Source organism: Gavia stellata, chromosome 2 (genome assembly GCF_030936135.1).
Source record: "Gavia stellata isolate bGavSte3 chromosome 2, bGavSte3.hap2, whole genome shotgun sequence".
NCBI lineage: Eukaryota > Metazoa > Chordata > Aves > Gaviiformes > Gaviidae > Gavia > Gavia stellata.
In genome coordinates, this window is record NC_082595.1 from 253,762 (window position 1) to 383,525 (window position 129,764).

Consider the following 129,764-nt stretch of genomic DNA (forward strand, 5'->3'; position numbering starts at 1 on the left):
GACCTCTAAACTGCAAGGGGTGACATTCTTGCCCCACTGAAACCAGTGGGATTTGTGTCATTGACTTCAAGACAGCTGGGATTTTACCCCATGTAATTAGCTATGAAACCAAGCCAAAATCCCAAGTCTTCCTTGAACTCTGACTGACTGGAAATCCAGTTTCAAACTTCAGAGCCCGTGTTCAGCTCTGTATGTAACAGACGCAAAGCAGAGGTTGTCATCTGGAGAAATACATCCGTAGGGGAGCTAGTCCCGCAGACAACTTTGGGGAAAAAGAAAACCACAAGCAAAAAATCTGTTTTTCATGTTGGTCTTGCTACTGCAGCTAACTGTGTTCGAGTCAGCGTGCCTCTCCAGTTCCCTCCAATCCAAATGTCTTCTCCCCTTTTTTCTTGAAGGAAAGCATTTCACAGAAGCACCGAAAGCTATTGCCAAAAATTTGCCTGTTTGTTAATGTCCCAAACTAATCAGGGGGATTTTTACTAACAAAAAGGAAAAGATGATTTATGACCATATTTAGAAGATAATCAGCTTCATGATCATTTTTATGGTATATGGGAGTTCCCCGTGGAGAATTTTCCCATATCCAAGTCCCCATTTAATAGAAGAAAGAGATTCCTCTGTTGATGATTCTGTAACACAGTAGAGCTTGGGGTTTAAGGATCACATTCATAATACGATATGCGTGACTTTATTTGCAAGTGTAATAGCTAGCTGAAGATAAAGGAAGGGCTGTATCGCTTCATCTGCAGTATACAATAAATTATTGACACAAAGAGTATGTGCCCAGTGGTGCACGTTCCTTTCTAGAGGGATTCTGGAAGGACCTTAGTTTCTAGAGGAAATCCCCAAGTGCAGTAATTAGTAGGCTGTTTTCACTGTCCTCTCTCTAGACCATCATTAATCTGTCCTCTCATGTCCACATTCATTGTATATTGATCTCAGCGGACTTTCAACTCAAATTAAGAGCTGAGAGTAGTGGAATGAGACTCCACTATGGAGAACTGAGAAAAATATGCTGCAATCAGAAATAAATAATGGATTTGGGGGCTTGTCACAGACAGATGCCTTCCCCTATTTCCTTCTCCTACACCTCCTAAAAGGGAAATTTTACATCTCCCTTGAGCAGACATTAGCAGCATGGAGAATCGCTGCCTCAGAGTAAACCAATGTGTGGAAACATAAGTCAGAGCTGGCCTGGGGTGTGGTTGACGTGATGCAAGAGGGCTGCCCACCACACAGGCTCGTCCACCTTTCTAAGCGACTAACTGCAGAATTAGCAGTACAAGGAGCCATCCAAAAGCTGGGGTGCATCCTGGATGCATTCCTGACTGAGAATATCAAGAAATACAAACAGCCAGGGAGGAGAAGACTTGCAGAAGGCTCTTCGTCTGATTTGCTGACCGAAGTTAGGAAACCTTGTTGTAGTCAGGCCCCGACAGCAACATCATGAAAACATTTAGCAATAACATGTTTCCATTATATTCACAGTGTGTTTTATGACAGCTATCCACACGCTGTTGCCCATCAGTGGCATGAGATTATCAATATCCTTTCCCACACACACAAGACTAAAGACAGCAACTTTCGCCTTTAGCTTTTCACCCTTTAGCTTTTCAGCAGTTGTATGTTTCTGTTTAGTCTTTCTCTGGATTTTATTAAAACTACAGTGGTACAAGCGCTCTGTGAAATTTTTATTCTGTACTATACAGCTTGATAAAGTATTTTGCAAGCAGGGAAGTACAAGTGAGATTTTAATGGAAGCACAAAGCTGTATCCTGGATACAGCTTGGTCCATTTACCTGTATCAAGAAGAAATGTCACACTGCAATGCGTGTGTGTGTGTTACCATGAGATAACACATGCCTTCTGGGAATTAGGAAACACTTTGCCTTGCTTGTGCCTTCAGCAGACCAGCAGAAATTATCTCATGGTAATAAGGAACCCAAAATGTCTAATTCCTGCAACAAAATGGCAAGGAGAAAATAAACAATTACTTCATTGTTATGAAAGATCACGTTCTTTCCCACTGACAAGAATATTAGTAATTGAAGATGCCTTGGGAATGTATCTGAAGTATCTATATGCCTGTACCTAGTGTATCTATGGGTGTGCAGTTTATTATGCATGCAGGTATAAATATATGGTGATAGGTACCATTTTCAGATGTGCATCGACATTTGAAAAAAAATTATGCCTATATCTAATAAATTATGCACATGTATTTAACTTTGTAACTGTTTAACATGATGTTACCCTTTAACTGGAATTTGGAATTGCTTTGAACATGTGGCACTATTGCACCTTTTCAAATGCTCTAAATGTTAATGCTGCAAGATGAAAACTGAGCTTTTACTACAAGGATTTATGTACAGGTTCATAACTCAGTTTTGGAAACATTTAGCAATATTTAATTTTGAAAATAATTAAATAAGCATATTTTAAGGATTATATCCATGGATTATATCAAAGGAAGTCTTAAAGGTGCAGGAGCAGGCAGTTGCCATGTGCCGTAAGAAGAGCCAGTGGGGAAGACGACCGGCCTGGCTGAACGGGGAGCTTTTGCTGGGACTCAGGAAAAAAAGGAGAGTTTATCACCTTTGGAAGAAGGGGCAGGCAGCTGAAGAAGAGTACGAGGATCTCATTAGGTCATGCAGAGAGGGAATTAGAAAGGCAAAAGCCCAGCTAGAGGTCAACATGGCCACGGTCATAAGGGATAACAAAAAATGCTTCTATAAATACATTAACAACAAAAAGAGAGCCAAGGAGAACCTCCATCCTTTACTGGATGCGTGAGGGAACATTGTCACGAAGGATGAGGAAAAGGCTGAGGTACTTAATGCCTTCTTTGCCTCAGTCTTTAACAGCCACACCAGGTATCCTCAGGGTATTCAACTCCCTGAGCTGGAAGACAAAGATGGAGAGCAAAATAAACTCCCCGTGATCCAGGAGGAAGCAGTTAATGACCTGCTATGCCACCTGGACGCTCACAAGTCTATGGGGCCTGATGGCATCCAGCCAAGGGTGCTGAGGGAGCTGGCGGAGGAGCTTGCCAAGCCGCTCTCCATCATTTATCAACAGTCCTGGTTAACAGGGGAGGTCCCAGATGACTGGAGGCTTGCCAACGTGATGCCCATCTACAAGAAGGGCTGGAAGGAGGATCCGGGGAACTACAGGCCTGTCAGTCTGACCTCAGTGCCGGGGAAGATTATGGAGAGGTTCATCTTGAGGGCACTCACAGGGCACGTGCAGGACAACCAAGGGATCAGGCCCAGCCAGCACGGGTTCATGAAGGGCAGGTCCTGCTTGACCAACCTGATCTCCTTCTATGACCAGGTGACCCGCCTAGTCGATGAGGGAAAGGCTGTCGACATTGTCTACCTGGGCTTTAGTAAGGCCTTCGACACTGTCTCCCACAGCATTCTCCTGGAGAAGCTGGTGACTCATGGCTTAGACATGTGCACTCTTTGCTGGGTAAAAAACTGGCTGGACAGCCGAGCCCAGAGAGTCGTGGTGAATGGAGTAAAATCCAGTTGGCGGCCAGTCGCAAGTGGAGTCCCCCAGGGCTCAGTTTTGGGGCCGGTCTTGTTTAATATCTTTATCGATCATCTGGATGAGGGGATCAAGTGCTCCCTCAGTAAGTTTGCAGACGACACCAAGTTGAGCGGGAGTGTTGATCTGCTGGAGGGTCGGAAGGCTCTGCAGAGGGATCTGGACAGGCTGGATCGATGGGCCCAGGCCAATCGTATGAGGTTCAACAAGGCCAAGTACCAGGTCCTGCACTTGGGTCACAACCCCATGCAACGCTACAGGCTTGGGGACGAGTGGCTGGAAAGCTACCCGGCGGAAAAGGACCTGGGGGTGTTGGTTGACAGCCGGCTGAAGATGAGCCAGCAGTGTGCCCAGGTGGCCAAGAAGGCCAACGGCATCCTGGCCTGTATCAGAAACAGTGTGGCCAGCAGCAGTAGGGAGGGGATCGTGCCCCTGTACTCGGCGTGGGTGAGGCCGCACCTCGAATCCTGTGTTCAGTTTTGGGCCCCTCACTCCAAGAAGGACATTGAGGTGCTGGAGCGTGTCCAGAGAAGGGCGACGAAGCTGGTGAGGGGTCTGGAGCACAAGTCTGATGAGGAGCGGCTGAGGGAGCTGGGGTTGTTCAGTCTGGAGAAGAGGAGGCTGAGAGGAGACCTCATCGCTCTCTACAACTACCTGAAAGGGGGTTGCAGAGAGGTGGGTGTTGGCCTCTTCTCCCAAGTGACGAGTGACAGGACAAGAGGAAATGGCCTCAAGTTGCGCCAGGGGAGGTTTAGGCTGGATATTGGGAAAAATTTCTTTACTGAGAGAGTGGTGAAGCACTGGAACAGGCTGTCCAGGCAGGCGGTGGAGTCACCATCACTGGAGGCGTTCAAGGAACACGTAGACGTGGCATTGTGGGACAAGGTTTAGCGGGCATGGTGGTGTTGGGTTGATGGTTGGACTTGATGACCTTACTGGTCTTTTCCAAACTTAATGATTCTGTGATTCTGTGATTTTTTTCTATAAATGGTGATTACTATTTTTTTACAGACTTTTAGAAAGATGCAGCTTTATTCCAGAGATGAATACCTTTTGTCCCCAAAATTTCTTGTTTTATAGGTACCAGGTATTTAACCTTGTCTTGAGTAGACCATCCTGCAGGATTCCAACACATTGTAAAGCACTTCCCTCCATACTTAACTTTTGAGCTTACTGCAGACTTACATGCTTGAAATCTGGCACAGACAGGCAGGTACATGGCTGTCTTATTATTTTTGTCATCTCTGGGCAATATTCTACCACTCTCGGCCTTGGGTTCTTTAGGAATTTGCCAGAAGTCAAAAAAAAAAAAAAAAAAAGATGAAAAAAGTAAGGGAGGATGTTAATATTTGACTTTAGGATTAGGAGGACTTTATGTTAATTATTGATTTGTGCCCTTTAATGTATATGACTTGTCCCTTGAGACTGACGAGATAGCTATAGAATACTAATGACCTTTCCCTAGACTAACGTTGAGCAAAATATTAACAACAAAAATTGCATTCCTTTAGTCTTATTATTGGTAAGATATCAAAGAACAAATTTGTAGCTCCATAAACATGGGCCTCGAGACACATTCCTCATACCAAGGTGCAGGAATCAGCCCCATTCATCCATTTACAGGATCTAGCCTTCGGTGCTCATTATTATTTGATAAATGACTAACACAAATATAGTGCAGCCAATGGCTCACTCATGAACTATGCATTAGGACGATTGCTTAGAATACCAGCTGCCTATAGTTTGGCCTGATTTGTCAGATGACACCATTTCTAATCCCTGTCTGCGCAACTCCCCAAACCATAGGAAGGTTTCAAGATGGTCAAATCATGCAGTTCATCAACTGGATGAACATTTGCACAAATATTTGCAAAACTTTCTCGCTACCTAGATATGCTTGCAAGTGAAATTCTGTTGATCAACATCGTCAGAGAAAGCAAAAACACATGCTTACTGAACTCAAGACCCAAAAATATGAGAAAAAGAAAAGAGAAACCTGGATTAACTTGTACAAAAAATGGCTCCACAAAAAGAAAGTCTCGGTAGCTAGGGTAACATCCTGCATGTGAGAAGATTAATTTTTTGGGTCTCTCTCTACTGTAGACTTCCTGGACGGCCTCTTTTATTCTTTCCATGCTTCAGTTCCCATTAGTATGAAGGGCACAAGACTTCTGAAGAATCCCAAAATAGATGGGTAAAAGTGAATTCCGCAGTTGCACTGAGCAGGTCTGAAGGGAGGAGGACTGATAAGATCAGTGAAATGCAGATGGGGATAGGAAGAATAAGAGTTTACTTTCTTTCCCTCTCCAAAAAGCAACAGCTCTTTCCTTTCCCCTGAGAAGCAGCAGTCCCAACCTTCTCTCCTGTATCTCCCATGCTGCTGGGAATAGAGGGAAAGAAGGCTGAGGTTGTCCTGCTGCAGGGAAACCAAGAGCAAAGGTGAAGAGAAGGATGGCATGGCATGGCATGAGACAGGGTGGAATGGGATGAGGCAGAGTGGGATGGGATGGGGAAGGCTTGAAGAGCTGCTACTAGGTGATGGTACCAGCAGCTGTGCTAGTAGGAGGTAGGGATTAGGCTAGGACAACCCATCCCAGCTGTGCCATCCCTGGCAGCCTGCCCCCCTCCCAGGGATGCCTGCTGCTGTGGGCCTGCTCTAAAGCTTCCCAATTGCATGGGATATGAGGACTATGATGAGAAGGATGCTCAGGTGCCATGGTAGAAGAGGCTGCATAAGTACCGGAGATAGGATTATATCCCTTTTCATCTTGTCAAGGAATTCCCATATTCATTGATGGCATTGTTTTGAATCTATATTAAGGGACCCAACCAGTACATTTCTCTAGCCATTCATTAATGTTTTTCTTATTGCTGGTCACAATAAATGACTCTACAGTGAGTACGTGATTGTTAAATATTAGTCAGTTTTGTTGGACTGTCTTCCCTAAACTGAACAATCATTTTCTTGGCTTTGTCCCTTGGTATTCCATTCTCGCCCTGCTATTTACTATGCCCATTTATTGTACCATTTGGATTTTAGACTGCTCTTCCATTTGTCCTCCACATCTTGGCATGCTAGGTACTGGTAATAATAATAGCCAAGATCCATGTTCTAAGCCTGTTAACAGAAGAATAAATGTGAAGCTTCTGGGTTTGCTTCAGTGGGGTCTAGAGAGCTTGCAAGGACCATGATCTTGACACTGAAGTTGCATATATGCATGGCTTTTAGGGCAGATCTTGTTGCAACACCAAGGCTTTTGTTTGAATAAGCCTTAATTACACCAGGCTCCTGATCAGAGTATTAAAACAAATGAGTGTTATAAAGAATAAGTAGCACCTGTAATTAGTAACACAATTACAATGAGAGTGGAACCTATCACCATGCACTATTTTGATATTATTACTATGCATTAATGTTTGCTTTGGCCCATAAGATGAGTGACACAGAGGACTGTCTGCATTAACGATGATGGGGACCAGATTGTCTGCTGGTACATACTAGGATAGCCCCATCAGGGTCAACAGAGAGGAGCTGTCTTACACCCCCAGGGATTATGGCCTTGGGAGCTCCACCATGAGCCTCCCTGGGAGTTGGATCCAGTCTCTATCATGTTTTCTCTAAGAGGTAAATAAAATGAATAGCTAACTAAGAATGAAAATCAGGGAAAGAAAAAATACTTGCACAAATGTGTGGTTCGCTTTCAGTGATTCAAGTTTACTGTACATGCTACATCAAAACAAATCTTTGCAATTACATTTTTCTTCGGGGAAGGGAGGTGTTTTTTTTTTTTTCTGAACTCCTACACCCTGGTTAAAAGCTTAAAACAGGCCGAGTTGTGCAAGGCTGTGTTGAGACTGATTAGGCAGGAAAGCGCGCTGTGACACTCCCATCTGTGTGAAAGAAGAATGGACCAACTCCTGAAGTCCGTCCTCACCAGAGCTTGATCTTCCTCCCACTTGTTCATGTCAGCAGTCCTGACGCAGGAGCAGAAGCCACATCCAGGCCTTACTCAGCAGCAACTGCTGTGGAAATCAAAGGGAAGGGTGTGTGCTCAGCTGCTTTTTATCCATCAGGATTTGAACTCCTGCGAGTTTTGTTTCAAGTAAGAGCTCAATAAAAACTGACCAGAAGGCCTTAAGATGTGATCCGGTGGATTTTCAGTGTACTTCTGCGGGGCATGTACTGGCAATGCAGGAACAGTGCCAAAAGTTAGGCTTGAGACACAAATACAACCTGAAAAATTTGTATACCTTTTTGCAACTGAAATAAGCTTCGGTATTTGCAGAGCTGGATTTGCAACCCTTACTGGAAAATGTTTTGGTACTCTGGTGAGATCTTCTGTCCCATACTTCATTGCAACCATATCAGATCTCTGTAAAAAAAAAGGAGCTCTTATCTTAAGTAAACCATTAGCTTGCTAAACTTATTCCCAGATATTTTAGTTAGCTTTTTAGTGCTCCTAAAAGGTGCTGGACTTTACAGTATTTTAGCTATATGTCCTTAATCTCTTTTACATCACTATCACCAACACTGCTTCGCTGAGTTTTGAATAGGCTATCCCTGAATAAAGACTGGCATTTTCTTCCATCCCTGTAAGCATTGGCATCATCACAGAGTATTTTCACTGGCCCTAAACTAAGTTGATGAGTTACAGAGGGGAACAACTTTTCCTCTAGCAGCAGAAGCATACCACATGTCAGATAGGAACAACTGGCCATGGTTAACCCCTGACAGATTTGAACAGTGACCTAGATATCAGAAGCAGCATATCACCTAACAACATGAAATACAAACATAATCCATAACCTTTATTAAATATAGTGTTGCATTTCGTCCCACTGCAGATATGTCATTATCATGCTGTGGGCAAAGATGAAAATAGCATGCCTGATGTTATGCATTTACATAATACATAATAATACTTAGCGTACATATAGCACCATTCATTCTCAAAACACTTACAATCATTTAAACCTCAAAAAAAGCTGTGAGGCAGATCAGTAGGTAGCTTCCATTTTTTTTTTAATAATTATTTTTCCACTAAAACTTATGTGTAAGTGCATCGCATTAAGGAACAATAGATCTACAGCCAAATTCTGATCAAATTACTTTGGAGAAACTACTAATTATCTTTGAAGCCAATGGAAAACTTCCAGCAATATAACCAAAATCAGAATCTGGATCCTATTCCTACATGCCGTAAAGCTGAGCTGTTATTGGATAGCTTGGTACATCTAAAAATAAACCCCTTGGTTTATTTTTAGCTCATTCTGGAAATTGGGTTGACATTGTTTCTTATTTCTCCGGCTAACTTAAAAAGTAAAATCCGACAACGTGCTGCTTGTTCTTGTTTGCTGTGTTCTCCTCTCTGTTTCCAGGCTCCCTCCCTTCACAGGCTGCGAAAGAAAGATGTTGTGGTTTTGCAAGACGATGGTACTGGTGGCAGACTATGGCCCCATACTGTCAGTTATCACATCTCGGGGTGACCAGATAACTCAGAGTAAGGTCCTCTTCCCTCTCCCTGCACCCAACTTCAGGGTGTTGCTTTTGTGCCGTCATTTAGTCAACGCAATGTGAACTCTGCTGTCTATCATTCTCATCTGGTCGTTTTACACCCTCTTGGGACTCTTTAAAGGAGACCTCCAGAATCCGTCTTCTTAAATCCATCGCTGAAGCTATTGCAGCCAAGGTTATTGCCAGCTCTAGCTCAGCAGCTGTTACAGGAGGTCCAGATGGCGTTTCTTTCCTCCTGATAACCTCAGAGAAGGTGGGATGGATTCAGCTTAGTCTTCAGTCTGCTGTAAGACGTGGTCAGTACGACTCACGGCAGTAAGCAGTTGTTTGCCATTTTATTCCACATACAAATTCTGGGAGGGATAAAATTTACTTTCTCTTGTGGGAGTAACGCGTTCATTTGAACAAGCCATTGTGGTTTAACTGTTGAAAAGTCCAGGAATGCCTGTGTCAGATCTTCCCTTCCAACATTTTATTCTATCCTGTCATTTTGTCAATTATCTTTAAGACTATTCTGCCAGTTCAGTGCAGTCAGCAGAAAACAAAACAGGGAGACTGCTTTTTTTTTTTTTTTTGGGGGGGGGGGGGATGAAAAAAAAAAGTACCCAACATCCCAAGCCATTTTAAGCCTCTAAAGTGGTGGAATGACTCAGTAAAAAATGAAACCCAGTCCACTCAACAAGGTATCTTAACCAAATAAGATATTATAAAAATATGAAATAAAAGTTGTCCTAAGTAAGTAAAAAAAAAATTCACTCACACAGACACAAACACATGCTTAAATCTTGCAGTCAGGAGTTTAGCTCAAATCTTTCTTTCCTTGGTCACCTTAAAATGGGGGAGAGGAAGGACTACTGGAACTGACCCTGCACTCACTGAGAATTATGTAGGGTCTTTGCAACAGTTAGAGACTTCCCTGTTACAGAATCATTTATTGGATTAACTGATATCAAAACCTGAAATTATTCCTGGATCAAAAGTTGTTCTAGTTTGGATCAGCATGTGCAATGCTGCTGCAGGATAGCTTTGCACCTTTCTGCATCAACAAGCTCTTGTTGTGCTACTGTAGAACACATCTTTGGAAAAATTAGATCCTGCTAGGGATAGCCGCTCCATTTAGCACAGAGTTTCTGTTTCCACAGAAACCACACCACTGAAGTCTGCAGAGGGCAGATGTAGAGTGAGAACATCTGTGACCACTTAGGTTAATTGCCTTTCCCAACTCTTCCCCCACTTCTGGTCTCTGATGGCCCTCTGAAGATCAATGGCAGATCACCAGGCGTCTTGTTGCAGGCTTTCTGCCATGCTGCCCCATCTCCTGGGGTTATCTAAAACTGGTTTTAAGTCTGTACCCAGAAGGTCCCAAAAGACTACTTATAGAGAGTCTGCTGTCTCCTTTGTCACTGGCTTCCTCTCTGTTCCTGGGCAGATCATTTAGTCCCTCCACTCCTCAGATCTACAGCTAGGGAAGCTTCCCAGCTTCACAGATCTAATGCAGTGGTGCGTTATGTCTTATGTGATAGCTCAGACACAGCTGTGATAGGAATCATGTAAGTACCTGCTTTAAATAGTTATTTTACTTTTCAACATGCTTTCATAATAAAAAAATATTTTCAGATAAAAGGGATACCAAGATATTGCATTATGTTACAGATATTTCCAACATGCTACACTATGTTTTCATTGTTATTGCTCTCTGATACATAGTCTTTTCTAAGAAGGTTAATATTTCAAAAAAAAATTAATATCAAAAAAGATATTGTCAGTGCTGATGCATGGAAATGATTCAAGCCTTACCTCCTCTGCTAGTAGACTTAATCTACACTCAAGCTACAAAAAGGAAAGAAAGAAAATTATATTTTTAAAAAGCAAGTTTGAAACCACTATTGAAAGCCACAACAGTCAAAAAAAACCTGCAGCAAATGAAAGCAAGGGCTGAAATTCATGCAGTTGCCATTGCCCCAGGTTTCATTGTGGTTCTACCTCAGTGCTACAGTGGCTTGCTAGTTTCCTTTTTGAAACTCTTCAGATGTGGGAAGAAGTTGGCTGTGGCTGTAGACACTGGGGGCATCAAAAGAAAGATGAGATATCAAAGCTGAAGGAAACAATCAAAACTAGTTATTTTTAGCAATGATTATTAGGAGCCAGTACAAAGATCTTTAGCAATGTAGGACCAATTCATAACACCCTTCCGGTTTTTCAGGCCATCAGAGGCATGCCCAGGGACAGAGCAAACATCCTTCCTAGCTTCTTCAGACCATTGACAACCCACAGGTTTTAGAGGTGGTCTTCCTTCTGTGAAATAGATTTGCTGATACCATTTTAGAAGTCTTGGGGATGTGCAAGAAAGCTCTGTAACTACAAAGTTGTACTTTGATTTTATTATACTCCTCCCAGAGATCCAGGCTGATCAGTGACAAATGCTGCTTTTATTTACTGTTTTCATGTGAAGTTCTTACGTGGACATTCCTATGGCAGTTCCTCATAACAGCATCGAAACTATAGAAGTCTTCAGTTACCCAGAAAATGTGAAGACACAAACTTAACTACATTTAGGGACAAATTTCTGTACAACTGACCTTGAGACAAATTCTGGCCTGTTAAATGTATTTAAACCTTTGTTTTCATATATATGATAAGAGTATTCACAAGAGGTATGTGTTCTTGTTAAAATGAAAAAAAAAAAATTCTTCTGTGTGTTTGGAGGCTTAAAATATTTGGGGCAAATGATACATTATTTAACTTTTCACCAAGACTGTACTTCCTAATGATTCCTATGGCAAAATCAGAACCTTGACTGTAACTAATAACATATTTACAAAATCTACATATATTCAGAGTACATCTAATTTTGTCCTGTGTCCCTCATGAAAGTAAATAATCCATGGAGCCCTCTATCTGTAGTTTGTAATGAGCTCAGGAGTCCTTAATGCTATTGCAGTCGTCTTACATGTTTGCCAGGTCTTCCATTTCATTTTCTACAATATAGTAGATATCCTGGTGCAATGAAGGGCAATAAAGGCCAAGATTTTGCTCTATTTTATTCGCATCTTGGTGGTCACCTGTTCCTGCATTATTTCTGAACCTCTCACCCTTTTGCTGTTGAGAATTGAATTTGAAAATTGTAGGAAAAGATTTCATTCACGTTACTGTCTGAAATTGGTACTACGGTTGTGGATGGGATTCAGTTACTGTTAAGGTAGTGGAACATCCACCCTTCCAGCGGTGAAGTTCAAGCCAGTCACTAAATGAACCGCAGACCATCTGAGGCGGGTCAGGAGGGAGGGCTGGAGCCAGGCAGGCGGCCTTGTGCTGGGCTGGAGGGACCGGGGTTTCTGTACTCGCCTGGCTGCGCTGCTCCCATCCAGCACATCCCTGCAAACAAAAAGAAAATGGGGCCTAAGCACCAGCCAGCTGGCTTCATGGAGGAGAAGGCACATGGGCTTGGCTTCTACAAGGCACAAAGCAACGAGTCCATTCTGCCTGCATGCCAGGAAGCTGCAGCTGACTTGCTGCTGGAGCTCCCCTTGGGAGGGACAAGTGCCTACAAAGCTGACTGACACCTTAGTTTCCTCACTGAACAAAGTTGTCTAGTCATAAACAAACACGTCATTTCTGGCAAAAATGCAGAGAATGAGCACATTTCAGAATAATAATGATGTAAGAGCTTAAGTCTTGTGCTCTGCATCCTCACTCTTTGCCTGAACAACCAGCCAGGAACAAAACAACCGGGCACTCGCCCAGGCTGGAGCAGGGGCCTGTGCAGGTTTCTCAGAGCTTGAGGTAAAAGGTCACAGCCACTACCCAGAGCTTTCTATTGACACAAGTCTGTCCTTTTCACTTCTGATGGGAGGAGCCAAGGCTTCCTCCAGCCCCTCAAAACATGGATCCCAAGCAAAACACTTCTGCTGGCTCCTGCCTTCCCGAAATGAGAGCTTTCCCCTCGCTGCCTGCTGTGTGCACCCCTCCGCAGCCACAGAGGCTGTGCTGCTGCCACCATCCGAGCCCTGCTTGTGCTCTGTGACTCACGCTGGGCACCGAGCGGGACTTAATGCCGCTTGAAGTAGCAATAACTTTCTGCATATTTTAGTGCAGGTCTCAGACAGTTTGGAGCGTTCTTCTTCCAGGCCATTTTTGCGCTCAGCCCATTGCCCATCTTCTGGTTTGTCTCTTTGAAGAGTGGCTGGGGGACACTGGGACCATCTCTGTGGTCACCTTCTCTTCCATGCAGCTCCTCTGTCGTTGTCCCTGCATTTTATCACTCAGGGGAGATGAGAGGCCTGTAGTAATAACCAAACAAAATTAAACCAAAATTGAATGAGTGACCTTATTAACATGAAAGAAGATGGTAACAGTAACAACCATGGCCAGAACAACTGCAAAGCAGATCTTCAGATGACAAGAATTACTACATTATTACACTTAATTTCTGATGAACCAACATCTTCCTATAAATTACTGACTAAAACTTATTCACATTCTAAGGAAGTCCTTCTAAGCTTTCCCTTAGTCAGTGGTGCCATTAAACACATTTAGAAGACATTTGAGTTTACACTCCTTTCTTCTCCGACCACAAGCGTGTACACAAATCTGTGCCATGACAGGCTTGCATCAGCGGGAGTTTTGACCGAGGAAGGGTTGTTGCAGACTCGGGCCCCACGCAGAGCCCTAGACACAGCCTTGTTCTTATTTGGGATAAAAGTGAATGCATTTTGATGAGCTAAGCAACCAAACTGGGTTAATATCCAGTTTGTCAACAACTTGTTTTGGCATGCTGGCTAGACCATGGCTGTTTAGCCTGAGTAAACCCAATCTTGGATTATTTTATTCCCAGAAAATTGAAGGACCCCGAAATTTCCCTTGCAGTCGGTAGTGCCAGCTATGTGAGGAGAGAGCTGGGAGCTCACAGAGGTCCTTGCAAGGATTTGGGAGGCTTTCGGCTGAGGACTAGCTGGGAACCTCTATCATTCCAGACAGACTAATCATGCATGCTGAGAGCAACATGATGCTGAATGTGCAAAGAGTGAGTCCAGCCACACTGCTCGTACAACGCGGGGATGTTCTCTGCCGGTGCCTGCATCAGCTACAGAGGAAGAGCTGTTTTCCCAAACATCTGGAAAACTCCACTGTTGGCTGGCCAGTGCTGAGGAGCTGGGGACACCTCTTGAATCACACCAGAACTAGCACAGACAGAACTAAATATATTCTATTTAGTGTGTTTACCTATAAATATAGGTGCGCATATATATATAGCCTATAAATATAGGTAATAAATAACAATCCATGCCCTTTCACAAGCACATAGGGGCTTCCTGGAGATAGAGATACAACCCAACAAGTGCCTTCCAAAGTATTTTTCATAAGGAAGGTCTTTCAGAACAAGAATTGTGTTTACAGCATTTATGAAGATGTTTACAGTCTCAGATACGAAAATCTGTCAAAATATTGCAACGGAAATTCAGGCACATTGTTTTTCTCCTGGTTTTGGTGCAGGGGACGTTCATTTTTTATTTTTACAGATTATTTTTAGAATTTGGTGAAGGGTTTGGCTGGTTTTATAGCAAAAGCTGTTGTCATATAAACACTAGTAACTTCTCAAAGGCAAAAATGCATGTATGGTTCTAATTTTAAGTGCATGAGGTCATTGGTTAAGTGTTTGAGGACTGTGTGCCGGTTGGACATGAGCAAATAGATGCACTGCACAGTCGTCTTGATCCGATCTCAGTGGGTAAAGGAGGCTGGCTGGCTCAGGCGCACAAATAAACTGCTTCATTTACACAGATGCTGACACAGGGTTTTACGAGCCTCCAGAAAGTCTGTGACTTGTGGACTCGGAGCTGTGCGGGAGGCAGGCAGGGCTGCCCCACCGCCCTTTCCAAGGCCGACTCCTGCTCATGGGCGAGTCCCTGTGGCAACCCCCTCGCCAAGCTGCAGCGGGCCCCAGCCCCGCCGTGGGCCCCGTCCCGCGCCTCTCACGTCGGGGGCTGGAGGCTCCCCAGGCGACTGACGCCCCGAGCCCCGCTGGCCTCCTCCTGGAGCTCCCCCCATCCCGGGAGGCTGAAGGATGCGCCCGGCCCGGCCGGCGGGCCCTGACCCAGGAGCACCGGGACGCCTCCTTCCCCCGGCCTCCCTCACGAAGCAGCACACCTGCCTCGGCCCACTTCACCTCAGGCCCGGGCCCAGCGCGCCCTCCCGGCCGGCCCCCAGCCCGCCTGGGCCCGGCGCGGCGCCACCCGTGACGGGTGCCGCGGCGGGAGAAGCGGTGGCGCCGGCGGAGGCCGCCCGCCCGCCCGCGTTTGCCGCGCCCGCCCGCACCGCCCGGCGCTTCCTGCGGCGCGGGGCGGCGGAGCCTGGCCGGCGGGGCCGGGCCCAGCGCGGCGGGGCGGGGGCGGGGAGGAGGAGGAGGAGGAGGAGGAGGGGAGAGACGGGGAAGGGAGCGCGGGGCAGCGGCGGCAGGAGGAGGAGTCGGTGTCGCCGCCGGATGCTGCGAGGAGGTGCCGCGGCCCCCCTGCGCTGCCGGCCGCTCACCTGAGCGGGCAGGAGGGAGGAGGAGGAGCCGGCGGCCGAGCTGCGCGGAGCCCGGCGGCGGCGAGGCGGGTGGGAGCGCGGCGGGCGGAGGGTGGGCCGGGCGGGCGAGGCCATGGCGCCGGGTGCCTAGCGGGGCCGGCAGCGCGGCAGGAGGCCCGCGTCCCGCCGTGTGCGCCCGGCTGCCGGCGGGGGCAGCCGGCGGCCTCCGCCGCGGCCTAGGAGAGCGGGCGGCCTTCCTCTCAGCGCGCCGGGCGCGGCGCCGCCGTGGCCCACAAGATGTCCACTCGGACGCCGCTGCCCACCGTCAACGAGCGGGACACGGAGAACGTGAGTGCCGCGCCGGGCCTCCCGCCGCCGCGCCCCTTCCCCCGCCCGCCGCCCCCTCAGCAGCCGCCTCTCCCCAGCACCTGGCGGCGGCCCGGCCCGTCCTGCCGCCCAGGCCAGGTGCCCGAGGGATGGGCGGGCCGCGGCCGTCCCCTCGCCCGGCGGGCCGGGCGCTCCCCAGCGCCGGGCCGGCACCGCCGCCTGCCCGCGCCTCAGGCTCCTTCATGCGGCGCTGCCGGGGCGGGTCCGGCGCGCTGGGCTCCACGTCGCCCCAGCCCGCCCGCGGCCCCGGGCCTCCCGCAGGGTCGGCGGGCGGCTGCCGCTCCGCAGGGCGGCCGGGCAAGCCCTTCCACGCGTTGCTGGGCCGGGCTGCCCTTATATGTACTTGGCTGGAGCCGGCGGCTCTAGGCGCACACAGGCAGTTGACTTCGGTCCCCCGCCGGGGAGAGGCCTCTGGCCCCCGTGGGCTGCAGGCCGGGCTGCTCTGCCTTCATGCGCCCCCCACAGCGGGCACCCCTGTGCCTGGGTTGGAACACCCACTCCTGGGCTCTCTAACTGCCTGGCACTCAGCCCCGTCTCGCCTTCTGGGATTTAGCCGTACTTGCTCTTTGTTTGGTTTGCACCTCGAAGATGGTCCCCGGCGTTGCTGTTACTGTATTTCTTCCTCTGTTTTGCTTTGTGTTGCGTCTGAGAGAGGCTGTCATCGTGTCCTTGGTACCTCCCGAGTTGATTGTTTGTACCTTCCTTTGTGCTCTGTTTAAACATCTTTGCGCTCTTCCTCTGCTCCGCCCAGACTTGATGGAGTAGAAGCATGGGGTTGTTCTCCATTGTGGTTGTGTTCCTGCAGAAAATAACTGGTCTTGGTGACGGTAGAGAGTGTACCTGAGACATCTTAAAATCCTGGACCATGTCTGGTTCTGGCCACCAGTGGTGATTATTTAAATATGAGGTTATGTGGGAGGTGTGAAATTTTCATCTTAGGTGAGGGGACCAATATTAAAAGAGGTATGTTTGGAATGTGTGGTAGATATTGTTATTTGCCTTTGGGAACGTGGCAGAAGGCGCAGGAGGAAAAAAGGAGTCATACGAAATTTAACACATGCAACTGTACCCAACTTCTAGTTGTTTGCAGGTGACCAGTAAGAAATGAGGGAAGATGGCCTGGTGGGTTGAAATGGGTTGAAGAAGATGCTTGTTTGTATTGCATCAATCCATAGAGGTTCTGGCCAACAGTAAGAGCTTGTAATGTTTGTTACTGTAAAAGCCAAAGCAGCAGTGTCTATTGAATAGGTTACTGAATTATATTGAATGAAAAGTGAATACAAGAAGAGGGTTTGGAAGACAAAGGTGACGGAAATGAGGTAATATAGTTAAAGAAATTAAACCCTAGCTTGATGTCTTACTATAATGAGCTTTTAGTATCAGTAGCTGAGCAGAAATTTAACTGGCATAGCAGTATCAGCCTGGTTACTAGTTAAAGCTTAAAGCAAGTAGATGCATTTGGTCTGTCCTTACTCTTCATGGACTGATGACTCCTGTATTGGTGTCAGAACAAAAGCAAGTCCTTGAGATGAAAATGAAAGTTTAGATTTAATTAAATGACAAAGTCCAGGTTTGAGTGATACATGTTACTCGTGAATCTCCATTTCAAATGCATATAGGAATGTAGATGAGAGATAGATGACAGGAAGGGATAAGAAATATTTATACATACATCCAGTAATACAGTACATAAGATTTGCAAAGTAGATTTACACAAGGTAAATGGAAATATTCTCAAACGTCATCAACTTCTACAGAATGAAAACTTCAATTAAAGTGTTAATAGTTCATTTAGAAAATACTATGCTACTTTTGAATGCTCTGTTTTGACACCTAGAGATAAGTAAGGTTTTTTTTTTATTATTGTTTCAGAGACTGCATTGGGTATCTAAAAAAAAAAAAAAAAAACAGGTTTGTACAGGATATCAAAATACTCAAAATTGCACATTTGCTCCTGAAAGTCTTGGTATAAGTCTGTAACCTAATACTAATGAATATAATCCTCCAGTCAGATAAACACTAAAGAGCTGTGTGGTAGTAAGTTCCCAAATCTGTACAAAGTAATTCTAGTGCTGTCATTAGTATGGCGTCTGCTGGGGTTTGGAGCAGAGATCTCGGAGTTTGTTGCTTCTGCCCATGGGGGAGCCTTGGGAAGCCCTCTCTGGTACCTGTGACGTAAGACCTTTTGCTAAGGTGGCAAATGTGAGGTGGAAGGGGAGGTGGTCCGTTGCTGACTTCCCAAACAGCAGCATTCCTTGATTTAAAATGGACTCTGTCAGGGTGAGGTGAGGCTTTTAATTTACTTTTAATGTGCTTCTTCCTGCTAATAAACACTGATGGACTGGGGAAGTGTTTATGCTGATGGGTCCTGATGCACAACGTTTAGCTAGTAAGCTCTGGGTAACTGAGGTGGTAAGAAGTTGCAACTAAAAGGAGAAGTTGTTGGGAAAAGCGAGGAGTTAAAGAGCAGTGTAAGTATGAGTGGGTTTGGCCTGGTAAATAAATCCATCTTTGTAGTGTATATTTCCAGTTCCCGAGTATGTACATTAGCGAAGCTCTCCCAAGTTCTGCAGCTAATGGTGATCTTCAGGAGAGCGCTCTTTTCTTCCATCTCATACGCGTGGCCATCTCCGCAATGTTGCTCCATTGTGTGACTCTCAAGGGACAGACTGTAATCCCGGCGAAAGCTGATTGATGGTTCTGAGTACAAACCTACGTACGCGTCCAGCTGTGCTTTGCACGTGGCGTGAGGTCGTTGCATGAAATCATGGGGAGCTACCCTACCACTGCCACCCCCTGTCTCTTGGCAGCTGCTTTCAGTGCTCTTTAAAGTAGAAAATAAATAAAATTTCAATGTGTGCTTTTCTCAGTGAGTATGCAAGCGTGTGTTCTCTCATTTGAGAAAAAAAAAAGGTAATGATTGGACACAGCAGCTGTCATAAGAATATACATTCCTTGAGGAATTATGGGAGTTCCTGGTGGGATTGGTGAAAAATGTGCATAATTCTTTGTGCCTTTTATCCTACAGCACCCTTTGAAAGTAGTTTAGAAGGGATAAGATCATGCAGCAGATTACTTGATAAGATCTTATCAGAAAGCTGGAGTGAAAGGTACAGGGACCGCCAACAATGGACAAACAACAGGTGGAGGGAAACAGTGGTTGTGAAACAGTGTGTGTATAACTGATAGGTCTGTGTTACAGAAATTCACACCCTTTTTCCTTTTCCTTTTTGCTATTCTTTAAGTGTCCCAGTGCTATGTTTAATTTTTCTAGCATATGTCCATAAATATTTTTCATTAGAAATGTTATTTCTTTTTCATGAAAGCTAAACAGAATGTGATTGTCAAACACTTATTCCTATTGAATGGTTTATTGGGAAACTTGGGGAAATTACTGGGTGGAGGCAGTGCAGTAAAGATTATTTTCATGCCTATTACCGGATTTATTTTTTTTCAAGTGAGGGGTAAGAGTACTATTCAAAATAATAATTTTCCTGTGTTTTGATTTTGTACATGTAATTATTTCAGCTTCCTCTTGATACATTGTACGTAGGCTGCAGTAGGTAATGTTTCAGTGCATTCAGACACTTGCAGTTGGGGTTAGTTTGGGTGAACTGAGCTTCCCATCTCTGCTGAGGCTGGAGGAGCAGAGGGACAGGAAGCAAAAGGTTTGAGATAGAGTAGGTCTTTTGTTTTCATTGAGTTGGTATTAACTGGAGAGAGAGGGGCTTTTATGTTTTTCCCTTCATATGGTATTGTATCATACCATTAAATTGGGGAATGGCTTTCCTGAATTAAGGCAAAAGAAAAGAAATATGTCTGTAATATATTCTCTTAAATGTTTTTGGGGAGCTCTGTATAAGAAAAGACTCATAGAGATTCAACAGCCATCTGTATACTACTTGCTTTAGTAAAATGAATAAAAATGAGCCTGCTGTCATTTGCCTTTTCTGACATAGGAACCTCTTAGTCTGGCATAAGAATATATTTTTTTTTCTATAGTAAGTGTAATTTAATCTTTTGAAGGTATTACTATTATTTGAGAAGGTATTACTGTTTATTTGTGTTATGGTGTCACCCATCTAGCTAAGTTTTAAGGTATTATTTTGCTTTGTACTTTTCAGACACATAAAAGTTGGTTAATTCTGCTGCAGAGATCTTGCACGTCTACGGCAGAAGAAGGAACAAGCAAGGCAGGAGTGCTGGATGATAACGCTGGCCAGAGTCAAGGAGGAATGTGGGAATTGTGGTTTGTCTTACCTAGCCACTGCCATATGAGAATGATTAAAGAGATGTCATGGCAGAGGGAGTTTTAAGGAAGGATAATACAGTGACCTAAGATCATGTGATTTGCTTCATTATCGTAAAAAGAATTATAATTTTGACACACACACACTCATTTGCAGGCTAGTGAGGGAAGGCTCATGTCTCAGATGCCAGCTAAAGTGGGTGTGGTTAAGGATGACTTTCTGATAGGGGAGGCTACTAGACAGCTGCATTTTAAAGAGAAGAAAATTGAACAGGGCAAGAGATAAGAGGATGGAATGGAGTGGTCAGGTTGGGATAATAATAATTATACCATGTTTAATTTCTTTCTGGTTTTTCATCCTTCTGGATTTGCTTTTGCACAATAAGAACACATGGTTTTCATTTGGACAGAGGGGGCGTGGGAGAAAGTATCTGACAAGAATTCTTTCGTTCAGTGCCTTAAGCAGAAGAATGGCCTAGTTTCCAAGCTTTATGGGTTCAAGAGTACAGCTGTATCTTTCTTATCCACAGGAGATAAGCTTTAGCAAAGTGGAGAATGCCTGTGTTTTTTCCTTGTGAGAGTATTTCCCTTGGTCATAAATACACCGCTAGGTCATATGTTTGTTTGAATAGTAAGAACAGGGTATGTTCTCCTAATCTTATTTTGGTTTGTGTTTTCTCTATGAAGACCTTTTTTTTTGTTTGTTTTGTTTGGTTCAGGTCTTGAGCAAGCTCCTAGGTTGTGGGGTAAAACACATTTTTAGCTAGAGCATTATGCACAGAGAGAGCAAGGTTCATTTTGTTAGGAAGTATGTTATCCATTTTGAACCTTCCTTGTGAACCATAGAGTCATGGGACAGATGATAGAGATGTTTAGTTTCATTTTCCTTCTGTAAAGAGAAATATTTTGGAACAAACGAGTGAAAATGTAGCTTCACGCTTCAGTGTTCTTCCTAGGCATCGTAAAAGAGTATATAGTGTTAAAGGTCAGAAAGAGTTAATGCATTTTGGTTGTACTGCTTGTTTCATTTCATACTTCATGGGGTTTTTGAGGTTCATAGGTAAACATAAAGTTAGATTGTTTGTGGTTGGCGTTCTGAAAACTGTACTTACATGGTCAGTGGAGTTAAACGCTGAACTGGAACAAGGAGATTATGTTCCATGGAGCCTTATTATCAGTGGGGTATCTACCATCATATTTTTTTCTCATCATGTGGACTTACTATTTATATTAATACAGCTTTTTTAATTTTCTAACTCTGCACTTAAAGTGTTTTAATCATCAGTAAAGGCAGGATTATTTTTTTTCCCCATGGCACCCAATTATATTTGGAAATTAATGTTTCTACTATAAATGTGGTAAGTTTCTACCATCACAATTGCTGTTGTTTAGCAGAGGGAGCTCCTGCTAACTTCTAATTTATATCAATAGTTTAAACACAGAAAAAGTAGTAATTTAATTTTTCTTTTAAGTGCAGATACAGTGATTTCTGTAAAATTATTTTCTTGATTAGTAATTTGTATTTGCACTTGCAGAGGGTTTTTTGTTTGTTTGTTTTAGGTTTTTTTTTAAGTATACATTTACGCTCCGTGCTGCCCTCCAGGGTAAGTATACTACTTAAGTTGCTGCGGACAGTGACATGTTTCAAACTTGGCTTATTTGTGTTGTGGTCGTGACACAATCTATTAATTTGTTGTTGTTGTTGGAAACACAATGCTTGCTTTTTGTGGTTGGTTTTGGGTTTTTTAAAATCTTTCTGGATTTCAGAATCACCAAAAAATTTTTTTATGACTTCACAATTTTTTCTGGGTCTTCATTCTTGAATGGTTACTCCCCTCTAGGTAGTGGTAAATTAAGAAGAAATGTTCTCCACAGTTGAATGTTTCTGAAAACCACTATGAAAGCAGGGAAGTTCCATCGAAACATTCACATCGTTCAGTGTAATGAATATGATGCATCTGAATCTGTGTTCTAATAATAAGCTCTTTCTCCACATCAACTACCAAGCCTGTTTAATTGTTAACATTTTTCTACTTTTTTCACATTCTAAATTAACTTTTTTTCTGTGTTCTCTTTGCTCAGTGCTAAGCTGAGCTTTTAAATTGGGCCAGTTGTATTTCATCTAAGAAAGAAAATTTCTCCCTTTTTTTGTTTTTCTGTGAATAACTTAGTAAAATAGTAAAATCAAGGGATTGCTGAGATCTCAAGGCCAATCTAAAACTTCATAGCTGTATGTGATGATGCAGCTTAGACAGTTTTGGTGAGCATCCTAGCAAATCTAAGGTGAAAAATTCCAAGAGGGTAAGATGGTCCTTGTTCTTAAGGCATGTTTCCCTGTGCTTGTTTCATCTTATTTTTTTCTAAGTAGTGACCAAACATACTGTAGCTATCACGGTAAAATAGCTTAAGGCAGAAGCATTGGAAAGTACTCTCTATGCTTACCGTAAGTCTGCTGCTTTTTGAACTGAGATGGCAGTTGAAAAAAAAGTTTGGTGGTTTGCTTGGTGGTTTGTTCTTTGGGTTTTTTTCAGCTGAGCGTTTTGTCAGGGATTTCTTTATGTGTGCTTTCAAAGAAAGCACGAACTTACGCTGAAAGACATATGTTCACAGTTGTAGTAAGGCATCTGCACAGTTAAATTCAGCTGGGCTACAATTAACCTTTAAAGCAATGAACCGGACGTGCTCATGGAGCAGTGCCACAGCTTAGGCTGTAATGATTGATCAATAGAGTGTATTTATGTAAAACCCAAAAGCACAGGTTTTCTGTGCATTTCTGTAGAATGGAAGATCATTATGTTATGCTAAAATTCTCCATCAGGACAGCTGATGGACAGTCACTTTACATCACTTAAATCATTGTGGAAAGCAGGCTCTCTTTGGCTGGAATGAATGTGTTATCTGTATGTTTTCAAGGTCTCATGCTCTGTTGTTTGTTGTATATGGATCCAGTGAAAAATAATTTTCTTTCTTTTATCTTGCCATTCTTATGCTTGTGGGACACCTTAGGTGTAGGCTGTGCATGTCACAATGAGAAATGGTCTGCACTCCACTTATTTGGTTAGCATTAATGTGGCTTACGATGACTTTTGTAAAGACTCCTGCTTAGCTGCTCAAGATTTAAGTGCTCAGTACCAATGACTCCTGGCCCTTTGTATGCAAACTGTTTCAATTTGGCAAAACTCTATAAAAATGTAAGACATGTTGTAGAAGCCTACATTCATAATACAATAATACAGCGTGTTTTAAAAAAAAAGGATTATTTTTCTTCATGCTTGCATTCTTCAAAAGACTGGTAAGAGGACTTTTGGTTACAATAAGCTTTAGCCAGTTTCATTGTTTTAATTTCTAAGCTGTGTGCAAAACCTAAAGAAGCACTTGCAAAAAAAAAAAAAAAGAACAGTGAAACAAATATTCTTTAAATTGTTCAGTAATTTTGCATGCTCAGTAAGTATAATAACATGATATGTATGTTCATAGTCCTAATGATTTCTTAGGTAAGGACTGATAAACATAGTTGAGTTACACTGAGGAAAGAATGAAACACGTTCATGACTTCAGGATCAGTGTCTGCCTTGTTCACCATAACCCTAATAGTGTGTTGGCAGCAAGTAGAACAATAATCCTGTTTTATGTTTAAACACGTGGCCTGTAGAATTCACCAAAGTGGCAAAATAATAGATGTTAATCAGAGCAGAGAATGATATCCAAACTTACGATATATTTTATTGATTCAACATAAGGAGCTTCGTCCAGTTGTGTTGCAGAATTGTATTTTAAACATGCATAGTTGTGATATGGGTATCTTGAATAATAAGACAGAACTTTATTTCACCTCTGATGAAAGCACTTGTGTAGTACATCGATGTTCACATAGCTGAACGTACAGAGTTACTGGATAGCCCACGGCAGTCTTTTGCAAGAGCAGATAATGATAATATTAACTGGTGACAAAGTCTAATCGTTTTTGTATTATAAAGTAATAGTAATGCATGATAACTTAAAATCTCAAGCAGAGGCAAAATTAGGCAAGGTTGTTAGGGAGAAGTGATATCTTTCATTAGACAGATGTGGTTGGAGAAAATAGATCAGATTTGGATAGATTAGGCTCTAGCAGGGCTTGCTGTAAAGGATCCTGCCCAAGGCTAACCTCATGGTAAAACCTGTAGTGCCTCTGCTCTGCTGTGCTTCTGTAGGAGGACCCATGCCTTACTCATGATGCAGTAAAACACGCACCTTCTTGTAAGTGGAGGCACAGCCTTAGTCACTGCGATAGAGTGCTATTTTCAGCTCTCCTGGAAGCTTTCCTCCCAGCTTCCTCCTTTCCCCACTGTTGGTTCATATCTTTTCCATCTTAACCCCATACTTGGGAAGAAAGTACAAGAAAAATAAAACGGTTTTTACTTGTCTCCAAGCAGCGCCCTTTTTCAGAGGGGAAAATGCCATTTATTTGTAATCTTAATGTTAAAGGTTATTACATAGACAATTTTTCTTATTTCATCCCTCAAATATTTGACCAATTTAATTTTAAACCTGGTCATAGTCTATAACCTGCTGTCACAGCAGCTTTATCCTTACGTACTTCCCAATATCCATCTTTCTGAAATTCCATTTACCCATGTTCATTAAGTTACTGGCCATGTAATACCTGTAATTTCCTATTCTATCATATTCTTGCCCCCTCCCCCCCCCATTTTGCTTACTAACGTGCTTTTGTGCTTGAGCTTGCGTACTTGTTGCCAACTTCCTTATGCTTCTCACTCTTTCTGGGACCTTTTCCAGTTTTGCTCATTTAATGACATAAGCAAAACCAATACAAAGCCTTACTAAAGCGATGTAGTTGTAGCTGCTCTTTATCCTTGAAGTGATATCCTTTCGTATGAGTCCCAAGGACCATTTTAGTATGGGAATAATCTGAATTGTAAAGCTAAAGGGAGTGAAGAACTGCTTTGCTGTGGGTGGATTGGGGAGAGTTGTTTCTGTTTTGGGGGTTCTTGAAATTATTAGCAAGAAGGATTATTACAACTTTAAATACTCATTGGTTAGACTATTATTTTCCTCACTCTGCATTTCCTTCCCTCCCCCTGCTTTCTTCTTCCAGATAACAGCAGAGAGTAACCAAAGCTTTATAATGATTAGTTAGAAAAGGCATACAATTTTATAATGTCATTTGTAGAGAGAGAGTTTCTTTGCAAACTCAGCAGGTACATGAGGAATTTAATGTGCGAGAATTGCAGTTAGGGAAGCGAAGTGTAGGGCGTACTGCAGTACGTGTAAGAGCAGTGTGAATTACTTGTGCTTAAACAATGAATATCTGAAATTCCTTTTCAGAGTGCATGCTTGGCTTCAGTTGTATATAAGTATCTCTTTATTCTTAGATGTTTCTGTCATTACTTAAAATAAGCAGAGGCATAGTTCAAAAATTCAGAGAATCTCGCGCATTGAGAAGAGTCTGATTTTTGCTGTGGAAGTTACCTTAGCCTGTTAAATGCTACGTTGAGCTCTTACAGAGGATATGGTTGTTTTCTACAAATGGATTACATGTGTAATGTATTTACTCATATCTCCATTCCAGATAATATTATCGATTGAAGGTAATAGAATTCTTTAAAGCATTAGGGGTTTTATTTAGTAATTTTTTTCTAACAGTAATGAGATTTTCTTCCCCCTGCAATTATTACAGTAAGGACTGTCTACTGGTGGTCAAAAAAAAATCAGAAAAATGTCATTACTTGGTGAAGGACTAAAATAGTATTTTCTCTTTAAGATCAGACTCCAGAAGGAATAGCAGTTGTAATCGTTCAATACAATGAGATGTATGCAGAAAATATTAATAATACTGTCTCTGAGCAGTCTTTACCAGGCATACCTATGTATAATAGCTTTTAAAATTTGCTTTTCTTAATTTGATATTAAATGAACAAGGCTGGCTGCTTTTTAGAATTCTTTCTTCCAGTGATGGTCATAACATGCACATGAACAAAGAAAATTTATGAAGGCACTTCACAATGAAACTCTTGCTCCATCTACTGCATAATCTAGAGAAATCTTATCTACAGAAAGTTGTTATGAGCAATGAGGGTCGATCTAATACAGATGCTGGAATTAGTCAATGGAAGACATAATTATTATTAGAGAAGATATGCCTACAGCAGTGTTTGTAGACAGGCTAAGGGAAATCCAATCCCTCAACCTGTGCGAAGCAAAGTAGACTGATAAAATAAAAACTGCGTTTAAAGGTCCTTTTTAAGAAAGCTATTCTTGCTTATCCAGTGATTGCAGAAGTATAGCGCTCATCAAAATCAAATTTGATGTTTTCTAAATACTACAAGACAAAATATTGGTGGTCGTGGTTGTTGTTGTTATTTTGATTGTGTGACCTTTTGTAAAAGTTTGTATTTTGGTATGGTGTACAAGCTTTTTCATCATTACTCATTAAATCCATTTCCTAGTGGTGTGTAATATTCTGTTTAAATGGAATTATTTTCAAAGTGAGTGGTGTCAAGCCTTCTGGAGTAGCATAGAAGAGACAAACTGGATTCTTGTATCCATCTGTTTTGTTTTCATTCCCTTTACATAATAATTACTAACCTGAAGAAGCTGAATTAAATATAGCACTTGACTATTAGACTAGAGTTACTGTGATAAAGTGAAATATTAATGCTGCATGAGCCATTTTCCTAATATTGTCTTGAAATAATTGAAGATATTTCTAAGACTAGCTCAGTGGGTGACAAACAGAAAAAAGAAGGAAGCAAACTGGGAGACTGTCAAGTATACTGGCAGGTAGTACAGTTATCAAATATTGGAGTTAAGTTTACCTCCAGCTAATTTTTGAGAAAGGGTAGAAAGCCATGCCTGATTTCAGGTCAGTTATTGGGTGGTAGGAAGGTGGTAGAAAATTAATAGAACCTTTGTTAGCTGCTTGGTGAAACAAGAAGGATATTTCACGCAATAGCTCTCATTGCCTGGGATTGGAAGGGTTCTCGTTAGTTTGGTAAATTAAGGAAAAAAATTACAGATGGCGTTCCCGCTGAGCATGTGATAATTTAGGGAGCGCAACATTGCGTAAGGGAATATATGGTCATGACTCATAGAGTGCTGTGGCTTTCCTCATCTCTTAAGAGGCAAGGAGCATCTTAGGACTGTGGGTGGGAGAGGGGCCCTTGGCAGCCTGATGGTAGAAGAGAGAACGTAACATTGCTGTCTGACCCATGCTAAGACTTGGAATAATTCAGTGATGTTCATTTGAAATCTCCATAAGGATGACTCTCCTTGAGAGTTTTGAGGACAGATTCCCAGTTGCTGGTAGGGAGACTGATAGTTCCTGTCACTTGCTGACATTGTCCTCAGGTTCCCATGACTTCTCTGCTTTCCTGACTTTCCCTTCCTTAACACTGAATCAAATGAATTCCTATTGTAATATGAGACAGCATCTGATTAGGTAAGCCACCTCAATTAGGGATTTCCAGGCTGTAAGATACATTGCTCTAATATTATCCAAACTGTGTTGATGTCCAGCTCAGGACAGAACCAAGAGCTGCCACTGCTAATGGTGAGCTGGAGGCCACCATTGCTGCTACTGGTTATTTGCTGTACCTTGGCATCTAGGTGAAGAAGCCTGGAAATGCCTGACTTTGACAGCTTGCAGGCTGTAGTGTCTAAAGACCATAGCTGGGGATCTGAGATTCCTCACCCACTGATTGTCAAGGACTGAAGAGAGAAAGCCATGCTGCTTCTGCTTTTTTTTTTTTTTTGGTACTTTTTTCCTTTTTTGTTATTGTTGGATTCGCTGCTTATTTTAATGACTGTATTAATTTTGAATACATATTAGGTTTTGTTCAACCCTTTAATCGTAGATTCTTTGGCTTGTGCTCTTAAGCTTTGCCTATATATATATACACATGTTATTTTTTGCACATTTTCTTATCTTTTTCATTTTAATAGGCTAGGTAAATCCAGCATCTATTGTTTTTAACATTTTCTTTGCATCCTGTGATGTTTTTTTCTTTTAATTCCTTTGCTAACTTACTGGAACATGGACTATTTCATTTGCTATATTCATTCTTTTTCTTCTGCTTGGCTTTTACATCTCAGCTATACTCACACATGATTTCTGTTTATGGTTTGAATTCAGTGCATTGACAGATATCTGCGGTATGTGTGTGTCAGTATTCATTATCTACTGTATTACTGTCTCTGCCTGTTTAAAGCATATAAAGAAATATATTATTTCTTTCTAGCTGTATTACATACTTTGCAAAATCTTTGAGGAATATTGCAGTTTGCTTTTTTCTTCCTTTTTTCAATCTAGCTTCATAGTTCCTTCCATATATTTCTAAAGTGCTAAATTGTGGTAGTTTGTGATCATAAATAATTGAAGCCCAAAGGTTAAAATATGTGGTTGCATGAGTTTAGAAACAAGGGGCTCTGAGGAGATTGTAGTTTGAGCTCTGTGTAGAGCGCACTCTTTGATCATAAGATATGAGCTGGTCCAAGGGGCATACAGTGTTTGGACAGCTTAAAGTTAAGCATAAATCTGTGCAAGATTGGAAATATATTTGCTAAGTTGAAATGTGGTGTAGCATTATCCACATAAAGGTAAATAGTTAATACAGCCCAACTGAGTACATTTTATTTGATCTGTTAATTAACACTTACATGAAAAATGGGGCAGAGAGCACTCAGCAGAAGACTGTCTTCATTTTGCTTTGTTTTTCTTTTTCTTTTGAATTCACCATGTCCCACTAGACCTGCTGGCTTGGATACTTTGTCATAATCTTGCTCTATGTGTCAAACATGGTTTACACTTTCAGAAGACCAACTAAATTTAGTGGTGTCCTTATAACTTTATCTCCAGTTCCTACCATCAGATTAGACTTTGCGAGACTGTTCTTTGCAGAAGAAAACATTATAACTGAATGCTGTTTGAGTGCAGGCTTATTGGTAGAAGCATCCTACGCCATCTAAGGTGCTTCCTCCTCTTAGGAAGGTGGCTGGCTTGCCAGTGCCATTACTCCTCAGAAAGTTAACCTTTGTATCAATGCTTATGAAAAAAAAAAAAAAATGTCTGCAGAATGCTGAATCTGATTAAATCCTGGCTTAGATATTAAAACTGCATCTCCTTGGCAGATGGGGTCCAGTAGGCACTCTGCACTTCAGTCCTCTGAGGCAAGACCTGGTAATGACATCAGAAGACCTTTTTGCAGAGAGATGGACTAGAAAATATTATCAGGTCTTGAAGTTGAAGAAACTAAGCTAGTATGCTCTAGTGCAAGAGGCCATGAAAGTGCTTTCCAGGTCAGAAAGGATTCCTTGCCCCTCCCCTGAAGGCTGCAGCTGCTGTGGAAGGGTATGAAATAGGCCATATTAGTCTGCTGAAGGTCCATGCAATTTTTTCCTCTTCTAATTCTCAACATGAACAGGTTGCCCAACTACTTTTAGATACATTTGTGTTGTGTACTGCATTGTATGAAGGAAAACATTAAGATGAGTCTCTACCCTTTAAATTAGACTTTCAAGATCCCTAAAAGGTATGTCTCAAAAGAATATTGCAAAATCCTTCTGAATATTGGGTAACTTCATTTGAAACATAGCTTGACATGATCCTGAAACATCATAGTCCTGTGTTCCCCTACAGTTTCTTTTTTTAGGACATGTGTCCATCAATTAGTATGTATTGCTATCAGGTTGGATATTTTAATTGGTCATCTCATCACTTTTTAGAAGCAGGCTTTGCTTCAGAAAGTTAGTAAGACCTTGAGGTAAAATAGTCTTCAAAATAAGATGGTGATCTGTCTTGATGGATTCATCGTTGGATCCACTGGATGAATCCAGTAATGGGCATGTAAAGACTTTAGAAATGCTGTCCAGCTTGCTAAAGGAGTAACCAAATTTTCTCTTTTATGTAGCGGAAATGTTAAGGGTGCTTTGCCCATTCGTGTCACTCCTAAAAGGTAGGTCTTAAGCTCACATCGCATGCTCTTCTGTCTCACACAGCCAGTGCAGGTAAACAACACAAATAAGCCAGTCTACTGATTTTGTTTGTGGGGTTTTTTGGTTTGGTTTGTTGTGGTTTTTTCCCAGTTCTTCTGGCTTTCTACCTTGTTGTGGAATGGGAATAAGTATCTCCTAGCTAAAGTTTCACTACTGGTGTCAGTTTGCCTCTGGATTATCAAGAAGAGTGGTATGATCAATTTTCTTTTCCATGTCATTCCTGTCAGTGTGGTTCCACGAGAGCTTAACATGGAGCTGCTGTGGCCCCATCTTCCCCGGGCCAGGCGTTCCCCTTTCTCCTTGGGCCTGCACTGGTGCTTGAAAAACTGTCTGGGGGTGCATCTGCTCAGGGAGAGAGTCGCTAGGTTTTGTCCAGCTTGGCTCCCTGTGGTGGCTCACCATCCCACTGCGCCAGTGGTAGTGCAATTGTAAGTGGATGTAGGCATGTAAGCAGAATTGGGTTGGCTTCAGCAGCCATATGCCACATGTGGACTCTTCCAGAGTTGTTTTAGGTATGCAGTGGGCAAGGAAAAAGTTCCCATTTCATAACCTTTGAGAGAAAGAATGAGTTGGGATTCAGAGCCTGGTCCCAATTAGCTGCGTGTATGTTTTCCTTCTGTAGAAGAAACCTCAGCTGGCCCAGAAGACTGGTTGTTTGATCGTGAGTATGGGAGACACTTAGCTCTATAATCCGGTTGCTCTTTTGTGAGTAAACCTTGCCTCCTGCTGCCATTCTTCTCATCTGGAGAAAAGCCTCAGGTTTCCAGATTGTAGTCTCCAGACTGTAGAAACAGCTCTTTCCCCCGAGTTTTGAAGTTTGATATTAAAGCATTTTTCATTTCTTGTATTCCTGCAAACACTTGAGAAGCTCCATGTGCTTGACAGGATTCTGAACTGTAAGTTGTTTCATGTCTCTCTACTCCTGCCTTTCATCAGGCCAGCTGAAAAATGACCTGGCTGTATCATTTATAAGTGCAATAAAAACTCCTGCCAGTTTCCTTTGCCAGAAGTTTCGCTTTCTGGGTGTGTTCCTGTTCTTGTTTGCTTCAATTAACGATCAACACTAGCATTTCATTTTCCTTTTGTTCTACTGAGGGGTTTTGAGAAAACTGTGAGTGCCGTGGCATTCAGCGGCAGTGCCCCGTAGCTGCCTGCATCTCTGGGTGCTGGCAGGATGTCCTGGGGGAGCTGGGAACGCTCACTGGGAGCTCTGTGCTGGCAGGTCCGAAGATCTCATGAAATAAGTCAAAAAAGACTGGCTAGGGTAAACTGATCACCTCCTGAGGAAAGAGCAACGGCTGGCAAGAAATGTTGAAAGAACTCTCTCTGTGTGAGGGGCAGTGTTTTAAATGTGCCCAGGAGGCTGCAGCAGGAATAGCCTTTCTCCTTCCTTCCCCCTCCCTTAAGCACTTTTCTTCAAAAATGCGGGTTCATGTTAGGCATCATGGGTGAGGGATGTTAACCTTTTATTTTGGCAAGAGAGGAAATGTTTTACTGTTTTGCTTGGTAGGGCTGACTGTAGGTTCTAGGACTATACCAAATGACAAATAAAAATAAGTAAACATAAGAGGATTTTAGGAAAAACTCCCCCCCCCCCCCCCCCCGATTTCACCTGTGGTTTACTGCAGCAGCTTTTAGCCAGCTTGTCTCAATTTTCACTGGGGCTATGGGGAGGGTTCAGTTTTGTCATAGCAATTAATGGAGATGATATGAGCCGACTGTCCTGAATTAGCCCTGGAAAATCTTGTTTGTGTGTTTGGGATGAGTCAGGAAGGAAAGTGCCAGGTTGAAATAACTGTGCCAATTCTGAGCAAAATGGAACAAAGGCAGGAAGGTCCTGTTCTTCTGCACCTGCATGCCTGGCCTGGCTGAGGGCTTCGGTCCCAGGGAGAGGAGGAAGCCTGTTAGCTGAGTTCGGGTTACAAGACCTGATTTAATGCTATGAAGGTATTTGTTATTCTGAAATGTTTTGACTGACTTCTCAGGGGAGGACCAGTGCATTTTTATTTTTTTATCCTTTAAAGTATCTGTGATTCCATGTGATAATGAACTCCACCCTTCCATATGATATTACTGCTGTGTTTAAAAAAAAAAAAAATTGGGAGCAAGCTTACTATAACATGGACGGGATTTATGACAGGTTAGTGTCACCATATGAAAATCGCAAGTATTCTCAAGAGCCTTGTGTATGAATTTTTGAAACTCATGTTAGCTGTGTATGGTGCTGCACTGATAGATCATGGGCTCTGTTTTCTATCCTAGATTGCTTCAAGTATGGAGCTGTGAACATTGCATCCTGTGTAGTTTGTGATTAGAAAAACAATTCTGTCTCAAAGTTGGCAAACTTATTTCTGATGTGTCTCACAAAACTATGTTGAGCACTTAAAAAACAAACAAACAAAAAAGCCAAATAAAACAAAAAACCCCACCAAAACTTCTAAGGGGCTTAGACACCATAGTAAGAAGCACAGTATAAGATTTACTCAATGCTCAACGTAAGTTTACCTATCATCAGCATATATGTATGCTTTTAGAAAGGGATCTATATTGTGTATTGAGATTAAGGAATTGTATTTCGCCTTGCAATAGAAATGTTTTACTATTAGCTTTGAAGTTGTTCTTTTTGAAATACAGAATATTACAATTGGGAAGAAAAGGAAAGATACTAAACAAAATAACTTCCCCTTACTGTTGGTTTTTTTTTTTTTTAATCTCACTTGATACTATATATTGAACTCCATGCTTATAGTTTGGGGTTTTTTTTAAAAAAAATCTTATATAAAATGCTTTTCAGAGTTACAGCATCAGTTAATGAAATGTTTCCATATGCTTGACTGAGGCCAGCTTTATTCAAAATCGTTGTGTCTTATCGCTGATAGCTTCAAGCTCTTTCAAAAGTTCATGCCTGGAATTCCTACGTGTTATGTAAATCTGATATAAACAGAAAGATGCACATGCATGTGTTTGGGGGTTTTTTGGTTTTTTGGGTTCTTTTTTTGGTGCAATTCTGGAAAGCCTGTGTGAGCACGTTCAGGGTATGGGCACAAGTTAAAGACAAACGTAACAATTCTGTCTGATTCTCTTCTGACTCTGCCATGCATTGACCTTGGTATCTGATTTCAAAATCTGTATATACTTTTTCCCTCACTGTGTGTGTTTGTGTCTTGGGTTTTTCTGAGCTGAGTCCTGCATATTATCCTGTTCCAGTGGAATAAGTTGATTGCTTTGGGTTTTGGGTTTTTTTAATAACAAAGTTTCTATCGTGCATTCGCAATCTATTAGGCATTTAATTGCTGATAAGAAATTATGAAAAAAATCATGTGTGCATACATTCAGTCTTTTTAATTGCCCCCTCCGAATCACTTTTTCACGTGTCTGGGAGGTATGAAAAGTTAGAGTAGATAGTGCTCTATTAATGTTTTGATTGAGATCAGAGGTGCTTTAGTAATTATAGTATGATGTGATGAGTACATGGGGCAAGAGTCAGCTGTGATTTCATGCAGATGTGAGGGTTATCTGGAAGAGGAGTGAATCCCCTTCTTCTGGCAGTAGCTGATGGATCAGGTCCTATCATCTGGTGCAGTTCAGAGTTGCACCATGCTTCATACCTGTAAACCTGGACCTCTGGGTGCTCTTGATATGTGATGCAGAACTAGCTGATCTGAACATTTCTTTTGGTTTCTACATTGAGATTTACCAAGATCTTTCAAAAAATTGGACTCTTCTAGTTTAGTTTGATTGTTACTTCAGCAAAAGAAAAAGACTTGCTTGAGGTGGTTTGCTAGAAGCTCCTAGGCCCTAAAGGAATGATTAGGGACAGCAAGCAGTTAAAACATGAAAACAGCTGGGCAGCCAGGACACTGCTTCTCATCTTCCACCCCTTTCTTCCCCCTGTATTGTGAATCAAAGCTGTTGCAGATCAGAGCTGTTTAGAAGATGGTCTTCTGAACCCTTCAGACTCCCTCTGTCTGGGCTAGCTATTTTGATTACCTTGCAAATATGACAGCTGTTACAAATGCTCATGTGTATGGCACATGCTTGAAAATATTTGGAGTTATGAATAAAAAATTGGTTGCAAGGAACTTAAGTTCAGAACAGGAGATAATATTGAGAGAGAAAATGTGATGATGTGCCTTTTCTAGCACCACATGTGCATACTTTGCTTCCATGGGCTGACTGTACCGAAGAATTTGCCTTGCAGTAATTCAAGAATGGAAAATTCAGGACTTAATCAAGTGAGGTGTATTTGTAGGCAGATCAATGTGTGGGGGTTACCCCATTACTCAGAAGGACTATAGAGGCCTGCAGTGTTTGATTGAGAAAGACTGTGTGGTTTGGTGGCTGCAATAGTCTTTTAAAAAATCCCCAGAACTAAGCTGTAAGAGCAGTTAATATATTGTGATGATGTAAGTTTAATTACAGTTTATAAGCTGTGAGAATACTACCCCAGTGGCTAGCTAAGTGGCTAAAGGATCCTGAATAAGTAAAGTAGTGGAGCACATGCTTTGTATCTGCTTGGGGTTAGTTCTTCTGCACTTTCTCAAAGATAATGTGTCTGGGCATCATGTCATCTTGCTTGTGCAAAGCTGCCTTGGGTGAGCAAGGAAAACAACAGCTTTGAGTCTTGGGGAAGCAACGGGTCAGGTTAACTCTCTTGTGATTTTTAGTGCCATTGACTTTCTGTAATAATTCTAATGGAATGTGTCAGAAACAAACCTAGTTAGGAGCAATAAGTGTTAATTGAGCTCTCTTCAGTCACAACCTAAAATTGGATGCTAAATTGCTTTTTCAAGATTTCTGAAAAGGCAGTAGGTTTTGGTTTGTACGGGTTTTTTCTTGTGTGGGTTTGCTTTTTTTAAAGACTTGACTAATGTGCAAAATACCTAAATGGCTGCTCTAATACACTGTTTCAGCTCTAAACTTTTGTTACTGCTGCACCTTTTTTGTTTAAAATTGCATTTTATGTTAAGAAACATCTAATCTTGTGTTGATTTCTAGACACTTTATTTAACACTGACATAAATTGAACATACAGGGAGCCATGTTTGTGATGTGCTAGTAAGGTAGTGTTTCCCACCTCATTATTATATATATATATTAAAATACATTATCAAGGTATCTAGAGAAATATCACAAACCTTAACTAAAATCCTGTGTAGGAAATGCAGGTTGTTAGCTGGAATTGTGTTTAGATGGCAGTGAACTTCAAGGAGAGTATTGGTTTTTCAGCCCCCTTGTTCCAGCACCCTGAAAAATTTCTCAGAATTTAGAGATGGTTTTTCTGAAATGGCATTTTTAAATAGCCACATAGTAGCTGATGCATAATGAATGAACGTATTGTAATGGACCAGAAAGATCTTAAAACTACATAGCCTGTCTTTCTAGACAGTGTGGATACTGCATGTTTCTGTGGAATTCAGTTTTAGCATTGTTTGGAAGTAATCTCTGAGATACCATTATTTAACCTAACGAATTCCCCCCCCCCCCCCCCAACATATTAACCTTGTTATGTTTCCATTTCATTGAATGCTGATTTCTAGAAGTTGATGAGTTTCTAGTTTAAAGTCCTCTGTACTTTCCAACAATAGTAAGCTGTTTATGTGCAAAAGAGAGACCTATTGCAAGACTTAAGAAGAATAATGTGAATTTCATTCAGTGCTGTTCAAATTCAGAAATGATATATGTGTATATATATGTGGCTTACAAACTAAGAAACTTGAACTTCTTTATGCATGTTTTCTGTCATCCTTGGGCATAGCTGGGGAGAAGGGTTGGCTCTGAAGATAATCTGTCTAAGAGGGAATAATTAAGAAACTATCTGGAAGGGCTTAGTTTTTCTTTCACAAAAAGACCAAAATCCAGAATCGTCATGACCGTGAATGTTGTTACCTTTTTTCTTTTCTCTCTTCAGATTTGGTTTTGCGTTATATTGTCATTATGATTAAATAACCGATTTCCTATTAAATTTGCATTAAAATGGATCTATCCTGTGAAGCAATCTTTTGCTTTGCCTATGGCATTGATTTTGCTTGCCTATCCAACTGCTTATCTAAAAGATCCCTTCAAGTACCTACTGGAAGTAGGCTAATCCTATGAAGCGTATGAAATTGGCAATTGATACTCGGGTTGCTAATGCTTCTGGGCAGGCATTGTATTTCAAGTAGTGAAGATCTAATTGCATAAATAGGCTCAAAGAGTTTTAAAACTTGCTTGTATAGCATTGTGCTGTAGCTCTGGATGGGGTTCTAGGTACAGCTGTAATACTTACTATTAGCATCATACAAATACTGATCTTGTGGGGTGTTTTCTTAGGCGAGACTTTTACTTGGGCTCTGGTTTATCGCACGTAGGACTAGTGTCCGATGTTGAAGGAACGTTTCAAAGCTTCTTTGCCTGGAGCTGTCCTTCTGATCCTCTCTTTCCAAGTCCACAGAAAGTATTTTAATTATGTGCTTCTAAAGGATAAATACTATTGTTAGCGTGTTATTTCGTGGTTGAATAAATTTGTCTGATACACAGAACCTAAACATGCCTGGCTTGCTTGGTTCTGCAGTAATGTGGAAAATGGTTTAGCAGTGGAGGTATAGTAGTATTTTGCAGAGAGACTCAGTTAATGAAAAGACAAACAGAAAATTATATTTAGGAGCGTTCTCCTGGCCATAGTGAATAATTAATAATGCTGGAGGTGATGTAAGCAGAGTTGTGCTACATTTGGGAAGAACATTCTGGTTGTGGTATAGTCCTTGTTTTTTCCGGTTGTATTGCAGCTGTTTGCTAGTTTTCCCAATTCTACTAGTGCTTATGTCCCAAAATAACTCCACTCGGCTCAGTGGGACTATCTGTAAGCCTGGGTGTTTACAGGAGGGGGTTAACTTCAGTCTATAATAAATGCACACTGAAGTTGGAAGCGCTGCTTTAAATTCTGTTTTGTATAAGAAAATAATTACTTGCATACGGAATGACAAGTGAGATCAGCATAGACCAATGTTAGGTGGGATATTGGGAGAAACAGTGAAACCTCCCACTGCCTCCTGACTTCGCTTTCAGCTTAAGGTCAAAGATCTAGAAACCTTTGGTCTGTAAAGAAACAGGCTCAGTTGGTGCTCTGTACAAAGATATAGAGAGATCCACTTTTTGATTGAAGCACTGATTAATGGGAAAATATCAAGATGTCTTGAGTTTTGTTGGGGCTTTACGCTTAGCAGGAACTGCGTGAGCTGGGAGTAAGCATGCCTTTCTGTTACAAAATCTAAAAACCGGTCTGAGAAGACACTGTTTCTACCTACAGTATTTGCCTGCCTTAAAATCTGTAACTTAAGAGATTAGAGGCTAAATTTTACCTGTTAAACATTTGTACCCATCTGCCACTAATGTTAGAAAGCATTTGAAATACTGAAACACCTAATACCCCTTCGACATCTTCTGTTATTTTGGTGTCTCCTTGGAACATTTCCAAGCCCTGTCTGTATCTTGCCCCTTATATACTTAGAAGTTAAAGAGTACAGAAGCACTGCAGATTTCAGTGACTGACATTTAATGTGGGATGATGTGTTGGCATGCATTAAAAATAACAGTCTTTTAGTTCTTCAGGCTTTTTGAGATTTAAAATATATTTATGAGATGTCATGGAGTTTTATTTTTAAGAACAGATTATTATTTTTAAATAAAGATGTAGATTGTTTGTTACTTGAATGAGAAAAAAGCTGCCAACAGGTTTGGGGAACAAAGCTTACTTGAAAAAATATTTTTCTCAATGTTATTTGGGATGAAGAAAGTTCACTCAATTATTTTTTTTTTAAACCTTGTTTCCAAATATGCCAAAATACAAATATTTTTTGTACTGTGTGTTTTTAAAAGACTAAAATTGGTTATGATTAGACAAGTTTATCTGCAGCATAGTGGTGTAGTGTGTAGTTTGGCATAGTTTCATATTAAAAAAAGTCTGTAATAGTTGGTTTGATTACTGCCTAGTTGTCTCTAGTTATACTTTTGGAGCTGGTAAAATCTTTCTGCAGGCTTTTTGTCTTGAGACATGCATCAGACTCTGCCCAAAGACAGCATGTTCTGCTTAGGCTACCATCCAAAGTTATCAGTTATACTTGTAAAAGTAAATAAATGACTCCCCTCTACACCTTTTATGCTTTTAGTCTATTCTGCTGCAGCTGTCTAAAATCCAAGCAGCTAAATTGCCAACTATTTTATCTGCCTTCCAGCATACCTCTGTGGATGGATACACTGAACCACACATCCAACCTATCAAGTCAAGTAGCAGACAAAACATCCCCCGATGTAGAAACTCCATTACGTCTACCAATGAAGAGCATCCTCACATTGGAAATTATCGCTTACTGAAAACCATAGGAAAAGGAAATTTTGCCAAAGTGAAACTGGCAAGGCATGTGCTTACAGGAAGAGAGGTAAGCCTTTAAAAAACAAAAAGGCTGGCAGTGTGTTTTATATTCTCTTTGGCTATCTCTACAATAAGTATTTCTGCTATTCTTTTACCTTCCTCTTATGAATAGAAAACGTTGTTGTTTTTTTTTTTTTGTCATCATAAAGGTAGATGCAAAGAGGCTGTTTCAGGATATAAGAAAAGTACCCTGAGGTGGCTGAGTTTTCTCCTTCGAACCACTCAGCCCTTTTTTTAAAATGTAACTTCCTGCTGAAAAGATGAAAAAGTTTGTTGCACATCTAAGGGGTATTTTGGGGCTGGGAGGGGGTCCATTCATCCCCAAGCATTTCCAAAACCGTAAAGAAATCTACTGATAGATAGATTTCATTGATAATCTATTGATAGATAGATAGATCCTGGATACTGAAATCTATTGATAGATAGATCTTGTGTTTGGGGGGCCTGGTTTTGCGGTGGACAGGATAACATTGTTGTGTCCCAACACTGACGGAAGTATAAAACTGATTCCTTGGTGGTACCATCTGGTGGCAAAGTTCTGAGCTCCAGCTGGTAGATCCCAATAGGTGAGAAATTTTGCGTGATGAAATGCTTAAAAGCAGATATATATGCATGTCTTGTAGGCACATCTATGCTTTTGCTCACAGAGGTGCAATGTATTTTTGTTCAAACATTTTTCTGAGTTTAATAATCCATGGTTGGTTGTTTTTTTCCCCAGGTTGCTGTGAAAATAATAGATAAAACCCAGCTAAATCCTACTAGTCTGCAAAAGGTAAGAATATACCATAACACCTGTAATTCTATAAACAGTTGAACTGTGATCTTTTATTTACTTGACAAAAATATTTGGTCCCTTTTAGCTTGCTAAACAAACGTCTTTGTGTATGTATGACCTCAGAAACAGTGGTATCCTACTGTCTTTGCTACAGTGTGCATGTGCCATTTGTCTGAGTGTGGTTACTCCTATGTGGTTCCTATTTTAAGCATTGCTTCTTTACTCTTCCTTCCTCCTCCAGCTTCACCTCTTGCTGACAATAAAATTGGTATCTAATTAGGTACACAAGTAGTTTGTCTACATACTAAATCAAGATGTAATGCTGTAAAGGATAGAATTTTTCTTTAATGTAGTAACTGGGTTTTGTGGACTTAAGAGTGCGCCAATTTTTGTGGCTTTAATTTTTTTTTAACCTTCGTTTTTATATTCTTTCAACTTTAATAACATATTTGTTAAACTCAAGTGATCTTTGGCAATTACTTTTTGTGTATAGAATTGAAAAAATGACTGAACCTAATCAGAACACTCTTGCTTGTTTGTGCCTGTAGACAGAAATTCAGAAGTCCTTCATAACCATTGTGATAAGTGTTTTAACAAAATCCTGAGGTTTTTTGTTTGGTTTGGGGTTTTTTACTATTTAACTATGCATATGTTTGGTTTTGGCTGAAGCACAGAAATGTTGTATTGTCCTACTGGAGGTTGCCCATTGTGAAAATTCAGGATATTTTTTTGTTTACAAATACTAGACTGCTGCTGTCTGTAGCTGTACAATGAGAGAAAGAGGCTAGGGCTTATTGCTGTTCTTTTATCTCTGGCTGCAGTTACATTTATTTTATTGTGTAACTTTGGTTACGGGGAGTTATAAACAACTTTGCTCTAATTTCTTTTGGTTTCTTTTAATTCTTGATTTATTTGCTTTAATTTTTTTTTTTGTAGTAGTTTTGTTTGAGTGTGGGTTCTTCAGGATTTTTTTTTTTTAATTCAACCTGCTGTGCAGAGACCATGCAAGAGCTTAAGCTTTGTTTAAGTCCTATAACCTGTATTAAGGAAACCTCTTTGCTAATATTTGAGCTAGTGAAGAGGGACCCACAGAGGCAGTACATGACAGAGCATATTGGGGAAATCCTGTGCTGCTCATGTAGCTTGTTTCCTACCTAGCTTGGTATTTACAGTTAGAGAGCTAGGTGACTTTGTCTCATTGTTCAGCAATTAGAGGGTAAAAAACATTAAAACTTTCTGGAAAACTAAGCATGAAAAACTTACTGCTGGGATAATTGCTTTAATGATAAATAAGTTGTACTTCACACGAATATTCAATAATTGGTTAAAAATCATTCCAAGTATAAATGAAATTTTTATAGCCTACACAAGATGCTGTCACACTACGTTAGTAGTACACAAAATACTGATTTAACAAGATATTGCTGCTGTTACTTGTTTTTTGAGTGGGAAGCTGATAACAAGAGAAACATTTTTAGATACAGTTAGAAGCAGTTTATAGCAGAAGACTGAAGTTAGATTTAGTGATTTAAACACAATTCCATTCTTCAATAACTTCTAGAAATATTTATCCCATGCATCTTCTGTTTATACTGGAAAGTGTGATAATTTGTTGGTGTAGTTTTCCTTCTAACATCTTGGTTGTAATTTTCAGGAAAAAAAAAATCTTTGTTTTGAAGCTCTAAAAGTCTTCAACTTTTAAGTAAACTTAAGCACAGTTTTTGCACCATCACTGAAGCAACTGTAGTTTTTTAAAACAAGTAGGGGTGGGAGGATAGTTCATCAGCATGCTTAGAATTATTTCTGTTAGTATTTTGGTATGTCATTTGTGTATTGTAAATAAATTTTTTTAAAAATCTTTTATGAAATCTCTGTTTCACCATCTTTTTTTTCTGCACTGAACTCATAAATGTTTGTGATTCTTTATGTACTATATAATGTGACTGTAATGTGAATTTTTATAATTTTATCATCAGGGTTATACTGTAGGACTGTTAAGTAGTCAATTTTTCTTCAAGAGGTGATGCTGGGAAAGGGAAGTAGTGATAGTAGTACTGTTTTAATAGGAACAGGCACTTTTCTAATGAATGTTTGTAGAGAAATACTACAGTAACTTTCTGCAGCAGAAATACCCCTCCTGGGTTTGAACCCATGTAAATTAGTGTAGTCGAGAGGACAGTCTCTAGAACTTCAAAGCTGGTAAATTGTATGGAGATCAGGAAAACTTTTTGGCCTTCAATCATTTTTGACACACATTATTAAGACAAATATGTAATGATCTTTGGTCTTGTGAATGACCCTGTGCCTTTCCTTTTCACTCAGTATAGCATAAAGGATACCAAGTGCAAGTAGGTTTTGCTTTAGTATTTGCTACTGAGCTAATTTAAGTAAAATGAATTGAGGCGTCATAGCTTCTCATGCACTGTTCTGTTTTGTAAACAGAAATATTTGAGCACATACTTCAGTTGCTGGAAGTGTCATACAAGCTGGGTCTGTAGTTAGTCACGGGTATGAAAGCAGAGAAAGTGTTTAGTTTGTTCTTTGCCACTCTCCAATGTTATTTATGCCATATAGTATGGACCGGCTACTCTGCAGGCATAGTTATTTTAACTTAAATGGGGCGAGATGGCAGAAGTAAGCTGACCTTGTGAATTTTTAATTTTGCATCCCTGTGCATGCGATGTGACAGTCTTAAGTTACAACATACTTTTTGCATCAGGACCTCTACCTCTTTAAATACATAAACAATGTTGAATTAAGGGCACTGCCTTTTTATTTTCTTTTCAATTTGTTCAGTATGTGGTTCCCATCTTACTCAGTGAGCACCTGTTTAGAAGACAGACCTGGCTTTTTTGTGAACTTGCTGTCTTAATAGTAACATATTGTACTGACTTAGCTTTTTCCACTGTCGTGATTGTAATTCGTTCCCAAATGTAAGTATTTGAGTTTCATCATAACTAGAATTTATATCAAAATAGCTGTTCTATTTTCTGCGTGTCTGCTACATTGAAAGTGTCTTCTTGTACTGGCTTCACCAAACTGCTAGTGGAGCAGAAGGTGCTTTTTTCTTAATAGGTTTGATTAGCAAGTGGTGTTTCAGATTTTCCCTTTTTAGGGGTCAGCGGGCTTCTTTTTGTTCTTTAAACATATCTAAAGCCTCGAATTTAGGGTTTTTTCTGTCATTAAGAAAAGCAGAATGGAAGTAAAGAAGTAGTAGAAGATTTGGAACAATTTCAATATGCTACCTATTAAAAGCTATGCTTTTTTACAACATCCTTTCCCAGTAATGATTTAGAAACTAGAGAAGCATTCAAGCACATCTTTCGAAGCAAGAAAAAGCCTTAATTAACTGAAAATTTTTAGTTTGATTGTAGTGACTTACATCAGTAAAACTTAAACATAGGTGTCAACCTGACAGCAAGTGGAAGTGTTAGCAATGGTATGACAGAAGATCTTTGTACTTTATGCAGTCTGTGCCCTGAAAAATGAAACTGGAAAAGCAGGAATCAAATTTTAAAGCCTTGTGCCTTTTCTGTAGGTACAAGTTCTACAAATTGAGTATGGTGCTGGCTGTACTCTACTATAAGTGAAGCTATTGAGGCTACAACCCATTTGCAACAGGGAGATGCTTGTTCAAGAGTCTTTTTGAATGGTAGTACTTTGTAAGAATGAAGAGTGGTCCTATAAATGCGTGGGAGAGAAGAGAAGTCAGGGAGCACTTACACCTCCTGAGAGAGCAGTACGCTGCTGCTCAAGAAAGTAGAGGTGTGCGTGAATTCTGAAAGCGCTGGTTTTATCAGTAAAATAGATCATTATGCAATCCTGAAGCTCGCTGTGTCTCAAAAGGAGAACTAATCTCTCTATTCTGTCCAGATTTCTAGAAAATTGACAAATTTGGCTTTGTAGGAAGTAATTAGGGTCTTGTTGCTTTAATACCTCTATATGCAAAGGAAGAGATGTATACTGGGTGTTATTGAGGGGTGTAATGGCTATTGTTTAAAGATACCTCTATTTGTAAGCGCATAGATATTGACATAAGTAGTGTTAATAACCAGCATACTTCTGCAAGGGGAGACTGTATGTGCGGGGGGGAGATTTATCCCACAGTAGTGCTCTACAGATTGCAGAGTTGTAATGTAATATAATGTACCCTAATATTTGACTACTGTTAACACTTTTTTTATTATTCAAGTGTTATCCATTGTTCAGAGACTTTCTAGATTGTTTCTTTCTTGTGAGAGAAAACTGGAGAAGTGAACGTTAGCATTTTCTTAATTTGTGTAAACATGCATTTATACTGGACCACATAAAATCTTGAATATACACCAGGACTCCAGAGAACAGTTCATTTGCCCAACTTCCGTCCCGTTCCCCCTCTGCTGTTTTGAACGTCTGTATTGAAATAAGGTTCCCTGCTCTTTCTCCCCACTCTGCATTTGAGAGACCCGTACACGTCCCCTTGGACCATATAGGCTAGGAACTACACAAGATGTAGTGTGGCTATGTTTGTGGTCTCTACACGGTGCTGTTCCATTATTTCAGTTCTTTCAGCCTTTCAAACAATTTCTTTTTTCCAGCCTTCCTGGGTTGGAAGGTATCTGTCACGCCAAGCAGCTTTAGCAAAGCTGCTTGACTTGGTTACGTAGCAGTATTATGGAATACGTAAGTTTCATCTGCTTAATTTGCAAGATGCCTGTACCTGAGTTACTTCAGAAAAAGGTCTGAAAATGTCGTTTTCCAGGTAAACAACTGCTGGAAACTTGTCAGAAGCTGGTAACAACTGCAAAACACGAACTCTCAGAGGAACGTGGATCTCCCCATGAAGAAGGCGACCTTGTGTGCTGTAGTTTCAGTAGTGGGCAGGCAATTGGGAGAGGAGTTTTTTAGGGATTACAACCACTTAGGGTCTTTTAATTTTCTCTCGGAGCAAGCCATTTAGTCGGCAGGTACCTGCAGGTAGATTCTAAGATTTCAGCTATTCTTTCAATTCTTACTCTGCTGATTTCTCTCTTTCCCTGCTCTCATACCTTTGTAGGGAGGCTGACACCATCCTGTCTGTAAAATAAAATAGCCAGTTTCCATTCAGCTTATGCTTGACATGATTTGTGTGGATGAGCATCACCTAAGGTAACTTGGGCTGCTTCAGCCTTGTCCAGTTCTTGCTCTAAGCATGCAAACGCATTTCAACCAACGTTAAAAGCGCCTTTGAGTCAAAATCCCCAAACAAACAAGATCATCACCTCAGAGACACTAACCAGCAAGAAAATACGCAGATTCACCTTATGACTTCGTTGAGTTCATTTAGAATTTGCCTTAGAATAGCTGCTTTTTTTCAAAAGGTTGAGACTATCTACTTCCTCTTGAGATATTCATGGTGACTACCAGGACTGTGTAACTGCTTTTGTATGAGAACATATGCTTCAGTTTTCTGAAAAATGCCTATTCAACAGGATATATGATACAAGATGTGGTAAAAAAATTATTGGCGTTTGTATGGAATAAACCTAAGTACATACTTTGGGTTTTGGTGATGTCTTCTGTTCAGAACTGGAGCAAGTAAATGTTTCTTTCATATTAACAAAGTACTTGCATCAGACTAGAGGTCAGTAATGTTCTGTCTTGAGGAAAATAGACTTTTATGTCCATTTCCTGATAGGCTTTTTTCCTTTATGGAAGAAAATATTACATACTATGTGGAACAAAATTTTGTGTCACTGTGAAATCAGTTTGAATCTTAAACCAATTAGTAAACTTCTAAATCCTGTGAGAATATTGAATAGAATAATGCACTTTTTTTTGTAATTACTGTGTGCATCACATTACATATAAAATTGTTGCTTAATGATCTTTTTTCTAGATTTAAAATTATTTTATTTATAGGAGTCTAATATTTTAATCCTGTTTATAAAGACATTTGTTCATTGCTGTAACTTTTATACCAGCATTGATACTGTTAAGCTATGAAGTATCTTTCCAATCTTCTGGCAGGAATTGCAGTTTTCCACATACCTGTTTAAAAGCTCTTCTGAAGCTGTACCATCTATTGGTTTAGATTTGTTAGCTTCTGGCTAATTGATACTGATTTAACTGAGAAACTTTTTCTCGTGCAACAAATTCAAATACTTAGAAAAACAAAAATGCACAAAGAACAGCCTGGTATGATGTTTTCTTCATGGGAATAACTGGCTTTATGAGGAAACAAGAATATTTGCTAAAGTTAATTCTAGTATGTAGTATTACATACCCATGTGTTACATTTTGAACACAAGCAAACTGCATCATGCTGTTCATGTTTTCTCAGAAAAATGCTTTTATAGTCTTTGCTTCCTTCTGAAATTGTTTTTAAGGCAAATGAATAGAAACTAGCTTGAAATACTTAAATATAGAACTGCAATAATATTACTTGATCAAAAGCTGAATTTCAAAAAGATATTGCTCTATAGTCTTAACTTGTAGAATAAATGCAGAATTTTAGAAATGTTATGACTAAGTTGTACAAATGGAGTAAAAAAACATCTGTCATGTCTAAGCAAAAGAATTTTAATTTCTCTTAACTTGTAGCCTCAGCCATCTTAAAATAGAGACTAAAATGCTACTCTTTGAGGAGGTGTTTGGTTTCTGCCTTGCATCATTGTACCTTTTTGCAAAGGTAGCATCTGAACAAACGGGACTAATTTTGAAAATGGAGGCAGAGATGTCCTTTGAGACATCAGACAAGCAAAACAGCAACGACGCACTTCTGTGTTGAGCCAAGTTTCTCTGTAAGGAGGACTGTAGCGCTAAGATGTTTTCAAAATGGCTAAGCATTATGCTGAAGCCAGTGAGCTTTTCTTCCTTCATTTCAGCATCCTACTTCAGTTCAATATAGGATTAAAGAGCGCGCAGTGCAGTAAATAGATTTGACAATGGGGATATGCTGTTCACTTGAAGTAAAACAGTGCCAACTTACCGGTACTGACAGCCTCAAGTATAGAGTAACAGAGCTATGTAGTCCTTTTGATTCCTTTCATTTGCCTTCTTTCCTTTGAGCCCCTAGGTCAGTCTTGCTTCACCTATTATTTAATCAATAAACCCATGAATGCTAGAAGCTTAAGAGTGAAGACCTCTTGTTTCTAATTTAAAAAAGAGGTAGAACCACCATTGCCTTAAGTGTATATAAGGGCTATAAGTTTGTCCAATTGTTTTTAATTATGGGACTTAGGATAATAAACCAGACTTTCATCAATCATAAACCTTCAGGCCTTGCTGGGGGGAGAGGGGACAGGACTGTTTGCAACCCAGTGTGTAAGATTTGGTAGTCGTGAGAAAAGTGAACTCGCCCGCTTCACCTCTGTAGAGCGGCAGGACTGGGGGGCATCAGGATTCCTGGTATCCAATTCCATTTTAACATTTGTGTGTTCGACCTTTTTGTAGTACTACACCTTGCATTTGCACCCACAGTTATATATGTATTCAGGGTAGTTAGCTGAGCTTGCCAGTCACCAAAGAAATCAGAGCAAAGAGATGAAAAAAACTTGTGTGAATAATCTGTTGGTTTTGGTCAATGTGAAATCCAGAAAGGTCTATAAAACTTATCTGTGTCTGTTTGTGTAAAGCTTAAAAATTAATCTGGTTTTGATACGTAGTTGGTAGTAGTTATTGTTTATATAATGTATAAGATGTAGATTACATTTTTCTGGCATTCACTGCACTATATTTATCTATATTTTATGCTAATGCTATTTTCTGTGGCTTATGCTGCTCCTTTTTGCCATCTAAAATTGCATATCTTGAATAACTTTTCCTTAATAAGTAGACTTTAAAAAAATTGTCTTGCTTCCTTGACAGTTGTTTCGAGAAGTACGAATAATGAAGATACTGAATCACCCTAATATTGGTAGGAGCCCTGCATTTCTGCAAACTTTTTAATTATATTTTTACATTTTACTCTTTTTGCCTTTATTTGAATGTACTATGCTTTTGTTTGTTAAACTTTTTTGAGATAATAGGACAGTGAGCATTCAGTAAATGTTTCATTGTCTCACCTCCTTTATTGACTCTGCTTGAAACAAGAATTTTGCTCTGAGGAGATAAACTACTCAGTCCAGGAAAGCCTTAACACAAAGTAGGAGATGATGAGCGCTCCAGTCGGAGGGCCCCAACTCCCCTCTGTGCATTGAAATTATTCTTGAGGCCAAAAAGCGTGAGTTTCTTAGGTGAAAGTGGCAAAACTCCATTAGTGCAGTCTAGGAAAGACTCCCGCCGACTGTTACTTCCAGAAAACTAGAATTACAAAGTATGTAATTTTCCCTTTCTGCTTTAGTTCTTTCACCTACCCCACAGCTTCAGGGCCCTACTTTGTGATGGCAATTCTTCTGGCTGAGGAGGGCTGGACAGTCTTGTTCCAGAGACAGTTAATGGTCCTGAATCGGCCAGAGGGCTTGTTGCATACAAGGTATGGATGAGGCATACAAGTTATAACATGCTAGGCACTCCCTTCTCATCCCTTGAATTGTTTGTTGCTTTTCCAGCATTCTTAGCTTCTGCTGTTTTTTGTTTTCTTGGGGGTGGTGGTTGGGATTGTTTGTTTTAAATGAATGGCAACTATTACAATCTGAGGAAAGTCTTCCAGACTTAACGTTTCTGGTGTTCACTCAGTATTTAGTTGGTCAGAATCTCAGATTTCTAACGGGGAGCAGTTTACTAGCGAAACAGGGAAGGTTTGTATCATTTTAAAGACGGCTGTGTCAAATTAAACACTAATTTCAGCATGAACTCTTTTGTACAGTGTGCATAAACTTCTGAGAAAATTGTTAATTAATATGCTTTATTATCAAACATGATTTGGAAATTAATTTTGCTTTTTTCCCCTCAAAATAACGCTAACCTAAAGGATATAAAGTTTTTATAAGGTTTAGTGTTACCACTGGCCATAAATTATACTCGCTTCATGAGTATAATTTTTTGTTTATGCTGTGCTTTTGCTCACTGCTGCAATCTCTCTCTCATTCATTTTTCTTGCAGTAAAATTATTTGAAGTTATTGAAACTGAAAAGACATTGTATTTGGTAATGGAATATGCCAGTGGGGGTAAGTGGATTCTTAATTCTGCTTAAAGGATAAACTGAAATACAGAAAGCCATGCCAGTTGCATGCCTAGGAACGATTTAAGGATTTTATGGTTAATGGGTTATTCCAATCTGGCCTTCACAACAGTCCTAGCAGACTGCCCAGGGCAGAATTTCTTGCTTGCATCATGTTCTGTAAAGTAACCTATTAGGTTTGTGCTTAAGGGTAGTTACCATTCTGAGCTTTCTGCTGGAATATCAGGAGACAGTCTGGTGCTGATCCTGGCAAAAACTTGACTCAGTATTTATCTGCTATATTTAGGCAAGCACTGATGCCTCATTTTATCTTGAAAATGTGTGCCAAAGCACTTGGAGAGGCAGGTCCAAGGGCACTGGAATAAGAAACAGGGGAAAGGGGACCAGCAGGATCATAAAGACCGTGAGGGATAGTGGGTGCCTGCCTGAGAAGCTGCTTAGCATTCAAATGGGAAATGTTTGAATGTGGGAAGGGAATCCCGCACAGAGCTAGTGACCAGCTAGCAAAGGCTGCTCATCAGACAGTGCAAAGATGAGGATCTGAAAGGCCTTTGAACAGCTTTATTAGAAAGAGAGCAAGAAGGAAAAACCAGAAGTGATACATGTACTGTTAAGTGAAGCTGCTAGAGAGACGTGAAACAAATCTGGTACATAAGAAGTTGCCTGTTTCCCAGTGTGTCTTATATGCAATATGAATAATTTTCATGATTAAAGTAGATATTTTTTTTTGTTTCACAGTGTTGTTTAAGTAAATTTATTTTAAAAATGGAAGAAGCCTTTAGTATGAAGCGTTCCATTTTTATATTTCTTGACTTACATGACTGAAAAATGAAATCCAGTGCAAACAGTAAAAAGGAATTTTTCCTGGCTGCTTCTATTTCCTTTCCCTTCAAGAAGGCGGGGGCTCAGGGGGGGAGATTGTTTTCAAGCATGATTTGATTGTGCATGGCAGTCAAAAATAAAACCTGGGCAATAGGACTGATGTTTTGTCCTTGTCATGGTCAGGAGAAGTGTTTGACTACCTAGTTGCACATGGAAGAATGAAAGAGAAAGAGGCTCGTGCAAAATTCAGGCAGGTACGAAATTAACATTCACTCTTTCTTTTGTTTCTATTTATGGTGTTTTCAGATAGACATGAGTGTGAGCATACTTTTATTACTTTAAAAAATATTCATTGTTGTGATAATGTTTATTAAAGCTGGAGTGGAAAAAATCCCTGAAGAGAAAAATATCTGCTTCCTACGTACTATCTAAAAATAGTAAGACTGTTTTACATTCTTTTTTTAGTGGATGTTCCTAAGAGCTACGTTTTTTATTGGGACTCATTTGCGGTTTTAATCCTTTTCTGAGTATTTTAGAATTTAACAGATATTCTATCTGGAGATGTTGATATGATCACATGTATTGCTGTGTCATGTCACATTGTTTTGTATGAAGGGTATTCTATAACAGGTTTTTATATTCTTATTACAAACTTTCTCATCTTAATCTTTTTCTTATCCTGTTTTTAGTGATTATATTGTGAAAAGCTTTAATTAGATAAATAACAAAATTTGGTATTTTTCAGAATTAAGGTATATAAATAACATGTAAAGAAACTACTTTTTTAACTTTCTGTTTCAGACTCTTTTGTTATACCTATGTAAAAGATGTATATGGAAATGTTGAACTAACTATTCTGTTAGAGATGAATTGCAGATATATGCTTCAAATATTTCGGAAGATAAAATCTGAGATAGTACAACCAGCTATTGGGTTGGGGGGTGCAATTATTTCCTTTTATAGTTATTGCCATTGGGTGATCTGCATTTAAAATAGATGTTCTTCCCTTTACCTTGAGTATGTATTAAACTTTTTTTAATAAAAAAATGAGCTGCTTTTAGGGACTTTTTAGTATTTAAGCGTTAATGAAACTTACATGAATATTTTCTAAAATGAAAACTTTATTTACTGATTTCTTATCTTCTACTGAATCATATCAGGAGCTAAAATTATTAAATTATGTATGAAAACTTATACTGAGATTGAAATAAAATATTTCACTGATCATCTTGGCGTTTCAGATCGTATCTGCTGTGCAGTACTGTCATCAGAAATGCATAGTTCATCGTGATCTTAAGGTAGGCTGTTACTTATTTTTCATTTTGCTGCTTGACAGTATAGACTTAATTTCATTGTACATACTTGTCCTTGCCACTGTCTCTGAATGCCTTAAACATGTGAATGAGGGAACTATCACTTGGATTTTATTCTCAATTTTCTGTAGCACAAAAATAATGTAGCTCACCTGTTGGAACAGAGGAGAGACAAGAATAGAACATACGTTACTTTCATTCCAGTTCTGGCTTTAAGAAAAATACATGCTCTCCAAAGAATTACGCTTGCTGGCATGCAGATATCTACACACTGAAGCTGCAGAACTTCAGTGATACCAGTCAGCACTACTTAATTAAAATATTTTCAGTTAAAATGTATTGCAAGGTATGAATCACTAAGAAATCTGTTAGGTTTTTAATCCATTTGAACTTCTGGTTTATACTCTAATTCAGGAAGAAAAATAAATCTAAGGTAAACAGTAATTAGTTGAACTTCCTTTTTTTTTTATGCTTTCTAGTAATCTGTCTGTATAAACATACCAGACCATGTTAAAGAGTTCAGCAATTGCAGGCACAACCTAAGCCTTCAGTCTGAAGTTGACTTTGTGCCAGGTTTCGATATCATGGGACTTGGACACAAGATCTTCACCCACTTAAAAGCTGGCTTGTGCTCTTGTTTTGATGTCTTTGTACGTTTACAAAGAAAACACTGGTGTAGGTTCTTTTTTACCAATGTATCTAAATACTTGTGAAGAGCTGAGATTGAATAATTCCTAAGCGTTTTTTTCACCAGTAGCTTTTGTCTTAACTTTCTTATAATACTCTGCAGCATGCTCTCAACCTCTTTCTTACAAATCCGTTCTCTAATACCTGTCAATCTTCCAGCTCCTGCGTGTGCATATGGTGCTGGATAATACATCCTTTTCTGCTGAGTCCTCCCTGCCCCAGGACCATTGTCATCTGAGCCTGGTCAGCATTCTGAAGTCAGAATGCAAGGAAGGAAAGGGCTGGATCTCACTGAAATCTTGATTAAAAAAAATTCCTCCCCATCTTCTGTGGTGGTTTGGAGCGTGTGAGTGTTCTATCAAGCTTCCTGGAGCTTACTGCAGCCACTGTTGTTGAGCTTTCCAGAAGGCTGCACCTAAGGACTTACTGGCTTGGCTGGGCAAGCCGCTTCCACTGGTTTTCTTGGCCCTATACTTGGCTGGGAGTAGGGAGCCAGCCATCTTCTCATGCTTATCTGGCTCTGGCTTTCTCATCCCAGCTATATTATTGAGTCTTACTGCATTAAGCCCTGCAGTTATTTAGCATCCTGCATCTCGCTGCTTCTCCCAGAGCCCATTACAGCCTCCACCCCTCATTCATTTCTTAGTTCCATAGCATGCATACGGCTTACTGCATGCTCACAGGACTATCCAAAACTGCTTTGCAGCATTTGCACGCGATCCCTTTTACCATCTGTCACAAGTACTCTGCTGCTGATCTCTTTTCCTATTTGCAAGACAGGCAGGCAGGCTCCAAAATAATTTCTTTGTTTGCTTTTCTCTCTCTGTCTTCTCTTGGATGAAGTTATGCTAGACTCACTTGAAAAGTTCAGTGTTAGGTGTGATTGAGAGCCAGTCAGCCTAGCCAAGGAAAAATATATTCCTCAAAGAAAAAAGGGCTAAACGTATGACTTTGAGGAGGTGTTCTCGCTTCGTCTCTCCTTTCCAAAGGTGTCATTTCTGTCTCACTTAAAACTCTTCTCATGGAGCTTCAGAGAAGGAAGAAGCAACTTTGAAGTTGTGTCTGCATTCACATCTGCTTCTGTTCACTGCGTCCATGGTATCAGCACACTGACCAATTGACATTGTTAGCACTGCAAGGCAGAGGTCTAGCACCGCTTTGGAGGTTTTTGATAAGCCGTTGTGGCTTTAATAACAGAAAGGGTAAACTCCATCAAATGTAAGTTACTCAGGCTAAACTAGGAAGACATGTAAGAAAATGTGCAAGTTTGTCCAGGCTATTCTGGCAGAAGAAGAGGGAGTGCAAGGCCCGTGGGTACTTAAACAGTCTCCTTTTCATTTTCTGTGATTATAAACAGCTTGCGTAGAAAGGGCTATAACCAGTTCCAACTTTGCTCATCCTGTGATGTGCAAAACTTATCTTACCTTTTCAGTCACTGTTAATACTTCTTGTTCTGAACCAACAAGAGCATAATCTATTTGGCATATTAAAAGGGTTTTTTGGTGTTTTTGTTTGAAGTAAGGAACATGAAAGCATGGGGTACTTGGGTAGCAGAGTACTGTTGAACTAGGAGGGCTATTGTAATCGCAGAGCAGCTGCACTGACAGTAATGTTTTCACCACAAGGAAAATGAAGTCTTTGTGCAGTAATGTAGAAGGCTATCAGATCTGGAAAATATTTCTGTGAGTCTGTCTGCAGGCACATCAGCTGGAACCAGCTGAGATTACAGGTCATGAATTGGGAAAATAAAATGTTTTCCAGGATAGTTAGTTTGTAAAAATGGGCTGTATTTTACTCCTGGTAAAGGCTAAATTCCGTTGCGCAGCTATTGACTTGATATACTGGTAGTTAACTGTCTCCTGTTCTGTTCATTGAGCGCAAGTGAAATTATTAAAAATAAAACCAACAAACAAACCCAAACAAAATCATGTTTACCTTTTAATCAAAGCAACTAACAAATTGATTGCTGCTTCTCTAATCCTGAACTAAGAAATTCTTTTTTTTTTTTTTTTTTCCTGGACTCAATTCTGAGTGCAGCATCCCATGAGAGATGTCTGTCTGCTATAAAACTGATGTTTGGCTATTAGGTGAATCCTCTGCTCTGGCTAATGTCTGCCCTCCTGTTGAAAAAGGAGGATTCCTGCACTGCTCAGAGCTGCTCCTGTGTTGCTGATACGCAGATCAGGAGCCAGGACCCAGTTGGATGAGTAAACATTACCCAGTTCTGCTGCACTCCTTGCACAGCGTCCTTGCATTTTGAGAATGCACTTTTTTTTTTTCCTGTAATGTATTAGTATTTCTCTAACCTCGCTCTTTTAATCTTCTGACCTACCTGTGATACTAAGTATAAGATGCTGTTTACTGACTCTTCAGGTTCCTGAATACTTGCATCTATGTATATGTGATGCATTGTATTCACATGATGATTGCTGCACAGGCATTAATATTCTTAGATGTAGAATACATGCATTTTTTCATACACAATGTAATACTTGAGTGTTTAAACACCTTGGTGTTGTTATTGCTAAAGCAAATGCTAATAATAAAGGGGAGAGAATTTTTTGGTACAGAATGCCAAGGTACAGCATGTAGCTTGAAGTGTTTCATCTTGTAAGCAGCAGAGATCTTCTTTTAAAGTCTTAAATCCCTTCTAACATTTACCCCACCACAATGGTAGATGATGTCTGGGATTAGATATACGCTCCTTGGCATCAGAAGTTGGCATGAACCTGTCAAAAGCTGAAACTGTTATCCTGAGTTGTCTAGATACTTCAGTCTAAAGCTGAACTAAGTTATTTCTTCCAGAAAAGAAAATCTTCATAGTTGATTCCCTAGCTGACTTTCAAGTCTGTTTAGCTGCTTTTAACAGTTATATTTTCCTGAGTAAACATAGTCCATTTTCAGTCTTCGTAATGTATTCGGGGGGATTAGTTTCTTTTGTTCTGCAAGAAAGATACAGATGGTGAACCATTTTAGAAAAAGAAACATCTTTGCACTTACTGATAAGTGATATACTGTAATATATTGATCTTATTATTGTCCTTTTCCTCTTTTATTTTTCTCTTAGGCAGAAAACCTTCTACTTGATGCAGACATGAACATTAAAATTGCAGACTTTGGGTTTAGTAACGAATTTACAGTCGGTAATAAACTGGACACATTTTGTGGAAGCCCGCCTTATGCTGCTCCTGAACTTTTCCAAGGAAAGAAATACGATGGTCCTGAAGTGGATGTGTGGAGCCTTGGGGTGATTTTGTACACACTAGTAAGCGGATCATTGCCATTTGATGGTCAAAATCTAAAGGTACAGTTACAAAATGAAAGCTTGGCTTTTACTCTCTTTAAATCTTCTATGGCATTAGTCGGGTCACCTTTTAAAACTTTATTTTAAAGGAACTGAGGGAGCGAGTACTGAGGGGGAAGTACCGCATTCCATTCTATATGTCCACAGACTGTGAAAATCTACTTAAGAAGCTACTAGTACTGAATCCAATAAAACGAGGCAGCTTGGAAGTAAGTACTTTTATCTTGGAAAAAAAAGGATTTTCAGATTAAGAAAGAATAAAATATAACAATTGCTTAAGAATTCTTTTTTTTTCACTACAGGTACTTTCTTCCTGTTTTAAGGGCTCAAAAGTCTTGTTAAATAAAATTAAAAAAGAGGAACAGAGTGCAGCTTGAAAATGGGAAGTGTTAATGAATGAAAGTCTAACCTTAATTGTAGCTGACTAAAGACTATCGTTTAAGAGCATTTCCAAGTGCAAACTGCTCCTGTTTGTTTCCGGCAGATAATGGAGCTAGTTCAAAATGTGTGGAAAGCAGGACAAGATTGTAAATATCTTCCGCTTGGAATTTTTCAAAAAAACAAAACCAGTAGCAGGCAGTACCATAAGCATTTTTGATTTGAATTACCATTTCTTCTAGCATGACTTCTTAAAAAGGATAGATACAGGAAGAGTAAATGTGATAGAAAACTACGTGGGGTTTTTGTTCGTTTTAGTGCCATAATACAGATATAATTCAAAGAGTTCTTAGTGTTTAAGCTAGTAATTGCTAGTTATTTCTGTTCAGTCCTTTCTTTTCCCCCTTCTGGTAGGTTTGTTTCTGAATAGCCGGAAAATTAACATATATAATAGTATCTGCTGTGTCACTCAGCTAAAATCTGTTTTGAGGATTTCTACTGAGTTATGATTTTTTTTTTTTGGTTAGTAAATTAGGTTTTCTCTTCATGGGATGCAGAGAATATCTGTGCATAATTTGTAAGGTGTCTAAAAGGTTCAGTGTCTTTAAGGGCTGTTTTGTTCAAGTTTGCTGTTTTGGCGTGTACTTGCTGGATAACTCTGGAGCAGGTATTTAACGAATATTTTGTGTAGAGTTCACTCTAAATGCTGCTCTGTTCTATTTTGTGAATTCTTTAACAAAGAGAGACTTTTAAAAATAACATGTACTTACCATAGAGATGAAAGTAGAGCAGAAGATAAACAGAATGGTTTTAAAATAGTATTTGCATGAGTTAATCACCAGTGACCTTTTTTTCATCTTCCTATGCATACTTGTGCAGCAGTGGATGGTGTTCCAGAGAATAAATCCCATTTAAGCAGCTTTTTATTTGTAGTGGCATGACTTATGCTTCCTGGTGTGGATGCTACCTGTGCAAGGCAGCATGGAGTTACTGAGCTCTGTCTGCATGCAACGTATTTCAAGCTGATGCTGATTTGTGACTTGTTATAAATAGTTTTAACTTGAATAAAATCTGCACTGAAGAGAGTAGTGAATGGTGGCTTCTACTTCGCTGATACTCATTAATTATGTTGTATTTATTGCTGTCTAGACAGCATAGTGATAAGAGCGTAGTCACTCGAAGATGATGAAAGATGGCTTTTTTCCGGTGTCGTGTTTAAGTTTTAGGAAAATAGATTTTCCTTTTATTGTACTTTCTTCTGGATTTTCAGCAGTTTCTCTTCAGATCTAATTTCACTTTCATTCTAGATATTGTAGTGTTCTTCTAAAATTCCTTCCTGTCCCTGGAGAGAGATGTTGGATAGCAGCCTCGCTGGAACGGCATAGTTGTCAGATTGTATGGAAGAGAGCGAGTAAATGTTATGTGTGACGGGGGGTCTTGAGCCAGTACCAAAATACTGAGCATTGATCAGTATGCTCATCTGAGGGAGAGAGACATCACAAACTTTTTTAACATGAATGTTCCTGAAATCACGTTTGTTGAATTAGAAAGCTATGGTATGTGGTTTGGAAAGAAATTACTATTTCTTCTGTCTGAGCACTTCTAAACATATATATCTAGAATTAAAGTATATATTTATTAGAAGTTTCTGAAAGTGGAAAGATCATCTCATCTTAGGTGGGGAGGATTTTTGTTTGTACTTTGTCTTTTGTTTATTTGCTCAGTCCCAGCCATACACCCGCTCAGTTCCCATACATGTTTTTCCCAGACCACCCAATAGGATGTTTGTCAGCGACATTAGCATCAAAGTTGAGACTGACACAGGATCAGCACCATATGGGTTAGGCTTAGCACTCTTGCTCTGGTAAGGACCAGGCAAATTTTTATTAAAATGGTTCATCTAGATATTTTCATGGTTGCAGCAGAGAGAAAACATTTTAGAAGCAAGAGGATGTTGTTATAAAATAGTAAATCTTCACAGGAAGAGATGGGAAAAATGCATTGTCAGAAAATACGTGGATCTCTCTTAACTATCAGGATTTCTACAAATTCCTCCTGCCCCCCCTCAGTCTTCAATTCTTTGCAAAGCAACACTATGTGAAATTCCTACAGAACAGATTTATGTTTACAAAGAGTAATAAAGCAAATAATTTTGAGACAGACAGGTCTTGAGCCAGGCCAGATTTTTATTAGATAGTCTTCCTGAAAATTGAGGGAAACCTCCTCAATAATACCTAGTTGGTTGAAATTCATTTTGGGTCGATTTTTAACTACCCTGACCAAGGCTGCTGCTCTTTAATCAGCTGACTGGAAGCCCAGCTGAACTTACACAGATGTAATATTGATCCTGGAATTGGATCATTTGTGCCACTTCAAAATGCTTGATTGTAAGAGCCTGTTTTAAGAGTTGTACAGTAACTCAGTACGCCTATGAGATCATGTGTTTAAAAGACAGAAGCTAGCAAAAGTTTAGATATTTAACAGATGGAAACCTAGAGCAGATTACACTGAACTATAGATCCACCTACTGAAGAGACAGGAAAAACTGTAAGTGGAAATTGTTAGGTTTGCCTATCAATTCAGGAAGGATCAAGAAAGGGAGGTAGGATTTGAGCAGTGAGATTCCTGTCATCCAAACACCTCATCATGCTGAATCTTTAGATTTAATTAACAGTATCTTTAAAAAAATTGTAATTGCAGATACTGCATAGTACTCTTTGGGGGGTCTATCATATTACTGCAAGGCTACAAATACATAACCAAAGTCTGTTGTCAAATAGACTCATGCTCTCTGTGCCAGAAATGCAATATAACAATACATGTTCACAATCCCTTCCCCTTTATACACCTCAAAAGCCAAAAAAATCAATTCTATGGCAGAACTTTGAACAAATCTTTTAAGTCTTACTGTCAGCAAAATGTTAACTGGCCCAAGTACAAAGTTCTGTATTGTTCTTGTAAGGATACAGCTATTTGGGTCTGCAGCACTACATACAATTTGGCAGCAGCACTACATATGAAGAATTTCATTATATCAATGGAAAATTGAGTCTTTTGCTCTTTGTGAGAAATAACTTAATTCGGTATTTGCGAGGCATATTTGGAGCCTGTGGGAAACTTGACTTGCTGGCACTTGTTTCACTCTTCTGTCAGTCTGGTGAGCCATGTTAGCATCTGTCCCTAAAGAGGCATGTGTGCCAGTTGCTGTAGGTGGGAAAATATTTTTAGCTGTTTTAAAAAAGATGAATATGTCCTTAAGGAGCAATTGTGGTGGTCGTGATTAGGGATTCCAGCTGATCAATCTTGTAGGCACATAAAAGATCCAGGCCACAGCAGAAGGAAATTTTCCAAAGAATGCAGGAGAAATTTTTAAATATCTGCATGGCATAGGGAGAGTTAAGAGGCATTTCTCCTTCCAGCCAAACTGTGAACGTATTTAGGTCAAGTGCAGTGAGAAGATCCATAGGAAAAAATGACCAGTTGGCATCACGATCTTGAAATGAATGACTGTAGGAAGCATCGGCATGCTCCTGAAATATTCCTTAGTTTCTAAACACTTCCTTTGTTATTATTTGAAGGAGTTATTTATTGTGATAGAGTTGGTATTGTAGTAACATCTAGTGATCTTAACCAAGATTAGGGCACGAGTGTCAGGCACTCGGCAAGACAAGATTAAGAGACGGTGGAACTGCAGGGTACAAAATGAAAGATTTTTCTGTGTTGGAACTGCAGGTTTATTTCTCTCGGTAGTTTTTCTGATATTTTGGGTGAGGGGGTTGTATTGTAAAGGGTAAATAGTAGGGGGGATTCAACTAATGGGGGAAAAAAAAGGATGTGAAAGATAAAATAAGAAACTGTAAGATATGAGGGGAAAAGGTGTGAGGGAAAGAACAGCATTCAGGTTATTATGAATTTTAAGTTGGTTTTGCCCAGACCAGCTAGCACAGATTTAGTCCGGTATAGTAAATGGCATATTGATCTAAAGGTTGTTTCTTTTCTTAGCAAATTATGAAGGATCGGTGGATGAATGTTGGCCATGAAGAAGAAGAACTAAAGCCATATACTGAGCCTGAACCAGATTTTAATGACACCAAGAGAATAGGTAAGACTTTTACAAGGATGTTGCATCTGATGTACATAGGCAATTTTATCTTGTAAGTCAAACTAAACTCTCTTAACAAATGTGAGATACAATCTCATCACACAAGTAAAATGTTTTCTTTTTATTTAAATGAGAAATTTCATTACAATGCCCTCCTTATAACTACTGTTGTGACTTCACTGAGCTGACATGAATCTCTGAGCACAGCGAAAGACAAATAAGATTACAGAATTCAACAGGCAGAAGGAAACAGACTTTGTTATGAGGGCAACAATTTTTATCCGCTGCAGTCAGAGAAAGATACTGTGTTCGCCTGTAGCTATTCATAGTTTCTATTTGCCAGTGTTTTATTTGTATGTTGAATAATACTGAACTATGTTGAATAACATAGTTGAGAGTTTTCAAGAAGAAAATAACAATGAAAGAGGGAAGTTGTAGCCTTTTTGATTTTGCTCAGCAAAGATGATGCTGGTTGAGTTGAATCCTCGTTACCAGTTAAATTATAAGGGTTTTTTCTATTTTCATTGCTCTTAAATTGTCAGTAAACCCAAGCACTTATTCTGCTAATGTATCTAGCTTTTTTTTACTTTTAGACATTATGGTCACAATGGGCTTTTCAAGAGAAGAAATCCATGAATCTTTAGTAAACCAAAAGTACGATGAAGTCATGGCTACTTATCTGCTTCTAGGTAGAAAACCACCTGAAGTAAGTGCCACCTAATTTACATCTTCTATTTTGGCCTTTATATCTGGCTGGGTTGAATATTCTGGTTGTCAGTGGCTTTTTAATGAACTATTTTGTAACATCTTTAAAAAAAAAAATTGTGATTGATAACTTATTAATATCATCTTGGGTATCTTGTTAGTTCCCATATGAAGAAATAGACTGAATATGAATATAGTATCTTCACATTTGCTTGTAAATATGTTGAATTGCCTTTTTAAAAAGCTAGCTGCTAATCTGAAGTGGCATGACTTCTAAGTGCTGAGTCTTCTTCCTGTCATGTGTGTTTACAGCTAAAATCTGAAATAGTTAATCTAACTAGAGCAATTATTCTTCTAACTACTAAGTGACATCCTTTAATTCTCAGAAATGTACTCATCCTTTCTCACTCATATACTATATTATAGTATGTTTTGTTATTTAATAAATAATTGCATCATAGTCATTAATAAATTTGTGATAGAAGATCTTTTGACTGTTTTGGAACTAGAGGGATCGTAGATCTTTTGGGACCACAAGGATTTTCAGGAAATCAAGCAGAGACCAAGGCTTTCTTTTTGAAGGATTTTTTTCCTTCTGCTTCATTGGCCTTCCTTCATTTCCAAGATAGTGTAGATCTGATGTGTGCATCCTTGAGTGCATTTTCCCACAACATCTGTGAACCAGAATTCCCTTGTGATGGAAGAGCATGGAGGGAATCTGTCTAAAATGATTTTTGACTCAAACTGCTTGGAAAGAGGATATTTCTTTTCCACTGCTCTTACTTACAACGTATGCTTCTTGGATATCAACAAACCAGTGGCTGAGTTACATACCTTATAAAGATGTGTTGAAGGCCATGAAGAATCCTTGAATCAGTAGCGCTTGCTTTTTTAGCCCTTCTGACTCAATCTGATGCATTTTGAAATTGTTCTGAAGCTATACATGCTCTTTTAAACTTCTTTTTGTTAAAAAAAAGGCAGGGGGAGCCATTCTTTGGCATAGGTTTTAAAATAGCACGGGTTTTGTTACTGTCAAGATTCTTCTAATTTTATTTTGAGTATTCATTAACTTCTTAGCTTTAGCTGCTTGTTTTTTAAAGCACATGAAACACAGATGAAGTGATAAAAGTCATCTTTAAGAAAATTAAACTCTGGAAACAATTTTAAATTTTAAAAAAGTGCCTTTGATTGGAACTCTTTGCTTTAGTATGTCATAAAAGTACCAGTAACGTTGAATTTTGTTTATGCTGTGAAAATCTGTTTTTCTTGTAGTTTGAAGGAGGCGAGTCCTTGTCCAGCAGCAACTTAGGTCAAAGGTCTCGTCCTAGCAGTGACCTCAACAACAGTTCTGTGCAGTCTCCCGCTCACCTGAAGGTCCAACGGAGTATATCAACTAACCAGAAACAACGGCGGTTCAGTGATCATGGTGGGGATGACATTCCAACAAGTAAAGTAACATACACAATTTAAGTCTGAATGTGCAGTGTTTTGTGAACCTGGCAGGTCCACCACTCTGTGCATTTGTTGTGTATCTCATCGTGCTCCACTGTGATGCTTTTATTTGTATGAACGCTTCTATGGTAAATCTGGGTCAATGTAATTTACAGATTTAATTTTTTGGACTTGTTACTTGGTTGACTCACTAAATAAGAGCTTGAGGATGTTTCCTGTTTAGGAAGTAATGGCAAAATATTGGTCTGGATAAACTCAAAGGCAGCAAACCATTATGTTTATCAGTACCTTTGGAGTTGGGGCCAAACTGTTTGTTTCCAAGAGACAACAATTTTACCAAGTATTCAGGAAACATTTTCAGGTGAAAGTGCTTACATCAAAAAGGAGTGCATATTTAAAACATTAAATGAAAGGTGATTTTTTTCTTTTTTCTCAGAGAACTGTCAAATTACTAGAACTATCTGTAAAATGTTTGGCCCTTTTCTCTGCCTAATTTACATTGTTATGTCTAATTTTTTTCCCCGTTCTCTTACTGTTCTCCCTCTGAGTTAGTGTGTTGTTGTTTTTTCCAAAAAAATAACCAGTATTGTGAAGATCATCAGCTGATGCGATTTTATTTCAAGGGAGTGTAAAAATCTACTGATGGAGGATTTGCCCTAGAGCAAGTATTTTAAAGAATGATGAGGGGGAAAGAACTGTAATTTTTCCAAGTTCAAACATGCTTTTAAACAAAGGGGGTTCAGGGGAAAAGGATCTTTTATAGTGTTAAGAGGAAAAGATATGTGGCAGAAAGTACTAAAAAAATAATTTGAAAAGTATCCTCTGATTCCTTTTTTCATAATATTGCACAAATTCCATGGGTTTAAAATGAGAATTAAAATACTCTTCTAGGTTTTACTTATTGATGTGAAATGGGAACTATTTCTGAACTGCAAATTGGTAATGAAGAGAGAGTGGGTAAAAAGAACGTAGGCTGTCAAAGCTCAATTTAATAGGTTGGTATATGTGCTGAGTTTGCAGTCATAGTTGTTCAGATGCTTTTTTTGGACTCAGGGAATTATTTTTAGACTATTTTGGCCAAGAAAAATGCAGTGATTATTTTTAGGTATTTATTAATACTTTTTTTATTTGGCAGTTGGTCCCTCAATTCCTCCTGCTGTGTCATACACAAAAAGGGCTCAGGCAAATAGTGTGGAAAGTGAGCAGAAAGAAGACTGGGACAAGGATGTCTCACGCAAACTTAGCAGCACTACAGTAGGATCCAAAGGAGAGATGGCTGCAAGTCCACTTGTGGGTCCAGAAAGAAAGAAATCAACTACAGTTCCCAGTGTGAGTGTGTGCGCTTTTGGCTTGTTATATTTATTTTACCATATTTAAACAAAATCTGCAGCATAAGGTTACTATAGACACAATGGTTACTGAGTAAGCCACAAAGTCTATTTCTGGTAACTTTTGCTGGCAGACAGAAATAGGCTCCAGTGGATGTCTTTTAAAATAAACCTTTCCTTTCCCCCCACAACTTTACTTTTTCTAACACTAACATAACAGTGAGCACGAGAATGTCTGCACTTGGACAAACTGAAGATCTGTCAAGACAAATAGTGGATATTTAGGGAAAGAACGTAAGAACACAGCCAATACAGAGTGCTCTTTTTCTGGTTTCTAATGCTTCTGTATCTACAAGGAAGTCCAGGGACTTCCTGAATTGGAGATTTCATCTGAATAATCCTACGTAATATCCCTCGTGAACATTTTCTCTGTGAATTTGTCTGTTTAGCTTTCTGAAACAACTTCATTTTGAACTTCAGAAATGGGGTGAGGTGAGGAGGACCAACCCACTTTTTCCCTGGTGTGCGTGCCTGTTGATGTTATGAGTTTCAACCTGGTTTTTGTATTAAGAAATTATTAATTTTCTAGTTCTTCTGTTACCATATCATTCGTAGTTTATAAACCCCTATCACATCACTGCCTCAGGCATCTTTGTTTCAAATAGAAGAGTCTGTGTCTCCTAATGTGAAAACATCTACTTTGCCTTGTGGAAGTTCATGTGCAGTAGTATCAGTGTTCAGGATACACAATGAAAAAATATTGCATAGTGTTTAAACAGCTACTTAGGAGCAAGAGTTCGGGGCGGGGGGAGGCGGGAGGGAAATACCCATGGATAATAATTTAAGATTCAGTTCTACTTTTTGCTGTTTAAGAGACCCACTGTATTAAATACGAAAATTCTAGCCATCTTTTAGTACAGTAGACAAGCAGCAGGAATTCTCATTGTCCTTTGGGATTCTGTGTACTGGCTCAAATCTTGGATATTCTGGGATAGCCATTTCTGCTAGAATTCTCTTAAACAAAATAAATGTTGAAGTTCATTTAACTCTTAATGTTCTGCAGATGGTGTCTGCAACACATCCGCAGATGCTTTAAATATTTTTTTCAAATTTTAAATAGAGGTTTTTTCCCCAAAAAAAGTGTCTTTGAAATTATGGCTGTGTGGATTGCATGCAGGAACTTGGAGTCTTCTGAGATTAGATTTCATATCTGAGCTTTCCTAAAACTATGTTGCCCCAAACCTGATTACAGTCATGTATGGTACAAGCTGATATGTCAAGGGCATTTCTCTGCTTTGTGAGAACTAATTAAATGGAGTATCTTTGCTATGAAGAAAGAGAAATTGATTTACTTGCTAAAGGCAACTTCAGTTATTTGTACATTTTTAGCTCTGTTACTATTTTGGGGACTTTGTGAAAGGCTTTGTGATGGGCACAATTAAGGAATAGTTGTGTTTCACTGCAACAGTAGCAATTGAGCAGCTACACAGAAAAAAGTGAATTTGTTTTTAAACTCAAACATTTAAAAAGAACAAAGCTAATTTAATGTGGATAATTTTAAAATACTTTTGTGTAACTTCGAGGATAACACGATGTTAGGGAAGGCAGGATTTCTTAAAAACATAGACTAATATGACTGAAGGTGATAACTAACTTAGGAGAGTTTAATTTCAAAACAGGTACTGCCGTTGTTAATGTTCCTTACGAATTGGCTTTGAAACAGTTTATTCAGTAGTCTCTGCAGGGTGATATTAATGCCAAAGAGCTGTAGATGAGGGAGACCTAAACACTCAGTAAATCTTGTAGAGTTCATGATGTCCTACAGTATCCGAGTTTAGTGTATTTGAAATCTTTTGCCAACATGCATCAGGATGTAATGTTAGCATTTTGCAAACCTGTCCCACCCCAAATTCAATATGTACTGTATTAAAAACTGAGAATTGTACGTCATGTACTGCAAGTAAGTCTTCAGCGGCTAATTTGTGCGTGGTAGGGGGAGGAGGAGAATGTTTGTAGGTATTTTATGAAGTGTGTGCAAACTGAAATTAGTAACAGAAAGTAAGTCCCATCAATGTTCATTGCTACAAGACCTATTTGCCATGTTATCTGCATCATAATTTCTGGGTTGACAGACACAGATCGATAATATTTTCATTTTTTTCTTGAAAACCCTTTTGACGGGGGGCAGCAAACTGTAAGGCTGGAGCTCTGGTTGGCTGCTTAATGTGCACAGGGAAGTCTTTCAACCAGACAGACGGATGTGTTCTCTGTGATTCCAGTTTGTTACTTTGATCCCAGAGACAAATAATTCAGTAGCACAGTATGTGGGAATTGGATAATAATACTTAGTAAAGCAAGTGTCAGCAAAAATTAAATCTCTCTGTTCTCTTTTAGCGTACTCTCAATTGTACAGTAATAAAGTGGTGAGTGAGCTATTGGAAAAAAAATAGCTGATGATTATAAATGATTTGTGTCAACAGATTAACCTAGTTCATTTGAAGACATTAAGAACATACATAAGCATCTGAAACTCCATTTTTGATTTACTTCCAATGCTTACATTTTTGCACGACATAATATATAGTAGAAGAAAGTATTTAATTTTAGTCTTAATTTTCTTCTAGAACAATGTATTTTCTGGTAGTGGAATGACAAGAAGGAACACTTACGTTTGTGAACGTTCTTCAGATCGCTATTCTGCAATACAGAATGGGAAGGACAACAGGTATTCTTCAGCTTTTCTTGCTTGTTAATTTGGGTACAAGAACTGAGACATAGAAGTAGTAGGTTTATGTAATTAATCAGTACCATTATGAAGCATGGTGTCAAATACATGAAGTCCAACTGTATGTTTTCATCTTGTCTTCCACTGCAGTTTCTGTGTTTGTGATTAAATTTATAATTGAATGTGTAGATCTACCTTTGCCTCTTTTTATGGAATCACGTTTATTACCAAGGATTGTCTTCCAACACGGCTTAAAGTAACTATGCTCACAACTAAGTAGGCAATTCTGCTGTGGAGAACTTCAGATGAATCACCCTAACATGTAGTCTCATCCTTTTTCATTTCTCCTAGTAGTCACTCAAAGTTGAAATTAAGACTTGTCGATCCTTTTCAATATCATTTTTTGGCCTAAATAATATTTTAGTAGTGATGGTAACCAATTTGTATCTGTATGTGGGATAATAATTACACTCAGTTTGGTATGTTTCGTTAAATACTCTTGTATTTAACACTGTCACGATTACTTTTTTAAAAGTGTTCTCTGTTCATCCTTGGTGTTAGTTAACCCCTGTACCTGACTGAAAAATAAAACATTGACTTTAGTTGAGAGTAATAAAAAATTGATTTTGTTTGTTTGTTTAAAGCAATAGATCCTACTCTGATTTTTTTTTTTTAAGCTATTTAAATAAAACAGTTAAGCTAAAATGGACCAAAAAATCCCTGGCATGAAATAACATAATCTAGTAATGAGGCATTTAATTTTGGAAATAGGAAAAGTATAGAGCTGTTGATCTATATTAAAATGATGAACTATGGTACATATAAAGTACAGCTATTAAAATTGCTTTAAGGATGTATGTTAAAAAGCACAAAATTAATTTCCAATATTGATTTCAAATTTAGATGCGTGTTTTCAAAAGTGTCTTTCCACGTTTTTTAATACTAGTTAAAATATTTTAACAACTCTTGTAACAATCCTTTTTAAAAAAGAAAGACGATAACACACATTGTTTAGATTTAGAGTTATACTAAAGTAGATTTTTCTGATCTTGCAAAGATTGATAAAGTTTTTCTTTTGACAGATTTAATACCAAAACCACTATAATGAGAAGGGATTTTATTTTGAATTTTTCCATTTTACAATTTTTTATATTTTACTGTAGTATTGAAAAGACAGCTGACTTAATCCCTATTCCTTCCATCAATGCAATGAATATGCTCGGTTCTTATCCTTCATTTTTCAGAACATGCTCAAAGAATTTTCTTTTGAGTTGTATTTTTGCCTTTCCTAACGTACATTCTGTTGCAGTTCGATTTGGTGTAGCTGAACATCTTGCATCAGTGGATTATTCATCTGAAATCTTTACCTCTTTGCTACAGATATTATTTAGCTTTGGGACTGTTGTTGCTAATACATTATTCATGCAATTTCATTTATGCTTGTAGAGGCAAAGCTATAGTTTGGCTTAAGTCATTTGACTTTTGTTTTAATAATTAATAACACAGTAGTTTTGCCGCTACTTTCATCCCTTCCTTGCCCCTTAGGCGAAGCAGAAATAAAAGTACCGGTGGAAGGAACTGTATCTTGAAAGGGTTGGCTCAGCCTAGCAGTGGCTGGGATAGAGAGCTGGTACAGAAGGTGAATATTTTTGCTTGAAGCAGAGCAGACCATTTTTGTTTCTCTTGGCAAGCAGCCGCAGATGCTGCTCTGCGAGGCTCGGGAAAGAGCCGTCCCTCGCCTGGGGGGAGCACTGCCTTCTTCTGGGGTTGTGGGCAGACTTTTACATCATGTCTCTGTTGGAGGAGTAAGCTCTTGAGTGAGCTTTTACAGCTTTTCAAAATTTTGCTTCACTTTCAATGCTTATTTGAAGGCAGGTTGAGGGGTTTTGGTTATCATGCACCTGTAGGGATTTCATCTTTTGGAAGACAGCCAGCATGGCAGCCCCAGGTACTGATAACAAGAGGATTTTTCAAATTGCAGTGCTGTCACTGTCAGAGGCATTTATGGCATATTGACATTCTCGAAGGTATTGAAGATGTCTTTCAGAAATGAATACAATCTTGTGTTGATGAAGAAGTGTAGTATTCTCCTAGAGAAGCTGGCGGCCTGTGGTTTAGACAGGTACACTCTTCGCTGGGTAAAAAACTGGCTGGATGGCCGAGCCCAGAGGGTTGTGGTGAATGGGGTGAAATCCAGCTGGCGGCCGGTCACAAGCGGAGTCCCCCAGGGCTCAGTTTTGGGACCGGTCTTGTTTAATATCTTCATTGATGATCTGGATGAGGGGATAGAGTGCTCCCTCAGCAAGTTTGCAGACGACACCAAGTTGGGAGGGAGTGTTGATCTGCTTGAGGGTAGGAAGGCTCTGCAGAGGGATCTGGACAGGCTGGATCGATGGGCTGAGGCCAACCGGATGAAGTTCAATAAGGCCAAGTGCCGGGTTCTACACTTCGGCCACAACAACCCCAGGCAACGCTACAGGCTTGGGGATGAGTGGCTGGAAAGTTCCCCCGCAGAAAAGGACCTGGGGGTGTTGATCGACACCCGGCTGAATATGAGCCAGCAGTGTGCCCAGGTGGCCAAGAAGGCCAACGGCATCCTGGCTTGCATCAGAAATGGTGTGGCCAGCAGGAGCAGGGAGGTGATCATGCCTCTGTACTCGGCTCTGGTGAGGCCGCACCTCGAATACTGTGTTCAGTTTTGGGCCCCTCACTACAAGAAGGACATTGAGGTGCTGGAGCGTGTCCAGAGAAGGGCGACGAAGCTGGTGAGGGGTCTGGAACACAAGTCTTATGAGGAGCGGCTGAGGGAGCTGGGGTTGTTTAGCCTGGAGAAGAGGAGGCTGAGGGGAGACCTTATCGCTCTCTACAACTACCTGAAAGGAGGTTGCAGAGAGGTGGGTGTTGGTCTCTTCTCCCAAGTGACTAGTGACAGGACTAGAGGAAATGGCCTCAAGTTGCAACAGGGGAGGTTCAGGCTAGACATTAGGAAAAAGTTCTTCACTGAGAGAGTGGTGAAACACTGGAATAGGCTGCCCAGGGAGGTGGTAGAGTCACCCTCCCTGGAGGTATTCAAGGAGCGTGTGGATGTGGCATTGTGGGATGTAGCTTGATGGACATGGTGCTGTGTGGTGTTGGGTGGGTTGTGGCTTGTTATTGTTGTTGTGTGGCGTGGGTTTTGTGGTTTTGTTTTGTTTTGTTTTGTTTTGTTTCCCCCCCCCCCCCCCCCCCAGGTTGGACTCGATGATCTTACAGGTCTTTTCCAACCGTACTGATTCTGTGATTCTGTGATAACATCCAAGGTGTTACCATGATAGAAAATGAAGTGATTAGAAATATAGACTTGAGGCTACCAATGTTTTGTTAGTCTTTCATCATTCCTTAGTGATATAACACCTCTAACTATTTAATGGCTGACACATGGAAGAACTTAATCAGAATGGAAAGGAATTTTTTTCCTCTCCTGAGGATATTTTGACCACTTACCAGAATTTCAAAATTGGCAACTTTTTGGTAAATAAGGGGAAAAGATAATTCAGAATTGCTTTCATGGCTGTTGAGTGGTTGCTGCCTGTTGACCTTCTCTTCCATAGGTCGGGGCTTTCTGATGGAGCTACCTTTCCCTTAAAACACTGTGGAAAAGTCCAGAGGAAAAGTACAACTTGGTCCTTTAAAAACACAGTCACTTCCAAGTGATAATGTGACAGCAGTTCCAAATGTTTCAAGTTTTAGGTGTTTGAGTTTTAACTGAAAAGAAGGGTATTCACTTCACAAAAAGAGAGTCTATTTAATCAATCTAGATAAGTCTTTTGCAGATTTCTTGTTCAGTATTTTTTACTATTTTCATGTATTCTTTGTAGTCTTTCTTCATTACTTTGAATAATGTGTGTGTAAACTCTAATCTTGGGAGGAAAGAAAAGGCATAATTTAACATATATAGTGATTTGATTTATGGATGAACATAATTTTCTCAGAATTCTGTATTCTTTACTTTAGCTGACTAAGGAAGCCTGGTCACTTAGTCTTCTGGTTATTTAAACAGCACTTGCTATGTTATAAAAGAAGAAATTAGTTGTTGTTTTCCCTGTTTCCTATGGCATTTTACACTAAGTTAACTTTTCCCTTTTCATTTGTCCATCCCTCCTGCCTTGCTGCTGTGGTAAAAGCCTAACAGAAATGTCTGCAAGTAGCACATCTTCTGCAGGCTCTACAGTAGCTTCTGCTGTATCAACACGGCCTCGACATCAAAAGTCCATGTCTGCCTCTGGACATCCTATAAAAGTTACACTGCCAACCATCAAAGATGGCACTGAAGCTTACCGACCAAGGTAATTAAATTGATTATTATTTCTTTAATGCTGTGCACTTTAAAAGTGGTGGTGTTCAGTTCATGATATACTTAAGTATGTTTGTAATCTATTCGAAACTGTCATGATGCATTCTGTTTTGAAACAGTAGCTTACTCAAGTAGCGTGGGTATTACAGATGATTGAAGCCTGATTTTGTTCATCACACATGTTTGCATACAGTTAAAGAAGTTCCTTGACTGCCTCCCTCTGGAAGCTTCTGGAAAACTTACATAGTTAAAAATTTAACCAATTTAGACAGGACCATACAGCACAGACCACCATAAATTCAAATGAAATACTGAAATGTTAACCTCTTGGTTTTGTAGATCGCTAGGCTCATTTCTGTCTAAAAGCACCATCGTGTAGTTGCTCTTACTATTAACTGCCCGAACAGCTTTATACATTTATTTGTGCCAGATGATTACTTCTTAAGAAATATCTGTTAAGTTTTTGAAGTACTCATGTGTTAAAGGCTTTGATGAACATATTTTTCTGGAAGAGGGCTGGGAACAGTTTCAGATCTTACTACAGACTTTTCTACCTTTTTCCTTTGACCTATTATCTGTGTATACTTTTTGTAACTGCTCTTAATACTTGAGATAATTTGATTTTACAATGAAAATATCTCTTGATTATTTCTAAGTATGAATCGTAAAAGCAAATCAGTAGCAGATTCAGGTTTTAAGAAAAAGAATCAAGAGCAGGGGTTTTTTCCTATCTTTGAGAAATGGTTGTCATGTAGAAGGGTTTCTAGCATAGTCTTTCTCTTTATTTATGCTTCTGTTTTCCCAGCAGTGCAACTCAAAGAGTGCCTGCTGCTTCCCCGTCTGCTCATAGTATTAGCACTACTACTCCAGACCGAACCCGCTTTCCTCGGGGGAGTTCAAGTCGAAGCACTTTCCATGGTGAGCAGCTAAGGGAGCGGCGTAATGCCACTTACAATGGACCGCCCGCCTCACCATCACATGAAACCGGTGCTTTTGCACATGCTAGAAGAGGGACATCAACTGGTATAATAAGCAAGATAACTTCCAAGTTTGTTCGCAGGTTAGTACCTCGATTTTTAAGAGAAAAAAAAAAAAAAAAGCCCAGCCTATAATTAGGGCCATAATTGCAAAGTCATTGAGAATTTCCAGTTTAAGTCTGAAGTAAATGTAAATTTAGTCAGAATGCTGCTTGTTTTGTGTGTTCCTTCCAGAACCTGCCTTGTTTTACTTCTCTGTGTATATTGTAACCAATATGTTTGACCAGCTATTCTGCTTTATCTTAAAAGAGCAAGAGTATGCTACTCAAAAGGGTTTTTTGCTCATGCTTTACAGCTAAAATACAAAGATGCTACAATTAAGTTAAAATCAAATTAACTTAAATACTGAAAGCAATGACTCATTTTTGAGTCATTATTTAATGTTAACAATATTTTACTTTTTTTAACTGGGTTCAGTTTGTTGCAAGGGCTATATTTACAACAATTTTATTGCTGTGCTTAGCGGGAATCAGTATTTACAAATTATTTCAGGGAATTCTAAAAATCTGTGAATAAATGAGAAGCTTAGAAGTGGGCAGAAGTCTGGATGTCTGGAAATACTAATATTTCAGTATCATGCAGCCTCGGGTATCATGTTACCAGCTTCTTCAAATACAAGTTCAGGATTCTGAAAGAAGAAAACCCACACACCCTGGACCTGCATTCATTCCTGTGATGATGCTAACAGTAATAATACTGTGAGGAGAGGAGCTGGGAAAGATTTTTCAAATACACTGTTTAATATCAAGTGACTGTTGACTTAGCAGTCACAATAGCTTTCCCAAAAGGGGACTTAATTTTCAGTTTGCCTCTTTCTAACAGTGACTTACCTGTAATTCTTAAGCCTAGTTATGGATATGTCCTTACTGCATTATTGTCAGTTTTACAACAATGATATCTTGGAAACCTCAATTTTCTTTGCAGATTTATGCGGTTATGTACTGAATTCTATTATTTGTGTGTAAAGAGGGATAAATTCAAAGCTAGTAATTGCAAATTTGTAAGTAAAATATCGTGAATTGCGTAAAGTGATATTACAAGGGAAAATAAGAGAGAAAGCTAGAAATGCAGTGATGTTCCTCATAAAATTCATTAAACTTGGTGAGCTGATAGTGCATCAGTGTATGTCTAAGTTAATACCTCCTATGATGACTTAAAAAAAAAAAAAAGTATGTGAATGATTTTCTTTTTTCAGAAAACTGAAGATACAGGACTATGATCCTCCATTATTGGTATCTCCAGCACTTACACAGTTGGGGGGAGAGAGTTTGTTCTCTGTTTTTAAAAAGAAAAAAGTTACAGCAAAGTTATCAACTGTGTTGTCAGTGTAGATTACCAAATGGGAAGAATGGTATTTTCTGTTAAGTAACTAACCAATTTCAAGAGCACAGGCTGGGTTTTTGCATTATAGCTCATTTTTATTTGCAAGAAATGGTATCTTGAATTTTTTTTGAAGAGTTGGATCGAAGAATTAATATTTTCATTATGTTAAACTACAATATTAAATTAATATTGTGAGCTATTTATTTAGAACTAACATATTGTAAATTGGTGTCTTTTAAAATTATCTTTACTATAGAACATTTTTATACAATTTCCTATTCTGTTTTATACTGCTAAAAATACATTTTCCTGTAGTGAAGGCCTTGTAGGATTTTTGTTTGTTTTGTTGCTGGTGGTGGTGGGGGGGTGGGTGTTGGTGTTTTGTTGTCTTTTAATTTTTTTAAACTTTGTGTTGTTTGAGACTTTTAGTGGCTGGGATTGCATGGGTGGAGGTTCGGGGGGGGTTGCTGTTCTTTTAGTTGGATCACATAACTGCATGCCTTTTAACTTCTGTACTGTTCAGGAAATAATGGTTTGAAGTATACTTTGATTAGAAGGTGTCACGAAAGACATTTTTTATTATCTTTTGGTAAAGGTAAATGCCTTTTTCTGGTAAGTATGTAAAATAAATGTATAATGAGAATACTTAATGAATAGGGTATTGAAGTATTTTCTGCCCACGATTTATGTCAAATGATACTTCTCTGATGTTAGTTACTAAAGTATTTGTGTTTTGAAGGTATTAAATTAATTAGCTAATTGAAATTGGGTGCTAAAATGTCTGTACAGCAGCACTAGGAACTTTGGATATTTTTCAAGTTGCTTCAGACTAAAAAGGCATAATACAAAACAGTTCCTTAGTAAAGCACAGCTCTAATTCAACAAGATAAAGATATATTTAACCTCAAGCTCACCGGTAATCTTACCAAAGTCAGTGTAACAGCTGATTTGCTTAAAGTTAAGCAGATGTTGAAGTAACCTTTCTGAACAGGGCTTCAAACATTTGGTCTCACAGACTCTTAGGCACGTCTTACCTTTAACTGAACGTGCTTAAGCATGGGCATGTACCCAAGTGCTTTCAGGACTGAGGTCTAAAGGCCTGGCCCACCGTGATCAACTGCTCCTTTGTGCTAGCTGGAATTGCATGTGGCCATTGCTCTGTCTGCAGTAGGTTGAGAACAACATGTTAATTTTACCATCAGTTTAAAAAAAAAACATTAAACAATTACATGTCAGAGCTGAAAGAAGTTAAGGTATCGTAAAGGGAAATTAAAATTACAGATGTGAAAAAAATACTATTAAACAGTATTAGGCTTGGCATTATTATACTGATTTATTTTTATTTTTTTTGTTCAGTAGCTATTTAACATTGTTCTAGATGTAGGTTTTCTTAACTTTTATTTTTCACCTTTATCATTGAATCTCAACCTTAACTTTGTTTTGAGGGATCCAAGTGAAGGCGAAGCCAGTGGCAGAACTGACACCTCAAGGTGAGGAGCCACTATTAATACTTCGCTCCTAGGTCTTTCGCATCAAGGTTTAAGTGATTTCTTAAAGATTTTTAATCAGGATGTAAAATAGAATAGTGCTTAAGTAATCTGCATTTCAAAATTGTTTTTTATTTAGGGGGGAGGGGGTTTGGTGAGGTCCTTTATCCCTCATTTTTGCTTTCCTGCGAAGTATTTAATATAAAACTTTATTTAAGCATATTCCTTTGAATAATAAAGCCCCTTGTAGGAGTTAACCAATCATTTAGGCACTTAAAATCATGTTTTGGCTTCCAAATATTTGATGGTGTTTACTTTTGGTTTCAGTGGAAAATGTAGTATACTTTGTGTCTGTGTGTATATATGTATATATTAAATTTTTACTATAGTTACATACTGTGTTCATTACTAAAGCTGCTGTTTGCCAGAAGTAAACACCTTATAGTCCCTGAGAAATGAATGTCACTTAGCACTGAGAAATAAGTGACATTCAGACAAAAAGGGTGGTGACTGCTAAATATTGAATTTGTATGGTAACCGCTGTACACAAAATCTGTAGGTGCTTTGTTAGTAATAAAGCATTCCTTCATATGCTCATCTTCTAGTATATCTGCTCTTTTGCCATGTTTCAGCATTTGGTTCTGCATTTTTGGTGTGCTTAGCACAGTGCATAAATTTTTATTTTTATGCTCTCTATTGAACAGGCATTGTAGTTTGCATTCTAAACTGGTCGTGTACGGAAAGTATCGACTTAGTTTTCAAAACAGAAAGCCTTTATTTAAAAAAAAAAAAAGCAGCACATTCTTAACAGGCTACATTGTTTAATACACAGTGCATTTTATCTACGTTAGCCCTTTTCAATTCAAAGTCTATTAGCTGTCGAATTCTTGACATGGAAAGGGAAAAGAGATTAATCAAATGTTCAAATGAAATGAAGGGTGAAGTTGCTTTCAGCTCTTGCTTTCATTCTCTAGCTTCCTCTACTTTTTGTCATCCTACAGTGTCTGTTTTGGGCTAAAAGTCCTTTGAGATCTTATCACTGCCATGCTCTATCCCTTAATACCGATGTGGTTCTCTGGGGATCACACTGAAAGTTAAATTTAAAACGCTTGTTTTGACTCCTCTCTGAATAGCGACAGTTCATCAAAATAAGAACAGCACCTTTCCCCAGTGATGGATGGGGAGGCATCAGGCATCTTAAGTACCTAGGACAAGAACAGACATAGTTGGCTGTGGAATTAGTTTAAAATAATTATTGCTATTTTTCAAAATGCTTTCTACAATGGAATAAGTAACCTATTCGGTAAAGAAGCATCAGAGTAAGAACGTTCATTGGAAATTACTCACTTGAAATTTTGTCCAACTAAAATACTTTATGTCTACATGTCACTGTTTCTTCTGTGAAAAAGCTGCTGGCTGGGTACTCAACTGGTTGACAAAAAAGCTGTTTACAACCAAATTACAGCACAAAATTCTGCTTCATCAGTTAAAAGAAAGCATGTTATTATAAGGTGTTTTTACCCAGAGAGAGGTCAAAAATACATAATAAATGCAAAAGGAGGGAAGGGCGGAAAAGAGGGGAGGGAATTAACTGAAGACTTGTGAATCGTGGGGCAGGGTTTCTTCCTCTGCTGCTTTTACAGTATGATTTATGCTTCAGGATTGTGTCCCTCAACTTCAGTTTTGTTGGTGTATGGCATGCTCCAGATCATGAAATCAGCAGAACTTCAGTCATGCTTTTACATAGATCCCACTTTCTTTGGAGCAGTATGGAGTAACGTGTGTCTGCTGCAGCTACCATTGCACATGTTGTCATCAGAATGTTTTAGAGCAGGGGTTTCCAAACTTGCTTTTGCTTGTGTGCCACCACTGGGAGCTGCAGCGGTGCTGGTAGCAGCTCCCAGTGCTGTGCCGAAGCACGCATGAGTGTTGGAGATGGTGCGTAACTGTTCCAACGGTATCCATCTAACTCTGTGAATTAGGTTGCGTGTGGCTAGTGGTGTGTCAGTCACAGTTTAGAAACTCCTGTTCTAGAATGTATTTCTCTTCTGTCTCTTGGCTACACTGCTTTTATTTTTGACTGTTCTGTATGTCACTTCTTCCAGGAGTGCTTCTGGGGACCCAAAAGACAGAGAGAAGGAGGATAGCAAAGATTCGAAGCCACGTTCCTTGCGGTTCACGTGGAGTATGAAGACCACTAGTTCTATGGACCCAAACGATATGATGAGAGAGATTCGGAAAGTGTTAGACGCTAATAACTGTGATTACGAACAAAAAGAGAGGTTTTTGCTCTTCTGTGTTCACGGTGATGCACGACAAGATAGCCTTGTTCAGTGGGAGATGGAAGTCTGCAAACTGCCACGATTGTCGCTCAATGGAGTTCGTTTCAAGAGAATATCTGGGACTTCTATCGCATTTAAGAACATTGCATCCAAGATAGCAAATGAGCTTAAGCTGTAAACAGAACCTAAATTTTTTGGGATCAGGGAAGATTCATACATGATCTACACTTTGAATGTACTGGTTACGCCTCATGTGATTGGCCTGTGAAACTCCCCATGTAGAAATTGCCCTTATTGCAATAAGGTTATACATAGTTATTCAGAATTGTAAAGTTAAATCCAGTATGACCTATATTAAATAACTGTAGCTAAAGAAGTTATGTTCACATGTACAGGTAAGTATATAGAGCATTCTGTTCATTTTATGTTCATAGAGTTGTATAATAAAAAGATGACTGCTTAAATTCAGATCTTGTATAGTTGTCTAGATTTCTGCACAGAAATGTATGTTTGATGCTTTCAGTTGGAAAAGTTCTTCCCTATCATTTACATTTTTGGTGGTTTTTATAAGTCTTACCTCTATCATGTGTTTTTTAAAAAACTTGTGTCCTGAGTCAAATGCACAAAAAGGTGTTTTCACAGCTGTAGTATTACCATTTTTAATTATTTAAAGATTTTTTTTCATTATTTGAACCAAAAGTCGATGAATAATCGGCTTTTGTTCTACACAAGACTGTTCCTGCTTATCTTTTGGCTCTTATCCTTGTTATTGGACAGTGTTTAGTTGGGGAAAAAAAAAAAAAAACAAACCCACAAACATGTTTACAGTGTTGGCACTTACAGTTTAAAAACTTTGTTCTGCCTTCGGCCAGCTCAGAGCTGTGGGGGAACGGAAACCAGGCGTAAGTGATGTTCTGTCTGCAAATTATAGTGCTTACTCCCATGGCCCGTTAACAAATGTAGCACCAAAATGGAGAACCGTAATTATTTCATTTGAATATCATGGTGTAAAATATCACTTGTTTGCTGCCTTCAGAATACTATAAATTCCATTTTATGGAAAAATATTAATATTGGGACTGTTTAATAGCACAAGATAATCTGAAGTGTTGACCAATTGTATAAGTTAATAATACCACCTCAGGAATTAGCTTGGCTTTTGGAACATGTGCCCCCAAAGAGTACATGCGTTTCCACGTAATATTTTACAGCTAAACATACATTGTTTATAATGATAAATTGTCGATTTATGCTTTTGTGGTTGTACAGTTTGTTCCCATGTAACCTGTTTGTGTTTAATATTTTACCAGATTTCTTGTATTTATTCCACATCATTATGCCTGTAATGTGCAGCTTTGTAATTAGGCACTTGCCTACAGAAAAGAAAAAAAAAAACACCACATTTTTTTCCTTCATAATTAATGATTATAAACTATGTAAAACCACTAGTACTGGTACATTTTAATACTTGTTATTTTGTACTGAATTAACCATAGAGGTTGGTTGTGCAATGTTATTTAATGTCGTAATTACTGTAATATCAACATATGGGCCCCATCTGCACACTCTTGTGAAGAATAGAAAGTTCATTAAGAAATTGTCACTTTAAAAAATAAAAATTAAAAAAAAAAGCTGTGGTAAACTCTGTAACCCTAAGTTAGAAGGCTGTAAGTGTAGTAAATGTGCCATTCTCTAATGGCTTCTTGACCGAGATGGACTTTACATACTGTACTGTGATGTAGCTTTCCTATGTAACAGTTATGTTCGGAAATGGACGTGTATTGTTGCCTTAGAAAAAGGGTGGTGTTTGGAAAGAAAGAACTGTAGCCCCTTTTCTTTTTTTACCTGATGTTCATTGAAACAAAATCTGATGCAAGTCATCTTGATTCACTGGTGCACTCTATTAAAACTTACTTGAACAGTTCTCATACTAAAGCATTTGTTGTTTGCCCTTTCTAAAAGCGCAATAATTACTGCAGATAGCAAAATAATCTAATGGTGTACAGACTTCATCTTCAACATTGTCTGAATTCAGGATTAGCATTGCATTGGTTCTGTGGTCCTGCGCTGTCTGGAAGGTAGCGGTGGTTTAGCACTTCTTAGAAATGGATGTCTGTCCAGGAGCTTTTCCAGAAATGCACCAAAAATCAGCCTCGGGAGGGGTTTGTGCATCTGCTCAGTTTACCTGTAAACATCCATGAATGTTCACTTATCCTTGAAAATACACCACTGGAACATAACCTTGATGTTAATCCAAGATCATGTGTGAACTTAGTCATGAAACAAAACCCTTTGCCTTTTCAGAAGGTTCGGTGGAAACAATATAGGTCATGCTGTGAGACAGTAGATGACGTGCTTAAGCTAGCTTCCCGCGTTATAGGCCCTGTTGTTACAGGGCTAACTTTGCCCTAGGTTGTCCTCAGTGCCTGTTTTTTGAGTCCCTCAACAGCTGCCACCTTAGGTACCTCTTTCTTAGGTACCCGTAATGTATAAGTTACTACTCAGGTAAGAGTGGGGTAAGAACATTTGGATCTGAAATGCAGCTTGACTTTCACGTCGGAGGGGATCAGCATGGCGTTTTATCAGCACGACTTTAGAGAAATCCAAAAGACAGTTAAATGCCGCATTGTGTTCCACAGCTCCAGGAAGGGATAGGGATGTCTCGGATCTTCAGATGGCTTACGTAGCATTTCTAGGGGGTGTTTGGTGTGGGTAGGGAGGAACAGTTAGACTACCGCATGGTTCTGCTGGTTTGGGTGGGGGTTGCTTTTTTTTTTTGCTTTATTTCTTTATTTGAAGTATACACACACTTCCAAACTGAATAGATCCCTTTTCACGCAGTCCAATTTAAAACATTAAAATGTATGTAGGTCAATGAAAGGGCTATAAACGTTCACTCCTGCTTCTGTGGATGAAAAATAATGCTCGAGAACAAAGTGGCGTCGTCAATGCCATTTAGGTACGATGACACTAGAATTCCATGAGCTTGTTAGACTTACAGGAAACTTTTGATACCCAGTGTCATACACCTAAGAGGTACCTTGGACCTCTCAATTTACTGTCTCCATTTGCGTTCGGAGATTGAGAGATGCATTCTCTGCGGTTTTGATAGTTGAACTCTGGAAAATGAAACAAACTCATGAGGTGCAAACCCCGTGTGCGCGGAAAGGCCTGTCCCTCTTGAGGAGACATTATCTTTCACTATCTTTGCACTTCTCCTTTAGGGGCAAAGTATACATTCAGTAACAGATCTATAAATAGAAAACCTATTCAAAGTCCCAGAAAAATATTTAATGCATTTTTTTTTCCTTTAAAATTTTTCAAGGTAGCTTGAGGTTAACAAGATAAAAGATCCCATTCAACAGGTGCTTACAGATTATTGATACTTTATTTCTTGATGCTCTACTTCATCAGCATCAAGCAATCACTTCAGACTCGTAGCACATTAAAATCTACAGCAATCTATCAGAACATGCAAAATTTAACTCCTATACCTTGCTGTTTCAGGCTGCCTACCATGTGATTATTGTTAAAATAGGTACGTGGGACAGGACCTTTGGAACTACTCTCTTTTACTGTCTCTGCAGCGTTTAGGACGTATCTGCACCTCCAGGACATGGGCAAGTTCAGCACCTGGCCCCAGGAGGTGAGGGAGAGAACTGGGTGGCTCAGAATCGGGCCCTGCAGGCGCTGTATGGCCAGAGCCCAGAGGAAGGAGGAGCTCCGAGGGCCAGACATGGCCTGTGGTACGTGTCCGTTTGGGACTGGTACTCGCAGCATGAAGTCCTGTCCCAGGTTTAGGTCTCCACCTCAACCTTCTGGTGATTTAAATTAAAAACCTGACGACAGTAGCAGGACTGGCGACACCTTTGATAGAAAACAGGGGAAGGGATAGAGCACTTTTCCTGCAGCAACAGACCTGAGACTTAGCTCACATCTTCCACCCTTTAGAGGACTGGCCAAGCCGTCCATTACGCGGCTTTCTGGCTGGAGCTGTGCCGATGGTGAAACACCATCCTTGAGCAGAGAACTACGCTAGGCGCAGGATTTACTCGCTGAATGTTCAGGGCGCATCTCGGGGAGACACAGGTTCAAGGCTTTGTTTCTCGGTTGTCGTGGTTTAACCCCAGCGGCAACTGAGCACCACACAGCTGCTCACTCACTCCCCCCTGCTCCAGTGGGATGGGGGAGAGAGTCGGAAAAGTAAAAGCGAGAAAGCTTGTGGGTTGAGATAAGAACAGTTTAATAAATTAAATTAAATACAAATAATAATAATGATAATAATAATAGATTGTAATGAAAAGAAAAATAACCAAAAAATAGGAAAAAAAACCCAAGAAAGACAAGTGATGCAAATGAGAACAATTGCTCACCACCCTCTGACCGATGCCCAGCCCAAGCAGCGGTCCCCCGGCCAGCTTTCCCCCTAGTTTATATACTGAGCATGACATCTTATGGTCTGGAATATCCCTTTGGTCAGTGGGGGTCAGCTGTCCCGGCTGTGTCCCCTCCCAACTCCTTGTGCCCCCCAGCCTGCTCGCTGGCGGGGTGGGTGAGGAGCAGAAAAGGCCCTGACGCTGTGTAAGCACTGCTCAGCAGTGACTAAAACATCCCTGTGTATCAACAGTGTTTTCAGCACAAATCCAAAACACGGCCCCATACTAGCTACTATGAAGAACATTAACTCTACCCCAGCCAAAACCAGCACATCAGTAAAAACCCACAGTAAAGGATGAGTCTGTCCCCTTACCACATCTGCTTGTCCAAAGTATTTGTGTATGTATCCAATGTTGATAAATACACCAACGGGTTTAATAAATGATCCTGATCCTCGCTGTACAGTTTTGCTTTTCTTGACCTACCCCAGCTACCCGAACGCTGCTCCGGAAGCGCGACCCTTGGGCTGCGGCCCACCCAGCTGCAGAGGCGCGCAGCGCTCGGCCTCCCGATGCATCCCAGCGAAAAACTTCGCCTTTAAACGACGGCGTTGGTGCTTTCCCCTTGGCCCGGGGGAGCGGAACGGAGCCCTGCACGCCGGAGACGCTGTTCAGCCGAGGCTGTGGGCAGGAACACCTTTAACCGCGGGACTACCAGGGAGTTTGGCTTTTTTTCGGACGGGAGGGGGAGCGCGACCTCCCGAAGCCGCCGCTGGCGCGGAGCGGTGCGGGCGATGCTGGGCCGAGGGCCGTTTCAGTGTTTCGCGGGGGGACACGGCGCGGAGGCCGAAGCAGCCCGGCTGCAGGTGGGCTCCCCCGCCCCTGGGCCGACGGGGGGGCAGCTCCCCGCCTCCCCGGCAAGGCGAGACACGGTTTGCCGCACCAGAGCCGCGGCGGGGCCGGGGGACCGCGGCCGCTGCCCGACGCCGCGGCCCCGCCAGCCCTCGCCCGGCTGCCCCGGGCCGGTTTCCGCGGGCAGGGCCCGCAGGGCGCGGGGGGGGGGCCGGGGCGCCTCTTCCCGCAGCCGTCCCGCCCCGGGGAGGAGGCAGCGGCCGCCTCCGGCCACACCTGTGGCGCAGCGGAGGAAGCGGCCGGAGCTCCGCGCAGGGCGGTCGGCGCCCGGCGGCACCATGACGGTGGGTGCGCGGCTGGGCGCCAAGGCGAGGGGCAGGTACTCCCGCCGCGGGCCCGGCGACGACCAGGTCTCCATCCTGCCCGGCGAGGAGGAGGAGGCGGAGGCGGCTGAGGGCAGCGCGGGGGCCCCGCGGCCGGCGGGGCTGGAGGAGGAGGGCGCTGCCGCCAGGAAGGTGCGCTTCGCCCTCCTGCCCGACGCCTACGAGCCGCTGCGCCCACCGCGGGCCGCCGGCAAGCGGCCCTACGGGAAGCGGCTGAAGAAGTACGGCAAGGTGAGGGCGGGCAGGGGAGAGCGCTCCCGGAGCGGCCGCCGCCGCCCGGGGCAGCCGGGGCCGGGGCCGGGGCCGGGGCCGGGCGGGCAGCGGGGCCTCGGCACCGACTTTTCCGAGGGGCTCTCGGAAGTGCCCCCCGTGTCCCTCAGGCATGTGAGGCGCCAGCGCTTAGCCCCGAGGCGGGGCTCAGCCCGCCGGCTTGCGCTTGCCCTTGCCGGGGGGGAGCCGGTGCTGCTGGGGAAGGCACGACGCCGACCCTCGCCTGGATCAAAGAGTAGAAAATGTGCCGTTCCGGAGTGAAAATGACGCTAAGCTGATCCATGTGACGGGTACTTTGCCCTCCTTTGTGCTGCGTTTCCCTCGGCGTCATTGTTGTGACACCGTTTCTTAAAACTTCCAGTTAATTGTCCTGCGTTTTATTTTCTTCTACTTAAGTAACCCAAAGGAAGGGTAATAAAATACCTCCAGCACGGTCCTGTGCCAGTTTACCTTCTAGGTGTCCCCTCAAAATCACTGGTAGCAGTTAAAGAGAAAATGCGACATGTTCTTCATTGTGTAACTACTGTTTTGGCTCAAAATGGTTCTTTTGCTTTCCTGTGTTGGAAGTCACAAGTCCCGCAGTCTGGTGATGATTCCTTCTCCCCTGGAGGGCGGGTGCCTTTAATTACAAAAGTGGTATTTGGAAGAATTCGATTATTTTTCTGTTGTTCGTGTCGCTTAAATACACCTTAGGTATGTCTGTGTATTTGTAGCGAAAAGCAGTTTCTGTGGTAGCAGGAAAAACCTGTCTGGAATCTTTTCCTACCAGAGAGATTACAGATGTAGGTACGAGACCTGACTTTCTGCTGCATTCTTTAAGAAAATGGTGATTTTGTTAAAGGTATGCTTGCTATGTCTGACATCCAGAAAAACGCCAGTTAGCTTGGCAAAGTTACTTCATTTTGAAATTCACAGAATTTACAGCTGACAGCGTCCTCATGAGCTGCCTCACAGGTACTACTGTTCCACAAAGAGATGAATAGCATATTTAATTCTTTCCTGATGGATTTGATACTCCGAGTTTCCAACACTGTGATTTCCAAGTCACAGTAAACGCATGTAGTATGAAGCAGTCTCAAGCCCAGTGTAGGCTTGATGTATACAGAGCGGTTTCGTGAGCATGGTTATGTCGCAGCAGTTCCTAAATTTGCTGATGTGCTCTTGCTGTACGTGCTGTTGGCATAAGGGCGCTTACCATAGCGTTCAGAGCACAGGGTAGTTCTTGGACGCAGCATATTCCCTTTTGTATTGATCAGACAACGTCCCGCCGGGGAAGGTTTGCCAGTTGAGCTTTGGCAGTAAGGACGGCTCCTGAAAGGGCTGGTGAGGGCCGGCTGAGTAAATTGTATATGGTGCAGGAAGGAGGAAAGAAGTCGCCAGTGCAACATGGTAGGATGGGGCAGATGTGGGAAGGGAGGGCCCTGTGTCTCCTCCTCCGTCCCCAGGCTCTACCCTGGGGTTTGAGCTGCCTTTTTGTTTTGCTATCTTAACTCCCTTCGAGTAAGGTTCCATAGGAGTAAATACAGCAAAATTCAGCTATGCAGTGGCATCGTGGCAGCTGGAGGTTTTCATGTGCCGCTCCCAGCTTTAAGAAATCCTAGGAATATAATAGATATTGACTGGATTTCACTGATTTACTTATATTGAAAAGTAGATCCTCTGTTTCGGTGTTTTCCATATTACAAGAGATTATTTTGATCTAGTCCCACATAACCATAAAGTGTTACTAACAGTTAATTCTGATATTCCTCCCAAACTGACCACATAGCATTAATTCCCCAGTCATGACCAGCCATATGAGCAAAAACTAGCAAGAGTGAAATTGAAGTTAGATTAAAGTTTTTAGTTTAAATAAACTGTGGCAAGTTATCTCTAATGCACTACACAGATGAGTTCTTAAACGTATACAGACATGAAAATGGGTCAAAGCTCTTATTTTGACCCAAAAAATCTTGGTTTGACAAAAAAGCAATGAAATTTCCATAAAAGTATTCTCCGTGATTTACTGCCTTCTTGTTCAGCACCAGTTTTACCAGCTTACGTGCTTTTAAGAGTTATTAACGTACTTAGAACATGTATGTGTGGGAAGCATGTACCTCTGTGAACTAGATGCGAGTTTAAACTCATTTTATTTTTGAATAGAAGCCCACATAAAAGCCTGGCTTCCCGTGGAGGCTGTATCCATTCAATTTAACTATACTCTGTGGGTGCGTATTTATATAGAAAAACAGGTGGTAAAATGTTGTTCCATGCTCAAGCCCCCATTAGCTATGGGAGACGTTCATTTTCTGGGTCGGTGACATTGGCTGTGGGAAGGATTTTATGTGAAGCTATTTTCTATCACCTCTCCTTTTTGTATCCCCTTCGCCCGTCTCTCTCCGCAGAACGTCGGCAAAGCTCTGCAGAAGGGATGCCGCTACTTGGTGGTTGGCCTGCAAGGATTAGCGACGGCGTATTCCGCTCCCTTTGGGGTGGCAGCTCAGGTGGCATCCTTCCTCCGCTAGCGCGGCTCTGCGTGCTCCACCGGGGAGGGCGCGAGGCCATCGCTGCTTTCTTAGGATTAAATCTGAGACCCGCATCTGAGAAACCTCTTGGAGAACCAGTCCCAGCCCCGACCCCCTTGGCCAGCCCCTTCCCCCGGACTGAGTGCGCTTCTCTGCAGAAACTTCCAGCGCTTTATAAAATCGGATCAGGCTGAAGAAATGCAAGGATGAGGAAATAATCTTCGACTAATTGAGCTGAAGTTTGTTCTCAGACATGAGTTGGTTTTCTACAGCTTTGGGCTGTGTGTGGAAGGGAGCCAAGGACGGATGGAAAAGCAAGTAGATGAGGGAGAGAGAAGTGAAGGGAAGTAGAGGACGTGGGGGCAGCTGGGGCGGTGGAGAGCGGAGTCTGGCTGCTGAGAGGAGTTGTCAAAGCAGTGGAGGAAACAGATAACGAGGGATCAGGAAAAGGTAGTCTTTGGTTTTCTGATGTCCTTTTTTTTCTTTTTTGTTTTTTTTTTCCTCCCCTGAGAGGGTTAAGATTATGAGTATACTTAAAAATATATTCAGATATAAAGGGACTGTGGTCTGAGACATGGTGAGCTTTGCTGCATCACTGTTGTTCATCTCAAACACTGGAAATCAAGGGCCTATAGATCTTAAGACTGATGTAAAAATCCAAAAAGAAAATGAGGTGTGTTTGTCTTCTGATTTTGGGGCATTAAAGGTTCACTGTGATTAGTATTTTAAACTTTTCCTGTGCTGCTGTGAAACCTGCATATACTTCTCTTACTGAGAACGGAGTTTGTATCTGACGTACCTGGTTCTGGAAGCTGGGGCTGTAAGAACACCCAGTTCTGTGGCGGTCACCGGAAAAGAAAATGGATTACCAGCTGCATCTGAAAAAACCTACATACAGCGTTTGGTATAAGAATGTACAACATTTTGTGTAAGAATGGGGCCAAATAACCTGTCACCTCCATCTTCATGTCCGTAGGTGGAAGTCTTAGCCAGAGAATGTCAACATCAGATGGCTCAGCTCCTTGGTGCGGATGGAGCCGCTTCCGTGTCACACCTCCAGGGATACAAATCTTGTATTGATGACACAGGAATAAGGAGCTTTATGGGCCTTCAAAATTCTGTGGGTTTTGGTTTTGTGGGTTTTTTTCTGTCAGTCTTTTGTGGTAGCAGTAAATTATTTCCCTGCTAGCACTTTCTCTGTATTATAGATCTTTCTAGTTTTGATAGTGTTTTTGTAATCAAGGAGTTGACTTACCTGCAAAAAAGTGCTGTTCATTTGCTTTCTTTGCCTTTTTTGAATGAAGGGGTTTGCACATCTTAGCAAACTAGACTGTATTTCTTTTAAATGTAGCAAATGAAACAAAGGTGGATTTTTTTTTTAATGCTCTTTTCTAACTGGACTGTAAATAAAAGTAATGTGATCCATGTCTTGCATTTACCTACACACATATGTAAGTGTGCAAGGGAGGTGTTTCTCAGGGGGGGCCTAAGCAGCGAGGGGAAGCTGCAGTGTAAACTTCCTCGGGTTGTTCTGCCCGTGGCCTCAGCGCTCTTCTAGAAGGACACGGTTGTAGCCCAGACTCCATGGAAATGCTCAGGAAAGGCAAGGTGTGGAGATGAGGCTGTAGAGGATCTAAGGCTGCACGAGTTGGGGTAGGAATAGCTGCAAAGGGATTTTGCTCATTGCTTTCATGCCTTTAGTTGTTTTTCTTGAGCTTCCTTGTGGGAAGGGTGTTGATAGCTGCTCTATCTTCTGCAGTAAGAACAGGGCTGTCCTAACACCCGCAAGCCACACCAGCCTGCATAATTTGGGATTAATGTCAAATTCTGTTACACCACTCACTCTGTTTTATAGCATGAGTCATTAACGCTTTTTTTAGATTACTAGAGCAATGCAGGGGGGATTTGTGTCTCCATTTTTCTGTGTGAAATGAGTGTCCATCTATTTGTCCGTCTGTCCTCTGAACAGCAAGGCTGCTCCCTCATTGCAACACCCAGGGTCCAACCCTTTCAGTGCAGCGACTTCCCGCAGAGGTAAACATGAACTTTAGCTTGTGAACCGCTCGGCACAGTCGTTACCCCTGACTTCTGCCTGCTGACCTATGGTCTCTGCTCGCCTGGTGCAACTTTAAGGGAATAGCCCGGTTGCCATCCATACAGAACCCAAATGATACGTAAATGGTGTTTCTGTGTGAGCCTGAGAAAAGCAAAGCTTGATGCGTATTGGCAAGTCAGCTTCTGCTGAATGGTGTTTATAAAAGACCGAAAACAAAGAAAGAGGAAAGAGAAAAAGTAAGCAGGTAACCTGTGCTGTTGCTATAAAACAGCTGGTGATTCATGCCAGCCTATTTTCCTTCCTCAGAATGAACCGATGGTTCTCACCAATTCATGCTGCTTACCAGTACTCCTTGAGCAGTAATTCACTCCTCAGCTGGTGGAGCGCACTTGTGAGGCCAAGCCTTGGCCTGAGGGTTTGCTACTCTCTCCGCCGGCCCAGCTGACACAGCGCCGTCTAGGAAATCTGCATCCAGGGGGTGAGGTTCATCTTTCAGCGGGGTGGATGGCAGAGGGCTGCAGTTCCCGTCAGTCGTGGCAGCATCCCTGCTGTGCCAGGTCTGTGATGCAAACAGGTGGGACAGGGCAGATCCTGCAGCGCCGTTGCTAAATGTTGTCTCAGTGATACCAGAAACGAGGTAATATTCCCCGACTCACCCAGCTTTGGGCGGCAGGTTGTCTGCTCAGCCAACGAGAAATGCCAACCTCCATCTGAAGCGGAGTGTTGGAAGTCTGCAAGTGACTTGGAGGAGAGCGAGACGTCGGTGACGGTGAGGGAGGCTGGGCTCTCCAGAGCAGCCCTGACCGCGTGCCAAGCCAGGAGGGCAGTTCAGGATTGACTCTCGGCTTCTGCACGGGCTTCATGTGCTCTTGGCAAGGCTGGCCTTGGAGGAGCCACCCCAGCAGGGAGAGCTTTCAGCCCATCGGTAGGCTCTTTTATTAAAATGGGCTTCTGTACAGTTTATCTCCTGCTTCCTTTGAGGAACAAAACAGACGTTTGACCCTCTCATAAACAAAGGTGGGATGTGGTGGATATGACGGTACAGCAGGTACACGTGGGAGATTTGATTTGACATTTGAGTTGGACGAAATGCGTTCCTCCCTTCAGGCACTTGCTTGGCACCTCTACCCATTGCTTCACCTCACAGGTTTTTGTTTTCAGGGGTGTGCTACTGTGCTATCTGGTTCCCTTCAGACTTCTACCCGCCTTTCACCATGTTCTATAACAAACGGCACAGTAATAAGTTCAGGAAGCTGAATCCGTGCAAGAGTGGCAAGAAGTATTCAACTCGTCGAAGCTTCTCTCAGGAATGAACTCCACTAACCTGACAGCCTGGCAAGTCACTTTTAAACTAAACCTCCGGGTATTCCTAGCGCCGGCGCAGTGACTCACGGAGCAGAATAAAGTTTATTTCTTCTGGTTTTGCCAGAGCATTTAATGACTATTCTGGCTTACCGTAGGCTCTGAGGAAATGGCAGAGGACTCACAGCTATTGTCCTTTGTCCTGCAACATTAGCAGCAAGGAAGCACTCTGGCACAGCTTGCTTTTGAAGTGCTGTAGCTGAGGAGAGCCATACCACACCACACCACGTCACTTCGGCGCTTCCAGGGCTTTGCCAGTTGGACACCAAGATTCACTTTAGGGATGAACGACCTTTCTGTCCTCTGCCTGTCTGTAAGACTGGCAAGGGGGCAGGTTTTGTGTTGGGTTGCCAAAAAACCAATTGTCTCTTTTTCCGTATCTTGAGGCCCTTGTTAGCCAGGCACTGGCATCTTCTGAGAAAAAACTGGTCCTAAAATGTGTACCAAGTTGCTGCAGTTACCTGTACAGAGTGTGCTTTTGAAATCCTTTTTCTTCAAGGAGCAGTAGAGAGCCTAAAGAGCTTGTAGATTAATGGAGACAATTAAATTAATAGCAAGTACAGGAATAAAATTTTCCCCTTCCTTCTCCACGTAGGAACTAGTATCCGGCTGCCAGGTCTGTTTTGGGGTGAAGTCTAGCCTGAGCTCAGAGAGGGTGGTGTTCCTTCCTGAATCCTGCATCACCTACGCGGAGAGGCTTGGGGCTCTGAGACTTGGGAGGGACCTGACAGCAGCTTTTCAATACCTAAGAAGGGGTTGCCAACAAGACGGAATCAGGCTACTGAGGTCCACAGCCAGACAGCAAGGGGCAACGGTCAGAAATTGAAACTGGGGAGTTTCCAGCAGGATGTAAGGGGGGAAAAAAACACTAATATGATAATTAAGCATGAGAAGAGGTTTCCTCAGGAGGCTGGGGAGTCTCTGTCCCCAGAGGCCTTCAAGGCATGACTGTACAAAGTGCAGAGCAACCCGGTGCAAATTCAGTGTTGACCCTGCTGTGAGCAGGAGGCTGGCGGAGAGACCTCCTGGGGTCCGCCCAGCCTGGGTGACCCTCTGAGGCCACGAGTGGGATCCTGCCGTGATAAGCAGAAAGCTTCTATTTGCCAGCTGTATGGAGATATAAAAGACAAAAATCCTCACCCTTGCTAAAAGCACAGATGCTAAGAATAAAGCTTTGCTTCTGATAACAAGGAGCGACTTGGGAAGATGGGAGTGCAAACCGCCTGAGGAACAGCTTGGCCCCCAGCAATGTTTTCACTGCATTGCACGATGCCGGCTGAAAGGCAATTGTCCTTTAGTGCCATCTCCTGGGAAAAAAACAGATTTCCAGCCTCGTCAGCTTGCCCTCTTGTCCTGGCTCATCCCCTGCAGGGTTTTCCTGCCCTCCCCTAGGCTGGCCTCCTGCTCTGTCCAGACCCTTCTCCAGGGTGTTGGGTCCCAGCAGTGTAAGGTGTGTCTCCGCACACCAGTGTTTTCCACCCAGGTGAATCCCGAGTCTCCTCTTTGCAGGTGTCTCAAATGTAAAGCCATAGGAACATTGTTCTTGTGGTGGTTTTTTTTTTCCTTCAACACCTAAAAATGCATTACGCTTTGCCCTGAGGTTCTTGCTGTGCCTTAAAAACATTCATTAAGGATGATGCTTCACGGGAGGAAAGGGGATGAGCCACGGCCATATCTTGTTTCTGAATCTCATCCTCTGCTGGAGAGATCACAGCTGCTTAAGACAGGATGTGCAATTTCAAATGCAGGAGGAACGGAGGTCGGCAGACTGGAATGACCCCCCTCAGAGCTGCCTTGGACCCCAGCTCCAGCATGCCATCTCCACTTGCCTCCTGATGCTTTCTGTATTCCCCTATTTCTGCTGCTTATAAAGCAACCCTTGCTCCTTCCTTTCCTGGGACACCAAGCTACCACTATATTGCTTTTTCAGCTGTGCCTGAGTTAGGGTGGGGACTTTCCTGTCCTTGGTGAATCCCATCCTCCCCTGTGATGGCTGCTAAACCATAGCTGCAGAATTGTGTTAGTCCTTGTGCTGCAGAATAAATGCACTGCTCCCCAGGAAAGCCTTTCCTTCAGTCCTTACCTTCTCTCCCAGATGAGATGCAGCCCCACCCTGACTATTCAAATTCCTAAAGCCACCTGACTGATAATATGCTCACCTGGAGAACTGCAATTATGGAACATGGGGAGAAGTTGTAACATCATTAGCCTGCGTTAGTTAATACTGGGCTGAACATTTGCCTGGAACAACCATTTCTGTATTGTCCTGGTGAATTTAGAGAGACTGATGTTTAACATTTGACTGAAGGAAAAACAATTTTCAATTCATCTTCCTATATGACTGGACAGTGAACAAAGTAGCCCTCCGACCTGCCCAGCTTTTATCTATTTATGATTCCCCACGTAGAAAAGCCTCACAAAAAAGATCCCTTTATCTTATTGCTCTGGTTCCATTAAAAGGCATCTATCATTAATGACTCTGTTTTTAATTCTATCATCACCAATTATTCACCTGAGATTTTTCCCTACATGAATTTCACTGAGCTCATTTCTAGTGCATGACTCACTGAACTCTGATTTCCTTGAAGATTGTAAGAGGAAACAACAATGCTTTTATCCTCCCCTCCTCTCTGTGAAGGAATCTTTTAAATTTATTGTTTTTTCTAAGTTTGGAAGAAGGATATAATTTGTGTGGGTGTAACAGAATTTCTATGACATCTTGTTGAAATCAGCATGGGATGGCTGCATACTCGGCCATGTCATCCCCTCATCCCTGCCGTTTGCTGAATTATCAGAGAGTCCCTGGAAAAATAACTGGCGTATTCCTGGTGTGGGCATTTAACCCTATTACTTCACTGCGACAAGCCCAGCCTACATTTAGCTGCATCCTAACAGCCTGTCACCTAATCTAGGCCAGCATTTTGCTGTCCGTGTCACTGGGATTTTTTTTGTAATGTCCATCCAAATCACCCCCTCAAGCGTGGTATTCTATGCCTTTCCAAAGTACAGCACCATGCACATATTGAAGACCTATAAGATCCCCAGTCACTTGTCTTTTTTTTAGTAGAAACAAGTAAAATTCTTCAGCTCTTTCCTCGTCATTCATCTTAGAGCTCTGATTGAGCCGCTGCCTCAAGAGAGTCTAGGTTTGCCTCTAGCAGAATTCTCTCCAATTGCCCACTGCATCTGAAGGCAGAGACGTTATTACTTTTTCCATAAAATTTGTTCCACCTGAAAATTTGTCATGGGGCTGCTTCTGAGCTGACACCATGCGTTTTCAAGATAGACCATCATCGCCCGCTTTCATGACCAAGAGAGCCCGGCCCCGGTTTGCGGTGGGATCGACACTACAAATCCTTCTCTGATCGGACATATTTTAAGGAGCCCGAAGCAAGAACCTGGTGCAGAGAATTTCAGCACAACTCTCCTGAAGTTTGATGACGTTCTAAGGAATTGAAAACAGGGGCATTTCCTGTTAAGTGCAGGTTTACCGTGCCCGCTCTGGCCACGGCAAATACAACCCTGTTGCACAAGCGGCCAGGGATTGTAACAAAAGCAGTACCTACATTTTCTCTGAATGGCTCTATTCACATTGCTGTACAGCAGAAGGTGTTGGGGGCTCCTAAGTAAGCACAGGTGTGCCTGGGATGGGGGATTAACGAACCTGCTGCTCAGGCTGTTTACTGGAGGCTTTTGAGAGGTGCCTGGTGGATGGGTGAAGAAGGCTTTTCTCAAAGGCTGCAGTCTTAGACCTGAAAGGTTAAGCCACAACCATGCTCTCTGCAGTTATTTCTAATTTTACGTTCCTTCTATCACAGCAGGAGAGCAGACGTTATGCAGATGCTGCTGCCTTCTGTTATTCCTCTTTAAGCTCTTTCATGCCATAGTCTTCAAGAAGAGTCAGGGCTGAACATAACAGCTGCTTTTCAGGGCTGGTCTGAACAAAATCTCCTCAGGCTCCGGGCTGGTAGATTTAGGGAATGAAAGTTTAAGGTCCTTCCTGGATTTAGGAATAATTTTGTCTCTAAATTAATATGCAATCACTAGCAAAGGCTAGTTATTTCTGAATTTAGTTAACAAATCCTTTGAAATGGAAGATACTGGTTTTGTACACCATTGTGCTGCCCGTAAAGTGTAACTAGGGACGAGCTATTCACAACGCCATCACATTATATAGAATCATAGAATCATTTAGGTTGGAAAAGACCTTTAAGATCATCAACCATAAACCTAACGCTGCCAAGTCCGCCACTAAACCATGTCCCTAAGCGCCTCATCCACACGTCTTTTAAATACCTCCAGGGATGGTGACTCCACCACCTCCCTGGGCAGCCTGTTCCAGTGTCTGACAACCTTTTCGGTGAAGAAATTTTTCCTAATATCCGGTCTAAACTTCCCCCGATGCAATTTGTGGCCATTTCCTCTTGTCCTATCACTTGTCACTTGGGAGAAGAGACCAGCACCCACCTCTCATATAGGCCCATACTTCTCCAAATTCTTATGCTGGTAAAGTGTGTATATACGTACACACTCCAGACCTGTTTTTTCTGGCACCCTGAAGAAGGGAGCAAGCAGTAAATAATCCAAAATTATTTTCACTTATTCCAAATCCTGTCATTCTGATGCCTCTTAGGCTGAAGTCTGGAGGGTGAAAGCTTTCTGCATTTTGTGATTTGCACAGTGGAGAATGCTACCAGTGCTCAGGAAATCACAGAAGACAGTTACCCATTTTTGCCTTAAGCTTGTGAAACTAAGCCTCAGTGTTCCTTAGGAATACCTTTGCTTTTTGAAAAACTTGTGGCCAGCATAAATATTAACTCTTTTTTTCATTTCTTTTTTTCATTTGATGCATTGCTTTTATTGTTAACCAGTTTGTGGTTTTGTGTTTTTTTCCCTTTAGTACTTACATTTGTTTTGATTCAAGCTTGTAAACGCTGCTTATCAAACAGTGCTTACTAATTAGACAGTCATTGCAGTTTTGTTGAACGTTTGCTAATACACTAGATGTCTGGGTCCCCTTATAGCATTTTTCTGCTCCTGTGGATGTGGTTGCAGATTAAAGATCTCTGTGTGAATTCAATTAAGCTACAAAATATTGACTCCGTGTTAAATGAGAAGATTAACTGAGAGCGCACAAGTGCTCTCAGTCTGCTCAGCGGGGCTGGCTCTCCTCTCACGTCTGTGGCAGCGTCATAAAAGCCATCATGAGCAATTATTTTTGGCTCAGTGGGTCAACGATTTGAAGGTGATGGGGGAAGTCTGGTCAAACCAGACCAAGGCTTTTCGCACCTATGATTTACCTGGTGCAGTGGGGGGGTTCCAGGGGTATGGAGGATGTGGTGTCTCACCATGGGTGAGTGCTAACAGCCCGCCTGTGCTGCAGCGGGACGGCATGTGGTGGATTCAGGCTTGCTGCCAGGCAGCTGCCACAGCTGTCAGGAGTAATGGAGCAAGGAAAGCCGGCCTGTGAGGAGATCGGCCTAGCCGGAGATACCCCTCGAGTCTTCCCCGTGTCGGTCTCATCTCAAGCACACCAGTTCTGCCCTGTTTCAGACTGGCCATTCAGAGTTACAAGCGTGAGCAGTAGGGGAGGGCTGTACTGGTGAATGGAGGAGGAAATCTGCCGTGCTCGGCACAACTCCGTGTCCTCCCGGGTGTCCTGGGGGGCTTACAGGGACCCGTGATCTTGAGGCCAGACAGTGTGACTGAGCAGGATGGAAAGGAAGTGAACTTCAGAAGATCCCTGTGCCACAGACGCAAGACAGGTAACTTATCTCGTAAAACCACAATTTGCTCAGCAAAGTAGCCTAAGAGGGGGTTTCAAATGATATGGAAGGTGAGCAGGTGGCAGACTATCTCTGCATGTGCCTTGCACACACCAACAGCAGCACAAGGCTCTGCTGATCAATAGTTAATCTCCACAATGAACTGGGCTTGTTCCAGGGGCAAATTAAAAACAAAGACTAAGTCCTGCTTATCCTTAGTGTTGTAGGAGGAAGGTCTCAAAACCCATGAACGGCATTAGGGCATGATTTAATCAGCAAAGTGGTGAACAAGGGGGCAACGGGATTGCCCTCCCTCCTGTCCTTTCCCAAAGCTAATGTTATCAGAGACCTTCACCCCAAAATCAGTCAGTAAAATGAGAATAACAGGGAGCAACTACCCAAGATAGCCGGGAGACCACTCAAGTAATACCGAGCATTCTGATGAAGAATGTAGATGTTAGTCCCTTCTGCACCGTGGCTGGTCGGGTAGACTGTTAGTGTTGCAGCACTGCTGCCTGCCCAGCACCCCCACCTGAAAGGAGGAGGCAAAGAGATCTGCAGCAAAATCAGGTTTATTTCCCTTCTCTGCTACAGCAGCCTGCTGCACAGCAGAGAAGCAGCCTGAGCCGCTGTGCTCAGGCAGATGTCTGTCTCTTTGGCACTATTCGCTTCATGCTTTCGTGCCCTCAATCATACTGTGGACCTTTTGGTTGAGGGCTCCTCTGTGGACTCCCTTCTTGCCCATGAGGAAGATCAGGGCTTTGGGGGTCTTGCCAATACAGATGTTTCTGCTGTCACTGCCTTTGCTTCTGACATCCATCATGTTGTCTTCATCCACCAGCAGGTTGTCACAAATCACACGGCACTTTTTGTCAGCTACGGTAACTCCTGTTAGCAGGAATGTTTTCCGATCCTGGCCCGTGATCAAGCCCACTTCTTGAGGCGAGATGGCTGCGAGGAGCCCTCCTGGCTTGGTTGCCCACACGCACTTGTTGCCAGAGAGGCCCACGATAGCCACATCTTCAACGTTCCTGTCCACCAGGATGGTTTTGATGTGGTACTTCCAGTGGCCTGGCTGTCCGAATCTCTCAGAAATGCCCAACACCGAGCTCCCCTGGCTTCCACCTTATCAGCACACCGATCCTAAAAATTTCAATTTCTAAGTCCAACCTTCAGATCCCTGCAAGCCTGAACGGGGGAGCTGGGGGAAATCAACAGCCAAGGCTCTTGCTTCGCCTGCGAGGAGAGACCTGGGATGATGGTAGCGTTTGCCACTCCAGCCTGTTCTATGAAGTGGTGTTTGTCTCACAGCTGGGTGTCCCACAAAGCGACTTCCCCGCGGCCCTGCCGCCAAGAGGGAAGCTGTCGGAGGGGGTCTCCCGAGTTCGGTACCAGGCAGCTGGGGCGGGCAGGCACCCCAAGGCGGCCAAACGGCACGGGACTCCCCACCCCAATCTCAGGCGCTGCCATTTGCCGCCCCCCCCCAGCTCTTCGCCTCCAGCCACCTGTTTCCCCCTTCTTCTCTGAGTGGGCCCAGACATCTGAATGTCACGTACTCATGTATTTCTACACATTCCATACTTTTCCTGCAACACTGCTTTCAATAAAAGCCCAGATAGTACCAGCAACGCATTTTCTGCCTGCGTTTTGTCAAGCTGGACACTGGCAGCGCACACCCAATCTTTTATCTGCCGCGCCGAGATGGCACTCTTTCCTCCCCCAAACGTCTTGGCCCCGCGGGGGCCTCGGCCTGGGGCAGCGGGCAGGTGCCGGCGAAAGCCCCGCAGGCCGCCCGCAGCGGGGCCCGTTAGGCGCCAGGCGCGGCGGGGCCGCAGGGGGGCGGCCGCCAGACCTTGGCCCGCCCCCGGCCCCGGCCCCTTCAGGCGTCGCGCCGCCGCCGCCGGGGCCCGGTCGCCATGAGCGGGGCGCGGAGCGCGGCCGGCCTGTGGCTGCGGGCGGCGCGGCCTGGTTGGCTGTGGGGGGCGGCGGCGCTGCTGGCGCTGGGCGCCCTGCTGGGGGCCTGGCGCTGGGCCGGCGAGCGGAGGCGGCCCCGCCGCCGCTTGCAGCGGGTGGGGACGGTGTTGAGCCTCTTCGTGTACCCGGTGAAGTCGTGCCGGGGGGTGGCGGTGCGGCGGGCGCAGGTGACGCCGATGGGGCTGCGGAGCGGGGAGCTGCGGGACAGGTACGGCGGGGCGGGCTGGGGAGCGGGGCGAGGCGCGGTGGGGCGGCCCGGCCCGAGGCGGGGGCAGGCCGGGCTGCCAGGCCCCCGCTTCGGCCCCGCGTTTGTTAGATGTTTTCTCCAGCGCCTTTGAAGAGGCACCTGCTGTGCTGGCGCTGCCGTGCCCCGCACGCCGCAGGGCCGCGGGAGTACCCGGTACTCGGCGTCGGCCTTCGACGTTGTTCAGCACGTTTCTGTCCCCTGTCACGCTACAGGTTTTGGCTTGTGACCAAGGAAGATGGGCACATGGTTACAGCTCGCCAGGAGCCGCGGCTGGTCCTCATTTCTGTCAGCTGTGAGAATGGGCACTTGACCTTGGATGCCCCAGAAATGAAGAAGCTGTGCTTGCCTGTGAAGCTCCCCAGGAAAAATCCCGTGCAGAACTGCAGGTACTGAAGAAGGGGGTTTCCCCCTCCCTTCTCTCTAAATACTGTCTCTCGCTTACGTGCTTCGTTTTTTCAAGACTGTGTGATGGTTCGCATTTTCTTATGCAGGAGCTGGAGGGTGAAATTCTCTGCCGCCTGTTATTCAGGAGGCCAGGATTAATTGTCATAACAAAAGGTCTAGTTTTAATCTGCTAAACATTGGTGAAAACAAATCTCGGGAAAAGATGGCACAATATCCAAAGACCATACGCCACACATCTGCCAAATGAACTGTGATCTTCAGTCTTCGTAGACTGTCATGTTTACTCATTTGTGTTTACTGTCAGTGTTTTCATTTTCGCTTGGGTGAGCAATTGCATCTCGGAACCTCAGGCATGCATATTGGTATTTCTTGGTCACCACTAATATACGTATCAACATTTTCAGATACACACTGGCCGTTTGCAACTGGTGAGATGTCAGAGTGTGTACGGAAGGGTTAAAAGATGGAATTTTGGTCTGTGGATGGACACTGGGTGAGAAGTAGATAGCAGAGAAAACCACAACATTGGGTGAGAAGTAGATAGCTGAGAAAACCGCAGTCAGCACAAGAAAACAGATGGTTTATTGTCTAGTGTTTGAAATGCTGACCATAGAGATAAGGAGGCTGAGCAATACAGGGGGAGGACAGGGAGGACGTGCAGTGGTGGCGGAATACAAAGCACAGTTCATAATTTTGCTTGCCTTATAATACCTTGCTATCGGCTTGAGCATGGCTGATACATGACTGCTGGAGTATGGTAATATGCCGCATGTACAAAGCCTACGAACCAACAGATGGGATGGCTATGGTGCGTGCAGCATGCCTGACCAGCAGGCACGTGCACCATAGGCTCCCTATGTTGAGTGTTGGCAACTGAGGCGTGTTTCGGCACCCGCTGGTCACCTGTGTCGAAATCCGTTCCTCTGCAAATGTATAAATACCGGGATTTCCCGAAGAGCAGTGGGCCGGTGTACGGCGAGGTCACTGTTGCCTCTGTGGGGACGCCCACGTAAAGCTGGCACCTACCGACTGCTGAGCTGAGCGTGCAGCGCAAGATGACGCAAGAATGTATGGCTGGTCCATCTTCCTCAGGGTCCTCGGGTCAGTAAGACAATTGCTTTGCAAGATACCCTCAGTGTAATGCATGTTTGTAGTTAATAAAACGCTTGGGGTTTCTTATTTTTTTTTTCCTTGTAGTCTGTGTATATGTGTTTACCTTTCTCGGGAATCCTCGAAACCACTCTAAAACAGAGTTCAGATTCCCTCACCCCCTGTCTGTAGGCATTTAACTGAGTGCCTGAATTAGTAACTTAGTTGCCTGAGGCTCACCCTGTGGTCACAGGGGAAAGATGGGCATCCCCAGACAGCAAGTCATGCCCTGTAGGTGCTATCTCGAAGAGGTTTCAGGTGAACAGGTTACAAACGTAGTCATTTAGCTGTGTGCAGGCCTGGTTATTTTATCCATGTATTGACATCCATGCTGGAAAACTGACAAGGGGAAGCAGAAAACCTTTTCCCTGTTAAAATGTCAATTAATATGTAAACTCTTTAGTAACTGTTAATGGTGTTAGCCCCTGCAAAGATACTGATAAGTGTTTTTCCTTTGGGTAGCAGAGAAGGTTAATGTACCAGCTGCTATAATTAAAAGAGTGCTGGAAAGGAACTTCATTCACTAGCTTTTAGCATAAATCTGTTGCTGTGGAAACCCTTGATCAGCATAGCTGGGTACCTCTGTTTATACAAGGCAGGTGCAAGTTACAAATGATAGCATTTCTCATGGAGAAAGGGGACAGTATTTTAAAAATCTGTCCATAATGGGTATGTGTTAGCCAATGACACACACGCTACAAAAACGTGCAGTTTTCAAGATGTTATTTCTCTAAAATTTGTTGTGCCGTTAGAAAAATATTTAAATATACTAAATACATTTCAGTAATGAAAAATGATCTTGGATTTTCCAATTTCAGATCTCAGTGATTTATTTTTCTCTTGACTTTTTTCTTTCTTTGCCTTAATAAACTATTGCACTCTCTGGCTTTAAAATTGCTGGAATTTGGGAATGCAAATAAGCAAAAGTTAGATGCCTGTAAGTGGACTTTAAAAATTACCAAGTTGTCTGGTATTGTAAGTGGTGTCATAGGATGTGAAATTAGCAATACCCATAGTTCAACGTTGCTTTGTACTTCTCAGGAAGAATCCTGAGGTTTTGTATGACTCTGCTGTGCTTAAACAATTTGCCATTTGTCAGCTCAAGGCTGATACTTTCTGATCCATGCAGCCATTTGTAAGAATGAGGTTTGGGAATAGTACTATATTCAGGCAAATGAAGATTTGGCTTTTGCTCCTCGACTCTTCCTTTCCAGCTTGTGCGTGGGAGTAGCTGTCTTACTGTATGGTACGCTCTGCCGGCAAAGGCCTTCTGCACAGACTTGTATTTATTCTGCCGCTGGGCAAGCACGATGCCTTCAGATTGGTGCTGGCTCGTGCCCGGTCGTTTGGAGCTGAGGCAACGCAATAGTGCGTCTGACTGCAAAAGGCTGTGCAGATGCTAATCTTTAAAACTGGTAAGTCCAGCTGCAGATTTTACTTGGATATTTAAAAATCCCGTGTTTTGGGGAGCCAAATGTACGACTGAAGTCACTGTGTAGGCACAGTTTTTATTTGTGCAGATAATATGCTAGAGGGTTTTTACAACCATCTGGTTAAAAAGCCTCTGCGTTCTTCATTTGTGCCTTTTGTCTGTATGTGTTGTGATACTTAAATTGCATGATGTATTCCCGTGCATCCCTATACCACTGAGTGCTTAGGATAGATCTGCTTCGTGGGTGGAAGACAGTAGTGTTGGAAGCTGTAAGACACCCACCTCTGTTAGGCCAGCCAGAAGGCACACAGGGACTGAGAGAATGGAGGGAAGAGAAAGGCAGTTGAATGCTATATGGGGCAATGGTGTTTAGTCCCAACCTGTGCCACAGCGTTGATACAGGGATCCCAGCAAACAGAGCAGGGATACTGCTGACAGCGCTGTGATGATTCATCTCTCCCCCCAGATGAGTAAAGGAGGGCTCCTAGGAGCTGGGCTCAGGCTAGATGAACCTAGACGCCTGTGCGTCTCTATGCTTTAAGCTGCTCCGGGTATGGTTGCAGAGGTAGAGGAAACTACTATGTTGAAGAGAGTGGTAAAACTATTCATGACTGGTGTTGAAGTTTATTGGAAGATGGAGCTGAGCTTTACTTTTTCTTGCCAGGAAAGCGTTCCTTGCGTAAACTTGTTTGTATTCTGCTGCCAGTGGCTTTTTTATGCCCCATGGACTTTGCTTTCATTATAAATTTTTAACCTCTCTTAGCGTATAGCATAGCTCAATATCTTAAGTTTGAGCTTAAGAGTTTCACTCAGCTTTGGCTAAGCTTTTACAGCACTAAAATCTGAAGGAAAGCTTCCTTCACAATCAGGAACGTTTACAATTAATAACATTTGTAAATGTCAGTTACAGTAACTAGCCACATCCATTCAAACTATCATTAATTTTCTGAAATTAATTGCCTTTCAGTTGGTTTCTGGGCAAATCTTTTGGTGTTGCAATCGCATGCAAATGTGACTTGAAAGTATGGCAAACAAGTAGGTTTGTTACTGGTCATTGATGTGACAGCTCTGGGCACCATGGCTCGTTCTTTCACCACCTGGTATTGTCCGGCCGTGTCCATGTTACTTAGCTTCCAAAACAAGGTGACCATAAGGTAAGGAGGTAGCGCACTGGGAATGAGCCTTGTGCCAAATTCAGAAACCAACTTCCACCCCGTTACAATTCAGGCAGTTTGTTTACTGTATGTTGCTACTACTTTAAAATAAGTTGTTTGCCTTTGAATAATAAGCATGCTTGAGCCTTCAGCTTTGCAACTAACTTGCTGATGTGTCTTGGGATCCTTCAGGGTGTTTGGACTGGATATCCAAGGCAGGGACTGTGGAGATGAAGTGGCTCAGTGGATCACCACTTTCCTGAATTCAGAGCCATATCGACTGGTGCACTTTGAGCCCTCCATGGTGCCAAGAAAGTCAAAGGACATAATTAACCTTTTCCGAACCACAGATGAGGTAAATGAATGTTCTTTTTTTCAGAAGTACTTTCTTTTAACGATTTCCCACCCACCTTCCGAAACCTGCCCATTGCATCATTGGTGACTGAGCCCAGTTTAGCAAGGTGTGTAGTCATGTACTTAAACCACGAGTCTTCTCCTTTCCTATGATGAGATGACTTGCTTAAATTTTACTTTAAATTTGTTCTAAGCTATTGACCATTCACAGCTAAAGAGTCTGATACTGGTATTTGAAGGGGAACTATTACATTGCACAACAGCATTCCTTTTGTGCCTCAGTGAATAGAAAAAAAGTTACGTTTTTAAAGATGTTTTGATGGTGTAATCTGTGTTGCATAGAAAACCTCTGTTCCCTATCCCTTGTTAGGTCTAGGAGTGTACAGATACGAGTTGTGTTACCTCGTGTTTTGTTTAAAGGAACGATGCTTAACCCAGAGCTCTATAATTGTGGGCCTAGGAATTAAAATCCAGAGAAGGTTATAGAGGTTTCATCTCTCTCTTTCTGTGGGAAGAGGCTTGAAGGTGTAATATTAGAGAAAGTTAATGCAGGTAGGGAAAGGATATGCTGTGCTCAGACATCCTCGTATCATTGGAGCTCCTGATGCCCTTCTTTTTGTCTGAACAACTCTCAGGTAAAGATTGTTTAAACTATACCTGATGAGTGTAAGCTTTTTAAGCAAATGCAAGTTGTGAGTACCTTGCCTTACTGATGTGGTGTTGTTATCTATAGGCCATCAGTGTTTTGCTTGTTGTTGCACAAAGAGAAGAAAGTATATTCAATGCTGGGCTTTTATACATATGCATTTATTATGTAAGGACACTGAGACCAGTACAGAAGACTAGGTTTCAGCAAAAGGGATGTCAGATTAGGAGGGGTGACGTTAAGGAATCCTAGCATGAAAAGAGGGCAGAATTGTTTGTATAGTTATTTCAACACTCATCTTGTTGTTGTAAAGGCATGTACAAGTGTCGGGGGGAGGATAATATGAGAAAGGCAGGAGGAGGGCTATACAATAAAATTCTTGCCAAAATTTATCTTCTGTTTTGGTGGTTTTTTTTTTTTTCCTGTGGAACTAGCATATATAGGAGTTTTCTTTTAATACTGTTCATTGGCCTTGTTTGCTAAGGTGGCAGCCCTCCTGCTTCCAAGCAAACTTAGACTGACGAATGGACGGTTGCAATTTAGTATTGCTATTCTGTATGTGAAACTCCCTCTGGTGTTGTGATAAGATAGATTCATTATATAGAAAAATCCAGTTAGTTGATTATAGTCAACCAGGTAAGTTCAGCAGGTCCATAAATGTCTTAAGTACTTAACATATTTTACTGATATTCTTAGTTCCACCTGTAACACCTACAATAAATGTCTGGGACATGCATACAGTATTATTTTGTAAGAAGTTGTGGTAGCTAATGTAATTTTGGTTTAATTCTATAAATAGAGGTTTAATTTTACAATTTTAGGACATGAAACTTGCCGTGGTTACTGAAATAGGAAAGGGCATGTTATTTTACTTGTTAACCTCCTTCCAGGAAAATTAAAACCTGAATGCAGTAGCCTAACAATCAGGCTAATAGGTGGCCACTGATTCCAACATACCTATCCTTTTGCCATTCGGTAACTTTGCTTCCATTCTCTTAGGATTTGTTTGTGTTTGTTTATGTAGGTTGCCTATCCTGACTGTAGCCCAGTCTTGATCATCTCAGAAGCTTCACTGGAAGATCTAAATAGCAGGCTGGAAAAGAAAGTTAAGATACAGAACTTCAGGCCAAATATTCTTGTGACAGATTGCACTGCTTTTGAGGAGGTAAAATAACTGTCTTAAATTTCTTCTTGAAGACTTGGTCATGTTTCTTTGTCACTCGTTTTTCTTGTATGATGGTACCTACAAGGGTGAGGAAAGCTGCTGTTCTGTGATTTTTACAGATGGATTCCAGAGAGATACAGCTTCTGCTCACATCAGTGCATGTGAAACATTGAGGGAGGAGGCAGGTCTGTGAACGCTTATTTAGCTTAGCAAAGGATAAAGTGAGTGTATTTAAATGACAGGCTTGCTACTGAAAGCTCATTTTAAGTGCAAAGTAGGGAAAGCTATGCATGCTATAATTGATCAATTAATGACACAAAGGAACGATTTGTAAATTGGCAGTGTGATGTTTTATAGCCTTTGGCACAAGAGTAAAACTGACCCTTTCAATACTGCAGTCTATCACTGTGTCTCTGACAATATTCTGGTAGTTCAAAAAACACTATCTAGGAAGGTATCTGGTGATGAAGTGAACTGGTGATGGTGGATTTTAAGTGGTTTTATGTCATGTTGCCGTTTTTCCAAAGAATTTACTCTGGATAGATCTGATAATTTCCCAAATCTAAGAAGTTCCTAAAATGGCAATGGGTTTTTGCCTTCCCAGAAGGATTGCAATAGGAAGCTTGTGTAGACAAGAAGTGAAAACTTACTTGCACTAAAAATTTACTTTCTGCAAAAATGGTGGCTTACCAGAGGTCACAGATCAGATTACCACACATACAGTAAAAATAAGCTTGCTTTAGGTTCAGACAAGTGCATGCTGCAGAACGGGATTTATTACTTGTGTACCTTTCTTTCCAGGTATAATTACTAGGGGGTCCTGAGCTGGATGAATGCAGTGACTGTAGGGTTTTCATTAAAACAGTACCATAATATAACTGTACTTGTTTTAAAGGTGATCATCTGGAATGGTACTGCTTCTTCTAGGAATGACTGTGCCACTCCTGGAAAAATGGTTGCATGTGGATATATCTAATCTGTGCATAACGTTTACCTTCCCTTAGGACACCTGGGAGGAGATTCTTATTGGCGATGTGGAGATGAAAGGGACAGTCTGTTGTGCCAGGTAAACAGTTGAGACTTTTCTTTTATATAGATGTATAGAGATTTGTAATAAGTTGTTATTGATTTGGTGCTGTCATTGCAGGTGTATTTTAACAACTGTTAACCCAGACACTGGAGTCCTGGACAGGAAGGAGCCCCTGGAAACATTGAAAAGGTGGTAAAAATACCAGTGCTTCTTAGGCTGTGGGAGTGGATTTAGGCTAGATCCCAACAGATGTTAGACTAGTGTTTTAAAAGTGGTTTGTATGTGGGACATAGTAATGTAGTGTAAAGGTCTGTGTGTATTGGCTTCCATTCTACTTTCTGCAGTTCTATATGGTGAGAAAATTCAGGAAGTTCTCTATTCTTTCTTGCAAACTTTACATTCCTTGTCTCTTTCATCTTTGCTAGGGTGAATGCCTGGGGTAACAGGTATTTAAGATATTTAAAGGTCTAACTTTGCAACTTTGGCATTTTATAAAGTCTTTCATATGTGCATTACACATGGATGTGTGAATACAATCAGGCTTTTTTTTTTCCTCCATTTCAACTGCTTGTTTCTCTTAACTGTAATATTTATTTATTTTTTAGTTCAGTATGGTGACCAAAACAGGGCATCACTATTCATGTCCTCTCTCTCATCACTGATATTTTGATGTTTAGAATTCGCTACCACTGATTCTAAAGAAGTGCTCTCTCTCTGCAGTTACCGCTTATGTGATCCGTCTGAGCAACACATATATAAATCCAGCCCTCTCTTTGGAAGATACTTTGCTGTTGACAGAACTGGAACGATTCAAGTTGGAGACCCTGTGTACAAGATGGTCCAGTAATGAGGGAGACTTTTGATCAGAAGATGCCTTTTTCACTTTGTTTTCCCATGAACACAGTCACCAGCATAACTTCCTCTTATTCCTTGCAAAATTTTTTGTACTATGTTCCTTAGGAAGGTTCAGGGGGGTCTCTGAGGCTATGAAGTGCCAGTCATTTTAGATTATGTCATCTACTAGCCTGCCTGTAGCAACCATGTCTTTAGTTTTTCTGGAGGCTGTGATAGAAGAAACTCTAATCCAAGACAGACTTCACAGCCCTGCTGTGAGTGTCACACCTCCTAAAATTTTATGTCAGGCTCAGTATTAGAATCCAAAATTATGTATAAGGGCTTTGCATCGTGTATTAGATACATTCAGTGCCTATAAAGAACCACAAAAACAGTCATGCCAAGTGTAAAGTAAGTATGTTGGGCACAGAGCTGCCTTTACAGGTGAACAGGGAGTGCAGATGGCAAGGCTCTATCTTAGATTCCACCCTTCTTTGGTCCTACGCATCTTACCCTATCTATGTCTGGAGGTACTTTCTTGCAATGTTTCTTATCCTGCAGCCATTTGCTGAAGATTGCTACTGTCTTTCAACATTGGAGCAATATGAGGAGAAGGGTTGTGAGCTGACTATAAATGCTACTCTAGTCTAGAGGTGGGAACACTGGCTAACGATGTGTAAGACTGGGGGGTTCGTTTAGTTTATGACCTCTGCTTGGTAGAGTTTAAAACATCAATTTTTTCTCCTTTGAAGCATACCATAACAGCGAGGCTGTAGAGTAGTGATGCATTTGCTAATGTATCAGTAAAACTTCCAGTTTGACTAAAAGAATTAGGTGTTTGCTGGATCGGAGACTTTATGTGTATTGGAGGGGAAGAAAAGCTGTTGGGAGTGATTTGATTTTGAGCCTGCCCTGTTCAAGCTGATGTCCAGGCAATATTGTAGGGCTCTGTGTTAATGTGCAGTTCCTCTCTGGCACAGTGAATCCCTTGCTATAGAAAGTCAGGCTGCTAAGCAGGTGTTTGGGAAGCTGCGGTTTTAGACTGAGCATGTTAACATCCTTACTGGTTACACATTTAGATCTCTGGTTGACCCCACCCCTGCCCTTACTCTAACCAAAATGTCAGCCATTTGTAGGAAGCTGATAATTCTATTTTCTGCTATATTTTATACTGCATAAAACAGATAGAGGAGGAGGTTGGTTAGATGATGGCAGTAGTATCTTTTCTTTAAATGTTACATGATTATTATTTTTTTTAAAAAGTGGACTCCAAGACAAAAGGCAGCCATCTTTCAAATGCTTGTCTGCCTGTTGCTTTGTTACAGATTACTAGAGCTAGAAAAAGTGTTGAACTAGCCAAAAAGAGGAATCTAATTAAGTGTAAAAAAGGACAAATATGACCCAATTTGGTGTTTAGATTCTTTGTTTTCTGTTGTGAATATGAAACTGGAATTTTGCTGCATGTTCACAACTTGGACCTGGAAAACGAAGAGCTGTCGTACCTTTGACCAAATTCAGATGGATGTATGTGGCAAGCCTGAAGCAGGCATATGGGGAAGGTAGTTTTCTATTATTTGTGAACTCTGAGTTGCTCCGAATGTCCTTTTGTTAGCAGAGTGCTCTGTAGGTATTAAGTTTTCCTGTGACAGGCAAGTGCCCAGTTCGGACTGCACGTTGCATATTTGTGTATTGTTATGCCTGATGCAGCAAGTAGCGGGAGGAAGTGCGAGGAGAAGCATCTTTTGAAAAGGAAAATAATCTTGAGGTTCACTTTTAAAAAGCATATGTTGAAGAGCCTTAATATTAGAAGCTGAAACCTTGTGGCATTCCTAATGGTATTATTAAGCAAAGACAGCCCGCTGGCCTGCCAAAGCAATTAGTTAAGAGTGTGTCTCTTCATTAAGTCAAAGAAGCAGAAGGAAAGAGAGCTGAATTTTTGCCTCTAGCCAGACGTATTTATTCATGGCTTTTTAGCACCACATTAGGATTTGTGTGGTATAGATCATGTTGCCTCTTGTTAGGCTATCATTGATTGGGCTAATTTGGAAATGAGGCTGTCTTTCCAGTGAGAAACTGCTTCTGCATTCCTGTTAAGAAAATGCCCTGGATCTAAAACTCTGATATATCCCTGTAAAAGCCCCTTACAAGAATTTGGCTAGAATCCTAAAACAGGTATGCATCTGAGTACATTTCACACACGTTTCACAAACGACACTTAAATCAATGACGTGATGAAAGAGGGCCATTCTGGGAGGTGGAGAGCGTAACTTATGAACATTGCAATATAAATATCTTCATATAAATGTTGAACTGCTGTAACTGTAGGAATTGTATTTGATTTCGCTAAAGCCGTTTAGGAATTGACTGAAAACATGTCAATCATAAAACACTATTTTTTAAATTGTGTACTTAAAAATGTTAATTGATTTTTTTTTTTTTTTTTTTTAACTCCAGAGGAAGAAAACAAAAGTATAAACTTCTATTGAATCCAAACTCTAGTAAGGTGTAAAATTTGTGAATCTTCTTTTTTCTTTGTTTTCTGTTTTGGCATTTAACTGCTGCTGCTGTTTCCAAGACCTCATATGTAATTAACAGGGATGATTTTTTTTTTTTAATCTTACCTCTAACTTGAGGAAAATACGCATTTAACCAGAGGAAGCCGTATGCGTAAGAGAGCAAAGCCATCAGACGTAAGTGGTCTTCAGACTAAGTTTTACAACCCTCATGATGTAGATGATGAAAAAGTTGTTTACAGACTATTTCTAGTCACAAGCGGAGTCCCCCTGGGCTCAGTTTTGGGACCGGTCTTGTTTAATATCTTTATCGATGATCTGGATGAGGGGATCGAGTGCTCCCTCAGCAAGTTTGCAGACAACACCAAGTTGGGCAGGAGTGTTGATCTGCTGGAGGGTCGGAAGGCTCTGCAGAGGGATCTGGACAGGCTGGATCGATGGGCCCAGGCCAATTGTATGAGGTTCAACAAGGCCAAGTGCCGGGTCCTGCACTTGGGTCACAACAACCCCATGCAACGCCACAGGCTTGGGGACGAGTGGCTGGAAAGCTGCCCAGCGGAAAAGGACCTGGGGGTGTTGATTGACAGCCGGCTGAAGATGAGCCAGCAGTGTGCCCAGGTGGCCAAGAAGGCCAACGGCATCCTGGCCTCTATCAGAAATAGTGTGGCCAGTGGTGAGACACTGGAACAGGCTGCCCAGGGAAGTGTACCCCATATGTAACTGCTCTCTAACTGGGCAAACCGTACCATTTTGTGTGACCAAAACACCTACGTAAGCAGTCAGCTGGGATCTCATTGCATGACTCTTCGTCTGCTAAATGGGGTGGCAGTGTTGGCTGTGCCCTCTGGGAGGACCTGTTCTGGGAGCAGCTGTGCTCTGGGAAGCCGCTGTGCCTTACCAGCCCCTTGGAGGATGCTGAGGGCAGATACAACTTGAGCAGCTTGCTAGGACTTCTGCAGCACTGCTGAGAACCTGGCTCAGTTTCTTTTCGGGACTCAGCTTGGCCTTGCGGAGTCTATCTCTGGAAGTAATGGCGGCAGTGCTGGAGTCAGTGTTGTGCGTCCGTGAAGGGGTAAGCAGCGTATGTACTTATTCTAAGATTGCCAACAAGAGCAAAGTCCATCTGATTTCTTTAATTTGAACACGCAGCTGGACCCGAGGGATGGCAGGCAGTGCAGCAGACGAGGGAAAGCTGCTAGAGTAAATAAAAAGGTTAGCGTGCTTTTCCCTTCTTTATTCTGTTGCACTGACCAGCTGTAGAGAAACCACAAACATAGATGGAGTAGTTAAATATTCTCCTTGCATGGGGAGCAGGAGAGGTTACCTCCTGCACCCGGAGAGGTTAGAGGTAGCAGTGTGTCTGAAGCACTGCGCTTCCAAAGCGTGCCTGCAACTCTGGTGCTGCTGGAAATACTCGGGAGCCTTGGTGCTCATGGCCCTGCCTGAGAGCTGCTAAGCCCCAAATGCCACAGGAGCTGCGGGCAGGGTGCGTGCGAGGCAGGGCCCGGCTGGGGCTTCTGCGGACACTTTGAGTACAGCAGGTTTCCTCCACGGTGGGAGGAAGCTGAACTCCAACTGTACTCTGAACTAAAAAGGGGCAGCCTGGTACACCCCTCTTCCCATGGTATCTCATTTCCATGCAAAGCCTTAGTTACTTGGTTGACTACCTAATTCAATGCCATTAAAGCTTTTTTAGCATCTGCTTTTCAAGAGGGCAAGAGAAAATTAGCACTTCTTTATTTGCACAGGTTTGCAAAAATACGGTTTCATTTAACTTAAACAAAAAAACAACTAAAACCAAACCCTAAAATCAAAAAACCCTGGGTTGTTGTTTGTTTGTTATGAAGAAGATTCCAAACACCTCAGCTCCAAGCAGTAGAAAAGCCATATTGCTGATCAACAACTGCAGTCTTTTACTTAATACGTGTAGTCATTATGGAGCCATCTACCAGCATCTCTGTACTAAAAATGCATTTTCCTAAAAAGCCCTGTCAAGTTTAGCATCCTTACAAGAGCCTTGGGATGCCAACGCTTGCCTTGCATTCCTCTGACCTTTCTGCAACCCCAAAATAGCTGTTCCTATCCCACTCAACTTTCTACATGCATAAATACATTTGATGCCAACTACATATGAAGAAAATAGGCTATATTTAAAGCTATTAGTTAGGATCACAGATAGTTCCCGGTCCCCCTGGGATTGTTTGCCCTTTTTAAATGGAGTAGGTTTGGATAAAGTATGTGTCTCTGGCATGACTGTTCTAAAGGGGCCTCCCACAGATGCTATTTAATATATCCTCCATTAATTCAAGTAGGAGAGGTTAGTGTGTTTTACCTACTCATCTAGATGGAGCTGTCAAAGTGGATTTGGAGCTGGATTTGAAGACATCAGGATATGTAAATTTAAAAGAGGGGGAAGCATGCCCACAGGTGAGTCTGAATACAACTACACTTATACTAAGCTTATTCTTAAAAAAAAAAAAAAAAAAAAAAAATTGATTGTGCAGTATTTATAATAGACTTCAGATAATGCTTTTGGTTTTGTTTAGGGTTTATTTGTGGAGTGTCAATGTTTAGTCTGCATTGTCTCCCAAAAATTACAAAGTCCTGAAATTCTCCATAAAAATCATACAGCGCAAATGTGGTTTTGAAAAAGCGGTTCAATTCCTCCTGTCCTTTCTCACTTTCTTTAGGGGGTAATGCAATATGGACATTGCATTTCCTTCACTCTTAAACCCTTACTGTAGTCAGCTGTTTATAGAGAGTGTGTGTGTGTATGTATGCATGCACGCATATTTATCGTTGAATGTATCAACCTTTGTTTCAAAATGCAATGGTTTGCATTTATACTCGAATACTCTTTTTTTGTCAGGCTCCCCTGCCCCAAACAAATGTCTGAAGGCATCTACAGTTGGCAAGATAATCAGCTCTGACCACTTTATTTCCATTCCTCTTTGCTTACTTTTTCCCATGAGAAAATCTTTTTGAATGACATATTTAACTTGTGTAAGGGAATGGAAGCGCTATTCCTGCAAAATGTGAAGGTTCCCTGGCTTGCTATTCTTGTTTCATGCTCACCACAACCTATTATAGAAGTATGCATGAATTATTTTTTTTCTTCCTCAGCAGGTTTCCACTGAAAAAAGAAGGCATCGCTTTTGGTGCATCCTCTGGACTAAAAGGCTCCTGGCGTCCCAGAAATAAAGCAAGGTGGTACGTAGTGCCCCAGCCCTGGCTGAAGTTGTGATAATTAGCTTTTGAACCTTTAAAACTTGTCGTCTTTTTTTTTATTTATTTTTCTTAGCTTATTTTTCTTCCTCCTTTCTTTCTCCACCTTTAGTGACTGGAAGATGACCTGGTGTAAGGGACCTTAAAGGAAGCTTTCTCTCAGTGTCGACCCTCAGTGCTTCCTGCTGCACTTTAACTCCCTCTCTATCACACAAATGGTGCATCCCTTAGTGTATTTGAGTACTCGGTCACCTTTTCTGCAGGTTGAACATCTTTCCTAGAACTACAGTGGTTTTTAGTCCAGTTGCTCATGTAGCCTTTTGGGGTGTAGTGCAGCCAGATGGGAAGCGGGCGATGGGATGGCATTGGGATTCTGCTCACCTTAGTGTGTAGTGAGGTCAGGGAAAGGAAAGGAAGAAGAAGAACTATCATAATTCACTAGAATGGTAAATAGTTTGGGATTTCTGTTTGCCAAGGCCCAGGGGATAATGTGTTTCTGCTGCCTAAGGGCAAGTTCATGAGAAGGTAGGACCCTCGCCGTTCCTCGGGCTTACACATTTTACCCCAGCACGCTCAGCAGGTTCCTGGAGAGACCAGTGCATGGTCATAAATGCAGCCCCGTCCCGAAAACACCAGCCTCCAGCACGTGGTGGGGGGCACCTGGCTGCATTGCAGGTATATAGACTTTCTAGGGTGTCTGTAAGGCGGGGGTGAGCCGGGGCTTCTGCCAACTGTACCAGCAGCGCCTGCGAGGGAGCTATGCAGGGAGGTGGGGAACTGACCCTGCAGCCTCCCCCTGTGCCGCAGAGCTGGGTGGCAGCTCGGACGTGTGCGCATCTGTGCAGCCTTATAAAATAAGCCTCTGCGTGCTGGATGGCATCGGGTGGCATCCCCTGAGGTATCCAGTGGAATTGGAAACCAGCCTTGTGTGTGTATTGGTGACCGACTGCAGCGTGTAGTCTGCTGTAGCTTTTGCTGTGACTGGGAGGCACTCTCTGCTGAAGGCTGTCTTCTGGCCTTCCCTGGAGATGATGTTGCTTGCCTTGCTTTTGCAACTTCAGTAAATCTTTCGCTAACTGCCTTTACCAAGTGATCTCTTAGGTGCGCTGTGCTGGGAGATATGGGGTTTTCCAGTGCAATACGCTTTCCTACACGTTGATTGTGCCTGTACTGTCGCAGAAGCTTTTGATTAATGTATCACCTGGCTTTTCCATAGATTCATGCCAAATATCTACCTCTTGATATACTGAGAAAGAAAGATGCAAAATCAATTTGCGATATAGGATGTCCCAGGCTTATTGGGTTAGAGTGAATGTATTTATGTCTTATCCCATTGGTGTCGGGAGTTCTGCTCCTCTGCTTTGAATCTTCACCCCGTATTGAAATTAAAGTCTTGGCAATCAGTAGTGCCAAGAAATAAATAACTGACAGAGATTCTCTCTTCAAACCTGTCACAAGTGAAGTTTTGTGCATGATTATTTTTATATCGGTTGCATCTGTGACTGGAACCATTACCTGCCAGTGGCATGGCTGAACAGCAGCCTGTGCCTTAGGGAGCCTTCCATCAATTGCGTGGGACAAGCCCAAGCCAGGCGGGAGCACAAGGGTGACAATAAACACACGAAGGTTTCACACAGATCAGCTTCTTGAAAATGCTGTGCACACGATCAGCCTCTAAGAAGGAATAACTACGTTAGGCAGAACCTTGCAAGCTGCTTCTCTGCTGGAAGTTGCCCTCACAAATTCTGCATCAGGGACTAAACAAGTGGGAAAACAATCACCCAAAAAGGAAATCTCCGGGAGCTGCTTTCAAGGCGAGCATAGCTGACATCGCAGAAATGATGCTTCATTCAACAAAGCAGTTCTTTCAGGGAGTCTTTTCTAAAGTCAGGGCAGGATTTATCTGTAATAACCTATGATTGCTGAATTGACATGTGAATAGCTGAAATAACCAAGAAGCTCTCTGTGAACGCGTGGGCATGTAATGGCTGGGCAGCGCACCCTGAGTGATGAGGGTGCTGCGATAATGGTGTTCCTGGGGTGTGCAGTACTGGCGAGGAGGGGAGAGGGGGCTCCTGTTTTCCAGAACACGGCGTCTTGGAAATGGTTTTCCTTCTCATATGCCTTCCTTTTGGCCAGAAGTTCTGTATTTTTAACATCATTCTTTTAATGTCCTCTTGATGGATCAGAACAAATGGAAAAAAGCACTGTGTTACAAAAAACCAGGTGCACTTCCACTACATTTTGGAAGAGCACTGGGGAAATCCCTCCTCTGAGCTGCCCGGCAGTGCCGCACCGGCTGCGTGCAATGGAGATGGCACCGGCGGGTGGTGGAGAGCACCGAGAGTCTCCAATCTCTCTTGGTTTTTATCTCAGTGGTAACAAGCTTGTGAAAATAATGTTGAGTGTTGTTTCTGCAGCCAGCTGGCAGAGCAGGAAACCGCGTCTGAATTAGAGCCAGGAGTCAATTGTAAAATATTCTGGTGGCCACCCCACGAAGGGTTTGCAGTACCTCGGGCGTGTTAATTCAGCACCTGGCAGGCTTCGGGCTTCTTACAAACCCCAAGGGGAACGGATAATCGTCCTCTCTTTCTCAGTGAGGAGCAGAGTGAAACATGAGAGGTGAAATGCTCCGGTAATGACAGTCGGCTCCTGCCAGCATTTCGCAGTCAGAAAGCAGTGGCTCCTGGAGGGCTGCCAGGCGTTTCTCCGGGGCAGGCAGGAGCCCGTGTGTGAGCACAGGGTACGCGCAGTGAGCCTACAGCACCCAGGGCGCGCGTCACCGGGGTCTGGAAGCCCCGTGGTGGTGCGGGCCAAGAGCTCCAAGGCAGCAGTGGGTGAAGGTTGGCACCCAGGGCTTTGCTCGGTTGAATTCAGAATGGAGGTAACACATGAATCCTGCTGAGGACTATCTCTGCTTGGTGCTCGGCTGTGCTGTGAGGAGCTTGGGTTGGTGCTAGAGGGAGTATTTTTGTCTTGTGCTTGGCTTTGTGGGGTAGAGACACCTTTAGCTCCTCTTCCCTTGAGATACGGGTTGTAGTTGTCTCCTTTTCTGAAGTGAAAGCTGGTGATACGGTGCGTTACCATCATGGGTAGCTGGGGCTGATTCACAGCTTCTCTGCAATGGAGGCAAAATTGCATTTTGTTCCTTCGAGAAGGAGGGCAAAAGGCTCAGCCAGGATTTAATGCTGCCTGCTGGAACAAGAACAGGAATGGCTTCTCTGCGAGGCATCCTATCTGCCTAACTTTAGTGCAGCCCAAGCAGTCTGCCCTCAGAAAGAGATAGGATTTAAGCAGACCCATATGCACGGCAGCCCTCGGTTTGTGGGTAGCTGGGGGGCAGATCTCGTCCAGGCTAGGCATCAGGAAAACGTTATTGAGTGGCCAAGAGGGGGAGAAGCTGGACTGCATTGTGCAGGCATCGGGAGAGGCTTTGCTGTTGGAGAACTTTAAGGACAAGTTGGACAAACCTTGGCCAGAGATAACATAGTAGCTGATCCTGCCTTAGGGCAGGGATTAAACTGGATGATTTATCACAATCCTTTCCACCCCCTTGTTCTGTTTTTTGCATGGCTACTTTAGTCTGTAAATTCTTTTTGTATGTGCAAGCACAGTACCTACAGTAGTGATGCCCTCTCCCAAGGGTGCTGGCAGCATAGACATGTTGTGACCTCCCTCTTCCCTGCTTATAAAAACATGTTAGCCTGTGCTGATGCACCCTCCCAAATAGAAGTGGTCTTTGGGGGATGTAAGTAAAATGTACGCATAGGTATAGCACAGTGGGCAGGGCCTGGAAAGATGTTTAAAACATTGTAGCCTATGGGTTCAGCCACTTACGTTATAGATCTGGCATTTTAAGTCATTAAAAACAAACCACAGAATCACTAAGGTTGGAAAAGACCTGTAAGATCATCAAGTCCAACCATCAACCCAACCCCACCATGCCCACTAAACCATGTCCCGCAGTGCCACATCTACACGTTCCTTGAACACCTCCAGGGATGGTGACTCCTGCATATGCTGGAATAAATAACTTTGGATAGAAAACTCTGTACAAAGAACAGACAGACTAAAAGTGATTTAGATTGTTATTGAACTCTCCTTGCACCTTCTGGGAAAAACAAAACAAACCAAAAAACCCAACGTGGGGCATACGTAATCTGTGGACACAGTGAAAAGCTGAATTAGCCTCGCATATCTACAGAGCACAACAAACCTACATGGTTTCACTTCAGTTTTCATTTATACTTGTCAAAACTCACAGCGCAATATGGTACTTTTTCATTCTCAACTTCCAATGGAAATTGCTTTTAGAGTGACTCATTTCTTATTTGTGTTCTTTTTGCGGTTCCTGACATGTTCCACATTTCAGTAGCTCTTCGTTTAAATACACACAGCCTTAATCACTGGCATTTTTAGTTACCATCTTTGAACTGTTGAAGTTAAGGGTTTGTAAGCCCTAAGAAGCCATACGTCCAGCATCTCCAAGAGTCAGACCTGAAACTGAAGAATTATTTCGCCTGAATAAGGTGAGTAGGATTTGACTTGAGATGTCAGTGTGCTATAGATGATCTTTGCCTTTCTCTTTTCTTCAGCATGTTTTCGTTGAACAGTACTGCGGGGATTTGTGCTGCTGCTTCTTCAGAGCTCTGGTTTTTGCGTGAGAGCTGTTTAGCCTGATAAACTTTCCACACAGGAGCATCCCTGGTTTTGTTACTGTGTTACTTACATACAAAAATGCAGCGCTGGAAACCTAGCACTTTTGTTGCAAGACCTGCTCCAGCTGAGATCCACATGCAAGAAGTCCCAATGTGGTCTGCTGCTGTGTACCTGCTCACTAGGATGTCAGCATGGATAAATGAGAACTGTGTCTATAAGGGACTTCAGTGCAAATAACCTGAACTCTGCCTATTTTCGACCATCTTACAAAACTCATAAACTTCTCTGAGATAAAAGAATTCAGCATGAGCTCTCTAGCCTGTCTTAGGACCGTGCATGAACTTTAAGCTCCCATAAATATAATTAAGTGTAGATTTCCAGGAAAGGGAATCATTAATTTGAGGGACTGATGTCCTTTGCTGCATCCCAGAGGAGAGATCCAGCTGAGGATCCTTCACTCTTGCCTGGAGAGGCTTTGCATTTGGCAACACTGGGTCCTAAATCTGTGCTAGCTCTACAGTTGTCAGCAAACTATTCTCCTACCCCTATCCTTTTCCAGATGTTCAAGAAGTAAAACTGCATTTTACTTGTATTCTCAGCTGTTTGACAGTGCTGCTGCTTTTTAAATAAATAGAAAAGTTAAGATCTTAAATCACTGCTAAATTATAAATGAGCTTTAAAACCACATTTGAATAGAGTCGCAGTTGCTTACCTGTCAGGGCTCTGTTGCTGTTACTGGAGCTCGGATCACCCTTGGCTGAATGTTTCAAGGAGCTTTGCTTTGCTTCCCTTATTGTTTAGGTGTTTCAGTATTACTGGAAATGCAACTCTTTCGGCTGGGATCTTGGGAGAGATCTCCCTCTCCCACATGCTGCTTGTGGTGTGTCCGCAAGCACACCACTGATTGTTTTACTGTGGAATTGCCTGCCCCGTCTATCAGTGGAAGTTTTGCCATTGTTTTCAACAGAAAGAAGATCAGGCCTTGACTGGTTTAAGATTTTATGTGCTTTTCTTATTTTACAGCATTTTAATTTACTTGCTGAACCCTAAGAAAAATAGATAATAAAACTGGTGAAAGAGGCCACCCATATTAGGCAACCTGTAGCCTTACAAATTCCCCCCAATACACTTCTCTGCTCCCTGCAAATCTAGAAAGCACCCAGCTCTTCCGGTACCAATTGAGGGGTTTCTAATGATGAGCTGGGAGAGAAAGCAAAGGTTTACATATCCACAAACAGGCACTGCAAGCACATTATACTGCAGTATGTTTTGCCCTCCCCAAGCAGAGGAGTCTGGTGTTAGCTGGGCCAAACCACCCTCAAGAGATGCCTCTGTCTTTCTCCTAACTGTGAAGAAAGCAAAGGCAATCTGGAGCTGGGGGGGAGGAATCCAGGCTCCCACTTACAAACTGAGCAAGGGCATATGCTTTCAGCTATCTGACAGTATTTGTTTCTGAATCCACATTTCTGAAATAACTTCCATATTCACTTCTGATTTGGGTTTTGCATCACATAGACCTCTGGAAAAATACTAACCCTGTACAGATCTCATGACTCGCCAAACATTATTTACTCTTTCCTATCATGTCACCTGTCATATACTGATGTTCAATCTTCAAGTTTTCTTTACAGCATGAGCTTACTCCTTCTAGTAGAACAACAGTCCTGAAATGAATATGAAGTGTATCTTAGATTATATGTTTTATCTGATCAGCAGAGTAATGAGGCAGAAGGAATATGACAAGGAAGGCAGTTCTGGTTTACTGTACTTTTGCTAGCAGACCAGTGTAACTAGAACAGAGTTGGGTTGGATGAGAGGGATGGGATGGCTTTGCTTTCTTTTCTATGCCATTATTAACTGGGACAATGTCCTGAAAAAATACTGTCAAGCAGAAGGAATGCTGTAAAATGGCTGTGGCGAGTCATTTCTTCATAAGCATCACTGTCTGTATTGCAGTAGTATTTATTCGTTTGCTTTCCTCAACACCTGTTTGCTCTCCATATGTTAATCTGTCCTTGTGGTTTTACTTCGTCTTTGCTCACCGGTGCCTCTGTGGTTGTTCCTTGCTCTTGCTCTCTTTCCTAATAAGACCTAGGAGTTACAGTAGCTGGTAATGAGTAATTCTTGCTTAGGTTCCTGTCGACTTCAACAAGACCTCCTTTCTGTATGATTTTCCTAAAGGGGCAGATATTCTGGTAAGTGCTAAGGGGACAGAGAGCAAGTCCCACCGCACCGGGCTCTGCTGCCCTCTTAGCCGTGCCGAGCAGATCCTTGGGCAGGGCTTGGCGAGCTGGAGCTTGCTGCACCTCTGTGCAAGCGCCGAGAGGAGATGCACCCTCCCACAGCCTGCCCATTGCTGCCTGTTTATAAGAGCCTAAAGCAATGAAGCTCTGTGAGCACAACCGTGTGCAGGAGAACGGAGCGAAGAGGCAGCCTGATTTAGCAACAAGATCTTTAAATAAGAAATGCTATGTCAGCATTTGAAATCTAGTGATTCTGCTACAGTATCAGCTTTTATTGAAAAAAGGGCTGGAAACTGTTCAGAGAAAGAAATTCAAAATTAGGCTTTATGCTGAGGCCATAGACTTAGAACCTCCCAAAGTCAGAACCAGCATGCAGTGTGGTACCTGGTGTGGGTATCAGCGCCGGTTTCCAGAAATTAAGAATATGTTGGGGCAGCAATTGTCTACCCCTGTATTGCTGATGTGCCGCGTATAGTCAGCCCTTTCTTGAACTGGACTGCTCAGACACAGAGTGGTCAGAGTACCAGAGAGGTTTAATCATCTGGGACAAAAGTGGGTATGGGAAGGTGAAATAAATCAAAAGATGATCTCATTTACATTACCCCCAGTCAGCCTTTTTAGGAAAAGAAAGTGAAGGCAGCAATTTTACCTTCATGCTAGTGTAGCTACATTACTGTAGCATTATTGGGTACCATTAACTTGTTAGATTTCTATTAGAAATAATACTGTCCAGTCATTATTACCATTGAAAATGAATTAATATATGGGATACGTATTCCACCTAACTGCATAAAATGGTATGCTATCCGTTGCAGACGGGACTGTAACTCAGATATTCAAAAGGTGGAGACTCGTTTGAGGATATGTGACCTTGGGAAGGCTCAATATTTTGTGAGCGATAGCTCTCACTTTTTACTCATGACTACTTCATTCTTTGATCTGAATAAGCAGCTAAGACAGTGTGTAAATGAACAGTGTTTCCAACAAATGTGTATACTTACAGTGCATTTCATGTATAAGAGCTCAAATCAACTGAAATGCTAAAAAGTGTGTTTAAATCTTTTTTTTTTTTTTTTTTTTTAAGGAGTCTGGATATACGTGACTTCATGTTATGGGTTTTCATTTTGACCAGCTCCTGGCCTTTATGTTGTGTGTGTTTTGTACACCTCCATCCCTAAACTCACGTATGCAGCCACAAAAAAACCCACAAAACAAACCACAATTCTCAGGTGACAGTCACACACTTGAAGGAAGAGGTGATTGCTTTTAGAGGTATGTCTATCAAAAGCAACATTGACTAGATCCCTTCCACATGGGCTTTTGTATGAGATGGTGAAGTATCTTGAGAAGTAGCTCATGGTAATAGAGATAAATGTATTGGAAGGGTGGTGATGCACATTTTATCCATCTGTTTTCTGGATGTAGCTGCATGACTGGAATCAGGACTTCCCTTTCTCCTGAATTTGCTCTTTGCAGTGGCTAATGCCACAACATTTTTGTGTTGTTAATGATAACCAGACTCTTCATTTGTCTGTTAGGTAAAATCCCACCTATCCACTTTCACTATAGGCAGCCTATATAGCTTATAGGACTGGCATAATCGTTTAGAGAAGAGCAATGGGGCGACATGGATGAGACTTTTGTTTAGACAGGGATTCTGTTCCTAGGTCTGCCTGAAGTGACCCTGCGCAGCTTTTCTGAGCCTCCTGTATTTTATCTCTGACATGGGTGGATTGATGCTTGCTTTCCTCATGAAGTAGGAAGATGGAGCTGTGCTTAGTAATAAACTATCTGAAGTGTCAGTATCGTTAGGCATAATCGGGGGAAGAAGTAAAAGTAGGACTCCTGGGTCCTCTCCAAGCCTTCCCCTGGCTAGCAAGGCACTCTGGCAACCCCAGCTGCTCTTCCAGTAAGTGCTAGGGTTTGCTGCTTTTATTCGGTTGGTTTTATAAACAATGGAGGAGGCACAGCGGGTTCAGGAAACATGCTCAGAGTGGGTAGGTAAAGCCTCTTTAGAAGTGCTAAAAAAGCGTACAAAAAGTGAAAGTCGTCTTTTTTTCAGTGGGTGGATTCACAGCGGTGCCACACCACCTCTCAAATCCTGTTGGACACTCTTGTCAGAATCTGAATTCTTACTACAAACCCAAGAAATACAACAAGATTTCTAAAGGTATGGAGTTAAAACAGTGTAGTTTTTACTGTCCTTATTTCTAGAAGTAGATGCAAGTTAATATAAAGGGTGAAATGTTTCCTAAAGTATGCACGTATTTTTTGCATTCAGTCTGAAAAAGAAAACAAAATTAAACTGAGGCTGGTTGAGCAGGGTAAATATCAAAAGGTTAAGGTAGAGTTTTTGATTTGCTAGCAATTTTGAAAAATCAAACTCTCCAGCTCCATGATCACTTCTTTTCCGTATTGCAGGTGGCATTTTGAGAATCTAGGCTGAACACAATGGGAACATCAGCATGAAGGATTTTACTGTTTCAGGTTTTTCTCAGTTTTGTTTCATCTAGAAATGTTAATGGAGTTCAGATGTAATTCGGTGGAGTCCCATGTATAAACGTTTTCCTGCTGTCTGCATTTATCCTAAGCTTTAGTGTTCCTCATCAGCTTTCTCATGTAGAGGAAACTGTTTAAAAAAATAATTCTAGCTCTACTCAGATCAGCTCTTTTTAAATGCCTGCTTTGCACTTGATTACACTGTGTTTATGTCCGGATTTTCTCAGTTCCTTTTGTATGGCAGTTTTCCCTGGTTTTGATGGGTCTTTCAAACCAAAAAAGGCAAAAAGAGCATAGATTAAAGAGAGTTGAAGGTGTGATATTTAAACCTCTTTAAATCTTAGTCATTTGTGGTTGAAAAAGACTTCAGTGTAACAACTTTGTTAGAGTCTGGGGTAAACAATCACTACAAAATGAGAAAAATGTAATTTAATCAGTTAGAGCAGATTAATTATGTGTATTAATGCAACCAAAATCCTCAATAAGCCATGTAAAGGAAAGATTACTTAGGATTTCACATACTGAATCTTGAGCAAGAGCTAGATTTTGGTTGCTCAAAGGTCCTTTTCCCTGCCCCGGTCTCCCATCTTATCATCACCCCAGCCCTGGGTCTTTGGTATTTTGACACCTGCTGGGTCTCAGGTTGAACCCAGTTAATTACTCCATACGTTGTTGTTTATTTCAATAAAAATACCAGATTACTTAGAGAGAAATTAAGCAATCTTTTCAGCCTCTGAGCACAGCCTCATGGGACAGCCAAGGACAGCTGTAAAGTTCTTCTTTTTAAGAAGTTCTGGTTAATGTCAGCTGAGAAAGCTCTCGGTAAACAAATGAATAATTGATTGCTCAGCTTTCACATAGCTACTGCGTTTCTGGGCTCACATGACTCATTTGTGAACCATTCCTGTCGTCCTAATGCCATAACATTGGAGAAATGATGATTGTTTCTTGGAGGATTCTTCTGTGGACATAGTTGCCAAGACCAAAGCTGTAATGGTTTGTTATTATGACCTTTGTTATTCCATTAGGCTCAATAGCTTTAAAAAAAATGATGTGTGCATACTTTAGGAAAGTTTTTACCCTTTACATTGACCTGACATCATAGTTTATACTACAAAATGTATTAATGACAAAGTAGTGTTTTCATGTCAGGAGGACAAATTTTAACAACTATAATCTGCCCTTAGTCATCATAAATACAAATGTATTGGTAAAACAGACCTTGTTAATGCAGCCAAGACAAATGCTAGACCATATTTCAAATCAATTGAAGCACTAGTCTATACACTCCACGATTTTTTGTGTAGCTTCAAATACATTATTGTCAAACTGCTGTTAACATGCGTTTTCCAGTGGGTATTGTAGAACAGTAATGACCCATCAGATGCAAACAATCTAGGTCATTTTTCTCTGTTACTTCAAGACATGTAAATGTCTTTGAGGATATGGAAGGGCATTCGATTAATATTGTTTTGATGGTTTTTTAATACTTGAAAAATCAACAGTAAAAAAACCTTGTGAGCATGTCAGTACTTGCAAATTGCCTTGTACAGTAAACAGTTTAAGTTGCAATAAATTCTGTGCATTATAGTTAAATGAGGTACACCCTATTCAGTGCCCCCTGCTCACTGCACTGATGATACAAAGTAGGCTCGCTGTTTTCAATTGCTCTAGCACTTCAAAGCCAATACACTGTCCACGAGTGCTCCTTTCTTGTTCTGCTTCCATAAATTTATTAACTATATGCAAAAGGCAGGTTTGCTTTCTTCCTCAGCTTACGCCCTTCCTTGGGCGCACAGGTCTCTCAGGGGGCAGAACGGGACCCTGGAAGAAGCTATGAAAGAGAAGGGCTACCTGCTTTCTTCCAGCTCCTGTTCGTGTTTTCTAGCTAGCATTAGAAGAGCTCTTGTCGTGCGGATAGACCTGCTCTGAGAGGTCCTGCAGAGATGCGTAAGAAACTCTTGGTCTCGGTTTTTCCAGTGCCTTTCTGGAGGGGAACTGCCTGTCCCTGTACCTATCATCTCTGACACCAGCATGCTACCAACACAATTGAGTCTCTCCTTGTGGAGACTTCCCTGTAAAGAATTCATGCAGAGAGAGGAAATAATGAGCTTTCAAAACTCTTTCATCGATTTGCAAGGAAGCAGAATCGAGGCAAATCTGGGGTTTTGTGCATGGGGCTGGGGCAAAGGGAAGTTTCTTCCCACTGCTTGCAGGAGATGTTGAGCTCACCAAAGAGACATTTACAGGAGAAATGCACCAGAAGGTCTCACTCCTGTTAACAACGGTACTGAAGAAATGTTTCTACCACTTAAAACAACACTGCAGTAAGGCAAGTTTGAGAAGACTTGTTCTATCCAGAATGTAAGTTGAGGAACAGATAATTCACTGCTACAAAAAGTGATGAGAAATTCTTAATGTCATGGAGCAAGAAGAAACTTAGCTCAGCATCTCTCTGCAAGGAGAAAACATCCAGTGCATGTTGTTACCCCATGCAAACGGGTAAGAGCATAGTTAGAGACTCATCTTTCTGGTTTTAGACACAAATCATTGTGGAAAACAGTACGTGTCTTAGGAATCCTGGATGCAAAATTATCATGCTTCTGCTTGGTGCTGTTTAACTGCTGAATTAATCAAGTACAATTGCTTAAGGCCCTGGAGGGAAGGATGTAATAAATCTTGGGAGTATTTGTTCTGGTTTATGGCTGGGAGAAGCTGCGTAACATTAAATCAGATGTTATAAACATTTGCAAGGGCACATTTTCCTTACTCGGGGCATTGTGGCATGAGTCTTGAGAAACTAAAGAGGGTATGTCCTAAGGGCTGGATGCGTTTCTTCGTATTTTTTTATAACGGACGGCATTGCTTTGCGAGGGGTGGGATTGGGCCGGGTCGCTCAGCGAGCCGCATGCTGTACGTCCCGCAGCGCCGGGTAGAGGGCAGTCGGATACAGCAGACGGTGCGGGGAGCCCTGCTGCGGGCTGAGCCTGCGGGCTGCCTGTAGGCAGTGCCTCCCACCCCCCCCAAGTAAACTGCCACTTCGTTGGAGAGACGGAGAGATCGATCCATTGTACCCGGACTCTGCTGTTCCTCCGGAAGTGGACGAATTGCTGATGGTCCGTGGAGCTTCTCCATCGCACTGGGAGCCGGAGCTGCAGAGACATGCAACAACCAGTTGCAAAATTGTCCTCCCTTAAACTTGTATCTTCCCGAGTTTGAAATGGGGCCGCCTTGAGTTGTTTTCCTCGCTGCAGTGGGGGACAGTCCCAGCGCGCCCAGCGTGTTCTCACGCGCGGCACGTCCTGCCCTCTGGGACCTGGATCGCTGGAAGCAGAGCGAGGAGGCAGATCCTCTTTCCCCAGAAAAGAAACGTGCCTGCCATTCCAGCAAAGGGAGCTTTGCCTCCACTTTAGGGGACAATGTCCTTACAGACTTGTGGGGTTTTTTTCTCCTCGTTTACAAGTACCTGAACAGGCTGGTTGCAGCGTGTTTGCTCACTGCATGCTTTGCTCTGAGCCCCTCAAGGCTGCTTAGCACCTTTGGAGAGTGGAAATGCCGTCAGCCTGGATGAGGGGCCAAGGCTGGACCCCTCTCGTTCCAGGGAGGGAAGGGTGGGCTGAAGTGTCTGGGTGAGCCCTGAAGGGCCAGCCCTGCTCCTTCTGCTCCAGCCAGGGATGGGCGAGGAGCTGCTGCTGCGCCCCAGTCTCCCTCCCTCCGCACTAGCCCCTTGCTGACTCGCTGGGCGAAGCGGGCAGAAGGGCTGTGATTATTGTGTGGCCCTGGTAGTCCATGGCCTTAGAGCTGGTGCCAAGAGCTGGTGGTGGGTGGTGTTCTGAGGTCAACACCAGAACTGCGAAGGCCTGGTCTGTTCCTCAGGGAATACCGAGCCCCTGTGGTACGAGGTGGTCTTCTTGCTCGGATATTTGAGAGCCGCTGGATGATGGGAGGATGCAGCTGCTTGAATTGCTGGAAAGGGTCACTTGTGAAATGGCTGCAGGAGCTGCATTGCAGAATTTGAGCTTTTATTGTTCCACTTGTTTAAAGGAAGGCAGCAGAGGAAAGGTGGCCAGGCTTTTGTGGTGGGGAAGAAGGTGGTCATCCCAGTATAAATCAGTGTGTTGTCATATGTCCGAGTCTGCAGCCAGCCTGCAACAAGAAGCAAGCAGCCCAGTTTACCTCAAGGCTACTTAAAAAAAAAAAGTCCATGCTGTCCGTTGGCTTACTGCTGAGAAGTGTAGCTGTTAGTTCAAGTGTTTCAGTATTTCGTGGCCACGTTGTTGGCCACGAGGTGGATGGTGGGCTGGGCGACTAAGGACAAGTGTCTGCTGCTGAGAATGAGCACGTGCCATTCATCCATCCCCTTGGACTGTAAAAGCCCAGGGGGGACCAGTGGGATTGCCTTGCTTGTGCCAATCGCCAGTCTGGTCCCAGTGCTCCTCCGGGTGCTGGGCCATCTCTCTCAGCTTCTCTGGGCTCCCCAGGCTCTTCCCAGTAGGACCTGCATGGTCACCAGGCAGTGTATCAACAGAGGAATCAGCTGTGCTTTAAAAATACAGCTGAAAACATAAACGATGCAGGATGGAGCTGTGCCTGGGGAGGGGGCCGGGGGCTCTTCTGCTTCACATCTTGCAGCGGCTGCAGCGGAAAGCACATCCCCAGAGCTGCACAGGGCGGGAGCCGCCTGCCACAGCCGTCTTGCAAACACCCCAGCCAGCCGGCTGCTTCCCAGCTGGTGTTGGAAATCTCATTAGGAAAGTGCTCCCAGCTGAGGGGCTTTTACTCATCAGAGTGATATTTTTGTCGTGTTTCCTATCGGGTTGGTGAGAGCGTGGCTCGCGAGCATCTGGATGCGCTTGGGCAGCGGAGGGACCTTCCCCTCTCGGGTGGCGGCAGCCGGGCGGGAGCTGCAATGCCTCCGGGTTTGCCTATCACAGCCTCAAATCCAAACAAATAAATAATCCAAACAAATAAATTCCCAGCTCTGGTGCCGGCAGTGCTGGGGATGCTGCTGGTGCCTGTGGGCCCAGCCTCAGCCGGTGTCTCTGGCTGTCGGCTCCCTGGCGCCTGCCCTCCCCATGCCAGCGCATCTGGGCTGCCCGGGCCACACAGGACCACGCGTGCGCATCTCATACATGGTGCCTCCGTCCTGACAGCTCAACACCACACCGGTTTTGTTTGCAACAGCTGTAGAGAGCAGCAAGGCCACACTGTGAAGTATAATCATTTTTTTATTAGAACAATTTCCTGGGGAGCTTTTTTTTTGCCTTTTTTTTTTTTATTTTTCCTTCTGTAACGTTGGTTTAGGTTTTAAGAGGGGAAGGAAAATAATAAATAGTCTAGAGAAAATAGATTGGTGGGACCGTGTCATATAACACTGGAACAAAGGGGCATTCAATGAAATTAAAAGGTGGCAAATTCAAAACAGATCAGACGAAGTATTTTTATACGACCTGTGTTCAGGTTGAGGAGCTCCCTGCCGCAGGAGATAGCGAAGGCCAGCAATGTGACAGGTTTTGAAAAGGGCTGACGTTGGGACGGGCAGTGTGAACGTTGAGATGTAGTGAAGTCAAGAGAGGGCGTGTTGTATTAATTGGGTAGAAATACTAAGCTTTCAGGCAAAAGATGACCTCTGATTATCACAGGCTAGCATCTGAAGTGAGACGGGTTACTTCAGCACTTGGTGGGACTCCAGGAGCAGATCTGAACATCCCTGGGACAAACCAGTGATGCAGAGAAGTTCACGTGGGGAGCCTGCGGCAGCACCAAGATACGAGCGTGGGTCCCCTGAGTGCCAGCCACGGGGACATCCTTCCCCTCGCAGCCAGGCTCTGGCTTTCAGAGGTGCTCTTCATGTGACCAAGGTGAGCAGGGCTTGGCCACAGACACTCTGGACTTGCCTCTGGTGAGAAATCGTAATTGCAAGTGTCAAGAAACTTGGGTTTTATTCCTCTGCTTCGATGTTGTTATAAAAATAAATCTCTTTGGAGATATTCATAAAAGTTAATGGAAGTCTTGAATAGAGCTTTTTTTCCCTCCTACCAACCTAATAAAATGTATTGCTTTTTCTCCCAAGTATTTTTATATTAGCAGGCGGTGGCTGCCACTGGAGGAGAACCGTTCTAGCGCTATAAAATGACTCCAGATGGAGACCCTCTCGCCGGCCGCTGACTTCAGGCCCAAGCAAAGCTGAAATATAATGCTTGTCCTGATGGTCACCATCCTCGGCCAGGAAATACGGGAATGTGTTTGGCTCAGGGAATAGCAGCATTCTCCCCTTACGACATCTGATTTACTGTATGTCTGTTAAAACAATAGTTTTGGAATAATTTTTAGATTTGCTTTAAGGAAAGGAAGAAAATGAAGATGAATGAAATGGGACTGGTGCTCTGGGCTTGACAGGCATAGCACAGAAATCAGTCCCCACAGACTTGGTGCTAAAAGTCACACTGTACGTCTGGATCCAGTGCTCCTGGCAGATCATTTTTCCATCTGCTTGGGAAAGCCACCACTGCTTTCTCCCAACAGCTGACACGGGGATGCAGCCAAAGCTTCCTCCTGGCAGGCTGAGCCGGCAAGGGCTGTGGCTGCCCACCGCCATCGGGACCAAATGCCATCAAAAAAAATAAAAATGGAAAACTTGAGCAGTACCCACTGTGCAGGGAAGGAAAAGAAACCTTTTTCCTGGGTGCAGAGGTGCATCACTGCTGCAGTGGCAGCAAGGCAAGGGGCTGAGCAAGTCCAGGGCGAGCTCAGCCCTGCTCAGGACATCTCCACAGAGCATCTGGTGTCCAAACATGCTGCTGGAGCACCAGGAGGGCATCCAGGCTGGAAAGACGATACCACCGCCAGGATATGCAGCAGCAGTAATGGAATAAGGATTTTCTGTGCTGTAGCGCAGAAATGCTTCGGGGTTTACCTATCACAGTGTCAAATCCAAACAAAGAAAGTCCTGGCTCTGGTGAGACAGCGAACAGATGCTGCCTCTTGTTCCTTCTGCTCTGGAGAAGGCAAAGGAAGTTATCTATTAGCTGACCCAAGCTAAGGCATATAGTACAAAGGATCTTTGTGTCATCCCCCATTTTTACTCTTACAGAAGGAGAAAACCCGCCTTTTTTCGTCTAGCAGATAATTTATGCATGCTGCCTGTTTTCGTTGGAAATGACTTGCACAACGCTAGTTTTTTGTTCTCTTTTTCTGTCGTCTGCCAGGTTTTCTGCACTTTTCTAAGTGACCCGCACTTAAACAGCTTGTCCTGGCTGCTGTGCTATTGTTCTGCACACATGTGGTATCGCCGCTATTGCTGCCGGACTGTTTGTCTTTTGATTACGTGTGGCTTGAAGATTAAGCCTCAATGAGCCGCCACCGTTAGGTTCACATGAGTTTTCCTCTCCTGCAGCAGCTCAGCCTGGCAGGTGACTTTGGCATTGTTGTGCCGTGTGGGGCTACGTACGCACGTAGGAAGTTCGCAGGGGAGATTTGCTAAGCTTTCCTTTCCTGGCGAGTGATCTGTAAACACGATCTCAAAGCCAAGCATTTGATTTTTCTGTTGTCCTCACGGCAGCCTGCTGGGGATCAGCTGTGCGCCACCGTTTTGTCTCCCTTCAGAAAAATTGGAGATTTCAAGGAGGTGAATTGTAATCCATTGTTGGATACCAGTTCTGTCGGGTTTCCTTCGCCGCCGAAAACAGTCGACAGGAAAGTAATTACAGGAGCAGATGTGACTTGTGACGTAAATGTTACTTCTGGCCTTTTTTTTCTCTTTTCTTTCTTTCTTTCTTTTTTTTAAGTATTCTAACAGGGTGATTCCAAAGCAACAGTCAGCTGTTGCATGAGATGCTTGGGCCTGTGGTGGCCATTTCAAGCTTTTTCTTGGCTCAGTCAGGTACAGGGACCATTTGCAATACCGTACAAGTCACTTTTTCAAATTAAATTAGCAAGTGAGACAAATTTTCGGAGCAGCTTCAACATGTGCATCCTGCGTAACTGCCTGCGTGAATCCCACCGTTTTGTCCACTGACTTACTGATGCCTCTGTCCTGAGCAAGATACTGAAGTGCTGCTTGTAATTCTTTCGGAGTAATAAGTCAGTAAGCATTTTGCATCTCACGTTTCTCTTGAAGACAAGTTAATGCCATAGTCAAAAGTCTGGAAATAGAGCTGAATTAAGCTGTTTAGGTCTTTTAAACCACCTCATTTTTAGGATGTCATGTAATTTGTGCTGAATCAGATGCAGCTGTAACAGAGTAAGTGTGTTTGTAACCTTTCTAGATGCTCGCTTGTCTGGGTGTTTTGTAAGGATAAGCCCCGTGAGCTGTCACGTTTGATGTCCCTCTGTGCCCGTGTCGAGGCCGGCAGTCCGGCTGACTGCTGGCCCCTTGGCACAGCTCCTTCCCCGAGCGGTCTGGTGTCAGTGGGTCACTCCGGGGCTGTGAACTGTCCCCCCAGGCAGCTGCAGCCCAAGAGCTTGTGTCTTCCTGTGGCAACAGCTGGATGTGTCCCTGAGCTTCCGTGGTGCCTCAGTGGTGTCCTCGAGCTAGCGCCAGCCTCGAAGGCTCAGAGAGCGGTAACCACAACTGCTGGAGCCCCGGGAGTTGCGCCCTGAGGATGCGCATCTCTTTATGCACAAGACTTTAATTCTTCCCAACCAAGAAGGCCAACGGCATCCTGGCCTGTATCAGAAACAGTGTGGCCAGCAGCAGTAGGGAGGTGATCGTGCCCCTGTACTCGGCGCTGGTGAGGCTGTACCTCGAATACTGTGTTCAGTTTTGGGCCCCTCACTACAAGAAGGACATTGAGGTGCTGGAGTGTGTCCAGAGAAGGGCAACGAAGCTGGTGAGGGGTCTGGAGCACAAGTCTGATGAGGAGCGGCTGAGGGAGCTGGGGTTGTTCAGTCTGGAGAAGAGGAGGCTGAGGGGAGACCTTATCGCTCTCTACAACTACCTGAAAGGAGGTTGTGGTGAGGTGGGTGTTGGTCTCTTCTCCCAAGTGACTAGAGGTACAAGAGGAAATGGCCTCAAGTTGCGCCAGGGGAGGTTTAGGCTGGATATTAGGAGAAGTTTCTTTCCTGAGAGAGTGGTGAGACACTGGAACAGGCTGCCCAGGGACGTGGTGGAGTCACCATCCCTGGAGGTGTTCAAGGAACATGTGGACGTGGCATTGTGGGACATGGTTTAGTGGCCATGGTGGGGTTGGGTTGATGGTTGGACTTGATGATCTTACAGGTCTTTTCCAACCTTAGTGATTCTGTGATTCTGTGAAATAGTAGTGGACATTATGCCCTCTCGCGAAATAGGGCATTCCGAAGCTTAATTTATTTTGTGCCCTTCACTGGCAAAGGTTTTGCTTTCATGTTTTGGAGGGGTGGCCGAGGAAAGGAGGTTGGGAGCCGCAGCTGGCAGGATTGGCCACCAGTGCGCTGCTGCTCCGAATGGCACCTGTTTATACAGGGCTGACTTTGTCTCACGTTAAGTTATTCATACGCTCTTATTTCTGGCCAGAAAAACATTCTTCCAAAATGTGCCCTGCCTCATTAACAGTCCCCACCCAGGGACCTCCTTTCAACTTCGCCAAGCTTCCCAGCACCTCGCCGCAGGGACCAGTCGGAGGGACAATAGCTCCGGCGTGTTTATTTCATTTCACTTTTCCTCTCCGCTTGGCCGGCAGCCAGCAGAGATGTTCTTTGCAAAGATAATAGTTTCAACTTAATCATTCACCTCTTATGTGTCTAAAAGGAGTTAAGGAGACTGGAAGTTTCCAAGAAAAATAAATGAATAGAAGTCATTTGAGGAGGCCTCTTTAAGGCTATTTTATTGATTTAAAAAAATAAAAAGGAGAAGCAGCAAGCTGTTCCTGCACATCACCCATGCCCTATTTATTTTTTAAATGTGTGTTTAAATCTGGAGGGACAGTCATGAATAGAAGGATTATGAAGCGTTTCTCTTTGCGAAGGGATTTGCAGCATGTTTGGAGAGATGGCTCCAATGTGAAATTCTAGTCGTGTTCATTTTGGGGGGTGTAGAGCTTCATCGGGACCTTGGGAGAAGCCTTCCTAGGCCTGTTTGTGGGTGACAGGCAAAACCTCACCCATTTATTTGGTTTTGTTTGTTTGTTTGTTTTTAAGGGGACTGCGATTCTGTCTGGTTCCTCTTGGGATTGTCCATGTTGTCACACCCTAAAGGTCTGATGTTTCAGAAAGTTGGAGGACCCAGTCCCTTCATGATGGATCCTATTGTGTTTTCTCTAGTTAAGCAGCCACTATCACCAATTTCTTTTGGAAGTAAGGCCTTCATTTAAGCCACAGAAAAAATGCCTTCCTTCCACCTGGCCTGGCTGAGGGACAGTGATTAAAACCCGTATCTTTCTCACTCACATATCCTGTCCATAGAGCTGTTGAGAAAATGCATGTCCTTGGGAACCGTTGATAAAAATGAAAGGTTTCTCTTTCAACAGCATTTAACATGGACACTTTCCAGTTTTGCTGAAAACCTGAAAAATGGGATGTTTTTGGTGAAGAAGCAGAAACTGCTCACTTGTAGCTGGGACTGGATTAAGATACCAGCAGTAAGCCTGAACCTGAGGAACGAGCTCCTAAATTGTACAACTTCAGGTGAGTCCAGACTTTCATTTAACCATCAAACCAAAAGCAACATTACAGTTGAGCCTAAATCATAGGAACGTGCCCTGGGAAGAAACGAATGCCGGCTGGAAAGGCTGGAAGGACCCGGTGGGCTGCCCTGGGCTCAGGGCAGGGAGCCCGGCAGTGGGGGCTGCTTCTTTCCCCACTCAGGTTTCCCAGCTCTCTGGAGCGAGGTGGTGGGCGGCCTCTCCTGAGCATCTCCAAGAGGAGAGTTTGCTCCTGCCGTTACTGTCATTTCAGCCAGAGATGGGAGAGGCAGAGCCTGCCACTGCAGAGCCATGGC

General features: G+C 42.2%; 4 protein-coding genes across 5 annotated transcripts; 3 read left to right on the forward strand and 1 right to left on the reverse strand.

Moving 5' to 3' along the window:
* The first annotated feature begins 15,871 nt into the window (after nt 1-15,871).
* MARK1 (microtubule affinity regulating kinase 1) lies at nt 15,872-76,372 on the forward strand. 2 transcript variants are annotated; one of them, XM_059828633.1, is made up of 18 exons: nt 15,872-15,922; nt 38,417-38,620; nt 39,332-39,385; nt 47,216-47,264; nt 48,392-48,457; nt 49,477-49,547; nt 50,535-50,591; nt 54,361-54,597; nt 54,687-54,806; nt 58,978-59,077; nt 59,671-59,783; nt 61,055-61,229; nt 62,370-62,563; nt 65,187-65,287; nt 69,451-69,612; nt 70,426-70,680; nt 73,426-73,470; nt 75,573-76,372. In XM_059828633.1, exons 1-18 carry the CDS (start codon nt 15,872-15,874, stop codon nt 75,925-75,927), a joined length of 2,409 nt encoding a protein of 802 aa, XP_059684616.1. In that variant the 3' UTR covers nt 75,928-76,372. The 2 variants fall into 2 exon arrangements, with proteins under 2 accessions (XP_059684616.1, XP_059684621.1); XM_059828638.1 differs by having other exon boundaries at nt 61,055-61,208.
* Nucleotides 76,373-81,315: 4,943 nt separating this feature from the next.
* C2H1orf115 (chromosome 2 C1orf115 homolog) lies at nt 81,316-85,504 on the forward strand. The gene is made up of 2 exons (XM_059835650.1): nt 81,316-81,591; nt 84,015-85,504. The coding sequence occupies exons 1-2, from the start codon at nt 81,316-81,318 to the stop codon at nt 84,132-84,134; spliced, it is 396 nt and encodes a 131-aa protein (XP_059691633.1). The 3' UTR covers nt 84,135-85,504.
* Nucleotides 85,505-93,987: 8,483 nt separating this feature from the next.
* On the reverse strand, nt 93,988-94,787 carry PFN3 (profilin 3). The gene is made up of 2 exons (XM_059835878.1): nt 94,710-94,787; nt 93,988-94,392 (listed from the first exon to the last, which is right to left on the reverse strand). Exons 1-2 carry the CDS (start codon nt 94,785-94,787, stop codon nt 93,988-93,990), a joined length of 483 nt encoding a protein of 160 aa, XP_059691861.1.
* Nucleotides 94,788-95,233: 446 nt separating this feature from the next.
* Nucleotides 95,234-106,139, forward strand: LOC104255812 (mitochondrial amidoxime reducing component 2). Its single transcript, XM_059834642.1, has 7 exons — nt 95,234-95,499; nt 95,751-95,924; nt 99,871-100,033; nt 101,703-101,843; nt 102,848-102,909; nt 102,991-103,062; nt 103,594-106,139. The coding sequence occupies exons 1-7, from the start codon at nt 95,234-95,236 to the stop codon at nt 103,718-103,720; spliced, it is 1,005 nt and encodes a 334-aa protein (XP_059690625.1). The 3' UTR covers nt 103,721-106,139.
* Nucleotides 106,140-129,764: the final 23,625 nt, after the last annotated feature.

What these genes read in the sequence shown, in the direction of transcription:
- C2H1orf115 (XM_059835650.1), top strand. Translation starts at nt 81,316, where the DNA reads ATGACGGTGGGTGCGCGGCTGGGCGCCAAGGCGAGGGGCAGGTACTCC. An exon ending in GGCTGAAGAAGTACGGCAAG is followed by an intron (nt 81,592 to 84,014) that starts GTGAGGGCGGGC and finishes CTCTCTCCGCAG; the next exon opens with AACGTCGGCAAAGCTCTGCA.
- LOC104255812 (XM_059834642.1), top strand. Translation starts at nt 95,234, where the DNA reads ATGAGCGGGGCGCGGAGCGCGGCCGGCCTGTGGCTGCGGGCGGCGCGG. An exon ending in AGCGGGGAGCTGCGGGACAG is followed by an intron (nt 95,500 to 95,750) that starts GTACGGCGGGGC and finishes GTCACGCTACAG; the next exon opens with GTTTTGGCTTGTGACCAAGG. An exon ending in CCCCTGGAAACATTGAAAAG is followed by an intron (nt 103,063 to 103,593) that starts GTGGTAAAAATA and finishes CTCTCTCTGCAG; the next exon opens with TTACCGCTTATGTGATCCGT.
- MARK1 (XM_059828633.1), top strand. Translation starts at nt 15,872, where the DNA reads ATGTCCACTCGGACGCCGCTGCCCACCGTCAACGAGCGGGACACGGAG. An exon ending in ACTGAATCACCCTAATATTG is followed by an intron (nt 47,265 to 48,391) that starts GTAGGAGCCCTG and finishes TTTTTCTTGCAG; the next exon opens with TAAAATTATTTGAAGTTATT. An exon ending in TAGGTAGAAAACCACCTGAA is followed by an intron (nt 59,784 to 61,054) that starts GTAAGTGCCACC and finishes TTTTTCTTGTAG; the next exon opens with TTTGAAGGAGGCGAGTCCTT.
- PFN3 (XM_059835878.1), bottom strand. Translation starts at nt 94,787, where the DNA reads ATGGCAGCGCCTGAGATTGGGGTGGGGAGTCCCGTGCCGTTTGGCCGC. An exon ending in CTGCCCGCCCCAGCTGCCTG is followed by an intron (nt 94,393 to 94,709) that starts GTACCGAACTCG and finishes AGATTCGGACAG; the next exon opens with CCAGGCCACTGGAAGTACCA.